Source organism: Homo sapiens, chromosome 21, assembly GCF_000001405.40.
Source record: "Homo sapiens chromosome 21, GRCh38.p14 Primary Assembly".
In the NCBI taxonomy this organism is placed as follows: domain Eukaryota; kingdom Metazoa; phylum Chordata; class Mammalia; order Primates; family Hominidae; genus Homo; species Homo sapiens.
This window is the reverse complement of record NC_000021.9, coordinates 13,863,564-14,007,742: the sequence shown is the minus strand read 5'-3', so window position 1 is coordinate 14,007,742 and position 144,179 is coordinate 13,863,564. Positions and strand designations below refer to the sequence as shown.

Sequence of the window (144,179 nt, the reverse complement as noted above, 5' to 3'; positions counted from 1 at the left end):
GCATTCAAACCCCTCCCAGCTCCAGTGAGTCCCTCCTCATATCGCCCAGAGCCAGACAGCTCCCAGCAGGACAATGAATGGGTGGGGATGGCTTTGGGTCCAGGACAATAAGCAGGACATGTGTCCTGACCAGAGGGAGCACCCATTAAGCAGAAGACACGGAAAGACCAAAATAACGCGTCCCCATGTGCGAGTGCTGATAGAGCACCCGAGTTCTTGGGGGAAGATCAGGAATGGACAGGGGACCCGCAAGAGGGCAAAGCCTAGGCAAGCCAGGCTGGGCAGGGGCCAGAGCAGGTGCCTGGTGGGGCTGGGACTGCTTCCTGTCAGCTCCCTGTGTCCCCTCCCCAAGTAGCATTTGCAGCTGTCCACCCAGTAGGAGGGCCCCTTGCATGGCAGCCTCAGAGTGTGGAGCTGTGTCGCACACCCAGCGCTCCACCAGAGCATGCAGTCCTGCACGCAGCATCACCAGTGCCCGGCTGAGGTGCGTTTCTGCATCCCTGACTGGCCAGGCTGGGTCCCTCCATGTCCGAGTGGCTCTTACTGTGTGTGGTCATTGGCTTCCCAGGCCTCCAGGATCCTCTGCCCCAGGCAGCACTTCTGAAACAACTGGGGGTGGCAGGGGCGGTAGCGTGAGTCAGGGTCTGACTTGGTGCACTGCAACCTCTGCCTCCCAGGTTCAAGCGATTCTCCTGCCTCAGCCTCCTGAGTAGCTGGGATTACAGGCGCCCGCCACCATGCCCAGGTAATTTTTGTATTTTTAGTAGAGACGGGGTCTTGCCATGTTGGTCACGCTAGTCTTGAACTTCCGACCTCAGGTGATTTGTCCACCTCAGCCTCCCAAAGTGCTGGGATTACAGGCGTGAGCCACCATGCCTTGCCTCTTTTGTCCTTAAGTTGGAAGCTTAACTCATTAATTTGTAGCCTTTCTTCTTTTCCAGTCTGTCTTTAAAAGGCTACATTTCCCTGTATACAATGAACTTTAACTACATTCTACACATTTTGCTATGTAGTATTTTTATTATTCTTCAGTTCTAAGTATTTGAAAAGTTCCTTTATAATTTTGTCTTCCTCATGAGTTATTAGAAGTGTGTTAGACTCTCAAGCACGTGAGGATTCCACCCAGGATGGGCAGGCATGTGCACATCGTCCACCACACAAACGTGAGACTGTGAGGTGCACGTTCAGAGACTCCCCAAGGGACCCCGGACCTAAGCAGCATGGGCTGAAGCCCAGAGGAGGTTCTGGCCACCTAGGCACTCCCCTGGCGGACAGAGGTAGCGGAATGAGGACAGCGGGTCTGCAAGCTACCATCCATAGGCCAAATCCAGCCTATCACTTGCTATTGTAAATATAAAGTCTTAGTTAAACACAGCCACGCCCGTTCATTCACATATTGTCTGTGGCCACTTTCATGCTTCAGAGGCAGAACTGAATGGTTATGACAGAAACTGTATGACCTGCAAAGCCTAAAATATTTACTATCTGGCCTTAAGAGAAAAGTTTCCTGATCCCTACTCTAGAGCTGCAGTGTCTAACATGGTAGCCACTGGGCAGCCACACATGGCTATCGAGGACTTTAAGTGTGGCTTGTTCAAATTGAGATGTGCTGCAAGTATAAAAGACACACCAAAATTCGAAGACTTTATTTAAAAAAGACAATGAAATATGTCATTAATAACTTTTATATTGATTACATGTTGCAATTATATTACAGATAATATACACTGGGTTAAATAAAATTTAATACAATTAACTTTACCTGCTTCTTTTTACTCTTTAATGTAGGAAACTTTAACATATGGGGTTCTCATTATATTACTATTGGAGAGCATTGCTCTAGAGTAAGGTTTAATTCAGCTGCCATGTAACTTAGCACACCTATTCCTATAAGATAATGGCAAACTTGAGGTTTACACATTTCCATTTTCCTCAGTGTGGTGACTTTATGCTCATGAAAATGTAATGACTTATATAATCTAGGAAGTAGACCACAAAATTCTGTATATATTTTTGTCTTCTAAGCAGGTGTCCATGATTAATTCATTCATCAAAAGCATTGGTATTACAGAAAGTTTGTGAAAGATCACACAGCTTAAAAAACTGAAAAAACAATATTTTTACAAAATTTTATCATTCTAGGCTTAAAACTGTGAAAATCTATTTAAATCATAGTAGTAACCACATTGAAATCTGAAAAAGGGAATATACCAAACAACAGTACTTGTTTGGGTGACAAAATTTAGCACTATTCTTAAAACTTATTTTCTAAATTGCTGTGACACTTTTTTTTACAGTTAAAACAAGAAATTCTAATAATTTGAAGTCAAAAAAATACAAAATCATAAAACCTTTGGAAGTATAAGTTTTACAATATACTAAATACTATAGAGTTAATATTTCAAGACAAAAAATACAAAATAAAATTTAAAAGTTGAATTTAAAGAATAAAAGTACATATACCTAATCTCCCAAAATGTTTCTCCAGGAGCATCAGGATTCCACAAATCAATGCTATCTAACTGACGAAGAACCAGCAGAGCCTGAATTTTTTTAAAAAGAGAAAGGCAAAGAGAAGACTCACTCAAACATGTTTGGTAAACATAACGCTGGAGTACTTACTGTATAAATGCTAAGAAATTGAGCTATTTCATTTGTAGTTTCCATACATAGTAAAAGGTAAAAAGAGATAAACTCTGGTGAACACAAACCTCTAGGGAATAATATAGACAGAATGATATCATTTTATTCTCATCATTCTTACTCTAACTGGCATAACCATATAAAGCTAAATGATGAATTCAGAACAATATACAACTGTAAAAATTCCTTTAAGAAACAAACAAAATAATTTCAACAGATATTAAAGAACTCTGTGAGACAAAAAGTTAATCCCCAAGTAAGAAGGGCTTGCCAAAATTAATACACACAGCAAAAGATAAGTAAAAATCGTCTCACTTGCCACAAAGTCTCTCGTAACAGAAAAGAGCAACTATTTTTCAAAATCAAGAGAGAGGAAGCAAAATGGATTTTGTATTTCATAACAGATTATCCATTCTAAAGTATTTCAGTGGACCATAGAACTGAAATTGGAATTTGGTTCAGAGAACATTAACAGGAATTAAATAATTCACTTACAATATATAACATATAGATTATTACATAAATTAAAACCATCAAAGATATAAAGAATAAAACGTAAACTCTTCCTTCAAACTGATCCTATCTTAACTCCAATTCTACAATCCCAACTCACATTCCTCCCACCCCGCTCCACCCCCAACCCAGCAGACACTGTGAAGCTCTGGACATTCCTTTCAGCCCTTGGTCAACTTATCAACGTATAAAGGCCAGACCCATATTATCTCATTTCAAACATTGTTATTGTAATTACTTTGAGATATTTAATGAAAATTGCAATTAATTGTGAGAATCTCAAAAAACTATTAATTTAAAGCTCTCATATCAAAAAAAAAAACAACACAAATTAAAAATCAAATTTGCTACTATTGTACCAAAACTTGGTACAATTTACTGGCAGTAGCTTTTTCAAGTGACAAATTCTCTATATTTTTGTTTGATAAAACTTTAAAAATATATATTGAAAGAAAACGTGTTAGCCTTTTCCCTGCTTTGATTTTCTTTTCATATTCCCTTTTTTTTTTGTATTTTCCACGTTTTAACGAAGCCGTAAACACAGTATACTCACTTGACGTATCATGTTTTTCCATATTGCTATGTGATCTATATAGGTTTTTGTTGTTGTTGTTGTTGCTATTGTTTTTTGAGACAGACTCTCGCTCTGTCACCCAGGATAGAGTGCAGTGGCGCGATCTCGGCTCACTGCAACTTCCGCCTCCCGGGTTCATGCCATTCTCCTGCCTCAGCCTCCCGAGTAGCTGGGACTACAGGAGCCCGCCACCGCGCCCAGCTACTTTTTTGTATTTTTAGTAGAGACGGGGTTTCACCATGTTAGCCAGGATAGTCTTGATCTCCTGACCTCGTGATTAGCCCGCCTCGGCCTCCCAAAGTGCTGGGATTACAGGCATGAGCCACCATGCCCCGCAGATCTATATAGGTTTTTTTTTGGTTTTTTTTTCTTTGAGACGTGGCTTCGTTCTGTGGCCCAGGCTGGAGTGCATTGATGTGATCTCGGGTCACTGCATCCTCCGCCTCCCAGGTTTAAGCAATTCTCTGCCTCAGCCTCCCAAGTAGCTGGGATTACAGGGGTCCACCACCACACCCAGCTAATTTTTTTTTTTTGTATTTTTAGTAGAGACAGGTTTCACCATCTTGGCCAGGCTGATGTTGAACTTCTGATCTTATGATCCACCCACCTCAGCCTCTCAAAGTGCTGGGATTACAGGCGAGAACCACTGCGCCCGGCCCTATATAGGTTTTAATGAATGTTTATCAGCTCACCAAGTTAAAATACCATTCTCATTATTGAATATTAACCCATTCTCCTCCTAGTAAAGTTCTTCTAATATTCTCCTATTGTAATCAAGAGCGATAAGTACCTATGTGTGCAGCTTTTTCCTTTTGAGTTATATTCATAACATTTTTAAAGTCATAGAAATTGAATTATTTGTACAAAAAAAATGAAATGTTTGTATAGCTCCTGCCAAATAGCGTTCCAAAAAGACTGCAAGAAATGTATCAATTTATGGGACCAATAGCAATGTACACAAATATGGAAGCAATGACTAAGTAATAAGTGCTAAACCATTTTTTTTTTTTTTGAGATGAAGTCACACTCTTGTCTCCCAGGCTGGAGTACAATGGCGTGATATCAGCTCACTGCAACCTCCGCCTCCCAGGTTCAAGTAATTCTCCTGCCTCAGCCTCCCGAGTAGCTGGGATTACAGGCGCCTGCCACCGCACCTGGCTAATTTTTTGTATTTTTAGTAGAAATGGGGTTTCACCATCTTGGCCAGGCTTGAACTCCTGACCTCATGATCTACCCACCTTGGCCTCCCAAAGTGCTGGGATTACAGGCATCAGCCACTGCGCCTGGCCAACATCTGAGAACTTTCAAAACTGGGTTGTTCATAATTAGAATTTTAAAAATCCACAGTCCAAATCTGATAAAGTTTTGCTCTCTATTTAATGTCACCATATCAGAGTTGAAGGTTTCCCAAGTACCTTTTAATGATTTCACTTATTTTGTTTGATATGCTTTTGTATCTTGTGAATACCTCTTTTAAAGTATGTTAATATTTTATTTTAAGAAAAATGAAATTTTACAATATGAATAAATTTAAGATCAAAAGGTTTTAAAGTACCATCAAATATAGTCCCATCATTTTGTCAGTGTGCTATACTGGACTACAACATAAATACTATTACTTTTAACTTAAATGGTAAGGTGGCAAGTCAATGTATCAAATGCTGTGAAAGGGCTAAGAGTATTCAAATAATATGTTTGAAAAGCTTTGGGATGAAAATTTTATATTATATTTTCAGTGCCATTTTTCTCTAGGGCTTTTGATCTGAATAAAATGCTTTAGATTTATCTTTCCAAAGCATCTTATTAACTCCATCTTCCTTAATATGGGCCCTTCGGTCAAGGCTTACTATGAAAAATACAAGTATTTATCAATTATCAAATATAATCACCGTGGAGAAATTTTCCTATTCCGTACATCTAAATTCAGAACCTTTTTGAAAACCAAGAGCGCGTTTCGTAAAAAGAAATATGCAAAGAAAATAATGAAATTTTTTTTTTTAGTAGTTTAGCAATGCCTATTGGACTTACATTGGTGATGATTTGATGGAGTGAATTTACCAGCACATAGTGAAATGTAGAATGTGAATTCTGCACCAGGCAGATCTATAGAAAAAGAAAAAAAAGCAGATTATTTCTATGAGAAAAATACTCAGTAATACAAATGAAGTCAAAAAGAACAGCAAACAGAAAGTTTTTTAAAAAACACTAAGTTTTTAAGGTCTTGAAATGAACATCAATACGTAATAGTGAGAAATGCCGATAGAGGTGAACCTGTTATCCCTCTAGTCTTTCCGTTTATAAAGGATAACGGCATCAGTAAACATAGTTAGATAAAAACCAGTGCCCTCACCTTAAACTTGGTTGTTGTGAGGGCTTACACGAAGGCAAGAAACAAGGCAGTCAATCATAAGATCCACATCTGCAGGCTGACTGCCCCTTGAGAATGGCTTACTTGGATTAAAAAGCAGGTTCTATAAAAACCCCAACAGAAAACAAAAGCCTTTAAATACCCATGCAGTATTTCTTTACTAATATGTAATAACATCAACACATTATCCACATAGATGGCAGTAAAATTCAGTTGCCAGAAGCAGCACAAAGCACCAATACTGTGGTTCATCCATCTGATACAATTCTTCCTGTACCATATATAGGTTCCTTTCAGGCCCTGATTGCCACATTATTTTAAACCCAAGTCTGTATATTTATGCTCATTTAAGAAAACAGTGTTTTCTTCATATTCTCAGTCCATTTAGACTGATGAACGCAGTAACAACAAAAGCAAGTCCTATGAACTTATCAAAGAAGAATCAGAACTTTAATGTTAGCAATTCTCTTTGACATAATACTTATGTTAGAAAATTAATTTAATTTTCTTAAACTTTGTAGTAGAGAAAGAATAAGCATGTTACCGTAAGATCAACCACCATGGACTGAACAAGTAGGAAAATGACAGCGTTATCTTCCCAGTTGATGTAAGTACTTGCTTTACACAGTTTGGCACAGGCAATTGCAGAACTTTGTGTCAGCTGCCTACTTCCTCCGTGGCCAGCAAGAGCTTTCCATAGACTGTCCAGAAACAACTTCTACAGAATTCAAATATAGCAATAAGATAATATATGAAGTTTCTTCTATTCCAGATTTACCTAATATGATAGCAAATTAACAACCTCTAAAACTCATACTATAAAGAGTGCATAATTTATATTTCTGGTTTTCAATTTCATAATTTAAGTAGTGGTCATCATTTAAATGCTTCTCAAATTAAAAAAAACATCTTTTTTCTATTTTCTTTATTGAATTTTTAAGGGTATATCAAAAACAGTTCTTCCCAAACAAGGGAGCTGTTTTTTGAACTTTTTTTTTTTTTTTTTTCTGAGATGGAGTCTTCCTCTGTCACCAGGCTGGAGTGCAGAGGCACCATCTCAGCTCTTTGCAACCTCTGCCTCCTGGGGTTAAGCGATTCTCCCGCCTCAGCCTCCAGAGTAGCTGGGATCACAGGCGCCTGCCACCAGGCCTGGCTAATTTTTGTATTTTTAGTAGAGACAGGGTTCCGCCACGTTAGCCAGCCTGGTCTTGAACCCCGGGCTCAAGTGATCCTTCTGCCTCAGCCTCCCAAAGTGCTGGGATTACAGGCATGAGCCACCATGCCTAGGCTTCAACTTTGAATTCAGCTGATCATATCTTCTTTTTGATATTTAAAATCTAAATATTATACTCTCTTGGCTCTGGTCTATGATAAACTGTTCCATCCTTTTCTAACACTCCAGGCTATATTCAAACTTCAGCCTTCTAAATAAGAATATATTCAAGGCTGTTCTATCGCTCTAAATTTGTTTTTTTTTTAAAAATTACATATTCTTGTGAATGTCAACCCCTCTTTACAGTTCATTAACAAATTTCTTCCCTTGGCTTTTCTCCTAAATGAATATCTCACATCTCCACCTACATGTATGCTCAAATGTAACATGTCAACACCTAAACTCACCCAACATCAGCACAATATATTCTTAAGTGTACATGGAACATTCTCCAAAACAGACCATATATTAGGCTACAAAGTAAGTCTTAATACATTTAAAGAAATTGAGATCTTACAAAGTATGTTTTCTGATCATAATGGAAATGAAAAACCAACAGCAGATGAAAAACTAACAAATTCACAAATATGGGAAAATTTGTGAATCATAACCAATAGATCAAAGGAAAAAATCATGAAGGAAATTAGAAACCATCTTGAGACAAATGAAAATGAAAACACAATACACTAAAACTTACAGGATGCAGTGAATGCAGGGCTAAAAGAAAAAATTAAAGCTGTAAACCTTTACATTAAAAAAACAAGAAAATTCTCAACTCAATAACCTAACCATACACCTCAAGGAACCAGAAAAAGAGTAAACTACACCAAAGCTAGCAGAAGGAAGAAAATACTAAAGATTAGAGTGAGAACAAACAGAGAACAGAAAAACATGGAGACAAATTACAAAACCAGAAGCTGATTCTCTGAAAAAGTTGAGAAAACTCTAGTTAGTTCGATTAACCAAAAAATAAATAAAGAGAGACAGAGAGAAAGAACACCAAATTACTAAATATAGGAAAGTGGTGACACAGCCAGGTGCAGTGGCTCATGCCTGTAATCCCAGCACTTTGGGAAGCCGAGGCAGGTGAATTTCTTGAGGTCAGGAGTTTAAGACCAGCCTGACCAATGTGGTAAAGCTCCTGTCTCTACCAAGAAGACAAAAATTACACAGGCATGGTGGTGCACGCCTGTAGTCCCAGCTACTAGGGAGGCTGAGGCAGGAGTATTGCTTGAACCCAGGAGGTGGAGGGTGCAGTAAGCCAAGATCGTGTCACTGCACTCCAGCCTGGATGAAAGAACAAGACTCCATAAAAAAAAAAAAAGTGGTGACACTACTTATTTACAAAACTAAAAAGGATGATGAGATGATACCATGTAAAACTGTATGCCAACAATTTGAATAATCTGGACAAAATGGACAAATCCCTACAAACACACAATCTACCAAAACTAACTCATAAGGAAATAGAAAATCTAAATAGAACTATAACTAGTAAAGGGATCAAATCAGTAATCAAAAAGCTCCCAAAGGAAAGGTCAGGACCAGATAGCTTTCATGGGTTGATTCTACCCAAAATTTAAAGAAGAAAGTTTCTCAAACACTTCCAAAAAATTAAAGAGAAGGGAACACTTCTCCCCCTTAGTTCTATGAGTCCAACATTACTCTGATACCAAAGCCAGACAAAAATAATACAAGAAAACTACAGGCCAATATACCTTAGGAATAGTGATGAAAAACTCAACAAAATCAGCAGCCTATTAAAAGGATGACACACCATGACCAAGTGAAACTTACTCCAGGAACACAAGATGCTTCAACAACAACAAAAAATCAATGTAATACACCACATCAATAGAATGAAGAAGAAACTCCACATTATCATCTGAGTCGATACAGAAAAACCACTTGACAAATTTCCACACATTTCATGATTAAAAAAAAAAAACCTCAAGCTAGGAATAGAAGGAAATTTCCTCAACATAATAAAAGCCATATATTAAAAACCAATAGCTAACAACATACTCAATAGTGAAAGACTGAAAGTTCTCCCCCTAATATCAGGAACAGGATGAGGATACCCACTTTTTCTACTTCTATTCGGCATAATACTAGAAATTCTAGACAGGGCAATTAGACAAGAAAAAGATGGAAAAGTCATCCAAGTTGGACAGAAAGAAGCAAAATTATGTCTATTCACAGAAGATATATATGTAGAAATCCCTAAAGATGACACATACACACCAAAAACAAACTGATAGAGCTAATAAATTCAAAGTCATAGAATACAAAGTCAGCACACAAAAATCAGGTGGATTTCTATACATTCACAATGAAAAATACAAAAAGGAAATTAAGAAAACAATTCCACTTATGATAGCATCAGAAAGAAAATATTTAGGAATTAATCAATGAGGTGAAAAACTTATACAATAAAAAACTACAAACATTGCTGAAAGAAATTAAACATAAATAAATGGAAAGATATCCCATGTTCCTAGATTGTTAAAGTAACAATATTACCCAAAGCAATATACAGATTCAATGCAACCCCTATCAAAATCCCAATGGTCTTTTTTGCAAAAAGAAAGAGAAAAACCCATTGTAAAATTCATATGAATCTCAAAGAACCACATAATAGTCAGAAGTATCTCGAGAAAGAATAAAGTTGGAGAACTCACACTTTCTTATTTGAAAACTTACTACAAAGCTACAGTAATCAAAACAATGCGGTACTAGCATAAGCACAGTCATATAGACCAATGGAATAGAGAGCCTAGAAAGAAACCTCACACATATGACCAAACAATTTTTGAAAAAAGTAGTAAGACCATTCAATGGAGAAAGAACAGTCTTTTCAACAAACGATGCTAGGAAAACTGATTATCCAGATGCAAAAGAATGAAGATGGACCCTTCCCTTACATCATATACAAAAACTAAATCAAAATAGATCAAAGACCAAAACTTAACAGTAAAGCTATAAAACTCCTAGGAGAAAACATAGGAAAGAAATGTTTCCAACATTGGATTTGGCAAAGATTTCTGGTATATGATGCCAAAAGAGCACAGACAACAAAAGAAAAAACAGATAAATTGGACTTCATCAAAATTAAAACTTGTGTCTATCAAGGACACTATCAAGAAGATGAAACAACAATCCACAGAGTGGGAGAAAATACTTGCAAATAATGTATCTCATAAGGGATTAATAACCAGAATATATTAAAAATTCCTGTAACTAAAAAAATAAAATTTAGAGCCTTACACTTTACAGTTTTTTTTAAAAAAAACTGAAAATAGATGAACCAAGCCATTGCCTGAAGAAATAACAATATAAATAAAATGAAAGCTAAAATTAATGAAACAGAAAAATTTAAATGCTAGGAAACGGCCAGGCGCGGTGGCTCATGCCTGTAATCCCAGCACTTTGGGAGGCTGAGGTGGGTGGATCACAAGGTCAGGAGTTTGAGAACAGCCTGACCAACGTAGTGAAACCCCATCTCTATTAAAAATACAAAACTTAGCTGGGCATGGTGTCCGGCACCTGTAATCCCAGCTACTCAGGATGCTGAGGCAGGAGAATTACTTGAACCTGGGAGACGGAGGTTGCAGTGAGCTGAGATCACGCCACTCCACTCCAGCCTGGGTGATAGAGCAAGACTCTGTCTCAAAAACAACAACAACAAAAAAAAATCAAAGTCTAGGTTTTAAAGACCAATAAAATAGTAAACATGAAAGAGGAAAAAGAGAAATAAGGAAACAGTTACAAACATGGATACTGAAGATAATTATATGAGAATATAGAAATATAATACAACTTTTATATAATTGTACAAGTAAAATATATAAATATTATATACAACTCTGCACTGATAAAATTGAAAAATATATTTTCTGGCAAAGAACAAACCATCAAAAGTGACTTAAAAAAAGAAATTCTTCAAAAAATTAAAAATAGAATAAAGATATGATCCAGAAAGTCCACTTCTGGATATATATTCAGAACAATTAAAAGCAGGGCTTTGAAGTTATTTGTACTCCCATGTTCACAGTAGCATTATTTGTAATAGCCAAAAGGTGGAAACTGAAAAATCCATTGGCAGATACATTTAGATAAATAGAATGTTGGTATATACATACAATGGAATATCATTCAGCCTTAAAGAGGAAGAGAATCTGACATGCTACAACACGGATGAATACTATTTCAGCCATAAAGAAATAATGAAATCCTGTCTTTCAAGGCAACGTGAATGGAACTGGAGGACATTATGCTAAGTAAAATAAGCCCATGTCAAAAAGGCAAATACTGTATGATTCCACTTATGTGAGGTATTCAAATTCAGACAGACAGAAAGTAGAAGGATGGTTGCAGGAGTTGTGGGTAGGGAAGAATGGAGAGCTGTTGAATAGATACAGAATTTGTTTTGCACGATGAAAAGGTTTTGGAGATTGGTTGCACAACAATGTGAAAGATGGTGTTACTAAACTGTACACTAAAAAATGGTTAAGATGGTAAATTTTATGTTATGTGTATTTTACCACATAAAAAATTTTAAAAAGAGACAGAAAAACTACATAGATCCATAAGGCAGCTCAAATAAAAGGTGAATAATGAGTTATTTTAAATAGACAACAGATAGATAGGCTAGTTCTAGAAATAGCATAAGAAACCAGTAGTAGTACTTGACTTAGGAAGAAAAGTATAAACTGAAGGTCAAGAGGGAATAGGAAGCTTACTTTTCCACTGAATTCCCTTCCTGAGGTATAGTGAAAATTTCCATTATGTCAGTTTTTTTTTCTTTAAAACTAATGATAAGTGGTAAAGTGGAAGATGGCCGAATAGGAACAGCTCCAGTCTACAGCTCCCAGCATGAGCAACGCAGAAGATGGGTGATTTCTGCATTTCCAACTGAGGTATTGGGTTCATGTCACTGGGGCTTGTCGGACAGTGGGTGCAGGACAGTGGGTGCAGCGCACCGAGCATGAGCCGAAGCAGGGCAAGGCATCACCTCACCCCAGAAGTGCAAGGGGTCAGGGAATTCCCTTTCATAGCCAAGCAAAGCTGTGACAGAAGGCACCTGGAAAATTGGGTCACTCCCACCCTAATACTGCGCTTTTCCAATGGTCTTAGCAAATGGCACAATTATATCCCATGCCTGGCTTGGAGGGTCCCATGCCCATGGAGCCTTACTCATTGCTAGCACAGCAGTCTGAGATCGAACTGCAAGGTGGCAGCAAGGCTGGAGGAGGGGTGCCCACCTTTGCTGAGGTTTGAGTAGGTAAACAAAGCGGCCGAGAAGCTCGAGCTGGGTGGAGCCCACCGCAGCTCAAGGAGGGCTGCCTGCCTCTGTAGACTCCACCTCTGGGGGCAGGACCTAGCTGAACAAAAGGCAGAAGAAACCTCTGCAGACTTAAATGTCCCTGTCTGTCAGCTTTGAAGAGAGTAGTGGTTCTCCCAGCACAGAGTTTGAGATCTGAGAATGGACAGACTGTCTCCTCAAGTGGGTCCCTGAACCCTGAGTAGCCTAACTGGGAGGCACCCCTGAGTAGGGGCAGACTGACACCTCACATGGCCGGGTACCCCTCTGAGATGAAACTTCCAGAGGAACGATCAGGCAGCAACATTTGCTGTTCAGCAATATTCGCTGTTCTGCAGCCTCTGCTTCTGATACCCAGGTAAACAGGGTCTGGAGTGGACCTCCAGCAAACTCCAACAGACCTGCAGCTGAGGGTCCTGACTGTTAGAAGGAAAACTGACAAACAGAAAGGACATCCACACCAAAACCCCATCTGTACATCACCATGATCAAAGACCAAAGGCAGATAAAACCACAAAGATGAGGAGAAACCAGAGCAGAAAAGCTGAAAATTCTGAAAATCAGAGTGCCTCTTCTCCTGCAAAGGAGCACAGCTCCTCACCAGCAACAGAACAAAGCTGGATGGAGAATGACTTTGATGAGTTGAGAGAAGAAGGCTTCAGACGATCAGTAATAACAAACTTCTCCGAGCTCAAGGAAGATGTTCGAACCCATCGCAAAGAAGCTAAAAACCTCGATAAAAGATTAGATGAATTTCTAACTGAATAACCAGTGTAGAGAAGTCCTTAAATGACCTGATGGAGCTGAAAACCATGGCACAAGAACTATGTGACACATGCACAAGCTTCAGTAGCTGATTTGATCAAGTGGAAGAAAGGGTATCAGTGATTGAAGACCAAATGAATGAAATGAAGTGAGAAGAGAAGCTTAGAGAAAAAAGAGTAAAAAGAAATGAACAAAGCCTCCAAGAAACATGGGACTATGTGAAAAGACCAAATCTATGTCTGATTGGTGTACCTGAAAGTGACGGGGAGAATGGAACCAAGTTGGAAAACACTCTGCAGGATACTATGCAGGAGAACTTCCCCAACTTAGCGAGGCAAGTTAACATTCAAATTGAGGAAATACAGAGAATGCCACAAAGATGCTCCTCAAGAAGAGCAACTCCAAGACTTGTAATTGTCAGATTCACCAAAGCTGAAATGAAGGAAAAAAATGTTAAGGGCAGCTAGAGAGAAAGGTCGGGTTACCCACAAAGGGAAGCCCATCAGACTAACAGCAGATCTCTCGGCAGAAACTCTACAAGCCAGAAGAGAGTGGGGGCCAATATTCAACATTCTTAAAGAAAAGAATTTGCAACCCAGAATTTCATATCCAGCCAAACTAAGCTTCATAAGTGAAGGAGAAATAAAATACTTTACAGACAAACAAATGCTGAGATTTTGTCACCACCAGACCTGCCCTACAAGAGTTCCTGAAGGAAGCACTAAATATAGAAAGGAACAACCACCGGTACCAGCCACTGCAAAAACATCCCAAATTGTAAAGACCATCGAGGCTAGGAAGAAACTGCATCAACTAACAAGCAAAATAAGCAGCTAACATCATAATGACAGGATCAAATTCACACATAACAATATTAACCTTAAATGTAAATGGGCTAAATGCTCCAATTAAAAGACACAGACTGGCAAATTGGATAAAGAGTCAAGACCCATCAGTGCACTGTATTCAGGAGACCCATCTCATGTGCAGAGACACACATGGGCTCAAAATAAAGGGATGGAGAAAGATCTACCAAGCAAATGGAAAACAAAAAAATGCAGGGGTTGCAATCCTAGTCTCTGATAAAACAGACTTTAAACCAACAAAGGTCAGAAGAGACAAAGAAGGCCATTACATAATGGTAAAGGGATCAATTCAACAAGAAGAGCTAACTATCCTAAATATATATGCACCCAATACAGGAGCACCCAGATTCATAAAGCAAGTCCTTAGAGACCTACAAAGAGACTCAGACTCCCACATAATAATAATGGGAGACTTTAACACCCCACTGTCAACATTAGACAGATCCACGAGACAGAAAGTTAACAAGGATATCCAGGAATTGAACTCAGCTCTGCACCAAGTGGACCTAATAGACATCTACAGAACTCTCCACCCCAAATCAACAGAATATACATTTTTTTCAGCACCACACCACACCTATTCCAAAATTGACCACATAGTTGGAAGTAAAGCACTCCTCAGCAAATGTAAAAGAACAGAAATTATAACAAACTATCTCTCAGACCACAGTGCAATCAAACTAGAACTCAGGATTAAGAAACTCACTCAAAACCACTCAACTACATGGAAACTGAACAACCTGCTCCTGAATGACTACTGGGTACATAAGGAAATGAACACAGAAATAAAGATGTTCTTTGAAACCAATGAGAACAAAGACACAACATACCAGAATCTGTGGGACACATTTAAAGCAGTGTGTAGAGGGAAATTTATAGCACTAAATGCCCACAACAGAAAGCAGGAAAGATCTAAAACTGACACCCTAACAACACAATTAAAAGAACTAGAGAAGCAAGAGCAAACACATTCAAAAGCTAGCAGAAGGCAAGAAATAACTAAGATCAGAGCAGAACTGAAGGAGACAGAGACACAAAAAACCCTTCAAAAAATCAATGAATCCAGGAGATGGTTTTGGAAAAGATCAACAAAATTGATAGACCGCTAGCAAGACTAATAAAGAAGAGAGAAGAATCAAATAGATGCAATAAAAAATGATAAAGGGGATATCACCACTGATCCCACAGAAATACAAACTACCATCAGAGAATAGTATAAACACCTCCATGCAAATAAACTAGAAAATCTCGAAGAAATGGATAAATTCCTGGACACATAACACCCTGCCAAGATAAAACCAGGAAGAAGTTGAATCCCTGAATAGACCATAATAGGTTCTGAAATTGAGGCAATAATTAATAGCCTACCAACCAAAAAGAGTGCAGGACCAGATGGATTCACAGCCGAATTCTACCAGAGGTACAAAGAGGAGCTGGTACCATTCCTTCTGAAACTATTCCAATCAATAGAAAAAGAGGGAATCCTCTCTAATTCATTTTATGAGGCCAACATCATCCTGATACCAAAGCCTGGCACAGACACAACAAAAAGAGAATTTTAGACCAATATCCCTGATGAACATCAATGCAAAAATCCTCAATAAAATCCTGGCAAACCAAATCCAGCAGCATATCAAAAAGCTTATCCACCACGATCAAGTTGGCTTCGTCCCTGGGATGCAAGGCTGGTTCAACATACACAAATCAATAAATGTAATCCAGCATATAAACAGAACAAATGATAAAAACCACATGATTATCTCAATAGATGCAGAAAAGGCCTTCGACAAAATTCAACAACGTTTCATGCTAAAAACTCTCAATAAACTAAGTATTGATGGGATGTATCTCAAAATAATAAGAGCTATTTATGACAAACCCACAACTAATATCATACTGAATGGGCAAAAACTGGAAGCATTCCCTTTGAAAACTGGCACAAGACAGGGATGCCCTCTCTCACCACTCCTATTCAACATAGTGTTGGAAGTTCTGGCCAGGGCAATCAGGCAAGAGAAAGAAATAAATGGTATTCAACTAGGGAAAGAGGAAGTCAAATTGTCCCTGTTTGCAGATGACATGATTGTATATTTAGAAAATCCCATCATCTCAGTCCAAAATCTCCTTAAGCTGATAAGCAACTTCAGCAAAATCTCAGGATACAACATCAATGTGCAAAAATCACAAGCATTCCTATACACCAATAACAGACAAACAGAGAGCCAAATCTTGAGTGAACTCCCATTCACAATTGCTTCAAAGAAAATAAAATACCTAGGAATCCAACTTACAAGGGATGTGAAGGACCGCTTCAAGGAGAACTACAAATCACTGCTCAAGGAAATAAAAGAGGATACAAACAAATGGAAGAACATTCCATGCTCATGGATAGGAAGAATCAATATTGTGAAAATGGCCATACTGCCCAAGGTAATTTATAGATTCAATGCTATCCCCATCAAGCTACCAATGAGTTTCTTCGCAGAATTGGAAAAAACTACTTTAAAGATCATATAGAACCACAAAAGAGCCCGCATTGCCAAGACTATCCTAAGCCAAAAGAACAAAGCTGGAGGCATCACACTACCTGACTTCAAACTATACTACAACTCTGCAGTAACCAAAACAGCATGGTACTGGTACCAAAACAGAGATACAGACTAATGGAACAGAATAGAGTCCTAGGAAATAATACCACACATCTACAACCATCTGATCTTTGACAAACCTGACAAAAACAAGAAATGAGGAAAGGATTCCCTATTTAATAAATGGTGCTGGGAAACCTACCTAGCCATATGTAGAAAGCTGATACTGGATCCCTTCCTTACACCTTATATAAAAATTAATTCAAGATGGATTAAAGACTTAAATGTTAGGCCTAAAACCATAAAAACCCTAGAAGAAAACCTAGGCAATACTGTTCAGGACATAGGCATGGGCAAGGACTTCATGACTAAAACATCAAAAGCAATGGCAACAAAAGCCAAAATTGACAAATGGGATCTAATTAAACTAAAGAGCTTCTGCACAGCAAAAGAAACTACCATCAGAGTGAACAGGCAACCTACAGGGTGGGAGAGAATTTTTACAATCTACCCATCTGACAAAAGGCTAATATCCAGAATTTACAAAGAACTTAAACAAATTATTTACAAGAAAAAATCAAACAACGCCATCAAAAAGTGGGCAAAGGATATGAACAGAAACATTTATGCAGGCAAAAGACACATGAAAAAATGCTCATCATCACTGGCCATCAGAGAAATGCAAATCAAAACCACAAGGAGATTAAATATGAATTATTAGCTTTAAGGTATAATTAACATATAATGAGCATCAGCAATTTGAAGTGTACAACTTAACGAACTTTCAGAATAGTCATGTAACCACAACCATGATCGTGACATAGAACATTTCAAACATCACCACAATCAGTCGCCTACTGTTCCTTTGCAATAAATTTCCTCCCTTAACTCCTACTCCTGGCATCCACTGATCTGCTTTCTGTCCTGAATTTTGTCTTTTCTAGAAATTTTAAAAGAAATCACATAGTATGTCATCTCTCTTTCACTTAGCATAATATTTTTGAGATTCACGAATATTGCCGAGTCAGTAGTTAGTTCCTTTTTATTGCTGAATAGTATTCCATTCTTTCAAGGTATCACTGTTGGTTTATTTATTCACAAGTTAATGGACATTTGGGGCTGTTTACAAATTTAGGTTATTATAAATAATATGTATACTCGAGTATGCATCCTTGAGTGAAGGTATATGCCTTTGTGTGATTTTTTATTTTCATATTATAGGTACACAACATAATTTTCATTTTCTTCACGATTGTAACTTGCCTTCAAGATCTGTATATATCGATTAATATTCACAGATATAAATGTTAAAATCTATACACACATATTCTTGTTCCTAATCTTATGTTATCATTCTAGGCTTGAAAATTTATAACATATTTTTAATGCTAGTATCTACTGTTTGATTCCTTTCTGAATGACTTTTTTTCAGGTTTATTGAGGTATGATTGAAAAATAAAAATTGTATATATTTAAGGTGTACAAAACATGATGTTCTGATAAACTTATACATTCTAAAATGAGTACCACAATCAAGGTAATTAACATATCCATTACGTCATACAGTTTACCTCTGAAAGAGAAGGTAAGAATACTTGAGATAAGATACTTTCTTACCTTATTAGTGGGGCAAAAAATTTTAAAGATTGCAAAACAGCTAATCCTGATAAAAATGCAGGAAAATAGGCATTTCAGTGGGGATGAAGCTGTGACCTGCTGCAACTACTGGGGAACATAAATCTAGTAATAACTATTACAAATTTTAAATGCAAATGTTCTTGACACAGAAACCCCAGATTTGGGATTCTAGCCTATAGAATTAAGAGCATCAGTTAAGAAGAATATATGAACAAGATATTTATTAAGACTTAGCTATGGTGTCAAAAAACTGAAAACATCTGAATATCCACCCATTCAGTGAAATGGTCGAGTAAATGAGGCTCATTAGTGTAACAGAATGTTACCTAATATTGAAAGGAATGTGTTAGATCTCTATCAACTATTTTGAGGAACAGCTAAAATATTTTCTTAAATAAAGCAAGATGCAAAGTAATGTGCATAAAATAATTTCATTTTAAAATACAACCACCACCATACTATGTATGTATGTGTATTTTGCATTTGAATGTACGAGTAAGTAAATGTGAGTGGAAGGATACACACCAGCCAATAGCACTAATTAGCTCAGAGGGAATGTGAGTAGAAAAGGGTGAGAATACTATTTTATTTTATTATTTTATTTTTTGTTTTTTGAGATGGACTCTCGCTCTGTCGCCCAGGCTGGAGTGCACTGGCATGATCTCAGCTCACTGCAACCTCTACCCCCCAGGTTCAAGCAATTCTCCCTGCCTCAGCCTCCTGAGTAGCTGGGATCATAGGCGCCTGCCACTACATCCAGTTAATTTTTTTTTGTAATACACTTCTAAAAATACATTTTTTTAGCCAGGCGCGGTGGCTCACACTTGTAATCCCAGCACTTTCAGAGGCTGAGGCAGGTGGATTACCTGAGGGTGGGAGTTTGAGACCCAGCTTGACCAACATGGAGAAATCCCATCTCTACTATAAATACAAAATTAGCCAGGCAGGGTGGCACATGCCTGTAATCCCAGCTACTTGGGAGGTTGAGGCAGGAGAATTGCTTGAACCCGGGAGGCAGTGGTTGCAGTCAGCCAAGATTGTGCCATTGAACTCCAACCTGGGCAACAAGAGTGAAACTCCATCTCAAAAAAAAAAAAAATTAAATCCAGAAAGATTTAAAAATCTAAACTTTAGAAAATATCAGAGAAAAATTAAAAAGTACGCTTCAAAAATCTTGGCACATGCCAGACAAAAAGGTCACATGCTGAATGATTCCATTTATATCAAATGTCTAGTTTAGAATAAGTAAATCCATAGAGACAAAAAACTAGAATAGTGGTTGCCAAGGGCCATGAGGGGAGGGGGACAGGGAGTGATTACTGAGGGGTTTCTTTTTGGGAAGACGAAAATGTTCTGCACTGAAACAGTGGTGATTGATGACTGTACAACTTTGTTAATCCAGGGCCTGTGCCAGGGAAGGGCCAATGCAAGGGCAGGGCAGGGACAGGGTGGCACAGGGCCAAGATAGGGCCAGGGTGGGGCCAGGGCAGGGCGGGGCCGGGACAGGCCAGGTAATGGTAGGGCAGGTCCAGGGCAGGGGCAGGGCAGGGCCAGGTCGAATGCTAAGGCCATGCCCAGAGCAGGGCCAAGGCAGAGGCAGGGCCACAACATGGCAGGGCCAGGGTAGCACAGGGCCGAGGAAAGGCCAGGGCAGGTAGGAGCCAGGGCAGGGCCAGGGCCAAGGCAATGGCAGGGCCAGGACAGGGCCAGAAGCAGGGCAGGGCCACAGCTAGGTCAGGACCAGGGCCAAGTCAGGGTCAGGGCTATCGTAGGACCAGTGGCAGGGTAAGGGCCACGACAGGACCAGGGGCAGGGCCATGGGCATGGCCAAGGCAGGGCTCCAGCCTGGGCAGTGTTGGGCTGGGCAGGGCCAGGGTAGTACAGTGCCCAGTCAGGGCTGGGCCAGGGCAGGACCAGAACCAGGGCAGGGCCAGAGCCAGGGTAGAACCGGGCAGGGTCACAGCCAGGGACATGACAGGACCAAGGCCAGGGCCAGAAGCAGGGCAGAACCAGGGCCAGGGCAGGGACATGGCAGGGCCAGGGCTTAAGACAGGGCCAGGTCAGGGCCAGGGCCAGTGGAGGGCCAGGGCAGGGTGAGGGTAGCACAGGGCCAAGGCAGGGCAGGGTCAGTGTAGAGCAAGGACCAGGCCAGGGTATGGCAGGGCACAGCCAGGGAAGTCTAGGGCCAGAGCCAGGTCCGGGGCATGGACAGGGCAGGGCCAGAAACATGGCAGGACCAGAAAGGGGCCAGGGCAAGGGCAGGCCAGGGAAGGACCAGGGAAAAAGCATGGCCAGGGAGGGGCCAGGGCAAGGGGAGGGCCAGGGCAGAACCAGGGCCAGGACAGGTACCTGGCAGGGCCAGGGTCTGGGACAGGGCCACGGCAGGGCCAGGGCCACAGCCAGGTCTGTGCTATAGCCAGGTACAAGACAGGGCTCAGGCAAGGCTAGGGTGAAGGCCAAGGTAGGGCCAGGGCAGGGTCAAAGCCAGGCTAGGGCCAAGGCAGGGCCAGGGCACGCAGGACAGGTCCATGAAAGCATAGGGCCAAGGCAGGGCCAGGCCAGTGCCAAGACCAGGGCAGGGACAGGGCCATGGCCATGGCCTGGGCAGGACCAGGTTCAGGGCAGGAGCAAAAGAAGGGCAAGGACAGTTCAGGTTCTTGGCACAGCCAGAGTCCAGGACAGGGTCAGGGTAGGGCCAAGGCAGGGTCTGGGCCATGGTAAGACCAGCGACAGGGCTGGGGCTAGGATAGTGACAGGGCCAGAGTCAGGGCAAGGACCAGAGCAGTGCAAGACCAGTGTAGGGCCAGTATTTCAGGGTCAGGACAGGGTCAGGGCCAGGGCAGAACCAGGGTAAGGTCTCAAGCCAGGAAGGGCCAGGGCCAGGACAGGTCCAGGGTCTGCGTTAGGGCACGAGCAGGGCCAGACCAGGGTAAGGGTCAGGGCCAGGGCCAGGGTAGGGACAGGGCAAGAAACACGGCAGGACCATGGGCAACACCAAGGCCAGAGCTGAGCCAGGGCTGAGTCAGGGCTGAGTCAGGGCAAGGCATGGTATGGCCAGTGCAGGACAGGACCAGAGCCGGTCCATAGAGAGAGCAGGGCCAATGCCAAGGCAGAGCCAGGCTGGTGCCAAAGCTGAGGCAGTGTCAGGGCATGTTCAGGGCGGGGCTGGGGCCAGAACCGAGCCAGGGCACGGCCAAGGCAGGGTAAGGCAGGGCAATGGCATGGCCGGGTCAGTGCCAGGACAAGGCAGAACAGGGCAAGGCAATGGTAGGGGCAGAGCAGGGACAGGCCAAAACAGGGTCTAGTCACTTCAGGGCCAGGGCCAGGGCCAGGGCCAGGGATATGGCAGGACAAAGGCCAGGGTCAGGGCCAGGTCTGGGCTAGGGCCAGGTCCAGAGCAGGCCGTAGCCAAGACGAGGGTGAGAGCCAAGGTAGGGCCAGGGCAGGGTCAAAGCCAGAGTAGGGTGAGGGCAGGGCCAGGGCAGGGTGATGACACAGCCAGAGCACGGCAGGGCAGGTTGGTGCCAAGACCAGGGGCAGACTACTGCCAGCTCAGGGCCAGGGAAAGGCCAGGGCCAGGACAGAACCAGGAAAGGGTCTGGGTCAGGGCCAGGAGCAAGGCAGAGCAGGGCCAGGGCCATGGCAGAGTCAGGGCAGGTCCTTGGCAGGATCAGGTTCCAGGCCAGGGCCAGGGCACAGGCAAGGGCAGGACCTGGATAAGGGCAGAGCCAGGGATATGGCAGGACCAGGATCAGGGCCAGGAGGCTGGGCCAGGACAGGACCAGAGCCAGGCCATAGCGAGGGCAGGGCAAAAGCCACGGCAAGGTCAGGGCAGGTCCAGGGAGCGGCCAGCGTCAGGCAGGGCCAGGGCACAACCAGGGCAGTGTAAGGCAGGGCAATGGCACCGCCGGGCCATGACAGGGCAAGGTCAGTGCCAGGAGAGGGCAGAACAGGCAGGGCCATGGTGGGGCCAGGGCAGGGACAGGCCAAGGCAGGGCTGGGACAAATCAGGGCCAGGACAGGACCAGGACCATGACCATTGGCAGGGCCAGTGCCATGGCAGGGCCAGGGTCAGGACAGGAGGCAGGGCCAGAGCCAAAGCTGGGTCAGCACAGATTCAGGGAAGGTCCAGGGCAGAGATGGAGCCAGGGCCTGAGCCAGGGAAGGGCAAGTGCAAGGGCAGGACCAGAGCAGGGACAGGGTAGCACAGGGCCAAGACAGGGCCAGGGTGGGACCAGAGCAGAGCAGGGCTGAGACAGTCCAGGTAATGGTAGGGCAGGTCCAGGGCAAGGCTGGGCAGGGCAGTACAGGGCCAGGTCCACAGCACGGGCAGGGCATAGCCAGGCCCATTGTGAATGCATCGGCCCTCCCTACAAGGCTCCTACCACCTGGCCACTGCTGCAACCTGGCCACTGCTGTAGGCCTGCCCCCACCCTGGCCGCAGCCGCCTGCCCTCCTACTGCTCCAGGATGCTGCAGTCTGCATTGCCACCACCAGCCCACAGAGAAGCGAGCTGTGGTGTTGCAGGCTCCAGGTGTCTCCTCCTCCTCCTGGCACGGAGCAGCTGGGAGGGCAAAGCCAGAAAATCCTAGAGGAAGATGCAAGGGGTGGTAGCGTCAGAGCCTCACTTTGTCATGCCAGCCACTGGGTGGCAGGGGCCAGTTTCAGTGAAGGCACTCACAGCCACCCTTCAAAGTCCAGCCTCTCCTTTTGGCCCAAGCTGGCCAGAAACCGGGACCTGGGGTGGGTGCTGGAGACACCACAGTGCCTGGCTCCTCACTCCACAGGAACTGCTGGGCCCACCTGGGCTGCACTCCTCGGGAAGCAGGAGCAGCAGAAACTCAGACCCAGCCAACCCTCTGCACCCAGGTGCCACTTCCTGTTCCGGATGCCTCCACATACAGGGCCCTGTCCTCAGTGGTGTCTGCTACTCCATACTGGGGGGTGCCAGGCAGTCTCTGTGGCACAGACTCAGAGTGCATGGGCCCAGGAACCACGGTGGGTATGGGGGCTCTGCCATGCTCAGGATTTCCACAGAAACACTGTGTGTCTGCCACGCTCCAGTATGAGCAAGAGTAGGTTGCCCTCTGGAGTGTGGAGTCCAGGGAGAGGAGAACCGCTCCTTCCTTGGATGCCACCACTGTCACTGCCAACTCTGCTGACCGTCACCAGCAGTGCAGCCCCCAACAGTACCCAACTTGCCCCCCTCCATGGCTAATCCTGCCCTCAATAGCGCCCCCCACCTCCACTCCCCCAACGCCACCAGCAGCGTATACCCGATAGTGCCCTAACCTGTCCTCCTCTATGGGAATTGCAGTCCCAGAGAGCACCCATAACATGGTCCCCACCATGGGCAGTGCAGCCCCATATAATGCTACCAACCAGTACCCCCAGTGCAGGCAGTGACACCCTAGATAGTGCCCCCAACCCACCCCACAGTGTGAAAAGTGCAGCCCCGATGGCCCCTATCCTATCACTCTGGTCATGCTGCAGTCTCTGTCACCACCACCACCAACCACAGTGAGGCAAGCCACTGGGCCACAGGCTCTAGCCTCCAGCAGCCTGGCACGGAGCAGCTCTTGCTGATGGCTGCCTGCTACCACTCCGACCACGCTGCTGTCTCCATGGCCATCTTCTTTGACTACAAAAGAATAAAACTAGGTATCAATAAGAAGAAGAATTTTGGAAACCATACAGTCACATGGAAGTTAAATAATACACTCCTGAATGAATGACTAGTGGGTCAATGAAGATATAAGATGGAAATTGAAAAATTTCATGAAACAAATGGTAATGAAGACACAATATACCAAAACTTATGATATGCCAAAAACAGTACAAAGGCAGAGTTTCATAGCTATAAGTGCCTACCATCCAAACAGAAGAAAAACTTCAAATAAACCATACATCTTAAAGAACTAGTAAAGTAAGAACAAACTAAACCCAAAATAAGAAAAGAAATAATAAAGATCATAGCAGAAATAAAGTTGAAATTAAAAAAATACACAAAATTAAACAAAAAGTTGGTTTTCTGGAAAGCTACACAAAACTGACAAACTTTTAGCCAGGCTGCCTAAGAAAAAAGAGAGAAGATTCAAATAAATAAAATCAAAAAATAAAATAGGAGACATTACAACTGATACTTCAGAAATTCAAAGGATCTTAACTGGCTATTATATGCCAATAAATTAGAAAGCCTAGTAGAAATCCTAGACGCATACAACCTACCTAGTTTGAACAGTGAAAACATCCAAGACCAGAACAGATCGGTAACAAGTAATGAGATCGAAGCCATCAGAAAAAGTCTCCCAGTAAAAAAAAGCCCAGGAACCAATGGCTTCACTGCTGATGGTTTCACACCACACATTTACAGACCTAGTACCAATCCTACTCAAACTATTTTGAAAAACAGCAGGGAATACTTCCAAACTTATTCTGTGGGGCCATTATTACCCTCATACCAAAATCAGACAAAGACATCAAAGAAGGAAACTACAGGCCAGTATCTCTAATATTGGTGCAAACATCCTCAACAAAATACCAGCAAATCAAATTCAGCAATACATTAAAAAGATAATTCATCAGGATCAAGTAGGATGTATCCCTGGGATGCAAGGGTCATTCAACACTCAATGTGATACATCATATCAACCAAATAAACGACAAAACAGTATGATTATGTCAACTGAAACTGAAAAAGCATTTGATGAAATTCAGCATTCCTTCATGTTATAAATCCTCAAAAAACCAAGTACAGAAGAAACATAACTGCAACATAATAAAAACCACAAGAGAGAGACTCACAGCTAGAATCATATGGAATGGGGGAAAATGGAAAGCTTTTCCTCTAAGATCTGGAACATGATAAGGATGCCCACTGTCACCACTGTTACTTAACATAGTATTGGAAATCCTAGCTAAAGCAATCAGTGCAGCCCCTGATATGGTCCCCAACCAACCCCGCCCCCTGCCACCAGCAGTGTAGCCCCCCCACCCCATAGCGCACCCAACACACCCAAACTTCCCCCTCTTCCTGCACCGTGGGCATTGCAGCACCCCATAGTGCCTAAACCCAAACCCCCCCCACCCGCACCCCCGAGCAGTGCAGCCCTGGATAGCACCCTTAACCCACCTCACTGCTGCCGGCAATACAGTCTGGGATAGTGCCCCCAACTAGCAGGCCTAGCGGTTTTCTCTCATCCAATCAGAACATGAAGTCCAGGAACCTGGCTTGCATAACCTCAGTATATAAAGCATGCTAAGGGGGAGTTGCGCCATTGCAGGCTGTTGTGCCTCAGCGTTCCCAACCCCTCCGTTCGCACCTTAAAGAAGGCGAAAGCGGAGTCCCCCGCCACACGCTGGGGCTGGAGGCTGGATCCTGTGGCACCAGGGCTTGCCTCTGCATAGTGTGTGGCGGTGATGGAGACAGGCGGCTGGCAGCGAGAGCTGCTCCTTGCCTGGATACAGGAAGGGAAAGAGGAGGCACCTACCACAGGCTGGAGGCTAGAGTCTGTGGGACTGCGGCTGGCCTCGCTGGCTCGCCTCGCTGCTGTGGGTGGCAGCAGCGGACACTGCAGCCGGCCAGAGCGTAGAAAGGCGATTGGGTAGGTGCGCTATCCGGGGCTACATTGCCCGCGGCCGGGGGCCGGTAGGGGTGTTATTCCGGGCGTCACTACTTTAGGTGTGCTATCCCGGGCTGCGCTGCCTGCAGCAGCGGGGGGGGGGGGGGGCAGGTTGGGGGCACTATCCTGGGCTGTACTGCCAGCAGCAGTAGGGCTGGTTGGGGGCCCTATTGGGTGCTACACTGCCCGCGACAGGGGGCGGGTTAGGGCCGCTACTGTGGTTACACTGCCGGCGGCGCCGGGGTGGGGGGACTGGTCGGGGTGCTGACTGGTCTGGCTTCATTGCCCATAGTGGGGTGGGGGGGTGGTTTGGGGGCTGCACCGCCCGCGGCGGGGGACTTGTTGGGGGCGCTATCTGGGGCTGCAATGCCCCCCGCAGGGGATAGGTTAGGGGCAGTATCCGGTGGTACACTGCAGGTGGGGGGGGGGCGGGAAAGGGGGGTACAGGGAGGTGATTGGAGGGGGTGGTTTCAGGCCCTATCGCGGGCCAGACTACTCATGATAGAGGGGGGCGTTGGGTGCGCTATTGGGGGCTACACTGCCAGCGGCAAGGGGCAGTTTGGGGGCGATACCCCACCGGTGGCAGGTGGGGAGGTGTGGTGGGTTGTGTGCATCATTAGGGGGCTGTACTGTGGTCAGTGGGAGCGAGTTAGGGGAGCTATCAGCTGCTGCACTGCCTGTGGCGGGAGTCAGGTTTGGTGCGCTATCGGGACCATATTCTCGGTAGTGGCATACGGGTTAGGGGAGCTGTCGGGGGCTAAGCTGTCCACGGGGCGGGGGGTGCGGGTTGGGTGCGCTATCCAGGGCATCATACCCCGCGGCTGGGGGATGGTTGGGAGTGCTATCCGCTATCTGGGAGGGCACTGCCCATCGTGGGGAGCGGGTTGGGGGCCTTAAGGATCCGTGGCTGCACTATTCACGGCGGGGATCAGGTTGCAGCGCTTTCTGGGGCGTCACTGCCAGCGGCGAGGGAGTTGGTTGGGGGTCCAATCCGTGGCTGCATGGCCCACGGCAGGGGGCAGGTTGGGGGAGTTATCTGGTGCTGCAACGTCTGAGGCGGGGACGGGTTCGGGACGCTATTGGGTTTCTACACTGCAGCGGCGAGGGGAGGGTGTTAGGGGCGCCATCCCGGGTCCAATAGCTGGCGGCGGGTTAGGGGCGCTATCAGGGGGTGCCCTGCAGGTGGCGGCAGAGGTTTCAGCAACACCAGTGGCCTACAAAGAAGGAGCCTTCCTCCTCTCCCCAGACTCCAGACTCTAGAGGGCGACCTCCTCCTGCTCCTGCTCCTGGAGCGCAGCCAGCGCACAGCGTTTCCGCAGGAATCTTGAGAATGGCAAGGCCCGCACACCCGCGGTGGTTCCCAGGCCCGCCCCCTCTCGCAGCTGCAGCCCCACCTGCCAGTGCGTGCCGCCTCCGAGCGACTTCCGGGAGCCGGGCGGCCACCGCGGTGCAGGCGCGCGCCCAAAGGCTTTGCGAGGCTCACTCGGTCTGAGAGGTCGGAGGCTGCGAGTGTCGCTGCTGAAGGCTGTGGTGGACCGGGCTGGATCGCGGATTTTGGATTAGATAATAGATTTGGGATCGCCGATTGGGGGTTGGATTGCGGATTTGGGGTTGGATAGGGGATTTGGGGCTGGGTCGGCGGGGGCAGGGGCGGGGAGGTGAAAAGGTGACAGGGAGCTGCCTCCTCTCAAGAGCAGTTGGTTGGGAGTCTGAGAAGTCACCACCATGAAGTTGTTCGGCTTCAGGAGCCACAGGGGCCAGACGGTCCTGGGCACCATAGACCACCTGTACACGGGTTCCGGGTACCGAATCCGGTACTCGGAACTGCAGAAGATCCACAAGGCAGCTGTCAAGGGCGACGCCGCGGAGATGGAGCGCTGTCTGGCGCGCAGGAGCGGAGACCTGGACGCCCTGGACAAGCAGCACAGGTAGCGGGGGCTCAGCCCGGGGTGGCAGGGGGTCCCCAGGTCCGGCTTTCCGGCAGCCCCTGGGACGGGGGCCTTGGAGGTCGCCGGGCACCCTCTGAGCGGCGGAGCCAAACGGACCCTCAGCTGTTTTCCATCCCTCATAATTCCCTGGCTGGAGCAGTTGGTGGAGAATTTGAGTGATTTAACTCACAAAGTTAAGCATATAGTGTTGTTAATTTTAACGTACACGTTTAAAACATGGTTTATATACATTATAGGAGGTGCCTAATGAGAGAACTCATTCCCCTGTCAAAAATACCGTGAGTTATTTTCAGTAGGCGAAAAGTTCTCAGATAAAACTGTCCGTTTTACATCCGTATCCCCCTGTGTAGGTAGGTTCTTTACTGAAGGTTCTTAGAGAGAAACTTGGAAGTGGGAGGTGGCTTCTGTGTTCTTGAATGGGAAGGCACATTTTCCTCAAAATGTGAGCTCTTTCTGTGTTAATCAGTTTTACATAGACCGAATGAAAATATCAAGGTTTTAAGATTTTTGTATTACACCTCCTGTCTTTCGCTATTGTGATGACATTTTAAAAAATTTCATAATGGAGTGAAAAAACACTTGCTCCTCTAGATATCAAAATGTGCTATTAATTTCTACAATTAATTGTTTACTAACAGCTGAAAAGACAAACGCATAGAACAGAATAGGCAACCCAGAAACACTGAAATTATGTAAGATATACGTAAGGATTAATGAGTACGAAAGGATGAATTATTAACGAAAAAATGTCTGCTGTTTGAAGAAAACTAATGAAATTTTATGTCACAAACATGAGTTCCTGATGGAATACAGATTGAAATTTTTACATATGAAAATGAGTAAAGTACCGGAAGAAAACACAAACGCTTATTTTACAGGTACACTTTATGTTGACAAAAGCCTTCCTAAGAATGACCTCATAAGCAGGCATTCTGAAGGTTGATTTAGCAAACTAAAAATTAAAACTGCCTGTGTTTCAGAAAAAAAATAACAAAAGAGAGCTTACTTGAAAAATATTAACTATATTATATATATATATTCAGATGAAAAGTGTGTTTTCATTTTAGAGGGAATTCATTATATTCTTTTTCTTCTTTTTTTTTTTTTTTTTTTTTTGAGTCAGAGTCTCACTTCTTTGCCCAGGCTGGTGTCCAATGGCACAATCTTGGCTCACTGCAACCGCTGCCTCCCGGGTTCAAGCAATTCTCCTCGCTCAGCCTCCCAAGTAGCTGGGGTTACAGGCAGGTGCCAGCATGCCTGGCTAATTTTTCTATTTTTAGTAGAGAGGGGTTTCACCATGTTGGCCAGGCTGGTCTTGAACTCCTGAGCTCAAGTGATCTGCCTGCCTCGGCTTCCCAAAGTGCTTGGATTACAGGCATGAGCTACCGTCCCCAGCCTATATTGTTTATTATATATCATATGATATATATATTGCTGATACATATACCATATATATTATTACAGATATAATCTGTTATATATATATCAGTTATATATACACATTAGATGAAAAGTTGTATGTATATATACACATTAGATGAAAAGTACATTTTCATTTTACAGGGAATTCTTTCAAATCTAATCATCAAAAACTTTAAAATTGGGCAAAGTACTTTTTTCCAGATCTGCAAGTTATTTGTGTACATAGCAAAAAGTCCTTCGCATTTCTGGTATAAGAATTTAAATTAAAAGAGGAATGAAACAGTTTTCTATCCACAATATTTGTGAGGATGTTTTATACTCCTGTTTAAAGTTTAAGTTGCTGATTACTTTTCAAATAGGTAATTTGGTGGTAAGTACTACATTTAAAAAATATGTATGCCCTTTACCCATCAATTCCATTATACTAAAACACCCTTAGTAAATAAAGATACATGCACTTTATTTTTCACAGCACTTATTTTAAAAAGAACCCATAGAATGGATCCTATAAATAAATTTCAGTTGCATCCATAAGATGGAATAATATGTGACCATTGAAGGTGGCAATAGATACAGAAGTATATTGATGTGCGAAAATGTATTTTGTTATAGCTAGTGAGGAAAAAAATCAATTAAATTATACATACACACAAACATACTATGGTCTTGTTTTAGCAAAAAATATGTACAAAATATAAAATTTGTAATTTCTGAGCATTTGTATTTTAAGTAAAGTTCTTTTCCTTTTTCTTATCTGTGATTGCTGCAGTGAGCATGTACAAAACTTCTAGTAAAGTTTATTAATAAAGGAATAATCCTCAGGAAGAGAGGAATATGAATCTTACATTATTAAAAATAATTTCTCACTTTCTATTTTTATCATTATTGTGTGTATTGTTATCTTCTTTGAACTTTTAGCCTCTTCAGAAGTAAAAAGGGAATGTTTTTATCTGTTTCCAGATTTTATTACCTATATATTTTATTATGTACATATGTTTTTCTTATATATTCATTCAATTTATGCAAACAATGATAGATTAATAATTTCATTTTAATTGTATTCTTTAAAAATAAAAATAATATATAAATACTATTGCAAAAATATTGCTTTATAGGAGTTTATTTAAAAATATCGATCTCCCCAACTGTATTTATCCATTCTTTCATTCCATTTATTCATCAAACATAACCTGAGTACCTGTTATGTAGCAGACATATTCTACTATCTCTCAGGACGCTTCTATCCTTAAAAACTACATGTTTACCTGCCCTGCCTGCACAAGCTGAGAGATTTAATATAGGAATATTGGGACTTAATCTCCTTGAAACTTTATCTCCCACCTTTCAAACAAAAGCATTTCTGAAGTTAGAAAATAGTAGAAGATAACCTTTAACTGCCCATTCAAAAGTTTATCAGTCTTAAATACTAATATTAATCATTGGAAAGTCTTATTTGCATATATTCTGTAAGTATAAATATTGAATAAAATGAGCCGTATGTATTCATTTGAATCATGAGTTTCCTTTGGCTTCAGTTTGTTTGAAAATCAAGGAATTAATTTGTTTAAAAAATGCATTATTGTTATTTCAGTGCTCTATCCCCATAGTACCTTTAAGAACTAAAATGTATTTACATGCCAGTTATATGCCTAGAACTGCCCTAGACCTGCTGAGTATACCATATTCTACTTAATGTAAGGTCTCATGGATTGTGTGATGCCCCGCTATTTTATATATCAATAAGATAATTTTAAAAATGCTACCAATTGTAGTTATAACAATATAAGTGGCATTCCAATGTCAGAAGTATTAAAATGTGACCTACTCTTTAAGCCATTCTGCAAAGTAGGTATAATTGTGTCTTTTACCTAATTAAAATGTTTTTGTTAAGTAGTAGTAATAGTAACAATTATAATATTTGGCTGGGTGCAGTGGCTCACACCTGTAATCCCAGAACTTTGGGAGGCTAAGGTGAGAGGATTGCTGGATGTCAGGAGTTTGAGACCATCCTGGGCAACAAAGTGAGATTCTTACTCTTCAAAAATTTTTAAATAAATAGCTGGGCATGCTGGTGCACATCTGTGGTCCCAGCTACTCAGGTGGCTGGGGATGGAAGATCGCTTGAGCCCAGGAGTTCCAGGCTGCAGTGAGCTATAGTTACATCATTGCACTCCAGCCTGGGCAAAAGAGTGAGACTTGTCTCAAAAAACAAAAATCTTACAATTATTGAGTTGTAGGAACTATTCTAAATACATAGCTTCTCATTTAAGCATCACGATGGTGTCCTATGAGATAGCTACTATTGTCATCTTCATTAATGAGGAAGTTGAGGCACAGAAAGGCTAAGAAATAGTTGGTAAGTGACAGGGTTTAAAGTAGGACTCAAACCCTAATTGAACTGAATCCAAAGACTGAGCTCTTTCTATTCAAATAGGCTGCTGTTTTCATTAAGGCAATGAGCAATCAGAGCTAGTAAGTATTGTACTTTCTTCAAAAAAAAAAAATAAGTATTTGTTTTGAAGGCAGAGGAAAAACATGCTATTCATTTTTTACAGTTACATGAATGATTGTATGTTTTGAGATGTTGCACTACAGTTTCCTGAAAAGTCCTCTTACTCTCATAGAACTGCTCTACATTTGGCCTGTGCCAGTGGCCATGTGAAAGTGGTCACTCTCCTGGTTAACAGAAAATGCCAGATTGATATCTGTGACAAAGAAAATAGAACACCTTTGATACAGGTATATTAGAGCCAACTCTTTTAGCATGACATGGATTTGATTTGCATACATAGAATTAAAATAAATTGATCTCATTTACATATAACTAGTTGGTGAAACCTGTGGAATGTGTATTTTGAATTCTTGGAATTTACAATCTGTTTCTTGGTCTAATACGGAAAGGCTGTCCATTGCCAGGAGGAGTCTTGTGCCGTTATTCTGCTGGAAGATGGCACCATTCCAAACCTTAAGGGTATCTACGGCAACACTGCTCTCCATTATGCTGTGTATAGTGAGAGCACCTCACTGGCAGAAAAACTGCTTTTCCATGGTGCAAATATTGAAGCACTGGACAAGGTATAGATCAATCAACTTTCTTTCCAAAATATTTGTTTTAACATTGACATAGGTAAGGGTCAATTTTTTATATTTGGAAGCTCAACCATTCCCTGAATGCAAATGCAAATTATTTTGAAATAATTGTCTAAGATTTTATTTTAAATATTGATACCTTTAAAGGAGCATTAAAGGGTACAGCTTTATAAAACACACTTTGGAAAATATTTGTGAATTTGTTAAAGGTAAAACTTTTTCAACTTTTTTTCTGTGCAGGGTTATCTTTCCTTTTATTCCCCCTAATTAGCATAAAACAACACAGGAAAGAAAATATGCCCTGGAAATAGGCTTTATCTTAAAACTCAAACAAAACTAAAGCAACTTACAATAAGTGGACATGTTGCTGCTGCTGATAATTTTCTGAAAAACTGATGAATCATCTCTCAGTGGCACAGGGCTTAACAGGGGAAAATGGGAAGGGAAAAGGGGAGCAATCAGAAATATGCAGGTCACTTGGAAATTAGGTAATGAGGGAAAATGCTATGAAGAGTTTTTTTTTTTTCTCTTAGTTTGCTGTTCTTCCAGTTTATGTGTTGAGACAAGGTGCTCCTTAGCTTTGGGTCTAATAATTTTTGGTTTGAAAATGAGAGTGAGTTGAAACTTGCCTAGAGATGAATTTTAGGAAGACTTTGAGGAAACCAGGTTGGCAGTGAATATGTGGTGGTGAAGTGAGAAACACTTCAGCAGAAGGTGGAACAAATTATTAACTGACTTATTGCCCATCCTGGCAGAAACAGCCACTTAGATAAGAGTCTAAAGACTCCTCTCAAACCTAGAATGTCTTGGTGGGAAGGTGGGAGATAAGGAGCTTGTAAATAGCAAAATCAAGTGGGATTTTCAGTTTACTTGTTTGTGTTCTACCCATACCCAGGAAACTTAACTGGAGCTTTAATAAATGACACTATCTCTTACTCTTTTCTCTTTTTGGCCACATGTCCAACTGATAAAGGGAACTAGCCATGCGGGTGAGAGATGAGACTGAAGTGATTGCTGCACTAATTCTCAGAATTGTGCATTACAGCGACCTGAGGACATTTTGTTAAAAATCTACAATTGTAGGCTTTCCCCTGAGGATTTTGATGTAATAGACCTAATAAGGCCTGAACATTTTTAAAAACATTTTCTTGAAGCTGGGCACAGTGACATGTTCCTGTAGTCCCAGCTTGAGCCTGAGTTTAAGTTCAGCTTGAGCAACATAGTGAGACTCTTGCCTCTAACAACAATAACAGCACACACACACACACACACACACACACACACACACACAAAAACCCTCAAGTTTAGGATACACTCCTGATTAAGAACCCCAGAACAGATAAGTGCAACATATAAATTTCTGTATCTCAAAAACGTAAGAAATCTCTAGAAGAATTGGCATTTGATAGGTGCTACTTCCTTCAAAGTTCTCCTTTTCAGTAAATTAGCCTGACTTATCTGTCTTTCTCTACATTTGTGACTGGGAAGTGAAAGGAAATATTACTGGCAATATCTCTCAGCTTACAGAATAACACTTTTCCTTCCCACCATTAATCATTCACTGACATTCAGAGTTTTTAGAAATTTGCTTATGCGTAATCTTTCAATAAGTAGAGGCTGACCCTTTCATGATTTGATGTCCCTTTGTCACCATGCATGTAATTACGTGTCAACAAATGTTCATTACAAGTTGGGCTTTCTCAATTAGAATAGTAGCAAATCCTAAACTATTTTTTTTAGTTGAAGTTGTATTATGAACTGGCTCAGTACGTTTGTTAAGTTTATAGAGCTTTAGCATACCCAAAATGTCAGTTTTAAACACTGAAGTCCATGGAGTTAATAAAAATACAGATATGAATTCTTTTAATAATTTAGTTTTAGCAGTCCTATGAACCAATTATCTATTTGGTTAACAATCTGGGAAAATTATATACAAATATATTTTAAATGAATAAGTGTTGGAAAAATTCTTGAAGCAGGTATTATGAGTCTTTTTGAGCAATTTTTATTATATATGAGAGCCTGATTTTTTGGTAAAACATATGATACTAGAGAAAGAAAATATTTTACATGCAAATACCTGGATTATACACAACCATTTAGTAACACATTAATAGCGAATATAAAAACACAAGGGCTATATTCTAATGTGGTACACAGATTTGTTTGTTTTCCTCTATAAGTTGAATCAACATGTAAAATTTAGAAGACTGGTGTAGAAATCTGGACTTCAGGCTTATTTTAAAAAATCAAATCTGGTGTCCCCTGAGTTTCTATCACTGTTTGGTCTGCTGTGCAGAGGTTGCCCCTTTAGAAAAGGCAGGTATTCTCCAGTTTCCTACTGTGCCCACCTTAGTACTTCCTTTACTCAGGCAACCTTCCTTTGTCCTTGTAAGTATTTGAGTTTACAACTCCTATGTTATAGTATATTTTGATAAAGATTTCAAGGTTTTTAAGTCAGCACATATTTGTTATAATATATAGTCTATAGAGTATATAAATCCCTCAGTTATGGAGTTGAATTTTAGAATTTAGAAGTTTTTGAAACTTTTCTTTATATATACCACAAATAATTATCTGCCCATAAGAATGCCTAGAAGCCTTTTTAGGTTATTCCTGGTTATAGTTGGATAATTTCTGAATATTGCAGACATTACATCTTTCTCCTCAGTGCTCTTCCTTAGAAATGCAAGTGACTTACTGGCTTTTATTATGCCAGAAATAATTCATATGGATCAGTATGAGAATTTTTTTGATAAGCCATTATGTTTTTATTTTGGATTTATATTTTGTCTAAAATAAAAAATAATTTTAAGTAGCCCTTTAAGTGGAAGCCAATAAAAATGGATTTAAAAAGTAGAGCTGCCCTGGGGTCCCGGGATTACCATTATAATTGAGAATAGTATTTCTTACTGAGCTTTGGTTTTTTAAATATTTGTTCTTAAGTTTTTTAAACCTATTTCTCTTACACAGAACATACTGAGCTTTTGAACAGTAAAGATAAAAATCTATTCTCTTGTATTAGGGAAAAAAACCCATGGACTATTTAATAATAAGGAAAATAAGTGCATTTGAAGCCAATCTCTCTTAATTCAAAGCTCATTTCCATAGTGACCCATTTGGATCAGGAGTGCCTGACATTCGCATCTGGGATCCTGACACCATTGATAGAAGTGAGTCAAGCAAGTCTGTACCACCCAGAAAAAACCTCCACCTGCATTGGGAAGCTCTGGCAACTGTACCCCTAAAACTCTTAATTCCTCAAATGTTAATGTTTGCCACAAATAGTATTGTCAAATGGGGATTAGGTAAAATTCAAGAGATTCCTTGATTATTGGACATAACATACAGTTTTATAATACTTCTCAAATGCAGATGGTCATGGAGTCTTTCTCTTGGGGTATAATACTTCTGGTAAGGCAAATATTCTTTGGAATATAGTTTAAGAAACACTGCTTTAGTGAGAATAATTTAGATCATTAATTTATGTAAAAAACTTAAAATGTTTGCTACTGTGTCTTAGGGTTTTGGGGCCATAGAGACAAAAGATACAGCCCTTGCCTCAAGAAGCTCTTGGTTTCAGTGGGACACAGTGAAATGATTACAATGTACCATGCTAAGTGCTGTGATCAAAGCAAGGATTCTTGGGACTGGTAAATGTTTAAAGTGAGTTTTGGCAATGACCACAGTTAATCCAGGGAGACAGAGGAGGGTTGTTTGCAAGGCAAAAAGCAGCACATCAGAAAGCACAGAGGAGTGAGAAGGAAGGGACTGCTTTTCATTTACTTCCTTTCTATATTGTATGTTGAAGTTCAAAGCACCTTAGAGAAGATTTTCAGTTCAGTTGAGAAATATGTAATTTTGTGAATTATTAATTTTTTCTGCTGTTTTATAGGACAATAATACCCCACTTTTATTTGCTATAATTTGCAAGAAAGAGAAAATGGTGGAATTTTTATTGAAAAACAAAGCAAGTACACATGCCGTTGATAGCCTGAGATGGTACAGTAGTTCTTTTTAAATAAAACCTGAGTATTCTAGAGTGGTAACAGTCACTCAAGTCAGAAATATTAATAAGAAGATTAATATAATTACTGGCATATAGTGAAAAATATCACCATGAATAATCAGATAGATCAGCAAATATTTGGACTGAGTAACATAAAGAACAGTATATAGTAGGATTCATCTTCTCCTATAATACAGAGTGTTTGTTATTTATAATTGGATGTTTTTGGTACTGTAATCTTTTATTAGCTAAAGGGTTTTGTATTAGCTTTATTAAGTTTTTTTTGAGATGCAATCTGGCTCTGTTGCCAGGCTGGAGTACAGTGGTGTGATCTTGGCTCACTGCAACCTCCACCTCTCAGGCTCAAGAGATTCTCCTGCCTCAGCCTTCCAAGTAGCTGGGACTACAGGCATGCACCGCCATGCCCAGCTAATTTTTGTATTTTTAGTAGAGATGGGATTTCACCATGTTGGCCAGGATGGTCTCGATCTCTTGACCTTGTGATCTGCTCTCCTTGGCTCCTCAAAGTGCTGGGATTACAGGCATGAGCCCCTGCACCTGGCCAGTTTTATTTATTTTTAAAGTGTGGACTTTTAGTTTATGACTACTAGTATTGTCATCATCATCATTGTTGTTGTCGTTTTCAGTCTGCAGATAGCTCTTATCTGACCCCTAGCTGATATAAATTACAGTATATCAGACTAGGAAAGCAATGGGGAAATCTTCATCTAAATCTTTACCTACTTTAGATAAGTGACCTCAGCACAGTTTCTTGGCTATCAAAGGACTATGAGTTAGCAACTTGTATTATGTCTTACCCCAGTGGGACAAGAGCCTTCCTTGTTGTCCTTTTCTTTTAGCCTTGGTGACAATTTATAAAGATGAACACCTGAGAACCCTAGATGCTTATAGACCCAAGCTAGTACATGCAAAATGTTATTATGTCTACACTGACAGGTGGATATTAAATTGGTAAAGTGTATCAAACTAGCTGTTTAAAAAAGTCTTTATTAAAGTTCTTGAGTGGAGTGATTTCTTTGTTATTTTAGAACAGCCCTCATGCTTGCTGTGCACTATGACTCACCGGGTATTGTCAACATCCTTCTTAAGCAAAATATTAATGTCTTTACTCAAGACATGTATGGACAAGATGCAGAAGATTACGCTATTTCTTGCCGTTTGACAAAGTAAGTGTTTATGTTAAAAGGCCAGTTAATATTGAATTGAAGTTTAAAATAATTGCAACTATTCCATCTTATACATTAGGTGAGAGTTCCTAGTTTTGTTCAGATGGTTTGAAATAGCAATGAGTTAGTCTACCTTTTAGCCAGAAATCAAGCAGAAGTCTAGATTAGTTAGAAGTAGAGTGCAAGATGTTTTCAGGATTTTTAAGACCTTTATCCCTAGGGATCTCAATGTTGTTCATTTTATTCTAAGTATAATCCCCATGCATGGGATAAAAAGAGCCACATTTTTTACTTCTTTTCCTTTCTTTTCTTTTCTTTTTTTTTCCTTGAAACAAGGTCTCACTCTGTTGCCCTGGCTGGTCTTGAACTCCTGAGCTCAAGTAATCCACCTGCCTCGGCCTCTCACAGTGCTAGCCACCATGCCTGGCCTGACTTTTCTAATTAGTTATTGGGTCTTGAAATGTCCAATTTAGCAGAAAATCTTGTATTTTCCCCTGGGGCTATCTCCTGTGTCTTCCTTCTTTGGATTTTCCAAGAAGCTAAGGGGTTTCCTAAGCCCAAGGAAGGCAATCTTCCTTTACAAGTCAGAAGAAGGGGGAAAAAGGCCATTCTGATCATTCTGTTGTTTCCATGGACTCAATTCCTGTATTTTTGCCATTGTAACCAGTCCTGCAATCTGATAATGTTTGACCTTTGCCACCAGGATGCCTTCACTCATTCAGACCCCTCAGTTTTTGTGGTGATTCATACATAGAGTTCAAAGCTAGGGGGTTTATTAATTTATGTACTTATGCTCAGTCATTGTTCCCAGCACCCTGATCTGGCAGCTAGGCCTCCTAGCTTTACCCACACAAATATCGAGCAAGTTGATCCTCACCCTACACTAAAAACCTTATTTGGAGCCCACATCTTAGCTAGACTTAGCCTAGGCATTCATGGTAAGTTATCCTATGAGACCCGTGTTTGTCTGTTCTTTAACCAATATTAGTTGGGATTGCTCTCAACAGTCAGGGATGTTCAAATAATTTTGCAGGAAGAGATTAGGGTTCCCTTTCTCTTTTGCTATCAGATCTGTACCTTGAGGCTTTTTTACATCCTGTGGAGCAGCTTTGGTTAGATAGCAGAAGGTTCCATGTTATCTTTCCACCGAGTAGTGGGAACCAACTTGCAATTGGCCCCTCAAGTAATGTGTCTCTATGATAATGAAAATCTCCTGGGCTAATCACAACTCTTCCAGGAGTTTTAAATATATTTTAAAATTCTACCTCACAGGAAGCCATTCAATAAAATTATCTGAATCTAAAGTCAGTGAGTTGGATTTAACAGAGCTAAGCCTCATCCATAACTCATGAGTATCCATGTATCAAACAGGGCTTTGTACTTGTTTCAGCAGCACATATTTAAAAATTGGATCAATACAGAGCAGGTAAGCATGGCTGCTGCCTAGGGATGGCACACAAATTCAGAAAGCATTCCATATTTTGCATAGTCCCGGGAAGGTCATTTGACTATTTGTTGAGTAGCTCCAAGGAAGCAGTGTGAGTGAAACCAAAACAGAAGACACCCAATATTGAAATTGTGATTATCACTATAAAACTATTGATGTAAGGTGATCTCTGAAATGAGAACAGAGCTGAGTAATAAGGGGATGTTACTTGTTGCTACTACATGTCTTGGAAATGACAAAATGTCAACTTGCATTTCCTTCATGGAACTGAAAAACAATAAAAGCAGGGTTTTGTCTCATCTGTTTGTTGGAGAGGACCATGGAGATCCAGCGTCCTAGCACAGATCTGCTGGCTCAGAGTTTGAGGAGGTAGAGAAGGAGTGGTAGTTGTCCAAGCCCAGGTTTTGACACCTATTAGTTTTCTGCCTTTGGTGTGATTGATGAGCTCAGTGATGGGAGACAATTAGGTAATCTATTTTAATCAGATTAGTTATGAATTAGGTAAAATGCCCTGAATTACAAGCCACAAAGAATACAACTAATAACCAAAATTAGCACTTAATAACATTTTCTGAAAACTGCAACAATTGAATATTAGAACTTATAGAAAAACACACACCAAGCAATAAAGTTCAAGAATAAATCATTCCATTGCTTTACTATTTCCTGAACATTTAAACATGTAATCTTATTACATCTTCCTAACAACCTACTGAAGTAAGGTAGCAAAATCCTTTTTTAGAAAAAACCAGGGAGCCTAAGAGAAGCAACTTGTCTGAAAACAAAATATCTATTAGTTACAGAGTGAGGACTTATTCTGAGTGCAGGACATGTTACATGATGTCCAGCTAACTAGAGTTCATTTACTGAGCTATGCTTCCTCCATTTATGAGTACTTCACTTTTTTTCTTCTTTAATTATAAGCTTAATAAGCTTGTAAGGTTTAAAAATTTGAAGTGTATGGGACATTAAAATTCTGATATTAGGTCTGATATTGCCTGAAATGGTTTTAGAATTTAATATGTTTGGTAAATATTTTTTATTTCAGTATTAAAATAGCAATTTTATTTATTACTTTTGTATACATAGAATTCAACAACAAATTTTGGAACATAAAAAGATGATACTTAAAAATGACAAACCAGGTAAGACTTCTGATAGTGAATTTCTTATTTCTCTTGGTGGTCCTACTCTTGATAAGAAAGTAAAAAGTAAGATGTAAGATTAAGGTAGTGTTAATAAAAAAAGACCAGTTTAAAAATATATGTAAATTAAATGTGCATATATGTATATACATATGTAAATTAATTTTTAAAATTTAACTTCTTTATTTTGAAATTCAGATTTATTTAAGAAGGTAGTTAAGCTAACTTATAATCTCAAACATTATTGTCTGAAAAAATTCCTTTATTTAATTATGATCCCTAAAATCCTATATAATATTTCTGCATAAATAAGAAAAAAGATTTTTAAGTTAGTATGTTGTATGTTTCCTCTATAGTCACATTATAACAAATTGGACTTGATATACAAATGGATCTTCTATTTCATTTTTATAATAAATTGTTTATATTTAGTAAACAAATAATTACAGTTGACCCATGAATAATGTGGGGGTGAGGGACTCTGATCCCTGTGCAGTTGAAAATCTGAGTATAACTTTTGATTCCTTCACCTTAGCTACTAATAGCCCACCATTGACTGGGAGCCTTCCTGATAACATAAGCAGTTGATAGACACCTATTTTGTTTGTGGTGCATTATTATATACTGTGTTCTTGCAATAAAGTAAGCTAGAGAAATGAAGCTGTTAAAAAGAAAATCATCAGGAATGATATATTGACTTCTCATAAAGCATAAGTAGATCCTGACAAAGGTCTTCAAGATCTTCAGGTTGATTAGGCTGAGGAGGAAGAGGACAGGTGGATCTTGCTGTCTCTGGGTTGCAGAGGCAGAAAAACATCAGCATATAAGTGAATCGCTGCAGTTGAAACCCTTGCTGTTGAAGGGCGAACTGTATTACATATTGATTTGTGTCACTAAGAAAGTAACTATCTTTAGAACCAGGAACTCAGCAATCCCTTTCTGGTACCATAAATAAATGGCAATACGAACTGTAAAACTGAACCAGCATGCACCCATACAAATAAGAGATTATTTTTTGAGGATAGCTACTGAGCACAGGAGACAGAAAAGCAATTCCTTCATGAGAAGCACAACTTATATTACATATTCTTACACAAGCAAAATGGTTTTATCTGTCATAGTTTATACACATACACATAGACACATGCACATATACACATACATATGTGCACACGCATGTGCACACAGACACCAAGTTAAAAGTCCTGCTGATTCTTAATGACCAAATCCAACTGTTTGCGGGGAGTGGTAGATAACACATCTACAGTTTGGATGCCATTCTTCTGGCTTTTTGACTTGTTCTGTAATGAACTGCCTTTAATGGGTGAATCATGTTTTTAGTTTTATAAGAAACAAAGAAAAAGATTAGAAGCAAGTAAACAGGAACTCTATGATCAGTAGTAGACTATTATGGTATATTCAATAGTCATATGTTTTTCTCCAGTTATACAATTTACTTGAATGATGCACAATTAATCAATTATTATAGGAGATGGGGTCTCTCTATGTTGCCTAGGCTAGAATAAAGTGTCTATTCATTGGTGCAAACATAGCTCACTGTAGCCTTGAACTCCTGGGCTCAAGCAGTCCTCCTACCTCATCTTCCTGAGTAGCTGGGACTACAGTTTTGTATGGTTATATCTGGCCTGATACACAATTGTTTATTTATTTATTTTTGATACAGTGTTTCCCTCTGTTCCCTCTGTTCCCTCTGTTGCTCTACACTGGAGTGCAGTGGTGCCATCTTGGCTCACTGCAACTTCTGCTTCCTGGCCTTAAATTATCCTTTCACCTTTCACCTTAGCCTCCCAAGTAGCTGGGACTCCAGGCATGCACCACCACACTTGGCTAATTTTCTTTTTAAGGTTTTTTTGTTTTTCATTTTTTGTTTAATATATGAGGTCTCACTATATTGCCCAGGCTGGTCTGGAACTTCTGGGCTCAAGTGATCCTCCTGCCTCATCCTCCCAAAATGCTGGGATTTACAGGTGAGAGCCACTGCACCTGACCTGCACAATTATTATAAAAAGGAATTAAGCCCAGTTGAGTTGCAGAAAATTGACCACCTTTTCATTATTTTTTCTAGAAACATTCATATTATGGAACATATTGTCAATCACCCAGATTCCCTATTTTTTATTCGGTTTAAATAGGATTGCTGCTTATTCCACATTATTTTCTGACATTATTGTGTCATTTATTCCTTTTATGGCTTTATTCCTGTGGATAGATATAGAAATACAAGAATCTCAAAGTCAAATATCAAGGGGAAAAAAGAAAAGAAAAACAGTTTAGGAAAAATTATTCTGTGAAATAGCCATCTGATTACAGTTACATATATCATATCAACTTAATACAAATCTTACACAATGTATTTGTGTCAAGGTTTCCCAAGACCACCCCAGGTTTGGTGGTTCACTAGAAGGACTCACAGGACTCAGCAAATAGTCATACTCAGATCTTTAATTGATTACAAGAAAGGGGACAAGCAAAATTAGTAGAGGAAAAAGGTGCTTGTGGTCAATTCTGGAGGAAACCAGGCACAAGCCTCCAGGAGTTCTCTCCTGTGGAGTGCCCGGGATCTGCTTAATTCTCCCAGGCTCACATTTTGACAGCATATGTGCAGTGATGTCTACCAGTACCAGAGTCTCATTAGAGATGAAGTATCCAAGTTTTTCTGTGGAAATTACTCTCCCTTACATGTACCCAAATTCCAGACTCTTACAAGGAAAGCAGATGTTCAGAGTAACCACACTGTTTCTATAAACACTTTAGACACAGTGAGCCACTCTTCTCAGGGAATGGTGGAAACCCTCCCAATTCCAATTTCCTTAACACCAGCCAAGGGCCAGCCTTGCATGCAGGCCTTTCTAAGGATGGCAGTCTCTTTCCTGCTATATGAAATCTTTTCTGCACAACGCTTATAGCCCCAATTTAATTTTTGGTGTTGTTTTAAAATTTTATTTTAATAACACATAATATTATAAGATAAGGTAACTTGGTACTAATTTCTGTTGTATGATCCATCTTAAGTTGCAATGCTGGTTACTTTTTGACTTTTGGTGACTAACAGGTATTTGTATATAAGTTACCATAGCAATGTTAGGTAATTATAATCTGTCCTTTTTATCTCATTAAGCTTTCAGTAAAATTGTTGAATTAAATAAGCATAATAATTTCTGAGTTAAAATTAGAATAAAAATTGTATTTTATTTTGATTACATGAATAATCTAGTTTTCATATTGTGCTAAATCCCTCTATGATTATAAGATAAAGTATTCAATCATTTTTATCAATATTTTCTTACCTAAGCATGCAATTAAATTTATTTATTTTATATATTTCATATACTTCAATTTGAGAAATATAATGACCACATGCTGTTACTTTGGTCTTCAATGATCTCTAATTTTTAGGGTCACGGTGTCTTGCTTAAATATATCATCATAACAGGTTCAGTGAATATCTTTATTTTTTATTTATTTATTATTTTTTTGAGACAGAGTTTTGCTCTGTTGCCCAGGCTGCAGTACAATGACAGAATCTTGGCTCACTGCCACCTCCACCTCCCGGGTTCAAGCAATTCTCCTGCCTCAGCCTCCCAAGTACCTGGGACTACCAGGCATGCACCACCATGCCTGGCTAATCTTTTGTATTTAGTAGAGACGGGGTTTCACCATGTTGGTCAGGCTGGTCTGGAATTCCTGACCTCAGGTGATCCACCCACCTTGGCCTCCCAAAGTGCTAGGATTACAGGCATAAGCCACTGTGCCCGGCCATTTTTTTAAATTATTATTTTAATTATTGTTCTGGAGATCCTGGGTTGCATAAACAGTGAATATCTTTTTTTTTTTCTTTGAGATGGAGTTTCACTGTCTCCCAGGCTGGAGTGCAGTGGTGCAATTTTGGTTAACCACAATCTCTGCCTTCTAGGCTCAAGTGATTCTCCTGCCTCAGCCTCCCAAGTCACTGAAATTACAGATGCCTGCCACCTTGCCCAGCTAATTTTTGTATTTAGTAGAGGTGAGGTTTTGCCATGTTGGCCAGGCTGGTCTTGAACTGCCGACCTCAGGTGATCCACCCGCCTATGCCTCCCAAAGTGCTGAGGTTACAGGCATGAGCCACTGAGCCCAGCTGTGAATATCTTTTTTAAATCAATAACTTTATTTCTTAGAGCAGTTTTAGGTTCACAGCAAAATTGAGGGAAGGTACAGAGATTTCTTGTATATTCCATGCCTCCAACACATGCATAGCCTCCCCCATTATTAGTATTTTCCACCAGAGTGTGGTACATTTGTTACAACTGATGAACTTACATTGACACTTTATAATCACTCAAAGTTCATAGTTTACATCAGGCTTCACTCTTGATGCTGTACATTCTGTGAATTTGGACAAATGTATAATGACATGACATGTATCTATTACTGTTATATTATTGACAGAACAGTTTCACTGCCCTAAAAATTCTCTATGCTATGCCTGTTCATCTCTCCCTTTCTCCCTAGCAACTCGTGGCAGCCATTGATGTTTACTCTGTCTTCATAGTTTTACTTTTTTCAGAAGAGTCACATAGTTGGAATAATACTGTGGATATATTTTTGAATATTAAGAAAATTAAAGCTCCATGGCAATTGAAGGTAGTCATTTAAGATGCTCTTTGTCCTTTTGTTTTTCTTTTGCTTCTTTATCATTGTAAAGAATGATATATGCTGATGAGGTATGCTTTACATACTTAGAAAACATGATTTGTATAGATATTTGGCACATAATGGAAAGGGTTGAGGAAAAGGACACCATGCCGTACCACACAGCACAAACTGGAGCATCTTGCTCTGTGAGGTGGGTCCAGATACACTGTCTAGCAATGGAAGGGGACAAGCGCAAGGGGTTGTACTTTATAAAACTGGAATCACACAGTCTTTCATACTTACCTTCGGTTGGAAATAAGACCAGGCAGTGAATGCTATAGGTTAATACATATGTTCCTCACTGATCCTCTTCCTTTGAGGGATGAGGTTGACAACAGCCTGTATTATGATGACATGACTCACCTACAACTAGATTCTGTTATGAGGGATGGCAAGGGAGTTTTGCTTTATGTGAGGTGAAAAAGAATTTTTTTCTCCTACTAGGGAGAACGGCAAGCATTGGAACATTCCGGTAGTAAAAGGGCATTGATAGTTTTCTTTCTATATATTTTTCACATGAGATAATACTGCCCAGCACCCTGCCACACCTCCCCAGTGTTTCTTCAGCTTCTCTCTGAATGTGGATAAGCTCTTAAAGGAGTGATCTTTCCAGTGGTTCTTTCTGTGGGAGGTAAAATGGCAGGTGAACATGGGCCTTGTTATATGTAGGGCAGAGCAAATAGCTACAACTAAGGAAACCACCCAGCACCTTCCCCAGAAGAGTATTAGCCAGAGTAACACAGTGATCTCTCTTGAGATCTTCTCCACTGGCAGCTGGAAAGTTTTTGCAAGGATTCCTGTTTCTGGTCTGATTCCTATGTTTTCCTGGCTTCTGGTGATAGGGTGTTTTATCCTAAACTGAACAGTTTGAACTGAAGAGCTAGAGAGGCTGTGTTGTGTTATAACAAAATAAGTGCAGTAGTTCCCCCTTAATTGTGGGAGATACATTCCAAGACCCCCAGTGGATGCAAGAAACCATGAATAGTACTGAATCACAAACTGTTTTTTCCTATACATACATATCTATGATAAAGTTTAATTTATAAATTAAATCTGATGTAATCTGAAGATAGGGTGTGAGAATTGAATTGTGCCATCAGCAGGAATGATTGCTTGCTTGTTGGTGGGGAAAACTCTCCACACATTTGGTCACAGAAGCCTTCTTTGTTGATGATTGTTGCTGTGGTGTGAGAGCAGAGAAAAACATGTCAAGTATGTCTTTGCTCACATATAGTGGATAAGGGGTACTACTGTATCCTCTGTTTTAACTGCTCCTCATATTTTGGTCCAGAAATCATTCTCTTTGACACTGTTGACTCATCACACCTGTTCTGCTAACAATAACATCTTTACTCAATCTCATAGGGTTTGGCTAGGATGACTTGTAAACTGCAGTTCACTTGTAGATACCAAATTTTAATAAAGTTATTCTTCTTTGCATCTAATAAATACAAAGGGAAGAGTTCTTACTGCATGAATTACCTACCAATAGGTAAAATTAATGTTAATTCTAATAAGGTCCCAGGCATGCTCCCAAAGGAATTATTTGTAACAAAGCATCAGTCTTATGCTTTTAAAAAACAAACCAAAACAAAACCACCACCACCACCAACAACAAAAACAGGATCTAAAGCATACACACAAGTGTGCACAATTTTTTTTTATGAAGGTAGTGTCTTACTATGTTTCCCAAGCTGGTCTCAAACTTCTAGATTCCTCAAGTGATCCTCCTGCCTCATCCTCCCAAGCAGTTTGGATTACAGGCATGCATCACTGTGCATTGTTATGCTTTTAATATTCTGTGCATTTATTATTGATTTAAAATGCATTCTACCTTTTTCTTTAATAGATGTTGGAAGTTCTGATGAGTCTGCAGTCAGGATTTTATAGATTTAAAAAATTATGTTAACTAAGAAAATATAGATGGAAGAAACTAATATCTGTTGAGTGTTGTATTCTGGGCTAGACATCCTAATATCTTCTATGCATTTATCATCTCATAAAGCCATCACAACATCTGTGTTCCTATAACCTACTGTTTATTAAATAAACAACTATGGATTACAGCAGTTGATTAATTGCCTTATAAACTCATAGTTAACAAAGCAGCTGGCCTACAGTTTGACCGTCAGCCTGCCTGGCTTCCAAATCCCTTCTCTTGCTCCTCAGCATAGATTGGTAGACATCCGTGCAGCACTTGGATCAAGGTATAGGTCTGAATCAGATTAATCAGATTCATTAATTTAATTAATCTCTAAATTAATGAGAGTTTAAATACCTTAAATACCTTAAACTCTCATTTAAAGTATTGTTAGAAATGTGGTTAGTCGAAGAGTTTGTCCTAATAAATTTGACAATTTCAGTGGTAGCCAGTATCTTATTTTTACCATCAAAGGCTTTAGGGCAGATCTGACTTAGCTTTGTCCATAGGACTGTAAGTTTTACAAAAGCAAGTTTAGGCAAGTCTTAGAGAGAAATCATTTGACTTCCCAGTTTGGTTTTCCATTTAGGCAAGTATTTCTGCTACTTCCATAATACTTTTTTAAGTCTTGTTTCTTTTTCCATGACTTTTGTATAATCTTGTCTTGATTTTTCTTCTCTGCTTTTCTTGCTGTTTCTTTTGTTCTATTATTTTTTCAAATTTTGCTGGGTATGTATTCCCAGTTTTCCTATAGACAGAATCAAGAGGACATAGAATTACAGAATTTTAAGGAATCTTAGAATGAATTAAAATACTTTCTAGTATTTTTACCTGTATTGAACATTCTGGTCAAGTGATTCTCAGAGAATGTGAGGCTCAAAGAGATTAGGATGCTTTTTTTTTTAGACACAGGAATTGGCAGAAATGAGATTTGAACTCATTTTAAGGCCCAGTACTCTTCCTTCTTTTTATATCCTATTTGCATGTGCTTTAATAATACAAATGGGAGTGAGTCCGGTGCACCCAGTGGATGGTATGAAAATGGAATTAGCTGGCGAACCCAATGGAAGTAGATAAGAATGGAATGAGCAGGGGAAGGCCAAGTTTGAAGAGAAACAACACTGGATTGGATAGGAGTATGGACTCTTCAATAAGAGATCAAAATATTAGGGTTTATGAGAAGTTTGATAAAGAGTTCAAGGGAGCTCTAAAAAGTTTGCTCCTTTTTTTTAAATCAAGGACTGACAAACTTGAAGAATTTTACCGAAAGATGCTAAAACATTTTGAGACACTGGGAGGAGTGTCTACAGCAGATAGAAATGTGGTGTCATCTACTTCTGTCCTGACTTTCAGAGGGGTGGCTTAGAGCCCTTGGAGTACTAAGGGGCTGGAGATTGCTGGACTACATAGATGTGTGGCCCAGGACAGGTGGCCTCTTCACCTCTGCCTCTGTTCCCGATTCACTGATATCCTTCCCATGTCCATGTAGGCTGGGTCAGGGGCATGATTGGCTGGCAAACCAGTCATGGAGTTCAGTTGGGTAGTTGGTAGTGTGTCTATGCTGGGTGCAGGTGATGGAGAGTCCAGTTGGCTTATTTTTCAGGAGCAGGGTTATAGAGGGCTCCTACTCCTGGTCATTTGAGGCCATCCTTTCCGGAATCTGTGCTTTCATAGGCTGAAGATTTGAAGATTGGAGACTTCTGTGGAGCCCTGCAGAAGTAGAATCTGGAAGTGGGAGCCCATAGGAAGACAGATACTTAGATAGTACTTAGGGAAATAGAGGTACAACTACCAGGACTCTGTTTTTCTGGCAGTCTCTCTCCTTGGGTGTCTGAGTGCCTATGAAAACTTTTAAGGGCTTGCTAGTTTATGTGGACCTGAATAAAGTAGGACCTATAGAGTGAAAATAATGGGATTTTATAATTGTTAATATTTTAATATTTCTGGGAAAAGTATTCTCAATAAGAACATACACCTTTGTTATTTGATTTTTGTACATGTGGCTTTCATACCTTTCAAATATTGCATGGGATTTCCTGTACCAATTTAGGGCAAAGCAATAGGACATTCGTAAGTGGGTTCCATGTTGAGGAATCAAGACTGCCATTTTGAAGTGATGCTGATTAGTCTTTTAACCAGAGATAGATCATGGAAAAGAGACACTGGATCTTTCTACCTTGTTTTAGGTCATCAATTTTCTTCCAGTTTAGGTAACAGAATTTATGTCGTCCATTAATTGAGTTTTAAGTTCAGCTTCAGGACAGATAATTTGTGAGGGCAAATTATTGTTAGACTCTGCCAATATATTGACTGTCACTATTCGTTATGAAGCTGAAGGTTAGTTTTCATTGAATATTTTATAGATTTAGACAGGTGGAGGCAGAAATATGTAACTAAAATCTATTTTTAGAACAGAGGACATATTTTAATTATATCAAGAATCATAATTTAATATATAGATCACTGACCTTTCCCCAGATTATTCTTTCCTTTTTTGAGGGGGAAGCTGGATATAAACTGACAGTTAAAAAATTGTAAAGAAATCAACTTGCTCATTTTCATTGTGTATTTTTGCTCTGAAGCATTTTCCATGAACTGTGTGTGGATTTATTGCCTGCATTGGATGACAAAGTCTTGAGTATTGCTGCTAAGGTAAAGTGGTCTCTTGTAAAATTAATTTTCTCACTCTGAATGTAGTTTTGCATAGTATTTACTTTTCAAACTTAGCAGTGGTTTACCTTTCATTGTTTTATGGTGGTAATGGAAAGTGGGTCAGAGAAAAACATATATATGGCTAGTTGATTGAAAAAATGTGTTTAACTTTGGTAACTAACAAAGATTGATAAGTACTGTGACAGGTTAGGAGCTGAAAAAAAATGAACTGGAAAATAAGTAGTGACAGGAAAATCACATTAGGAAATGCTTTCTCCAATAGAGGAAATATGAAATTTGATTAAGCTTTATTTGGATAAACACTAATACTTTGACTTTTAAATCATATGAGTGTGACTTTCATAATATTTATGCCTGTATAACTCTTCAGTGGATCAAATTATTTGCAGTAATCATGGAATCCTCCTGGTAACTTTTAGTTGCAAAAAGGTTCAGCACATAGCATATAGCTTTTGTTCTTGGAAACTTATTATTTTGGTATCATATAGTTTTTAGGAGAGATTGTTTCTCTACTTATATTACTGGTTCTGTAGTGGGACTAAAATAATATTAAAAATTGTAGAAAAATAGCTGAGTGTGGTGGTGTACACCTGTAGTCCCTGCTACTTGGGAGTTTGATGCAGGAAGATTGCTTGATCCCAGGAATTTGAGAACAGCCTGGGCAACATAACAAGACTGTATCTGATTTAAAAATATAAATTGTGGAAACGTAGAAATTTAAATTTATGTTCTCAAAATTTGTATTGCAAAGGGATTTTTGTGTGTTTTATGAGTTGTCCATGAAGAGTTTATATAAAACACTTCATCTAATTGAATAACATGTATTTTGCTGCAAATAACCAGTTCTAGAAGCAGAGACTCTTAATACCAATATGGTAAGACTTTATCATCATAATTTTGTCATTGTAGTTTATTTAAAATATTTACTTGGCTGGGCATGGTGGCTCACACCTGTAATCCCAGCACTTTTGGAGGCTGAGGTGGGTAGATCACCTGAGGTCAGGAGTTCAAGATCAGCCTGGCCAACATGGTGAAACCGTCTCTAAAAAAAAAAAAAAAAAAAAAAAAAAAAAAAGAAGCACAAAAATTAACCAGGCGTGATGGTGCATGCCTGTAATCCCAGCTGCTCAGGAGGCCACGGTGGGAGAATCGCTTGAACCTGGGAGGCGGAGGTTGCAGTGAGCCAAGATCGCACCATTGCACTCCAACCTGGGTGACAGAGAAAGACTACATCTTAAAAAATAAAATAACCACTCAAAGTCCTTATATCCTATTCTGAAATTTTGAATGTCAGAAGGTTTTCTATTTAGTTGTTTAAATAATCATTGGAAGCTCCTGCATACTATAGGCTACTGGAGGTCAGTAAACATATTTGTGTGTATCCTGGAGTACCTAGAATACAGTCTTCCATGTAAGAAACATTTTACTTGTTGTTTTTTGAGATGGGGTTTCACTCTGTCACCCAGGCTGGAGGGCACTGGTGAGATCTTGGCTCACTCCGATCTCCATTTCCTGGGCTCAGGAGATCCTCACACTTCAGCCATCCAAGTAGTTGAAACAATAGAGCTATGTCACCATAGACCTGTGTCACCATGCTCGGCTGAGTTTTGTAGAGACAGGGTTTTGCCTTGTTGCCCAGGCTGGTCTTTAACTGTTGGGCTCAAGTGTTCTGCCCGCCTCAGCCTCTCAAAGTGCTGGGGTTACAGGCATGAGACATTCAGCCTTAATAGTTGTTTAATCTGAATAAATACACAAATGAATTTTTATATAATGGAATGTTATAAGTAATATAATATACCTAATGTATCTAACAATTAAATATTGTATTTAAAATATTGCTTACATTTGTATTATTTTTTAATATTTAAGGGCATATAAGTTTTGATGTGTTATGTTGAAAAATTATGCCATAATTAAAAAGGAAATAAATTAGAAATAGGTCATCAGTAGCAAAGAGGGTTACAATATATTTTCTAGTATCATTGAACTGGAATCTTAACATTGAGATTTTTGATTAACATTTCTTAAGCTTTTTATTAGTCCCAACTCACATTCTATTAAATATACCTTTTCAAGCCATACATTACCTTTTATTATTATTATTACTATTATATTTTAAGTTCTCGGGTACATGTGCACAACATGCAGGTTTGTTACATATGTATACATGTGCCATGTTGCTGTGCTGCACCCATTAACTCGTCATTTACATTAGACATATCTCCTAATGCTATCCCTTCCCCCTCCCCCCACCCCACAACAGGCCCCGGTGTGTGATGTTCCCCTTCCTGTGTCTAAGTGTTCTCATTGTTCAGTTCCCACCTATGAGTGAGAACATGCAGTGTTTGATTTTCTGTCCTTGTGACAGTTTGCTCAGAATGATGGTTTCCAGCTTTATCCATGTCCCTACAAAGGACATGAAGTCATCCTTTTTTATGGCTGCATAGTATTCCATGATGTATATGTGCCACATTTTCTTAATCCAGTCTATCATTGTTGGACATTTGGGTTGGTTCCAAGTCTTTGCTATTGTGAGTAGTGCTGCAATAAACATACGTGTGCATGTGTGTTTATAGCAGCATGATTTATAATCCTTTGGCTATATACCCAATAATGGGATGACTGGGTCAAATGGCATTTCTAGTTCTAGATCCTTGAGGAATCGCCAGACTGTCTTCCACAATGGTTGAACTAGTTTACAGTCCCACCAACAGTGTAAAACTCTTCCTATTTCTCCACATCCTCTCCAGCACCTGTTGTTTCCTGACTTTTTAATGATTGCCATTCTAACTGGTGTGAGATGGTATCTCATTATGGTTTTGATTTGCATTTCTCTGATGGCAAGTGATGATGAGCATTTTTTCATGTGTCTGCCATACATCACTCTTTAGAATTCTGGTGACAAATTCTTTTTCTGGGTGGAACATTGATGGAAAGTTCCAGTTTTCTCTCTCTGTTATAATAATGTTCTTTCAGGTAGTGGTAGTTGACCATATTTAGCTAATTGAATGTCTTATAGTAATAAACTCTATCACAGAAGTACTTACAAAAAACTAATTGTAGCATAAATATTAATTAGTATTATCAGGGATATGAAAGACCAAAAAGCTCTGTTATAGATCTATTTCCCCATGTACTTTATTGTACTTCATGTTGTTTCTTTTCTTTCTTGGCTTAAGCTCATATTTCGTTGACCAATTAGGCTTCTTTTTTGTTTGTATCTCTCTTCATTCTCACATTTTAAATTGATATTTTTGGGGAGTCAGGGTCTTGCTCTGTTGCTCAGGCTGCAATGTAGTGGCATGATCTTGGCATGCTACAGTCTCCACCTCTCAGGCTCAAGTGATCCTCCCACATCAGCTTCCCAAGCAGCTGGGACTACAGGCACACACCATCATGCCTGACTCATTTTGGTATTTTTTGTGTAGAGATGTGTTCTCATTATGTTGCCCAGGCAGGTCTCAAACTCCTGAACTCAAGCAATCCACCCACCTTGGCCTTGCAAAAGGCTGAGATTACAGGTGTGAGCCACTATGCCTGGGCAACATTGAAACTGATTTAAATAAATTGATTAGGGCTGGGTGTTGTGGTGCACACTGCTTATCTCAACACTTCGGGAGGCAGAAGTCGAAGATTTACTAGAGCCTAGGAGCTTGAGACCAGCCTGGGCAGTATAATGAGGCCGTGTTTCTACAAAGATAACAATAGAAACATTAGCATGGCATGATGGTATGCACCTGTAGTTCCAGCTATTCAGGAAGTTGAGGTGGGAAGATTGCTTGAGGTCAGGAGTTTGAGACCACAGTGAGCCATAATCAGGCCCCTGCATTCTAGCCCTGGGTTGACAGAGTGAGAACCAGTTTCATAAAAAGAGATTGACAAGAAACTCTTGATGCAACTCATTATAATTTTAAAATGGAAACTAATTCTTGATACTACCTTAGCAGTGTGTCCCCAAGAAAGTGTCAGAGCCTTTACGTGGACCTTCCCATGGAAAAGGAAACAGAATAGTCAATGGAAAAGGAGAAGGTGAGAACTGTATTTTATTTAAAAAGTCATTTGTTGGAGGCTGGGTGCGGTGGCTCAAGCCTGTAATCCCAGCACTTTGGGAGGCCGAGGTGGGCAGATCACGAGGTCAGGAGATCGAGACAATCCTGGCTAACATGGTGAAACCCCATCTCTACTAAAAATACAAAAAATTAACCAGGTGTGGTGGTGGGCCCCTGTAGTCCCAGCTACTTGGGAGGCTGAGGCAGGAGGATGGTGTGAACCTGGGAGGTGGAGCTTGCAGTAAACAGAGATCGCTCCACTGCACTCCAGCCTGGGTGTCAGAGTGAGACTCAGTCTCAAAAAAAAAAAAGCCATTTGACGGAATGTTTCTTTGAAAATATGAGCACTAATAGAGTCTAACAGCAAAGAAAATGTCCTATTAACTATATAATAAGTAAAGGAGAAGTGAAATGGTGATAAGTTGTGTCTCTAACCAAGGGTCAGCAGTTGATTCTATTGGGAGTACCACTAAAGGAGCTGAGTTGTGAGTTCCATTTTAAGATACTCTAAGACCTAAGGCAAGTCAGGAGAGAGGGAAGAGGAAATGAATAAAAGAGAAAGAGAGATGAGGAGGGCAGAGTGTACATGGAATAAATAAAAACACATATGTGGAAGTATGTAATAGAGGGTAGTAAAGTCACATTGATCTGTAGAAGAAGGAAGAACAGGGTGTTAGAAATAGGAAGGAAGATAAAGTGAACTTCCATTACCAACATGTGTCAGAGAATTAGAGTAACATTTTCCTACTCTTGCTGTCATCCTCACTACTGGGGAGGCATTAAGGATTGAGGTATTTTACCACACAGACCTGTGTTTTATCTACCATAGATGAACATCACCATAAATGGTCAGCCATATATGGCTATAATTTGGTTTTAAAGAAAGTGTAACCTCATAGGATAGTATCATATAGGCCAAATTAACGTAATTGAAAAGAATAGTGTTGGGTGATGTATGGAGAAGTAATTAATTAGAGAAGGTATTACCTGATTAAAAGTTCATTAGAAACATTATGGCTTATAATGTAGTATTAAATTCAGAGACATAATAGGGAAGAAATTGAGGCTAGGCCAAAAAGGGCAATTAGGGTAAACTAATATGGAATCACATAAAGTGTAAAACAGGGCATTCAGATCATCATGAATTAGTTGAGGAGCTTCTGGAAACTGCACATTCTGATTTAGCAGGTATGGGAGTCTGCATTTCTCATGAGTACTCAGGTGATGTTGTTGCTGGTCCTTGGACACAGCTCTAAATAGCAAGGGAATAGCCTTCCTTTAGAGAAATCTGGAAAAAGAACCACTGGAGAGCAATTTGAATAATAACAGAATCCAGGGAAAGCATTAATTTCCTTTTATTTCTGAGCATGATTCTAGCCACAGGGGAAGGAAAATGAGATGAAAAAAGAGAGATTACAGGTGTATACTACTGCTGAATACAGATGAAAAAAGTTGTCACAATTATCCATAAAAAGCAGTTAGGAAGGGAAGCATCAGGATGACAGATCTAAAAATCACTTTTTCAAAGGAAGAGGGATTGTGAAAGGACACAGAGGGAGGAAAGAAAGACATTTGCTGGGGTCTTGGGAGTTAAAGCCAAGTAAACTTGAGACAACTCACTTCCAGTTGCTTCAGCATATGCCCAGTCTCACAAAAGAGGTTATTGCTGTGGAGAGTACTGGAGGCAGGAGGGAGTGCTAGAACTGGGGTAAACCACAGCAGCTCATTTCACTTCATAATTTTCAGGCCTCAGAGAGAGAAGTTTCATTGACATGAGTGAATAAGATGTGATTAAGTTGCATATAGATGCTTTGGCTAATTTTTTTTGAGACAGCCAGTTCTTTGATATGATAGCTGCTTTATAAAAGTCCTTTACAGTGTAAGATGATATACCAAACTTAGTTAATTTTAGAAGCAATTGTATTATAAAATTCATTTGTGAATACCAAAATTCTCATTTTCAATAAATACTGCACTGATTTTGAAATATAAATGTGTATTCGTATCCAGCAAGTCTGTGGTAATTCAGTGTTTTCTTTTTTGCTAAATATTTTGATATCGGAAGCTTATTCGACATGGTTTATTTGATGTGTTTTATGGACCACCTCACACAAGTGGATCAAGGAGCTCTAACTCAAGGCCAAATGAGGGGATAGGAGAAATGTAGGTGCTGCAGTAGCCCATGTGATCATGGGAAAAATGAGTAGTTTGATTAGCTGTTATTTCATAAGTGTGTATCCTAGCTGATCAATGTAGAACACTTTCTTTGATGAGAGGTGAATCACACATTCACCTGAACTGTCATCCCAACTGTATATTTCCTAAGTGACAGCACAAGGGGAATTTGTCTGTGACATGCTGGCAGCAATGCCTCTGATGTGTTGAGTTAAAATACTCTGTACATTCACCATCAGCTTGGACATCGATTCCCCCAGGTTTGATTTGCTACTCTGTTTAGTGGTCCCTTTTCTTCTCATTAGCCCACATGTTCACGGTGATATCCATGCTTTTCTACTTTAGGTATAGGCATTTGAAACATAATCTCACTACTGAAATGTAAGCTGTGCATTTTAGGAATCCTGTATTCCTATTTTCCTCATTAGGTTTCTGTCATGTTGCTGTCCTAGGCAATGAAAAGAAGAAGCCAAGAAGAACCCTCAAAACTTTAAGTAATTATTTTTGTAGCCAGGCATGAGAATTCAGCTCGATAGTAACACTGCATGAGTGTTTGGTTGGCCCTGTCATACTTACATATAATTGATGACATATCCCTTTTGCTTTGTAGGACCTCCTGCAAAACATCCTTCCTTGAAGGTAATTAATTATGTATATTTTTTGAATCACTAACTCCACATTGTATAAAATATATATGATTTATGAATCATTTTCTTTTAAAACCCATTCAGCCTAGCACTGAAATGGAAGATCCTGCTGTGAAAGGAGCAGTACAAAGAAAGAATGTACAGACATTGAGAGCAGGTACATATTCAATACAAATGGAATGCTGGAAATAAGTACATTAAATGATTGGAAGTACTCACATTATTCTTACCCCTAATTCTGTTTGTTCAAAATTGAATGGAAGGCATTGACATAAATATTATTGTTGGTATCCATATTTGAATAAAAATAAATTTAGAAGCATAAAAAGATTTTAAAAATGTAAGCTTTAACTCAGATGTTTCTCTTTTAATGTTTTGAATAGCATGAAGTTTTCAGTATAAAATTTTTATATTTGTCAGGGATTCAAAGCACTGAATTTTGAGACTCTAAGATATTTCCATTGATTTATGTGCTAGTTGGAGTTCTGATCTTTATGTAGAGGAAAGCTTTACTTATTAACGTGTCAGTTTCTGTTTTAACTTTAGAGGCGTGCTGCTAGTGTTATTACACTGATGATCTGAAGCCAATCAGATGTTCTAGTGAGCAAGACTGTGTGTGGATGTGTATGTATAGGTGTCTGTATGTGTGTGTTTGTGGCATCTTTGACTATGAAAAATGAGGAAAGTAATTATTCATTTATAACTGGTAGACACGGTCCTTTAAAATGGTGATTTTGAGACTTTTTGGTGTTAAGGTTTTAAAAACATGGTTGCATAGAGGCTACCAACATCATAAGTTGGTTGTTTTTCATTTCAATGCCCTTTTGAAATCTTTAACTATATTGTGATGCTCAGAAATAATATGCAGAATTTTTTATTTGTGTCCTAAAATGGTATGTGAGTGGTTATACACTTTACATACCTTTCTGCCACTTTCTTTGGTGTATTTTGTATTATATTTTCCAGATGTACCCACATTGATATGATTATCTCTGGTTTAATTCATTTTACACTTTTCATTGTATTCTCTTATACCACTTTACCACATTTAGTTAGACTCTCCTGTTGCTGATAAATGAAGAAAGAAAGAAAAATAAAAATAATGTCAGAGTAAGAGGGCTTTTCTTTAATCAGTTTGTATCTATTAATATTTACTATATGAGAGTTTAAAGTTGAAAAGTTCAGAATACAAGCATGCACCACCATATTTTATAAATGTCCTTAGAAATATGACTCGTGAGCCTTTAGCCTATGAAGTTAGGACAATTCATTTCTCTGAAGAAGTTTGCTGTGCTATTCTCAGAAAAGAAAACTGAAAATAGCAAATGATATTGTCTTATTTGACCTCTTGGACATCCTTGAATGAAACTGAAACTCCAGGGATACTCAGATCAAAATTCAGAACTAATGTTTTGAACAATATAGTTTGTGAATGTCCAGTGATCATGAACCCTTGATGGGGAAATGACCTTTCAAGTTTCACTTTTGCATTTTTTGCTCTTTTCCTTGACTTGTCTTAAAAGCTTAAATTCAACCATTTTATTTTTACAGAAACCAGGAATATAACTTTTAAAATATATGTCTGTCCTGTCTCACGGTGTTGTGTACTCTTCAGATCTTTTGTGAACATAGACTTATATGGGAACAATTATGTTTTTTGTTTGTTTGTTTGTGTTTTTGAGACAGAGTCTTGCTCTGTCACCAAGGCTGGAGTGCAGTGGCTCAGTCTTGGCTCATTACCACCTCTGCCTCTCAGGTTCAAGCAGTTCTCCTGCCTCAGCCCCTTGAGTAGCTGATACTACCTGCACGTGCTACCATACCCTGCTAATTTTTCTATTTTTATTAGAGATGGGGTTTCAGCATGTTGGCCAGGCTGCTCTCAAACTCCTGACCTCAGGTGATCTGCCCACCTTGGCTTGCCAATGTGCTGGGATTACAGGCGGGAGCCACTGTGCCAGCTACAAATAAGATCTTTAAGACTATTATATTTTATACAATTCTTTGGTCTATGTGAATTCTGAAGGTATTCATGCATTGAGGGAAGATTATATCAGTTTAATGAAAGCAGTTTTTAATTTAATGTTTATTCATTAAAATTTTTTTTGAAGTTTTTGTCTCTAGTACACAGAAACACACAATATTGTCATGGGTATTTGACCTTATTGTGTTTATGCACAAACTTAGTTATTCAAATATTTTCTTATCCCTGAAGAATCTTAATTACTAATAAACAAATTTCTCATGGAAAACAACATATATAATAGAGATCGTTGAGTGATTGAAAGTAAATTGTAGTAAATAACAGAAGCTTAGAGCAAGTTAAGTAAACTTGTCTGAGTTAATAGCAATTACAGGACTTTTAAAATACGTTAGACCATGAGGGAGTGGTGTGTTTGTGGGGTAGAGGACAACATGGTACTGCTTCAGTGAAGAAAGAACTTTTAAAACTTATTACAATTTGTATTACTATTTACATTCTAATAAATAAAAACTTTATTTTCAGATATTTTAGATTATGTTTCTACTAGTTGAACCATCAATAGTAAGACTTTTCAAAGATTTGGGAAGTTGTGAGTTGACGATAAATATCTGTATCGCCATCCGTGATCAAAAATCAGACAGCAACTACAGACTTTGGACACGCGAACTTCATAGTTAAAGAAAGGATTAATTTTGGAGCTGTGTTTCCATCAGGGAATTATACTCTTCATTACCTGCATGAATCGCAGTTATTAGAGTAGAAAGAGAGCAAAGAAGGGAAAGAAGCATAGAAAATTTTATTCTAGATTACCTCAGTTGGCTTCATGCTACCATAGTTCTGACTTTTAAAAAGTCATTTTGTGGTCCAACGTACTTTGTGTTTACTCCCCTTATGCAGCCTACAACCAAACAGAATGCTTCTTAGCAAGGCATTTGTATTCTTCCCTTAAGGAAAGCAACATATAAATAACAAAGAGAATGAAGAGAAAGAGTAATTTCATTGAGGTTGTTATTTAACATAAATTTGAGTGTGGGTACCATGATTATATTTAGAATTTTGGGACAGGATGGGAAAAACAGCTAGACATCTACAGATTCCCTACTCAAACACAATGTGCCTTTGTTTTATTTTTACATCTCTAATTTTGCAATTATTCAGTACAACTGTATGCAGTGTCACTAAAAATACCTTCCAAAACCAAATATTAAATAATGCCTATGGATTTCTGTTTTATAGTGTTGATTTTCCCAATATTAATGGGAACCATTGAGCATTTGCCTTGTGGTGTCTCCTCAGCTGTATTCACACATTCCATCACCTTGTCTTAATGGATAATCATACACTAGGAGTATGGGTTTTAGAAGAGCTGTGTCATTTAAAGATAACACAGGAGCATCAAATTTAATTCTGCTAGAACACCTGGTCTACTGATTAACTGCAGCTAATGTGGGGTCTACTTCACATACAAGTTAAATTCAGTGCCCTTAATCAGTCATATGATCAGGTCAACAGTAATAAATTATGCAATATTTTTCCCCCACCCCTATAGTTTTAATTTCTTTTTCCCCTTATGTCTAGAATTAACATTTTGTTTTATAAAACATGATGATAATCTTCTAGAGTAGTGATGACAAGCTATAAATCCAAAGTTTCTTACCTATGCAAATGACTTGTTTGCTTCTATTTTCTCATGAGCTTGGTAGATACAGGAAACAGAACTTTTGAAACAAAATCCCCATATGTGGCTGGGGGCCGTGGTTTGTGCCTGTAATCCCAGCACTTTGGGAGGCTGAGGCGGGTGGATAACCTGAGATTGGGAGTTTGAGACCAGCCTGACCAACATGGAAAACCCATCTCTACTAAAAACACAAAATTAGCTGTTCATGGTGGCAAATACCTGTAATTCCAGTTACTTGGGAGGCTGAGGCAGGAGAATCGCTTGAACCTGGGAAGCAGAGGTTGTGGTGAGCTGAGATCATACCACTGTACTTCAGCCTGGACAGGAAGAGTGAAACTCCATCTCAAAAAATAACAACAATGACAACAACCACCACCACAAAACCCAAATGCATTTCCTTGGCACAGTAAAACTGAAACAGAAAAAGTGTAAAGTAAATACAAGTAACTGAAACAGTTTATGTATATTATCTTACTTCTCATTTGATAAAATTTGTAAAGTAATGAGCAGAGTGTATTTCTCCAGGGACCTGGATATATACATTTATTCATTCAATAAAAATTCATTCTTATAATGGCCACTGATACCTATATCCTAAATATTTCTGAAAACATCTCCTCAGGCCTGCATCATCTTTGCAACATTGCCTTATATTTTATCTTTGTTCATTTATTTATATGCCTCAGAATTTTATGCTCCTCACAGTATTTAGAGTTAATTATCTCTAATGTAAATAGATCCATGAACCACTCCTGAATACCTAATGTCCAAGCACCTTAAAGCTTTATATAAAGATTTCAGAAACTGACTTCTGGGTTGGGCATGGTGGCTCATGTCTGTGATCCCAGCACTTTGGGAGGCTGAGGCAGATGGATCATTTGAGGTCAGGAGTTCAAGACCAGCCTGGCCAACAAGGTGAAACCCCATCTCTAATAAAATACAAAAAATAGCAGGTGGTGGTGGCACGCACCTGTAATGTCAGCTACTCGGGAGGCTGAGGCAGGAGAATTACTTGAACCCAGGAGACCAGGTTGCAGTGAGCCAAGTTCATGCCACTGTGCTCCAGTCTGGGAGACAGAGTAAGACCTTGTCCCAAAAAAAGAAAAGAAAAGGAAACTGATTTCTGCCCAAATCTCCATCCGTAGCCCTTTCCCCATCTGCCTTTTTCTCTGGAATTACTCAGCTGCTGGTAATGGCCCCCTCACCATTCCTCTTTTGCAGAGAAATACATACTCTCTTGGAAGCTTCTCTCCCTCTCTTGTTGCTGCCTGGCATGTGCTCACCCTTTCCTGCCCTCTGCCTCACTTAATCTGGCTAACCTCACTCTCTAAGTCTCAGCTCATACATAATCTTTAGGAAAGCCATCCCTGACAGCTTTTATGTTCCTTCCTTATACCCCAGTGCCTAACACTTAGCAGGAGCTCAATAACTAATTATTTGGCAAAATTAAGACTGTTTATACAAAGATTATTCAAAAGATTGTCCTCTACAGTCTAGCAGCAAAGGGGATCGACATGTAAAGACATGATGTGCAGTTCAGGTGGTAAAGTGACACTAGGAAAATTGACAAAGTACTAAGGGACCGCAATGAAACAGACACCTGTGTGTGTGGAGAAAGATAGCTAGAATCAAAGAAGACTTCACACAGCATTCTGAGCCTTTTTTTTTTCTTTTTCTGTTGTTGGAGACAAGTTCTTACTCTATCACCCGGGGTGGAGTGCAATGGCGTGATTGAGACTCACTGCAACCTCAAACTCCTGGGCTCAAGGGATCTTCTCACCTAAACTTCTTGAGTAGCTGGGACTACAGGCACATATCACCATACCTGCCTAATTTTTTGTAGAGTCAAAGTTATCTATGGTTCCCAGGCTGGTCTTACACTCTTGGCCTCGAGCAATTCTCCCATTTTGGCCTTCCAAAGTGCTGGGATTACAGATGTGAGCTATTATGTCCAGCCTACTTTCTGAGTCTTAAAAGATGAAAATAAATTTTTCAGAATAGCAGGGGAAAACATTTGCAATGTAAAAAATGGGGTGCACACTAAGATATAAACAACAATAATTTTGCAAATTATTAGTAACTGCCAACTCAATTAGTGTCTTGTTAAAAAGATACTGTTATGTACATTGTATGTTTTGACTGTATTTCAAAATTTTGTTTTGTTTCCAACAGTTTTGTTGATTTATGTTGGGTGGAACAATTTGTGAGTGACCCTGAGATTTTGTATGGCTTGAACCTGGTGATATCTAGTGTCTCCCCAAGTGGTTTGTTGAAGTTTTGGATAATTAGAAGTATTTCTTAAAGAAGTAAATATTTCAGTAAACCTTAAGCTTCATTTAAACCCTCAAAATATAAAATACAAAGAAATATTATTTTCTATTTATTTTTATAAAGATTATAGTCTTATCTAACTGTTCTTAGTTCATTTGAACTAAAACAGTGAATTTGTCAACAGAAAAAGCCTTACCAGTGGCTTCAGAGGAAGAGCAACAAAGGCGTGAAAGAAGTGAAAAGAAGCAACCACAGGTATATGAAAATTTAAATTTCTTGTTTAATATTAGGTTTTTTTTTTTTTTTTTGCTTTAGTAACAAAGCGTAGTCCAAATGACATGACCTTTTGGACTATACCTTTAGAATCCAATAGGTCATAATTTTATATTTAATTTTTAAAACATTTTAACCAGTTATGAAACTTAAGATATTCTTACTATCTCTAGTAACTATTCGTTATTCTAGTAATTCTTACTATCTCTAGTAACTCATAGCTGTCTTTACCCTTGGAATTGAGGCAAGAATTTTTCACAATTATCTTGCTCTTTTATTTGTATAACCTTACTCATAATACAGAAGGTAACATGAAATATTGGGTCATATTACTAAGGAATAGAAATTATGAACAATTTAACAACAATGGCCACTGAGTTAAACTAGTGTTAAAGGAGTCATCATTGCCAGTGGTTCAAATGTTGCAGTTTTATATTGCTGGTCACCAGTGCCGAGGTTAAAGATTTATTCTGTTTTGTGGTCGCCAGTTGACTTCTGTGTTCAGGGAGTGAATGGGGTCATAAAAGTCAACCCAGTTGCCTTTTATGAGAATCCTACCTTGCAGAATGGGACCTTTGGTATCAGGGTACAAACAATAACTTTATTTCAACATAAATACATAGTAAATATTACTAAAATTAAAAAAATCCAAACACTATCACTAGTGGAACTTAAAATATATTAGAAGTGGATATGAGCAGAAAATCTATTTAGATACATAACACTATCATAGTATATCATTTGAATTAGAATTTAAAATTTTGCTTCTCTTTCTTATTGTTGTTCAGTTTGGCTCTTAATAATTTAGTGTTTGCCTAGTCTCTAGTTAATCTTCAGAAATTTACATGCACTGTAGGGGCTCACTCTTTCTGGTATGCCGAGGTAAACTCTTTGTAAGAGAGGAAGCTTTTATAATACTACCTATCATCTTTGAATTCATTTCTGGTAGACTTTACACATAATGCATTAAGTTTAGTCCAAACAAACACTGAGAGTTCAGCTTGCCGGTTTATGTTTCTGTCCCGTGTTAAGCCAAGGCAAATTATTTTTCACTTTTTAGTTACAATCCCATAATTTAAGAGGGGCAACACACAGATTAAGTTTCACAGTTAAATTTTAATTATTTTCTAATATTTCTTTGTTTATACTTGATTAAAGCTAATTTTAGAACATGCACTCTGACAGAAAAGACATCTGAGAAACAAAACAAGCAAATTTGTTTTCCTTTTTGCACCTGCCAAAAAAAAAAAAAGAAAAGCCTCAAGAACCAGAACTGGGTAAGAATTGTGATAAAGGGAATCTATCTGTATATTCATGACTTTCTTTAAAATTCATTACAAGCAAGTTCAAGCTGAATATTGGTAAAAGTTTTGAAAACTCCAAAATTACTGCTTGCCCTGAGGAAGAGCTTCTACATAGTAACTCTAAAGAGGGACGAACGAAAAAGGAGTGCCCTCTAATCTGATGAATCAGGTCCCTGATTGTGAGGAGAAAAATGCATCTGGAGGGTCTAACTCTGTGGCATTCCAGGCAGCGCCTGAACAGAGGAATCCCATGTCAAATGTCTTTTTATTCCATTCACACTCCAGGTCCCTGAAATACACTTACCAGTCATCTTCTAAGCTTCATTTAAATGAAAATAAATCAGACTATAAAAATGATAACAAACCAGACACATAGCTTGTTTCTAACACAGATGATGAAAATTTTTGTTATGATACAGAAACTGAAACATTAAGGAACCCAGTAATTATGATTGAAATGAAAGATGATTAAGAGTTTCACATGCAAATGGCAAAAAATATAAACCCAAATACCACTAATTGGAAATTAGACATTAGTCATTGGCCTCAGTCTAGAGATCCAGAAAGTCTTTTTGATTTGTGGTTTACCTACCTCAAAGAAATGAAGCATATGATTCAGATAGAAAGCCACAGTATTTCTGCTGCTACAGACACTTATAAAAACAGAAAACCAATACAGTGCTTACTCCAGAAGCCACTATATGACAATCCCAGTGCTAATAACTACAAAAGCATGAATCTTGAATTATAAAATGTGGGTTTATTCTTTGCCACATAGTGAGAGAACATCAAAAATATAGCTAGAAGACACAGCAAGATATTCCAAGGTCACCAACATGGCACATGTATACATATGTAACAAACCTGCACGTTGTGCACATGTACCAGAACTTTAAGTATAATAATAGTAAAAAAGAATGAGGTAGCATGTTACCAGTAGAGTTCCTAGCTTTGGAGAAAGGAAGTCCAACTTCAAAAAGACAGAGGTTCACTTGCTGCTTCTTTTTTCTCTTTATCAATTATTTGATTCAGTCAGATTTTCTATTCAAGAAAATCTCATGTGTACAGTTACAGTGGGGTTATCTAAATGTGTAATTATGTGTCAAAGTAGATTAGTTTTGCTATCTAAATAACGATTCTGGAGAATGTTCTCATAATGTTTGTTCATTAATCAACCTAAGTCTCCCTATCAGTCTTCCAAGTGGCATATGAGCTGGGAAACTAATTCAGCCATATACCATGTGACCTTCTGAACCAGATCAACATAAAGAAATTGCTAAAGAAATAAGCTCTAGATTCTAGATTCTTTTTTCTGTATTCATTTAGAGATGAATTACATTTATTTAATGATAGAATGGTAATACAGTGGGAGGGAAGCAATGACTGAGATGAGCCACAAAAACACGTCTAGCCTTGAGAGTTGCAATGGATATTCCCAGCCAAATGAGTCTGTTTAATGTGTTTTCATGCACAAGTTTATCTGCTTAGCTCAAACTGTTTGAACTTATAGTCCCATCATGGTTATTTCCAATATTTTGAAAACAAATATATACTTCCACATATTTTAAAAAATCACCACTCTCCAATATTTCTGTTGAATCAGACCTTACATTATGTTGTTTAATAAAGTATGGTAAGTTTTGGCATGTATGATTTTTATCACGTAAGAAGCATAATTTCTTAGCCAAAAATTTAGCCTTTGACTCTTTATAGAAAGTTGAGTTCTGTACATTGTGTTCTAAAGATAGACAAAAATCCAGAGATTTTCTTCTTTCAAAGTGAAAGCAGATGAGGCCTTTTTCCACCCTCTGAGGCATTAAATTGCTTTGCTTAAGTTAGACTTTTAATATATCTGACTAATTTGATAAATTTATCTGGTAATTTATGTAATTCAGCAATATGGAATTGTATCATGTTATTTGGTGCCATGAAATACTAGGGAATGCCACCTCAAGAGCTCTGGATGAAACATTTAATATGTCTTGGTTGGTTTGACTCCCATTATCAGTAGATAATGGGGCTAAAGTAGGTAACTGTACCAAAGGTTTTCACCTATAAACTTCTGTGGTAATAGAATGTGAAATCTGGGAAGCATCTCATTTTCCATAATTCTGCACTAGAAACTCAGCAGTTTCACTCTGCTTCTTGTGTTGTGGCAAACTTTGGTTCCCATAGTTCAGGGAGAACCTTTACTTTTTTGATATCCCAGGATTCAAAAAAAAAAAAGAGAGAGAGAGAGATAAAAGGCACTGGGGAAAAGAATAGCTTAGTGCAGAAAAGGGAAAACTTCTTTACTGTTCCTGAAGCCCTACAAAGTCACATCCTCTTAATCTGGCTATTTCATGTAAAATCCACGTGGTAAAGACAGAAGACATATGTTATACCTGTGTCTTTTTATTTCTCTGTTTCTGCTAGTCAGATAGCATAAACATTTATGTCAGATAGCAAAGAGTGGATGGGAATAAAAGCACAAAATGGAGAAGAGGACTTTTTAAAATTTTGGAAAATTCTTCCATTCACTCAAACAGAAATGAGCAGACTTGACAAAAATTTCAATGATAAAATGATGAGTACCTTATAATTATAATAATTATGTATAATGATAAAATTAAAGTAAGCACAAAATACTTTTATCATTAAAATGGTGATAGTTAACCTGAATCAAGTGAAAAAATCAGGGAAAATGTTCTTTTTATTAAATAAAATAATAATTATTATTCATATTACTTTTATTAAAGGTCAAAGAAGGAAATAATACATACAAAAGTGAAAAAATACAACTATCAGAAAATATATGTCATAGTACATCTTCTTCTGCTGCTGACAGATTAACCCAACAAAGAAAGATTGGGAAAACATAACCTCAGCAATTTCCCAAGAAACTGAAGGAAGAGCATGATAGGTAAGTAAGCCTATAGCAGTGTGTTTGTTTTGTTTTGTTTGGGTTTTTTTTTTTTTGAGATGGAGTTTCTCTCTTGTTGCCCAAGCTGGAGTGCAATGGTGTGTTCTTGCCTCACTGAAACCTCTGCCTACTGGGTTCAAGTGATTCTCCTGACTCAGCCTCCCTAGTAGCTGAGATTACAGGCATGTGCCACCATGCCCGGCTAATTTTTTGCATTTTTAGTAGAAATGAGGTTTCACCATGTTAACCAAGCTGGTCTGGAACTCCTGACCTCAGGTGTTCTGCCCATCTCAGCCTCCCGAAGTGCTGGGTTTACAGGAGTGAGCCACTGTGCCTTGCCACCTATAGCAGTATTTCACAGGAGATAATTGTCATTGTGCTATAAACTAATTCAAAATGGGACTAATATTCCTTATGATTAACAAATTTTATATTTTTACCAGGGATATTTATCCCTACCTGGTAACCAGAAAAATGTAAATTAACATAAAATAAGATACATTTTGTAAAGTCATGCTGATATTTAAAAAGTAATTACTCGTGTTGGCAAATGTGAGGAAAAAGGCATTCTCATTCACTGTTGGTATATGAAATGGTAAATTAGTTCTGAAGGGTAACTTAGTGCTGTGTATCAAAATTTCAAATAGCCTGACATCCCTTTAACTCAACAACTCCACTTCTGGGACTAGATTTCCCAGGAAAACATAACTTGTGTAAACATACACACACTTATTAAGGGCATTAATTATATATTACACATAATGAACAATAGGCTAATAAATATATAAAATATATGTAATAAGAAGGTGAATTGGAAGTATTAAGAAAGAATTATAAAAAGTGTGGGGTAACAGATGTTAGACTCTTTAGCCTAGTTTTGGATGACAGTCATTTGCAGATATAGTTTTTGTGAGAGACATCTTACTCTGTAAATCATTTGGAGAGACACCCGCAATATTTCATAAAGATGAAAATTTATTTCTAGTGAACTTATACACTTGTCAATAAATAGTAACTTTAAAATTTTAGTTGATTGTAAATGACCTTTTCTAATTAGGGAGTAATTATGACTGTGTGATTTGAAAAGGTAATTTTGAACTTGTAACTTTACTGAATTATCTCCAGTATCCTTTTTTAAAATATATACTAGAGTGACTAGTAATAAAACCTTTAGCAGAATATTCTTTCCTTACTACTTTTCAAGTATATGCATTCTTTTGAAGATGTTGAAGTGAGAAATTAAATATCTGAGAACTGCAAAGGAAAAATAATCCAGAACATAGAAATTTTATTAGGATAACAAACAATATCTGCAGAGGTAGATAACAGGATAAACTGTTTATTTTTTAACAAAATGAATTTTAAGATAAATGTCTTTATCTGCAGATGCACCTTAAAACAAGAAAATGAAGAAAAAACAAATGTTAATATGCTGTACAAAAAAAAAAAAGAGAAGAATTAGAAAGGAAAGAGAAACAATATAAGAAAGAAGTTGAAGCAAAATAATTTGAACCAACTGTTCAATCACTAGAGATGAAACCGAAGACTGCAAGAAATACTCCAAATCAGGTAAATCAATCTTTAGTAAAAATTCTATATTTTAAACTTTATTTTATCAATGTAACTTATAATATCCACTTGATTTAATATATATTATTTAGGTAAAAAAACAAACCAGAAATATTATGTCATTTTTAAAAATGAGTGATGACACTTACAGGTACAATTATTAATATTTATTATAAATCTTGGCACCCACATAGGATATTATTTTATTACAAAGAGCTTTTGAAAACAATAATATGCCATAATATATACTTAGTGATAACCTATTGATAAAGATTTGTTCCCAGTAAAATTGTTCCTTGTACTTTCTCCTATTTCATATTGATTACTCTACCTAATATTATAAAGAGGAAACAGAAATTATTGCAATCACAAATAATCTCATGATATTCTTAGAAGAGCTCTATAAATTTTATCTTATTTACCACTGGTGTTTTGAAATAAAAGTTTTCTTTCATATGGATATATTTACACCACAGAAGTAACTGTGATCTGTTGGAGAAGTAGAAGTAGAGTCAGAAGTCCTGGGGAAAATCCTGTAGCTTGCTTATATTTTTAACCTTTCTTTCTCAAAATTGTGGTAACTAGATGAGTTCATCAATGAATGTATATAGGAGTGACTAGTATAATGTCTAGATTTATGAGTTAGTAAATGTAGTTCTTATAACTGACTATAAAAGTGTTAAAAGAGTCAAATTGAAATAGAATGTTATCAGTGAAACAGAACTGTAATAACTCTGGGAAATTTTATCTGTCCAAATACGTGTGAACTAAGGTTCTTACTATAGGGTGGTGTATGGGTTAGATATCAAAGTGTAAATGCAATTTTTTGATATATTTTAATTTAGTCAAATTTGTTAATGCTTTAATTTATACTTTTGAGTTTGTTGTAATTCAGGGAAAGGCTTTTCCAATTCTGAAATTCTTAAAAATTCTCTGGTGTGCATGTGTTTGTGTGTGTTTACTTTTATAAATTCATTGACTTTTAATAAATTTCTGAACTTTTTGGAATTTATGCTCTATAAGGTTCAAAATTTTGCTTCAACTTTTTCTCCAGTTGGATATCCACTTACAGTAACCTTTTTAGTGCATTGATGTGCAGGTTGTTCTTTAACTTCAGAGGTAATCATGATATGTTATTTTATTGAGTACTAGCTAAAACTTTCTTTTGTTTTATTTAGGATTTTCATAATCATGAAGAAGTGAAAGATCTGACGGATGAAAATTGCATTTTGAAGACAGATATTGCTATACCCAGACAGGAAATATGCACAATGAAAAATGACAACCTGGAAAAAGAAAATAAATATCTTAAGGACATTAAAATTGCTAAAGGAACAAATGCTGCCCTTGAAAATTGTATAAAACTCAATGAGGAAATGATAACAAAAACAGCATTCCGGTATCAACAAGAGCTTAATGATCTCAAAGCTGAGAATACAAGGCTCAATTCTGAACTGTTGAAGGAAAAAGAAAGCAAGAAAAAACTGGAAGCTGAAATTGAATCTTATCAGTCTAGACTGGCTGCTGCTATAAGTAAACACAGTGAAAATGTGAAAACAGAAAGAAACTTAAAACTTGCTTTAGAGAGAACACAAGATGTTTTTGAACAAGTAAAAATGAGTTCTGATATTTCCGAAGTAGAAGATAAGAATTAGTTTCTTACTGAACAACTTTCTAAAACGCATATTATATTCAATACTTTAAAAGATAAGTTCTGGCCGCCGCCGCTGCAGCCTGCTGGGCTGGAGGAAGCGGAGCTGGTGCTGTCCCGGCTCTCTTGCGGGGAAGCAACTGAGGGGGCAGCGCGGCGGGCCCTGGCAGCCGAAGAGGCTGGCAGGTGGCGCCGTGGGGTGGGTGCTCCTGGTGAGAGGAGTCCACTCCATACGTGCGGGCGGAGGCTGGCCCCCGAGAGCCGCCGACATGAAGAAAGACGTGTGGATCCTGCTGGTGGGAGAACCTAGAGTTGGGAAGACATCAATGATTATGTCTCTGGTCAGTGAAGAATTTCCAGAAGAGGTTCCTCCCCGGGCAGAAGAAATCACCGTTCCAGCTGATGTCACCCCAGAGAGAGTTCCAACACACATTGTAGATTACTCAGAAGCAGAACAGAGTAATGAACAACTTCATCAAGAAATATCTCAGGCTAATATCATCTGTATATTGTATGCTGTTAACAACAAGCATTCTATTGATAAGGTAACAAGTCGATGGATTCCTCTCATAAATGAAAGAACAGACAAAGACAGCAGGCTGGAGTGCAGTGGCGGGATCTCGGCTCACTACAACCTTCACCTCCCAGCTGCCTGCCTTGGCCTCCCAAAGTGCTAAGATTACAGCCTCTGCCCACCCGCCACCCCGTCTACAAAGTGAGCAGCGTCTCTGCCTGGCCACCCATCATCTGGGATGTGAGGAGCCCCTCTGCCCAGCCGCCCCGAATGGGAAGTGAGGAACACCTCTGCCTGGCCGCCCCATCTGGGAAGTAAGGAGCACCTCTGCCCAGCCGCCACCCCGTCTAGGAAGTGAGGAGCGTCTCTGCCTGACCGCCCATCCTCTGGGATGTGAGGAGCGCCTCTGTCTGGCTGCCCTGTCTGGGATGTGAGGAGAGACTCTGCCCGGCCTCCCATCGTCTGGGAAGTGAGGAGCGCCTCTGCCCGGCTGCCCCATCTGGGAGGTGAGGAGCACCACTGCCCGGCCGCCCCACGTCTGGGAGGAAGTGAGGAGCGCCTCTGCCCGGCTGCCCCAAATGGAAAGTGAGGAGCACCTCTGCCCGACCGCCCCGTCTGGGATGTGGGGAGTGCCTCTGCCCAGCTGCCCCATGTGGGAAGTGAGGAGCGCCTCTGCCTGGCCACCACCCCACCTAGGAAGTGAGGAGCACCTCTGCCCGGCTGCCCTGTCTGGGAAGTGAGGAGCGCATCTGCCCGGCTGCCCTGTCTGGGAAGTGAGGAGCACCTCTGCCCGGCCGCCACCCTGTTTAGGAAGTGAGGAGCGCCTCTGCCCAGCCGCCCCGTCTGGGATGTGGGGAGCACCTCTGCCAGGCTGTCCCATCTGGGAAGTGAGGAGCGCCTCTGCCCGGCCACCCCGTCTGGGAGGTGAGGAGTGCCTCTGCCTGGCTGCCCGGTCTGGGAAATGAGGAGCACTTCTGCCCGGCCACCCCGTCTGGGAGGAAGTGAGGAGTGCCTCTGCCCAGCCACCCCATCTGGGAAGTGAGGAGCACCTCTGCCCGGCCACCCATCATCTGGGAAGTGAGGAGCGTCTCTGCCCAGCCACCCTGTCTGGGAGGTGAGGAGTGCCTCTGCCCGGCCGCCCCATCTGGGAGGTGAGGACCACCTCTGCCTGGCTGCCCCATCTGGGAGGTGAGGAGCGCCTCTGCCCGGCCGCCCCGTCTGGGAGGTGAGGAGCGCCTCTGCCCGGCCGCCCCGTCTGGGAAGTGGGGAGCACCTCTGCCCGGCCACCCCATCTGGGAGGAAGTGAGGAGTGCCTCTGCCCAGCCGCGCCATCTGGGAGGTGAGGAGCATCTCTGCCTGGCCACCCCATCTGGGAATTGAGGAGCACCTCTGCCCGGCCACCCATCGTCTGGGAAGTGAGGAGCACCTCTGCCCAGACGCCCCATCTTGGATGTGAGGAGCACCTCTGCCCAGCCACCACCCCGTCTGGGAGGTGAGGAGCACCTCTGCCTGGCCGCCCCGTCTTGGAAGAGAGGAGCATCTCTGCCTGGCCACCCCATCTGGGAGGTGAGGAGCCCCTCTGCCTGGCCGCCCATCATCTGGGAAGTGAGGAGTGCCTCTGCCCAGCCGCCCCATCTGGGAAGTGTGGAGCGCCTCTGCCCGGCCGCCCCATCTGGGAAGTGGGGAGTGCCTCTGCCCGGCCACCCCATCTGGGATGTGAGGAGCACCTCTGCCCGGCCGCCCATAGTCTGGGAAGTGGGGAGTGCCTCTGCCCGGCCACCCCGTCTGGGAAGTGAGAAGCACCTCTGCCTGGCCGCCCCACCTGGGAAGTGGGGAGCGCCTCTGCCTGGCCGCCCATAGTCTGGGAAGTGGGGAGTGCCTCTCCCCGGCTGCCCCATCTGGGAAGTGAGGAGCGCCTCTGCCCGGCCACCCCATCTGGGAAGTGGGGAGTGCCTCTGCCCAGCCGCACCATCTGGGAAGTGAGGAGCGTCTCTGCCTGGCCGCCCCGTCTGGGAAGTGAGGAGCGTTTCTGCCCGGCCACCCATCGTCTGGGATGTGAGAAGCGCCTCTGCCCCGCCGCCCTGTCTGGGAAGTGAGGAGCGCCTCTGCCCGGCCACCCCATCTGGGATGTGGGGAGTGCCTCTGCCTGGCCGCCCATCATCTGGGAAGTGGGGAGCACCTCTGCCCGGCCACCCCGTCTGGGAAGTGAGGAGCGCCTCTGCCCAGCCACCCATCGTCTGGGATGTGAGGAGTGCCTCTGCCCCACCACCCTGTCTGGGAAGAGAGGAGCGCCTCTACCCGGCCGCCCCATCTGGGAGGTGTACCCAACAGCTCCAAAGAGACAGCAACCATCGAGAACGGGCCATGATGACGATGGCGGATTTGTTCAAAAGAAAAGGGGGAAATGTGGGGAAAAGAAAGAGCGATCAGATTGTTACTGTGTCTGTGTAGAAAGAAGTAGACATAGGAGACTCCATTTTGTTCTGCACTTAGAAAAATTCTTCTGCCTTGGGATGCTGTTAATCTATAACCTTACCCCCAACCACGTGCTCTCTGAAACATGTACTGTGTCAACTCAGGGTTAAATGGATTAAGGGTGGTGCAAGATGTGCTTTCTTAAACAGATGCTTGAAGGCAGCGGGCTCGTTAAGAGTCATCACCACTCCCTAATCTCAAGTACCCAGGGACACAAACACTGCCTAGGAAAACCAGAGACCTTTGTTCACATGTTTCTCTGCTGACCTTCTCTCCACTATTATCCTATGACCCTGCCACATCCCCCTCTCCAAGAAACACCCAAGAATGATCAATAAACATTAAAAAAAAAAGGTACAAGAAAAAAAAAAAGATAAGTTCCGTAAGACAAGAGATACTCTCAGAAAAAAGTCATTAGCTTTAGAAACTGTACAAAACGACCTAAGCCAAACACAGCAGCAAATAAAGGAAATGAAAGAGATGTATCAAAGTGCAGAAGCTAAAGTCAGTAAATCTACTGGAAAGTGGAACTGTGTGGAAGAGAGGATATGTCAACTCCAACGTGAAAATCCATGGCTTGAACAGCAACTAATTGATGTTCATCAGAAAGAGGATCATAAAGAGACAGTAATTAATATCCAAAGAGGCTTTATTGAGAGTAGAAAGAAAGACCTCATACTAGAAGAGAAAAATAAGAAGCTAATGAATGAATATGATCATTTAAAAGAAAGTCTCTTTCAATATGAGAGACAGAAAGCAGAAACAGTAGTAAGAATCAAGGAAGATAAATATTTTCAAACTTCTAGAAAGAAAATTTAAACATTTGGTTCTGGATACATGTTGAACCTAGTTGAATATAAAAATCAGTAGATAAAAACTGTGTTTACTATACTGTACAATTCCATTTACATGAAGCATCCAGAAAAGAGAAATATATAGGTACAAAAAGTAGATTAATGTTTGTGAAGGGCTGGGGCTGGAAGCTGATAGTGACTGCTAATGGGCGTGAGGGATCTTGCAGTGATGGAAATGCTCTAAAGTTGGATTGTAGAGATGGCTGCACAGCTCAGAAAAAGTACTAAAAATCTTTTAACTTTATGTTAAAACAGATACATTCTATAGTATGTAAATTATATTTCAACAAAGCTTTTTGATTTTAAAAAAAAGGAAAAATGTGTTTATTACATCAGCTTAGAAACATACCTTGTTTCCATAGAGGTGAGAGATGATTTACTTTGAGAGAAGACTTTGTGTCACCTATGACATTTTATTCGGCACAGAGTCATATTTTAAGGTAGATAGTCCTGTAGTGCTGAAATAATAATTTTAATGTCTTTATGTTGCCACATGTTAAGACCATGATGAAGGTATAAATGGAAATGTTTACACCTGAAATGAGTATTTTCAAATTAAAATTTAATTAAGTGATTTGCTTCAACACTTAATTCTAGATTTCCCAGATGAAGTGAAGTGTATTGCTGTGTCTTGTAATATCTTGCTTTAAGTAGTTTTTTATATATTTTAGTTGGTATAGCTTTATTTTTATTCATATTAATTTAACTTAAATCTGAAAATATGTCAGTCTCAAATTACATATTTTTTGACCACGTAATGTTTTAAAGGCACCTACTTGTTATAAAATTATAATTTAGGGTAAATGTGGTAAATTTTAGCAAAACTATATTTGATTTAGTCTTCCCACTGGTATTCATAATTTACTTTGAATATTTTTATTAATAATTAGCTCATAATTTTTATTTCAAGGCTCAATGACTATCATTTGAATATGACTTTGTCCAGTACAAAGATACTGTAGCTGCCTGTGATTTATGAGTTAGGCATTATATCCCCATTTTCAGACTAAAGAGGGGTTTACCTAGGGCCTCAAAGGCCATTGGAATTTTACTTTTATTCTGAGACAGGAATCTGTTGAAAGGATTTGAACAGTTGATTGAATATGTTAGGAACTTTGAGGTTGAGTTGAGCTTCTAAGATGATTGAATGGTGGGATGAATCTGTTGTATAAGAGAATACCAATTTGGCAGGAGGATAACACATTCTGCATCCCTCACTGAATTCAGTAATAAATAAAAATGTGTACCTGTGATGAAAAGAAGGCGAATTGATGTGTGTGAGATAATTTTCAAAGTAGGTATGTTAGAGTTAAATGTTATTAACATAATTTAATAATAAGGCAATTTATAAAATCAGTAACAAAAATATTTTATCAGGTGGTTGTGAGACAACTTCAACAAGAAGTGGCTGATTCCCTTAAAAAATTAACTATGTTAGAGTCTCCACTGGAAGGTACATGATGTCACATTAATTTGGAAGAGACACGGGCCTCAAAGAGGAAATTATTTCAAGTGGAAAGTCAAGTATGTATGGAATTTAACATGTCAACAGTTATTCTGTAGCTGGTTGAATTATATAACATGTTTTAGGATACTAATTTTGGCAGAAGCTTGATTTTGTACTTTCATTATAATTAATTATTTCCATTTTACTATCTTTATAATGTACTTTTTTTTTATATTGTGACTTTTGTTCTACCATTTTGAAAAAGGATTGCATACCTTTTCTCTTACAATATGTACCCTTGGAAAAGTTGATAATTATACATCATTCCTCAGAGAAAATTGACTTTTTTCCTGTTAAACATATTTTCAAGTAATTTTTGTATTGCTATGATGAGGCAGGCCAGATTAAATCAGAGGACAATGTTTAATGGAATGTTCCAGAAAATTGTCTTATTTCTTCACTTTTGTGAAAGGACACAGAATCTGTGTCTATTTCACAGATTCTAAGTTAACTTGTATAGAAAGGCCATTATACTATTCTTTGAAATGTACATGTTTTATGTCAATTTACAAACTATTTGAAAAGTTAGGCATTTTCTTTATTTACCTTTTATTTAAAATATACTATAAAAGTATAGAAATATTTAGATCTGATATAGTATGTACATCAAAAATTGAGAGCTGAGAAAATTATCTTGATCCTGTCATTGGATTTTAAAAACAGTTTCACTGAGATATAATTCATGTATCAGACAGGTCACCCATTTAAAATGTACAATTCAGTATCTGTTATTATATTCACAACATTTTCATCACCCTTAAAAGCAATGCCACATCTCCTAGGCATGACTGCAACCTTCCTCCATATCCCTCCACCTACCCCTGTTGTAGGCAAACACCATCTACTTTTGTCTCCGTAGGTTTGCCTGTTCTGCATATTTCATATACATAGAGTTAGACAATACATAGTCCTTTGTGACTGGCTTTTTCACTTAGCTTAATGTTTTCAGAATTCATGCATGTTTTAGCACACATTGGTAGTTTATTTCTTGTTATAGTTAAATGATACTCTATTGCATGGCTATACTGGTTTTCCATTCATTCATCAGTTGATGGACATTGAGGTTAGTTTCCACTTCTAGCTATTATGAAAAATGCTGCTGCAAACATTCACTTAGAGGTTATTATGTGGACATGTGTTTTTATTTCCCTGCCATTGGACTTTATCCTCAGAGTTAATTGGGCAGATTTCAGCACTTGTCTTGCTCATGCTATCCTTTCTGCCTTCTCAGTTTCTGTTCATCTAGTCTCATTCGTTCAGACCTGGCAGACAATTTTTTTGTTTTTATGAAGCTTTCTCTGACTGTTCTGACTCTCACTGACCTTATGTGTTAGGAATTGTTGTCCAGTCTGTGCAGAAAAACTTAGTCCTTAATTTTACATGGCTTTTTCTTTTTTTATGGAAGATAATTTTGTCTCAGTATAAATTTGCTTAATGGGGCAATAATATATAATATGTATGGCACCTATCCTTGCATAAATTGAAAATATTTTAGCTTAGAAGTTTTTAGCATACAATTAAATACTTTATACCATACCAATTATTTGTTCTTTGAGACCTTGACACAGTAAGGTTTATATTCTAAATGTATTTTTAGCAATTAAATATCAAATCTAAACCAATTAGTCTAATAGAGGAGACTTGTTCAATCACATGTTTATGTTTTTCTCTCTATGAAAAAGAATCTAAATTGGCTTTTTTTCACTATGCAGCCATTACTGTATTTCTGGACTGCTCCCAGTTTGTCAGCTGAACAGTTCTGGCTGCAGCTTGTCTGATGACGGATAGCACAGCCCCTCAATCTCAGTGCTCCACAGAGTGCTTGTGAAGGCAGCACCACAGCAACAGTTGCTCAGAGGGAACGGATTCAGGAGCCTTGGTTTAGCAATAGAGTCGCAGGGTTTTCAGCTCAGTGTCTTTAGCCTGTCTGCTGGTCATGTCAGTTATGTACTATTCCATCCAGGAGGTGCTATTTACATTGTAGTACATACATAGTCATTGCCTACTGAGTCATACACAGAGAAAAGTAATTTATAAATTATGTGCCCCCCATTTGCTGCAACTCTCAGTGGTGAGAAGAATGATTCAGTGCAGCTATAGGAGACTACTTCCATTGGCATGCCACCTGCCTAACATACACAATTTTGTTAAGATATACAATAAAATTATTATGCTAATAGCAAATATTTTATGTAGCTCACTATGTTCCACATACTCTTGTAAGTGCTTCATGTTAGTCCCCAGTAAACACCTGGTTGGGGGAGGTGGCTCATGCAAGTAATCCTAGCATTTTGGAAGGCTGAGGCAGGAGGATCTCTTGAGCCCAGGAGTTTTAGATCAGCCACAGCAATATAATGAGAACCTGTCTTTAAAAAATAAATAAATAAATAAATAAATACTTAGAGGCATGGTGGTGCATGCCTGTAGTCCCAGCTACATTGGGAGGCTGTGGTAGGAGGGCCGCTTGACCTTGGAATATTGAGGCTGCAGTGAGTGTTGATCAAGCCACTACACTCCAATCTGGGTAACAGAGTGAGACTCTGTCTCATAAATAAAACGTTTTGTATAGATTCCCATAGAAGTGAGTTAGACATCAGGCATAGTATTATTAGCCACTTTGATGTCTGCCTTGGGAGTAAAACATATAATAAGGGACAGCATTAAACCATCTCAGTCAATAGCCTCTAACTTCTCAAGAAGGTTCTTATCTCCTGAATTTCTAAGCAAGAGACTACCTGGATGAAGACGTTTGGTGGACACCATTTTGAGATGAAGAATCTCAAATGGGAAGAAGGGAGATGTCTACTTGATTGGAGCTTCCCAATGATATATTTGAGTGTCACCCGAAAGAAACTTTAGAAACTTTAGAACAAGACTTTCATGATGCCATATCTCTATGGAAAAGGAAACTCTTTAAAAGAAAACAAAGGCAAACAATTGATAATCTGATTCTCATGGGAAAGTTTTCATTATAAAAGAAAAAAAGGGCTGGGTGCCATGGCTCATGTCTGTAATCCCAACATTTTGAGAGGCTGAGGTGGGTGGATTACCTGAGGTCAGGAGTTCAAAAACAGCCTGGCCAACATGGTGAAACCCTGTCTCTACTGAAAATACAAAAATTAGCCAGGCGTGGTGGTGTGCACCTGTAGTCCCAGCTACTTGGGAGTCTGAGGCAGGAGAATCACTTGAACCCAGGAGGTGGAAGTTGCAGTAAGCCAAGATGGCGCCACTGCACTCCAGCCTGGATGACACAGTGTGACTCATCTCAAAAAAAAAAAAAAAAGAAAAAGAAAAAAAGGGACAAAGTATACTGGTCCAAAAAAGAAGAAAGAAAGAAAAAAAGGACAAAGTATACTGGTCAATATCGTAATGGTGAGACTGTCCCCCTTTGAGATTAGAAAATAACGGTATACTCAAAGTAACATCAATAAGAACCAACATAAAATAGACAAGATTCACTATCTACAAAAGTAATCTGCACCAAGTAGCAATGTCTGAGCGTGTGGTTTGGAATATTCTCTATAATATGTGTACTAGAAGGAAGAGGCCTCAAGAAAAAGGTCAGAGATGGAAATGTAGATTAGGGAATCTAGGTCAAAGTTTTGAGATTTTAGGAGTCCTGAGAGAATTTAAAAAGTGGAATAGCAGCCAGGCATGGTGGCTCACGCCTGTAATCCCAGCACTTTGGGAGGCCAAGGCAGGCAGATCATGAGGTCAGGAGTTCAAGATCAGTCTGGCCAACATAGTGAAACCCCATCTCTACTAAAAATATGAAAAATTAGCCGGACATGGTAGCACACGCCTGTAATCCTAGCTACTTGGGAGGGTGAGGCAGGAGAATCGCTTGAACCCAGAAGGTGGAGGTTGCGGTGAGCTGAGATTGTGTCACTGCACTCCAGCCTGGGTGACAGTGGGGGACTCCATCTCAAAAACAAACAAGCAAACAAACAAACAGAAAGGAATAGGACTGAAGAACAGAGGTTGCTGCATTTAGAAATGAAGCGGGGTCAGAGGAGCAGAGGGAACATTTGGTCACTGCTCGCAGCTGCTGCTGAGTAAAGCAGGATAAAGTCCTTCATGACCCTTGGACTTTTTTATTGGAATTATTAAAAATCAGATTTCCATATTAAAAACACAATAAGTGATGAAAAATAGATTTCTGGATGAGACCATGTGTCACAGAGTCCAATGGAAGGGGAGAAACAGGATAATAGAAAAACCACAAAAAGTAGACAAAAGTTGTGTTTTTGTTTATTATAGAAAAAAACTTTATTTAAAGAGAAAGGGTTAAGAGAAAGGGAAAAACTGAAACCTGTGGGTGAATACTTACAGAGAATGACAGTATTTAGCTCAACCTGAAGACAGATGAGGATCAAAAATGTAATGGAAAATAGATAAGAGTTTTCTAAAAATCTTCTTAGATGTAATTTAAGAAAACTTGGAATATCTTAAACTATTAATGACAATGTTTCCAGAGCATCTTTAAAAAGTAAAATGTAAATATAACTACACATTTTTTACTAACCCTTAGTATTTTATGTGTAAAAACCCTTGTTTGTAACAAACATTTTCGGCAGTTTAAATTTCAGAAAATATAATGAAATTATGTATCATTTTTAGCAGTTTTAAGAAAAGTGACTATTTCTGAAATCTGCCCTTATTGGCATCAGGCTTATAAAATGCACTTTATACCCCTGCCTAAATACATATTACTCATCAACTTATGAGAAATAATATTTTTAAGATAAAAGAGGGTCTCTAGATTTTACAAAAATAATTTTAAACACTTTTTTTAAGCCTGAAGAAAAAAATGAAGAATTAAGGAAACCTTTTGTGTTAGTATCATCACTGGAGTATAATGTGAATCAAATAAGAAAGTAAAATCATGAATTAGAAGAAGAGGCAACTGGGTATGGTTTTCATATTGTAGAACATGTTAATCATTTATTAATTGATTTAGCTCTAATTTTACTTGACTAAAACTGAGATACAAATTCATTTTATGTCTCCATTTTCATAATTAAATGAATTCTATTTTAAAATGTATTTCAGAAACTCACAACACAACTTTATAGGCATGTGCATCATGGGGTTGGGAGTCAGCTGAGCTGCTGGGGCAAGGTTGGGATAAAAAAATTTGTATTAAAATATGTATAAAAGAGAAACAACATAATCTGAAAATTTTTTGAATGCCAAAATATTATACTTATTTATTTATTTATTTCTATTTTTATTTATTATTTTTTTTTGAGACAGTGCCTCTGTCTCCCAGGCTGGAGTTCAATGGTTCCATCTTGGCTCACTGCAACCTATGCCTCCAATCAATTCTCCTGCCTCAGCCTCCTGAGTAGCTGGGATTGCAGGCATGTGCAACCACACCCGGCTAATTTTTGTATTTTTTAGTAGAGAGGAGGTTTTGAAAAGTTGGTCAGGCTGGTCTCAAACTCCTGACCTCGTGATCTGCCTGACTCAGCCTCCCAAAGTGGCATGAGCCACCGTGCCCAGCCGCTTATTCTTTAATGATTTTGAAAACAATGACAAAGCCTTGGACATATAATGTCGTCCACTCTTCATTATCTAGTTTGAATTTTTATTTCTGAAGATATTTTTGCTGTCTGTGGTCATCTTTTCTTCCTTTTGTAGTATCCTCTACTGCATTCAAATTCTTTAAAGAAGACCTATTGTGTCATTCTTTAACATCAAAATTTATCTTGATATATAGCTTATATTTTGTTTTTGCTTCTTTTTCTTTTAGATATAAAACATGGAAATTTACTCATTTTACACAGATACCTCCGTTGTATACACGAAGTATACATGTTATTAAACTTCTGTTTTACAGAAATAAATTTCATATATATAAAAATATATGTATAACTTAAAAGTAAAATGAGCATTCATGTTTTGATCACAGATTTTTTTTTTAAAAAAATGGAATGTGTCTTTGAAGCCCTGAACACAGCTACTTTTCTATTTATTTACTGAGCACTTAAATTGGTTTTCTGATTCTAATCTACATTATTCTGTCATTGCCTTTCTCTACATGGTTTTGTATCTCTTTCATTTTGTTGACATTATGTCAGCAAAGATCTCTAGATCTCTTCTTCAAAGTCTTTAAATCGTCACGCATCTCTCTGCCCCTTTCTTGGTCTTCTCTTTTTCTACATTGAATAATGTCCTTGATGCTTTTTGTGTGTACTTTTTTTTCTTCTTATAGACTGTGAATGGGTATCAAAATGTAATTTTTTGTCTTTCTCAAATGTATGTGTTTTACTTTTTTATCTTGGTTACTCATTTCTAGGTTATGGCTTATATTTAGTAATAGGTTATTTTATCTTACCATACCAACATGGATATGAATAGTTTATTTACAAAAAGTGTACGGTTAGGCCAGGTGTGGTGGCTCACACTTGTAATCACAGCATTTTTGGAGGCCAAGGTGGGTGGATCATTTGAGGTCAGGAGTTCAAGACCAGTCTGACCATTCAAGGCCAGTCTGACCAACATGGTGAAACCCCATCTTTACTAAAAATACAAAATGAGCTAGGCGTGGTGCTACATGTCTGTAATCCCAGCTACTTGGGAGGCTGAGACAGGAGAATCACTTGAATCCAGGAGGCAGAGGTTGCAGTAAGCCAAGATCACAGCATTGCATTTCAGCCCGGGCAAGAAGAGTGAAATTCCATCTCAAAAAAAAAAAAACAAAAAAAAAAACTGTATGGTTGTAATACCACTTTACCTGCCATATATGCCATAAAATTGTTCTTCATATTATTTATCTAAGATTATAATTTCATATAGAGTGCTTCCAAACTATGCTCAGTTGAAACTGAAAGGATCATAGTTTATAGATGTGTTTCTTTGATATGCTATAACATAATATCGTTTAAACAATTATTAAATATTTACTCTTAAAAATATTTGACTTACTAATTCTGTACGTTTCTGCAGATATAAGAAACTCCTGGAAATGACAATAAATGTGTTAAGTGTATTTGGAAATGAAGACTTCGATTGCCATGGAGACTTAAAAACAGATCAACTGAAAATGAATATTCTGATTAAGAAACTAAAACATAAGGTAATTTTTTTAAAAAAAATTATCTTAAGGTCTAGATTACATGTGTGAGATGTGCAGGTTTGTTACATAGGTAAACGTGTGCCATGATGGTTTGCTGCACCTGTCAATCCATCACCTAGATATTAAGCCCCGCAGGAATTAGCTACTGATCTTGATGCTCTACCTCTTGACCCCAACAGGCCCCAGTGTTTGTTGTTCCCCTCCCCGAGTCCATGTGTTCTCATCGTTCAGCTCCCACTTATAAGTGAGAAAATGTAGTGTTTGGTTTTTTGTTCCTCCATTAGTTTGCTGAGGATAACAGCTTCGAGTTCATCCATGTCCCTGCAAAGAGCATGATCTCATTCATTTTTATGGCTCCATGGTGTATATATACCACATTTTCTTTATCCCATCTATCACTGATGGACATCTGGGTTGATTCCATGTCTTTGCTATTGTGAATAGCGCTGCAATGAACATGCAAATGCATGTATCTTTATAACAGAATAACTTATATTCCAACATACGGTAATTTTAAATCAGTTTTGGGATTAAAAATCACATAATTTGGGAACATATTGATAATAGAAAAACCCAAATTCTGCCAAAATATGTTGAGAAAATAGAGGGTAAATATATCTTTTCAGACTTTAAATGCATCAGCCTCTTAGTTCATCTTCCCCAGATGTGGGAAGACCTAGAAGGGAAGAGATTGGGCTACCTTAATGAGGGCCATTTCAATCTCTTGGCCCTGCAGCAACCATTTCAAAATATGTCAGAAAAATATATTTGGGGGTTAAATATTTTGATTTCCTTCAGCTTCTTCTCTCTGTGATGCTGTACCAGAATCAGGTGAGAAAGTAAGCCACATTATAAGAGTTAATAAAACTCATCTGATGAGATTTAATAGTTTGAAGTGTGTGATTCTCAGACCCTTTAGATAGAAATTGGGGCCAAAGAAAACAAGGTCTTATTCCTCAATATAAATCTCTCAGTGCTTTAAGCAGTCAAAGAAAGATTTTTCATTTAATTTTACAGAATTGATACTAATGAAAAGGATAGTTTTAAAAATATAAACCTCTTTTCTATAAAAAGGACATGCTGTTGATTCTCTTATGTCTTTAACTCTGGCCAGTGATCTGAAACCAAGCAGTACCTGTCTCCAGACCACTAGTACCAAATTAATTTGGGGGGACTGGGTAACAGGTTTATTGAGAAATAATGAACACACCATGCAAGTCACTCATTTAAAATATACGAGTCATTGACTTTAGTATTTTCAGAGAGTTATGCAGTCATCATTACAATCAATTTTAGAACGTTTTCATCACCCTGAAAACAAACCCCACATCACTTAGCCATCTTCACTAGTTTTCCCTTCCTCCCTCAGCCGTAGGGAACCACCAACCTCCTTTATATACATTTGCCTATAAGCCTCTGAAATAAAAAGCAAGTGGTCTACTGTGACTGGCTTATTTCACTTAGCATAATTTTTCATGCTGCATCTGTGCTGTAGCAGGTATTGATGTGGGGTTTTTCTCATTAGTTCAGCTACATCTGGGTTCTTCTCTCATGACCAGGAAAAATTAAGCACGCAGACACATTGAAGGGTGAGGAGGACAGAATTTATTAAGTGAAAGGAAAGCTCTCAGCAAAGAGAGTGGTCCTGCAAGCAGGTTTCCACCTCACAATTGAATACCAGGAGCACATGAGCTGAAGCGGCCAGGCTCCTCCCCTGCATAAGGCATGAATTCCTGGTGGCTCCACCCCATCCCCCCAGTGCATGTGGGCCTCTGGTCTGCTGCAGGCATGTCCAGGCAAGACAAGTCCAGGTTCCCTTATCTGCACTTAACATCTGGTGTAAACACTTGTGGAGCTGGTTGGAGATTCTCCAGGGACCCTTCCATATCTGCCTAGGCATTTTGCTGTCTCCTCCTAATACAGTATCAGTACTTAATTTCTTCTTATTGCTGAGTGATATTCCATTGTATGGATACATCAAACAGTTTATTTATCCATTCACCAGGTGATGGACTTTTGGGTTCTTTCCCACCCAAAGGTGATGGACGTTCTGGTTCTTTCCACTTTTTGACTCATATTAGTAATGCTGCTGTAAACATTTATGTATGAGTTTTTGTGCTTGCATGATTTTTATTTTTCTGGAGTATATACTTATGACTGGAATTTCTGGGTCGTAGGGTAACTTCATGCTTAACCTTTTGAGGAGCTGCCAGTTTGTTTTCCAAAGTGGCTGCATCACTTTACATCCCCAGCAGCATTGGATAAGGGTTTTGATTTCTTTACATTTTTCCTAACACTTATTTTCTCTTTTTTATTGAACAAAGATTTTATCCTGTGGTGTGAAGTGATACCACATGTGGTTTTGATTTACATTTTCCTAATGACTAATTACATCAAGCATCTATTAATGTGCTCATTATCCATCTTTACATCTTCTTTGCAGATACATCTATTCAAAATCTTTGCCCATTTTTCAAATTGAATTATCTTGTTACTCATGAATTGCAAAGGTTCTTTACATATCCTATATATGTAAGTCGCTTATCAGGTATATGCTTTTCAGATACTTTCTTCTACTTAGCGTCTTGCCTTTTCACTTCTTGATACTGTCTTCTCAGGCACAGCAGTTTTCAATTTTGAAGTCCATTGAATCCATTTTTCCTTTGGGGTCATGGCTAAGAAAACACTGCCAAATGCAGTCACAAAGATTTATGCCAGTGTTTTCTTCTGAGAGTTTTATAGTTTTAGCTGTTACAGTTAACTGTTTTATTTTGAGTTAATTTTTAAAAAAGATATTTGGTCCTAATTTATTTATTTTTTGCATATGGATACCCAGTTGTCCCAGCACCATTTGTTGAAAAGACTATTCTTTTCCGATTTTGTTCTTTTGTTAACTTTATATAAAATCAATTGACTGTAAATGCACAAGTTTATTTTTAGATTATCAATTCTTACTTTGTTTATGTCTATTATTATGCCAAGGCCAAAATGAATTTACTAAGAAGTTTTTTTCAATCATGTTGCATATTACCAGTTGTCTTATGTCGTAATAAAAATTAAATTTAGTGGAATATCTTTAATTTCACCTTTTGTGTCTCAAAGGAGTCTCTGGGCCAGCTTATACCTTACTTACTCTAAGACATGATGGGAAGCCAGGCCTATAAGACACACTTTATTTCTTTTTTCTCCATTCAAATCTTTAGTCTCTTTTCCATTGCCTCCTGCTATAGTTTTGTTTTCAGTAAGTTTTGGTCACAGGATCTGCTGAGATAGTCTAATATTTAGTGCATTATGTTTTCCTAACTCATTATAATTCATAGAATCTTCCATAGATGTTTACCATCCAGGAAGGAGAAGTTTAAGTCTGAGCCGCCAGCTTTCCTCAGTGAAAATCAAGTGAAGTCATCATCTTGCAGTTCACAGATCCTCTTTCCACCTGGTAGCTGGTTCTCTTGGGTAGCACTGTGGCTAATCCTTTTCTTGGTGCAGATCTTGCATTCTCAGAAACCACAGTTAGCTGTATTGACCACCTTTTACTGAAACAGAGATGCACAGCTCTGCTTTCTAGCTCAGTAGAGGATTCTTGGAATATAAAGTTTGACTCATTCCAAGAAAAGGTCTTAGGAGTGCAGCACTTCAAAATCAGGTAATGTTCAGGCAATTTATCAGAGACACATAGTAGATTAGTATTTTGACTTTCAAAATTTCAGAGCCAAGTTGTGTGCTATAGAGAAGTCTTGTGGTATAGCATAGAGATGGGATGGTCTTAACTTCTCCAAACAAACAAGCTTGAAGTAAGGTAAAGGAGAAATTGCATTTGATTGCTTAACACTCAAAGCACACTATGTTTATTTTACTTCTGTGAAGACTAAAAATCATTTCATAATGTTCTCCTTATTTCCTCATTGAGAAAAGGAAAATAAAAATTAAATACTAGATTGATTAATAAATACTGAAAGCTTATCTTTTAGAATTTTAGTTAATTCAAATCAGGTAAATGTCTGATTTTGATTGTGTAACCAAGTATTTCTAGTTTTTTTTCATACCATATGTCTTCTTCTTGCTTCCCAGTCTTATTTCCTAACTTGAGGGGAAACTGTAAGGAGACACCCTTGCTTTGTTATCAGAGTTCATAATTGAAGGAGTTTTAGGAAAAGTTCCTCCTCAGCAGCTTATGTCTCTGTCCTGGTTATCTGCTGCTTCTCAATAATGTTTGCCATCAATAAATTAACCTCAACATGTGTTAGATCCTACTTTAAAGGAGACTCTTTTCTGCTGCATAAGTTATGTTTCCTGTTGTCTCTTTTTAAAACTTATTTTTCTAACGATTACCCAGAGTTTTGTGGCTTAAAAGAAAAATATTTATTTTGTTAATGAACCTGTGGTTTGGAAAAAGCTTGGCCAGGACAGATCGTCTCTACTCCCCTCAGCTTCCCTAGGAACAGCTATCAGTTGGGGAAATGGAATCCTCTGAAGCATTGCTCGCCCACATGTTTGATGGTTGATGCTGGCCATTGGCTGGAACCTTGGTTGGGACAGGCAGCATGAACACTGACACTGGCACTGCCAGGTTCTCTTTGTGGCCTGAGTGCTCTCACAATCTGGGGGCTGGGTTCCAAGGGAAAACAGTCTGAGATAGGTAAGCCGCATGGTATCTCTTTTACTGCATTCTATTCATTAGGAGGAAGTCAGTAAGGTTGGCCCATATTCTGTTTTTTTAAATGGGATCAATGTAACTTCTCTTTTGTTTTAATTGACACATATATACATAATTATGGGTTATAGAGTGATATTCTGATACATGTAAATAGGGTGTAATGATCAAGCTAACTAGCACATTTACTGCTTCAACCATTTTTCATTTCTTTGAATTGTGAACATTCACAATCTTCTGGCTTTTAAAAAATATACAATAAATCATAGTTAACCATATTCACCCTACAATGCCACAGAACACCAGAACTCATTCTTCTTATCTAACTGTAATTCCATATCCATTAACCAACCTACCTTCCCCTACTTCTTTGAGATTTTTGTTGTTGTTAAGAGACAGGGTCTTGCTAGTGTAGTCTGGGCTCTGGGCAACTGTAGTCACCCAGATGGGAGACAGTAGTTTGATCATAGTTCACTGCAGCCCCCAACTCTTGGGCTCATGTGATCCTCACACCTCAGCCTCCTGAGAAGCTAGGATTATGAGCATGCACCCTTGCACCCATCTGATTTTTGACTTTATAGAAATATCTCCCTATGCTGCCCAGGTGCTCTGGAACTTTTGGCCTCAAGTGACTCTCCTGCCTTTGTCTTTCTAAGTGCTAGGAAATTACAGGCATCAGCCATGTTGCCCAGCCCTCAATTTTTCTTTAGCTCCCACACAGGAGTGAGAATGTGCAGTATTTATCTTTCTGTGTCTGCACTTAACATAACATCCTCCAGACTGATCCACGTGGCCACGATAACAGGATTTAATTCCTTTATACGGTGAATAGTATTCCATTGTGTATGTGTGCCACAGTTTTTTGTCTTTTCTTTTGGTGATGGATATGTAGGTTGATTCCATACATTAGCCGTAGTGACTAGTGCTACAATAAACATATGAGGACAGGCTTCCTTTTGATCTATTGTTTTCTTTCTATTGCCTGAATACCCAGTCGTGGGCTTGCTGGATCCCTCAGCAGTTCCATTATTAATTTTTTGAGGAAACCTCATGTTGTTTTCTATAGTGGCTGCACTAATTTACCTTCCCACCAACAGCACATAAGAGTTTACTGTTCTCTGGAACCTCACCAGCATTTTTTTTTTATCTTTTCCATGATGATAATTTATTCAAATTGAAGCAAGATTATATCATATTGTAGATTTGATTTGTATTTCTCTGAGGATTAGTGATAATGAGCATTGTTAAATTTATTTATTGGCTATTTGTATTTCTTTTTTCTAAAAAAAAGTATAGTTAGATATTTTGCCCAATTTTGAACTCAGATTTTTTTTACTGTCAAGTTGTTTGAATTTCTTGTACATTTTGGATATTAGTCCCTTATTAGATTAATAGCTTGATGATATTTTCTCCCATTCTACAAGTTTTCTCTTCACTCAGTTGTTAGCTGGACAGAAGCTTTTTAGGTTAATGTAGTACCATTTGTCTATCATTTGTTTTTTGCCTATGCTTCTGATATCTTACCCATAAAAATCTTTGTGCAGACTGTCCTCAAGAATTTTCCCTATGTTTACTTATAGTAGTTTGATAATTTTGGGCCTTACATTTCAGTCTTCAATTGATTCTGAGTTTATGTTGTTATATGGTGTTACATAGGAAGCTAGTATCATTCTTCTCCATATGGATATTTAGTTTTCCCAGTGCCATTCATTTGAAGAGGCTGTCCTTTCCCCAGTGTATGTTCTTGGCATGTTCATCCAAAATCACTTGGCTGGAAATATGTGGATTTATTTCTGGGTGCTGTATTCTGTGGCCTTTACCCCAAGAATCATTACTTCTTAAAATGCAACTCAAATTAGCATGAAACATTTGCAGTTTAAGGAAAGGCTTATGGCATCAGAATACTTATTTACAGGATTCATTATTTTGTGTTTTTTGAGATAGGGTCTTTGTCTGTCATCCAGGCAGAAGGGCAGTGATGTGGTCATAATTCACTGCAGCCCTGAACTCTGGGTACAAACCATCCTTTTGCCTTGGTCTCCCAAATAGCTGGGTCTACAGACATGAGCCACCATGCCTGGCTAATTTAAAAAACACTTTTTTTTGTAGAGATGGGGCCTCACTATGTTGCTCTGGCTGATCTCAAATTCCTGGCCTCAAGTAATCTTTCTGCCACAGCTTTTTAAAGTGCTAGGATTACAGGCATGACCCACCATGCCTAGTATAGAGTGTTATATTATTTTCAAAGTCTTATTCCTAGAGCCATTTATTGACTTTGGCCTAAATAACTCAGTGTGATATTTCTGAAACTTTTTTTGACATATTATGGGGAATGATAATGAGGGAAGCGGGATAGACACCTTTTACTAAGAGATAGCTTAGTGCTACTTAAGGAGGAACAAAAATAAATTATCAGAAAAATAAAAGTAAGATGAAGTGCAAAAGTTCTGTGACAAAGATGATGATAGTTAAATAATGTATTTTTGTGACTCATGGTAGCTTTAACTTTGTTCTTAAAATTCTGAGTAATTTAAGGGTTCACATTTGAAGAATCTACTGCACTACAGATAACAGTTTATTCCGAGTAAATGCATTTCAAAATTTGCTATTGATTTTGTATTAGATTATTCTCAGCCTACTTCATTATCAAGCTATACTATTTTATTCATGCAGTTTGATGATCTTACAGCAGAGAAGGAAGCTGTATCTTCAAAATGTGTCGATTTGGCTAAAGACAATCAAGTTCTTCAACAGGAGTTATTATCTATGAAAAAAGTACAACAGCAATGTGAAAAACTTGAGAAGGATAAAAAGATGTTGGAAGAAGAAATATTAAATCTTAAGACACATATGGAAGACAATATGGTAGAACTTAGTAAACTACAAGAATATAAATCGGAGCTAGATGAAAGGGCAATGACGGCAGTAGAAAAATTAGAAGAAATCCATTTACAGGTTAGTTTTTTAAATCAGGTAAGTTTATCTGTAATGTGCTTTCCTTTATTTCACTGCAAATTATATTTTGGATATGTGTATATTGTGTTTCCTCTGCCTCTCTTGTAGCAATTTGCTTTGTAGAGTTTTAGAAAAAAAAATGGCATCTGTTTTTTCTTTTAAATATTTAAATTTCCATTATTATAACAAAATCAATCTTTCAGAGTAATGATTCTTACTATGGAGTCATTTGATGATTAAGACCAGTTGGCATAAGAAAAAGTTGTGATTTAGAAATTATGTGATACTTTTGAATTGGTCTTAAGCTACTTTGTTCATTGATCACTTTTTAAAATTATGAATGGATTCTATTGCTTTTTATACGACCAGATTACATTAATACTAACATAATTATGGTTTCAAATTTTTATAAATCAGACTTGATTCTGAATTCAGTTATTAGTTTTGATACTGCTGATAAACATTTTAAGCTTCAGCCTCTTTTTTTAACATATTCAAAATTGCTCTTTGAATCACTGGCTCAAAATGAAAGGCAACAAACATATAATAATTAGGTTATAATTGTTTTAAAAATATATTCTTTTCATTTGTTTTAGAAATAAACACAATATGAAAAACAATTAGAGCAGTTAAACAAGGGTAATACGGCTTCACTAAATAAGAAGGAACTCACACTTAAAGATGTGGAATGTAAATTCTCCAAAATGAAAACTACTTATGAAGAGGTTACAACCAAATTAGAAGAATACAAGGAAGCCTTTGCAGTAGCATTGAAAGCTAACAATTCCATGTCAAAAAAATTAACGAAGTAAGTCCAAACATACACTTATAGAAAATGAATTCAGCTCAATAATTTGTTTTGAAAGCATAATTTTTAGTGAGATGGCTTCAGGATATTAGTAGGAAGTCAATGCTAATTTGACAATGTAATTTTGGAAAATAATGTTAGTAAGTAATCTTACCTTTAAAATGTTATTCAAGGATAGTTTCTGTCTCTCCTCTCATTTTTTTTTTTTTTTTGCTTTTGTATGGCTTTTTTCTCCTGAAAAGTCTCTTGTAGTTAATCTGTAAGTTTTTTTACTAAGTATTTTTGAAGCTTTATAATTAATAAAGTGATCTTGTTTTAAATTACTTGTCAGAATTTCCCTAAATAGTAATATTAATGAGTTTATTTTTCAGTAGATCACGACCTAAACCCAAAGTGTCAAGTGGTACTGCTACTCTGGGCACAATCGTTTTTAATTGTGATCTTTAGTATTATGACTAGAGGGTGCCTCAAGAAAGACTACCTGTGTAACATATTCAAGATGTTATAGAAAGGCATCCTTATGAAATAGGGAATAATTATCACAGGAATTTAAAGAAGTGTAATTCACAAAGCGGTTAAAAAATAACACCTTGTTCAGTCTGAAGGGGTGTGTGGAAGGCAAAAAGAACAAGCCCCACCTCCAGTGCCTTGGTCACAGTGCTGGGGGCTAATTGCCTTCAGAGATGCTTTAGTTCTTTTTGATCAACAACCAAACAATCTAGTTCTCCCCTAGGAGTTGTTGCTCTGAATTATTCCTCATTACCAAATGTTTAATTGGTCCTAGATAATTGGTGAAATGTACAAGGGTGAAACCTGAAACTGGTTTACTAAACACAAGTATTCCTAGATTTTTTTTGTTCATTTTAGTTTTCTTAACCTACATTAAGGAGCACAACATGATGTTTTGATATAATTATTTCTAGTGAAGTGGTTCTTATAATCAAGCAAATCAACATATTCCTTTTCCCATGTTGTTACCCTTTAAATACAAGTATTTCAAGTGGAATCTTCAGAATCTTACAGGTAGAGCCATTTTAGAAGGCAGCAAGTTTTACCCGTTGAGCCATACATCACTGGTAGCCATTTCTCTTCCCTGTCTACTTTGTTTGAGCTGCTTCTTCAGTATAAATCACCTTAGAAACACAGGTGCTTCTTTAGAGTGATTTTAAAAGTATAATTCCTTACAATAGGTATGCTCTCACACATCTTCAGTGTGAAAACACTGTTTAGTGGGTAATTTGGTTTACTCTCAGGGCAAGTTTTTAAAAACTACAAGTCATTAAGAATCATTTAAGGAAAAATGAAATACTAAGCATTTGTCTTTGCTATCTTTATAGATCTAATAAGAAAATAGCAATGATCAGCACCAAGCTCCTTATGGAGAAAGAGCGGGTGAAATATTTTCTCAGCACTCTTCCTACAAGGCGAGGCCCAGAGTCACCTTGTGTTGAAAATCTTACTAGTATAGGACTCAACAGAAAATATATTCCCCAAATGCCCGTAAGAATTCCTACTTCAAACCCTCAGACCTCAAATAACTGCCAGAACTACTTGACTGAGGTTCGTTATATGACCGTTTCTCTTTAGGGTTTCATTTCTCTAGCGTAATTCTTGTTTTTAATTTGGTGAAATACTGAGTTGTTCTGTTGACTTATGCATGTTAAGTAAAGATCATAATTAGCTGTGTTAACACAGAAAGGAAATGGGAACTTTACATTTTTTAATTCCCTGGAGCTCTCATTTTTGAGAGATATCCATTTGCTAACTTTATTCAATAAATGTGACTAAACTGACATGTTTAAAATGTCTTTAAAAGCTGCATTTAAGTTAGGTTTTAGAAATTGCATGTTATTGCCTTATAACTGATGATATACTTTGAGATACTTTGGCTTACTCTCTAATTGATTGTAGTTTGGCTGTGGTTCATACCACATTTTTCTTTCTTTTTTTTGAGGCAGTGTCTCACTCTGTCACCCAGGCTGGAGTGTTGTGGTGCCATCTCCACTCACTGCAACCTCCACCTCCCGGGTTCAAGTGATTCTCCTGCCTCAGCCTCCCAAGTAGCTGAGACTACAAGCACCCACCATTACACCCAGCTAAGGTTTGTATTTTTAGTAGAGACAGGGTTTCACCATATTGGCCAGGCTCTTCTTGAACTCCTGACCTTGTGATCTGCCTGCCTCAGCCTCTCAAAGTGCTGGGATTACAGGATGAGCCACCGCACCCGGCCCTTGTCACTTTTAAAGTTTCTTTGCACCAGGCAGGTGCGGTGGCTCATGCCTGTAATCCCAGCACTTTGGGAGGCCGAGGCAGGAATGTCACGAGGTCAGAAGTTCAAGACCAGCCTGGCCAAGATGGTGAAACCCCGTCTCTACTAAAAGTACAAAAAAAAAAAAAAAAAAAAGCCAGGTGTGGTGGCGGGCACCTGTAATCCCAGCTACTAGGAAGGCTGAGGCAGAGAATTGCTTGAACCTGGGAGACAGAGGTTGCAGGAGCTGAGATTGCACCACTGCACTCCAGCCTGGGTAACAGGGAAAGACTCCGTCTTGAAAATAAAAAATTAGAAAAAAGTTTATTTGCACCATCTCAACTCTTCCCACCCATAATCACAACTGAATGATTGGCATCCAAACACTTTACCACATATGGATGTTTATTATTTAGGAGAATCCAAAATAATTGCATTTTATGAATTAAACCAAACACTAAAATGTTCATTTCCATTTTTATGTTAAAAGCTTTGTGCTTGGCCAGGCGTGGTGGCTCACACTTGTAATCCCAAAATTTGGGGAGGCCAAGGCAGGTGAATCACCTGAGGTCAGGAGTTTGAGATCAGCCTGGTCAACATGATGAAACCTGTCTCTAGTAAAAATACAAAAATTAGCAAGGCATGTTGGCAGGCATGTGTAATCTCAGATACTCAGGAGGCTGAGGCAGGAGAATCACTTGAACCCAGGAGACAGAGGTTGCAGTAAGCCAAGATCATACCACTGCACTATAGCCTGGGTGATGGAGACTCCGTCTCAAAAAAAAAAAAAAAAAAAAAAAGGCTTGTGCTTTTCTTACATAAGAGTACATCTTCTGGCTATAAAAATCCTGGAAGAAAACCTAGGAAATACTCTTCTAGACATCATATTTGTCAATTTATGGCTAAGTCCTCAAAAGCAATTGCAAGAATAACAAAAATTGACAAGTGTGATCTAATTTAGCTAAAGAGCTGCACAGCACGAGAAACTATCACGGGATTAAACAGACAGCCTAAAGAATGGAAGAAAATATTCACAAACTATGGGTATAGCAAATGCATATTATCCTATTATCCAGAATCTATAAGAGACCTAAACAAATCAACAAGCAAAAAATAAATAACACCATTAAAAATGGGCAAAGGACATGAACAGACTCTTCTCAAAATAACACATGTAAGTGGCCAACAAACATTAACAAATGCTTACCATTGCTAATCAGAAAAATGCCAAACAAAACATCAGTGAGATACCATTTCACACCAGTCAGAATGACTTTTGTTAAAAAGTAAAATAAATAAATAAATAAATAAAAGATGTTGGGGAGGCTGTGGAGAAAAGGGAACACACACCGTTTGTGGCAATGCAAATTAATTCTGCTACTATGGACAGCAGTTTGGAAATTAAGAACTAAGAATGACCATTGGATGCAGCAACCCCATTACTATACTAGGGTTATACTGAAAGGACAATAAATCATTGTAACAAAAAGATGCATGCACATGTATGTTCATTGCAGCACTATTCACAATAGCAAAGACATGGAGTCAATCCAGGTGCATCCAAGGTAGATTGAAAATCCAAGGTAGATTGGAAAATTCCATATATACCATGGAATACTAAGCAGCCATAAAAAGAACAAAGTGACATCATTTGCAGCAACATGGATACAGCTGGAATCCACTCTCCTAAGCAAACCAATGCAGAAACAGAAACCAAGTATCTCATGTTTTCACTCATGTGGAAGCTACACATTGGGTGCACATTGTCATAAACATGGGAATAATAGACACTAGGAAATAAGAGCAGGGAGGGACAGAGTGGGCCAGGGTTGAAAAACTACTTACTGGGTCCTACGCTCACTACCTGTGTGATGGGCTCAACTGTACTGCAAACCTCGGCATCCCTCAATATGCCTTTGGAAGAATCCTACAGAGGTACCACCTTAATTTAGAATATAAACTAAAAAAAAAAAAAAAAAAGAAAGAAAAGTTTACTATAAGTAGAGAATAGAAATTTCTTTTTAAGATAAAATTTATTGAAGTAAAAAATGGATTAAACTTTTATAAAGGGCAGAGTTTTCTAAGAATTTCAAAGCAATGCATTCATTGCAAAAGATGGCTTTAATTACTTAATCTTTTTTTTTTTTTTTTTGAGACAAGGTCTCACCGTCACCAGGCTGGAGTGCAGTGGTGCAGTCTTGGCTCACTGCAACCTCCATTTCCTGGCTTCAAGCAATTCTCCTGCCTTAGCCTCCCAAGTAGCTGGGACTACAGGTTCGCATCACCACGCCCAGCTAATTTTTGTATTTTTAGTAGAGATGGGGTTTCCCCATGTAGGCCAGGATGGTCACGATCTCCTGACCTTGTGATCTGCCTGCTTTGGCCTCCCCAAGTGCTGGGATTACAGGTATGAGCCACCATGCCTGGCCATTGTTTAACCTTTGTACTAATAAAACACTACCTTTCTAAAATCATGTATATGCAATAGATCAATATTAACTGTATTTTTGTCCGATTACTCTAAACAGCATTACACATATACATCCTCTGTTATCTAAACTTAAAATAAGTAGAAATTTTACTTTATTTATGTGATTATTTTTCTATTTAAGCAAACTTCAAGTTATGTCTAGTCACTAAAAATACTAAAGGCCACATTTTGTAAATGATACATTATTTTCATGATAATGTTTCTTGTTTAACTTAAACATTATTATTATTTTTACTTATTTTAGATGGAGCTGGACTGTGTGGAACAAATAATTAGAGAAACAAAGAGAAGTATGTTGCCAAAATTTATTAATTAAATTTAGGTTTATTTTAGAAATAAAGTGTAAATAGCAAATGGCATTCCTTTTCATTCTTGGGTTAGTAGATACTACGTCAAGTATTTTTTTTCTTACACACATCTAATGAAAGATGTGAAAACAAAAACTTTCACAGAGAAGACTGTACTTATGCACCATAAATTCATCATGTTCTGTAGCTTAAAAAATTCCCAAGAAGTCTGTGCATCTCTTTTTCACTGGCTCTACACTTTCTTAAGTTTTGCCATCCTCATGGAACTGTCAGCCAGCACACTGAAACGATTCTCAGAAAACACAGGCATCATCAAGTTCTCAGGGTTTTGGTAGAAATTGAAGGCCAACAGACCTTAGACTCATTCAGAAATGCTTAGTTGAGCAATAACCCTTCATAAGCAGTCACTTGACAGGTGACATTTTAAATCTCCTGTCATTTACTGTGTCATTGGCTTACACTTGTTCTCAGGAAACATTCCAGATTTTTCACCATGAAATAAAAACACCCATGTCAATGTAATTCTTGTCAAGTTACTCAGCCTTGTCTCTCACCACTTACTTCACTCTACCCTTTGCTGTAGCCCAAACTTGATGGAGTGGAACTCTGCAGGGCTCTTCCTCATCTCAGGCTCTTTGCCTTTGCCTCTTCCCTCTATCTGGCAAGCTTTTCCTTGTCCTTCAGGTATCAACCTATGATATCTCCTCCATCAGAAAGCCCATGATGTTGACATAAAAGTGGGTAGGTGTCCCTTCTGTGTGTTCCAGTAGTGCCCTGCTGTATACCTGTCATGGTATCTATGACTCTATATGGACATTACCTGCCTGTCTGTTTTTTTAGGTTATAGCATATGACTGTTGAGAGGTGGACCACACCATCTTCCTCTTGTAATTACAGTGCTGGTTCTAGTACCTTGGCACATGGCTGTTGATTACATGAATGAAGAATGAAAAAGCTCTGATATTTAAACACAATTAGAATTAATGCCATGTGTAAATTATTAAATAGTAATTTTGTATTGTAAATGTACATACATATTTCTCATACTTATAAACTCTGATAAAGTTCACAACTCTTTAGTTTTTAAACTCACATTTAGTTAACTGAAGTGCTTTAGGTAAAGGACATAATTCTTTATTTTTCTTTCTAGCTGTTGCTGTGTTGGACACTTGCTCCCATCTATTTTCTTCTCTAGAATCCACTGGTAAGCCACATCTAATGAAGAGAATATTTAGCCATAAAGTTTTAAGGAAAAATTGTATGATTTAAAAGATTATAAAACTTTATTACTGGGCTATTTACACATTTTAATTGTTTCTCATAAAATATATAACATTACAATATTTACTGAAGTAGGATATTTTTGTATCATATGTACGATGATAATTTATAGGGTATTTTAAATGATGTTTTTTAGCCTCCTTAAGTTTTAAGTGGATCTTGCAAATGAAAACAAGTATTATTTAGTTTGACATACTCAAATTGCCCAAATATCAGCTGTTTAAACAACCAAGTCATCATTGATACTTTAGTAAAGGTTAGTAAAGGTCATCGAAGGCTTATTTGCAGTTTACAGTTTTTATTACTTAGGAGACTTAAGGAGTACCTGCCAGGTTTGTCCATGCTAATGCTACTATTTTGTTTTTGTAGTTCAACCATATTTTGTATGGAGATACTTTGAGGCTCTGTAAATATCTGGTTACTCCTCAGAACCCACTAGATTTAGCATTTCATGGATGACTTGTGTTTGAACAATTATTACTATGATGGTTGCCAGATGATTATTTTCTTATTCTCTTCTTTGGTCTACATGGAGAAATAAAACCAATAAATAAGGGAGAAGGAAAGCTCATGATTCTGATGCTCCAATTCCCCAAGATTAGGCCAGTGGTAGACATTCCAAGCTGACTTGTTGTGTTTTTGATTTGTCTCCATTACTCTGTCAGCACTTTTTTACTTTCTGGCACAAGATGTTCTAAGCTCATCTTGTATTTTCTCTGCCCCAGCGCTGGAATGAGTAATTTTTTTTAGAAGCAGAGGTGGAGCCACTGAGGAAGCACAGGCGAGCCCTCCCCAGCGTGTACTCACTGGTCCCCAACAGAAGAACAGCTGCTGCATCCACTGAGGTACCAAGAAACTAGCAAAGGGCCTTCTGGCTCTCTGGGGACAGTCCTCATGTGGTCCCTGGCTCAGCCTCAGAGGTTCTGGATTAGTCTTCCTGTAGCCTCTGTGCTGTGTCTTTAGATCGGGGCTCTGTGGGAAGGGTCCTGGGAGACCCAACAGCACAGTGTGTCTCATCTGCCAAATGTCCCTCCCTTCCTAACACTTTGACACTCAGGAATAGGGTAGATGGTGTGTCCAGGCAGTGCCAGGCCACCTCACTGTCTCCTTTGAGATGGGCCCAGAGGGCCTTTGGGGTGAGTGTGGAGCTGGGAACCTGGACCCTGAGGCCGACTGTCTCTCCCTGTGTCTTGGAGGAAAGGCCATTTCCCCAAAAAAAAAAAAAAAAACCCCAGGGCCTGACCTCTGGGCCCACATGCAGGGAGGGAGGGTCTGTGAGCTGAGGGGGACATTGTAATAAGACTTTGAGCACGGCTGCTCAGGGGCCTGGTCAGTGGACCATGGTCAGAGGTGACCTGGTCATCAGGACCTAGTATTTGGGACCTCATCAGCAGGCGCCTGGTTAGTGGTGGGCTCCTCAGTAAAGGCCTCATCAGTGGGGACCTGTTGACCTAGTCATTGGAAGCCTGGTCAGTGGGGGGACCTAGTCAGTGGTGGCCTTATTAGTGGGGCCTGATTGGTTGGAACATAAACAATGAAAAACTGGTTGGTGGGGCATATACAGTATACCAGGGGCCTGGTCAGTGTGAGGCCTTGGTGGCTTGGAGCCTGGTCAGTGAGGGCCTGGTCAGAGGTGGCTTGGTCAGCTGGGGACTCATCCATGGAGAATTGTTCAGTGGGGGGTCGGGTGAGCAGCAACCTGGTAAATAGTGGTCTTGTCAGTGGAAACCTGGTCTTGTCACTGGGGACCAGGTCAGTGGAAAATTGGTCAGTGGAGTCCGGCCCATGAGGCCTATTAACTGCGGGCCTGGTTAGGAAGACATGGTCAGTGGGGACTTGATCAGTGGGACCTGGTCAATGGAGGAGTGGTCATTAGGGGCCTCATCACTGGGAACCTGGTCAGCGGCGGTTGGTCAGTACCTGGCCCGCTGGCCACTGTGTGACCTCAGGTAGGGGGTTTGTCTGTGGAGCCTCACCTCCATCTGCAGGGAAGGTGAGTCAGGGCACCCTGGAGGGTGGCTGGAAAGAGAAAGTGAGAAGATGTGTTGAATGCAATACTGCTTGGCAGACCTACAACTTTACAAATGACCAGTGTTCCACCTAGAGAGGGTGCCAGCCCTCTCAGCATTATGCAGTGCCCCTCCTCTGTCTGCATCCCCACTCTAAGGTGACAGTGATGAGGACCTGGGTGCACCCATGAGTGGAGAAGCTAGGCCTGTCCAGAGAAGCAAGACAAACACACACATAAGTGCGCGCACACACACACAGGCACACATGCATACACAAACACATTGCATGCACACATGTCAGTTCAGGGGATAGAGGACACTGACTCTGGGCCCTGTTGACCCAAGCAGGCTTCCATTGTGGTGGGTTGTGTCACCCCACAGTGTCACTGTTGCTGAGTCCCCATCGCCTCTGTGTTGTGGAGCAGTTAGAGACACACAGCAGTGTCGTGAGTGGCTCTGTGTGAAGGACCGTTTTCTAGATGAGAGGCACATCTCAACACAGCTCACTGATCAGACTCAGGTGAGTGGGACATGCTCTTTTCTCTTCCTCCTGGCTTGGGGACAGTCACTATCAGGTGGGTGGTTTTGGCCTCTGGGCAGCTACTGAGGGGAATCCCTGAACACTCACCGGGTGCCTGTTCTGTGCTGACGGTCGTCTCATTCATCCTCGCAGCAATTCCATTCTGCATTTTTCTCATCACCCCCGTGACCACCCAGGACAACCCCATCAGGGCCCTGTCACCAGGCCCAGTCCAGCTCCATGATAACCAAGACGCAGGTCCAGAGACAACCGTCCTGCATCGTGCCTGCATCTGAACCCCCTTGGTGGGTAGTGACCAGCACAACATGGAAGAAGCCAGGGCAGCATGCGGCCAGCTGCTCTGCAGCCCCAGATGGCTCCTGAGCCTTGGGAAGTCATTCTTAAAGGGGAAGCTGGTCACTTTGAGGTCCCTGAAGGGAAGGGTGAACGTGCATCCCAACAGCCCTGGCAGCCAGCAGCATGCCATACATCTTCTCACCCAACCTGTGTGATAGAGGACCCCTCCTGGGGCACAAGTCCCATACCTAAAGCATCCTGTCCCAGTTGGACCTCATCCTGAGCCCTGGGAGGGGAGGGGCACCATAGGCCCCCCTGCAGCAGCCAGGATTACCACCCAGGGGACTTGGCCTTCTGTGGCCCTGGCCAGACTTAGAATTTGGCCCAAGACAAGACAAACTCACTCGGAGCAGCTTGTCAGTACCCGGGGCCTGTGTATGCCAGGTGAGGCCAAGCTGGCTCAAAGAGCAACCAGTTACCTCTGCAAGGGTGTGCCAGGAGCAGGTGGACCAGCCACCAACCTCCCCCACTTAAAGGAAACAGGGATGGCCAGGTTCCCACAGCCTGAGTTACCACCACCTGACAGCTGATGGAGTGGAGGCCTGAGGAAAAGCGGATGGCACTGGGGCTCTACCTCCAGGGCACAATAACTGATTTACCCTGACTGGCAGGGAGTAAGGTTGGTGGCTGGTCCACCGGCTCCTGGCACACCCTTGCAGAGGTGGCTGGTTGCTCTTTGAGTCAGCTTGGCCTTGCCTGGCATGCACAGGCCTCAGTGCAACAAATGTGCTGCAAATGGAGCCACATAGAGGAAATGAGCAGTAGGCTCAGGAGCGGGGTGTGTGCTGCCTTTGGGGCTCCATTCCATGCATCAGGGCTTCTACAGCACTGTGGGCTTCTTGGATGCCAAGAGGCAGACCACAGGCCATCTTGAGAAGGACTTGGTAAGAGATTACTTGGGTATGTGGATGATGTCCAGGGTGTTGGCCTGGTGTCCCTGAGACAGCATTAACAGGTCCATGACTGGGTCCAGGTCCTGCCTGGGCTGATTGGCAAAGAGCTCACTGACAGTGTGGAAGGCATCTATGGTGAAGTGGGGTCTATGTTCAAGTGCAGAAAGGGCCCAATCTGGTGGATGAACCACACGGCCAGCTTCTGGATGCAGGCACAGTGCCACATTTTTTGTCACTTCCTGATGCGCCCCACCAGCACTGAAGAGACAGCCTGGAGACAGGGCAAGAGGAAGGCTGAGAAGGATGAGTTGGTGAGTGCCAGATTCTTCCTGACCCTGAGCCCACCCCCAGGGCGACACTCAACCTTTAGGAGTGGGAGAGCAAGATTGACGGCTTCAAGTGCTTCACCAAGAAGATGGACAACAGGGCACTCAGCTCAACTTCACAGCCAATGAGTGGTGACAGGCTTTAAGAAAGAGCATCAGAAGGCTGCCAGTTCTTCTTCAGCCTCAGCCAGGCCTTGGAGCTGGACCAGGCCATTCACTTGAGTATAGATGCCTTCCACACTGTCTGTGAGGTCTTTGCCAATCAGTCCAGGCAGGACCTGGACCCAGCCATGGACCTGTTAGTGCTGTCTCAGGGACACCAGACCAACATCCTGGACATCATCCACATACACAAGGAAGCTCTTACTAAAGTCACGGAGAGCAAACAACAAGTGGCAGAAGGGAATATAAAGGTGCAGAGGCTGATGATGTCAGAATCACAGGAACAGGATTTCTTTGGCCACTTTGGCTGAAATTCACCACTTCCATCCAATTCCAGTGAGAGACATGGACTCACAGATGCAGCATTTCTTGCAACAAGAGATACTACTTTTTCAAAAAGTCACCCAGGAATTGATAGTGTTGAATGACTCGATACTCCATCGTGGACTGTTTCCAGTTCAAGGATACTTTCTACAGCAGAATAATAACACTAACAAAGAGCTAGTACAAGGATGGTTTTGTGCTCAACTGAAATCCAGCTGAATACAGAATTGTATAGGAAACAGTTAATATGGTGATAGAATAGAAACGGTAGCAAATGTGAACTAAATCATGCTATGAATGCCTAAACTACCGCTGTAACTTTTGGAAAAATGATAATACCACTTTATTGCTTTTTGAAGTATGAATATTTTAGTGTATGTGCTCTAGACCTCAAACCCTATAAAGAGTCTCAAAGAAGTTGGCTGGATAAAGCCTGCTGTGGAAGTCTTTATATTCAAAGATCGATGATGCAATTCGAATATGTGTCCACACGGAATCTCATGTTGAGTTATATTTCCTAATGTGGAAGGTGGATCCTGCTATAAGGTGATTGAATTATGAAGGCAAATTTCTCATGAATGGTTCAGCACCATCCCCTTGTACCATGCTCACAATAATGAGTGACTTCTCATGAGAACTGGTCACTGAAAACTCTATGTCACATCCCTACTCTCTGTGTTTTCCTCTTGCCATGTGAGAGAACTGATTCTTTCTTTGCCTTCCATGATTATTGAAAGATTTCTGAGGCCTCCTAGAAGCAGAAGCACTGTGCTTAGAACCATGAGACAATTAAACCTCTTTTTCAAAATAAATCATACAGAAAATGGCAAATGAAGACTGGAGCATTGCTATAAAGATACCTGGAAATGTGGAAGCAGCTTTGGAACCAGGTAATGGATGGAGGTTGGAAGAATTTGGAGGGCTCAAAAGAAGACAGATAGATGAGAAAACTTTTGGACCATCCTAGAGACTGGTTCAATGGTTGTGACAAAAATCCTGACAGAAACATGGACAGTGAAGGCCAGGCTGAAGAGGTCTCAGAGAGAAGTAAGAAGCTTTCTGGAAAATGTCTTCCTTTTGGATATGGAAAGCTTACACAATGCCTGTACCATCATTGTACCTTAGAAGCAGTGAACTTGCTTTTTATTTCAGAGACTCATAGGCAAAGAGACTGTAGCCTTGACCCAGATGACACTTTGGACCTTGTAACTTTGAGTTAATGCTGAAGTGAGTTAAGACTTTGGGAGACTGCTGGCAAGGCATGATTGTATTTTGCAATGTGAGAAGGATATGAGATTCGTGGGGTCAGGGACAGAATAATATGGTTTTTCTCTATGTCCCTACCAAAACTCATGTGGAATTATATTCTGTGATGTCAGAGGCGGGGCCTAGGTGGAAAAAGATTTAGTCATAAAATGGTGCAGGTAGATCCTTCACGAATGATAAAGGACCATCACCTTGATAAAGGACCATCACCTCCTGATAGTGAGTGAGTTCTCATGAGATCTGATTCCTTAACAGGCTGTGGAACCTCTTTCCTCACTCTGTCTTCCTCCTGCTCCTGCTTTAGGAGGCATCTCATTTTCCCTTGGCTTTCTGATATAATGAGGAGGCTTCCTGATTCCTCCCAGAAACAGAAGACACTATGCTTCCTTCACAGCTTGCAGAACTATGAGTAAATTACACCTCTTTTATTTACAATAATACAGATAATTAGAACTGCAGAGAGGAGCTGTGAAATGTCTTCAAGGCCTTTTTTCCTTTGTCTTGGCTATTAGCACAGGGCTTCTTTATATGCAAATTTCTGAAATCTTCTTGAATTTTTCCCCTTAAATGGGATTTTTGTTATTGCTACATAGCCAACCTGCTATATAGATACCTGAAAAAGTAGAAGCAGGCTCAGTAGTGGGTAGCAAACAAAGATTGGAAGGGTTTGGAGGGATAAGAGTATGAGAGGGAGTGGGAGGGACTGATTTAATCATGGATGGGTGGGGGTGGATGTGGAAGGGAAAAAGGGGTGGGTACGGTGGGAGGGAGTAGACTGGCTGTAGGGTGGTGGGAGGGTGGTGGGTAGAGGAAGGGGGAGTAGCCTGCTGCAGAGGCAGAGCCTCATGGAAAACCCCTACTAGGGCAGTGCACCTGTGGCTTTGCAGGTTTGAGAAACATGTCTGCTCTCATGGACTGGACTAGTGTTGAGTGCCTGTAGATTTTCCACACGGAGGGTGCAAGCTGTTGGTGGGTCTATGAATCTGGGGTCTGGAGGGTGGTAGTCCCCTGTGTGGGGGCTCCAAGTCCATATTTTCCTAATGCACTGCCCTAGTAGAGGTTTCCCAAGAACTCTGCGTCTGCAGCAGGCTTCTCCCTGGAAACATTGGGAGGTGGGGGTGGGAGGCAGATCCTTCACCAATGGTTAGGCAGCATCTTCTTGACGCTGTCCTCATGATAGTGTGTTCTCATGAGGTCTGGTTATATAACAGGGTGTGGCACCTCTTTCCTCTCTCAGTCTTGCTTCTACTCCTGCCATATGAAACATCTCCTTGCCCCTTGGCCTTCTGGTATGACTGGGAGGCTTCCTGATCCTCCCAGAAGCAGAAGCCACTATGCTTCCTTTACAACCTGCAGAACCATGAGCCAATTAAACCTCTTTTCTTTATGATCATACAGAAAATTAGTGCTGTGAAGTGGAGCCATGAAATGCCTTCAAGGCCCTTTCCCCTTTGTCTTGGCAACCAGCACTCAGCTTATTTTCATGGAAATATCTGAAGCCTTTGTGAATTTTCCCCCTGAAAATGGACTTTTCTCTTTTATCACATTGCCAGGCTCTGATAAAGATAGCTGACAATGTAGAACCGGGTTCAGAAGTCGGTAAAAGACAGAGGTAGGAAGAGTTGGGAAAGCTTAGAAGACAACAAGATGAGGAAAATATTGGACCACTATAGAGACTTGTTAAATACTTGTGATCAGAAGGCTGAGAAAAGGGTAAACACTGACGTCCAGACTTAAAAGTTCTCAGATGAAAATGAGGAATTTCCTACGAACAGGGGCCAATATTACATTTGATTGGCCTTAGCAAAGGACGTGGCAGCACAGGGACCCTGCCCTGGAGATCTGTGAAACTATGAACTTGGGGGTGATGATTTAGGATGTATCTGGTGAAATGAACATCTAGGCAGCATAGCACAAGAGGTGTCCTGTCTGCATTGAACAGCCTGTGTTCTTATGTGTGACCTAAGAAATAACTTCAAGTTGGAACTTCAAGTGGAGATGTAAAATTTGGAAAATTTGGAGCCTGGCCAAGTGGTCAAAAAGAAAAGCCGATTTTAAGGGGGAAAATTCAAGAAGGCTTAGGTTATTTGCATAAAAAGGAACCCAGTGCAAACAGCCAAGACAGTGGGAAACTGGCCTTGAAGGTATTTTAGAGACCTCTGCAGCAGCCCTTGCTGTCACAGACCGTGGGGCCTAGGAGAGAAGAGAAGAATGGTTTCCTGGGCCAGTCCCATGGCTCTGCTGCTGTGCTCAACCACAGGGCACTGCTGCCTGCATCCCTGCAGCTCCAGCACCAGCCATGGCTGAAAGATGCACAGGTACAGCTTGGGTCACTGCTTCAGAGGTGGCTCAAAGCCTTGATGGTTTCCACATAGTGTTAAGACAGTAGGTGCACAGAGAAAGAGACTAGAGGCTTGGGAGCTCCTGTCTAGACTCCAGAAGATGTACAGAAAATCCTGGATGGCCAGGAAGAAGCTTTTCCAAGAGGCAGAACCTCATGGGGAACCTCTACTAGGGGAGCAAAGAAGAGACTTATAGGGTTGAAGCCCCCACAGAGGGAGGCATCAATGTCCAAACCCCAGATTCATAGACCTACAAACAGCTTGCACCCTCAGTGTGGAAAATCTATGGGCACTCAACAGTAGCCCTGTCCATGAGAGGCAGCTGCAGAGGCTGAACGCTGCCAAGCCACAGGTCAGATCTGCCCAAGGCCTTGGGAGCTCAGCCCTCACAGCCCTGTGCCATGGATGTGGGACAAGGATTCAAAAACGATGATTTTGGAGCTGTAGGATTGAGTGATTGGCCTGCTGGGTTTTGGACACTTATGTATCCTATGAGTCCCATCTGTGTTTTGTGCTTCTTTCTAGCAATTTTCTTTTTTTCTGTTGCCTGGGAATGCTTACCCATTGCCTGTACAATCATTTACCTTGGAAGTAATAAACTTGCTTTACAAATCAGTGGCTCATGGGCAGAAGGGAGTGTAGACTTGTCTCAGATAATACTCTGGGCTTTGGGCATTTGAGTAAATGCTGGAATGAGTTAAGATTTGAGAGACTCTAGGGAAGGCATCATTGCATTTTGCAATGTGAGAGAGACATGAGCATTGGGGGACCAGGGACAGAATAATATGTTTTGGCTGTCTGTCTCTACCAAAGTTCAAGCAGAAGGTTAATGGGAAATGTTAAAGGTGGGGGCTGGTAGAAGGTGGTTTAAACATGATGGAGAGTGGAGGTTGGATGGTTGGCGGGGTGGGGAGGTTTGGGGTGGACTGGGTGGTGGGTAGGGTTGGAGGGGATTGTGGTGGGGTTGGGGGTGTAAGGCAGGGGTGGGGGTGCATCCTTCACAAATGGTTAAACAACATCTCCTTAATGCCGTCCTTCTGATAGTGAGTTCTCTTCATGATTTTGGAGCTGTGAGATTGAATGAACACTGACCTGCAGGATTTTGGATGTCCATTGGGCCTGTGGTCCCATTTGTGTTATTTTTCTTGGAAATTTCTTCCCTTTGGATTGAGAAAGCTTACCCAATACCTGTACCATCATTGTACCTTGAAAGAAACGAACACCCTTTTAACTTCAGGGACTCATATGCAGAAGGGATTGTAGCCTTGTCTCAGATGAGACTTTGAACTTTTTATATTTGAGTTAATGCGGGAATGAGTTAAGGCTTTTGGAAACTTTGAAAAGACACGATTGTATTTTATTCTGTGAGAAGGATATGAGATTTGGGGGGGTCAAGGTCAGCATAATATGATTTGGCTATGTGCCCCTGGAAAAACTCATGTGGAATTGTAATCCAAAATGTTGGAGGTGAGGCCTGGTGTGAGATTATTTAATCATGCATGGGAGGGGTAGGGGTGGAAGAAAAAAGGGGTGGGTAGGGTGGGGAAGAGTAGGCTGGCTGTAGGGTGGTGGGTGGGTGGTGGGTAGTAGGAAGGGGGTGTAGCCTGCTGCAGAGGCAGCGGCTCATGGAAAACCTCTACCAGGGCAGTGCGCCTGTGGCTTTGGAGGCTTTAGGCCCCATGGCTGCTCTCATGGGCTTGGCTGGTGTTGAGTGCCTATCACTTTTCCATACTGAGGGTGTGAACTGTTGGTAGGTCTATGAATCTGGGGTCTAGAGGCTGGTGGCCTCCTGCATAGTCACTCAAAGCCCTTATTTTCCTTCTGCACTGCCATAGTACAGGATTTCCAAGAGCCTCTGCCTCTGCAGCAGGCTTCTGTCTGGAACGGTAGGGGGTGGAGCTGTGTTGGGGGGCGGATCCTTCACCAACGGTTAAGCACCATCTTCTTGATGCTGACCTAGTGATAGTGAGTTCTCATGAGATCTGGTTACAGGATGGTGTGGCACCACTTTCCTCTCTCAGCCTTGCTCCTACTCCTTCTGTATGAAACATTTCATTGCAGTTTTCCTACTGCTGTGATTGGGAGGCTTCCTGAGTCCTCCCAGAAGCAGAAGCCACTATGCTTTCTTTACAGCCTGCAGAACCATGAGCCAATTAAACCCCTTTTCATTACGATCATACAGAAAATAAAGTACTGCGAAGTGGAGCTATGAAATATCTTCAATGACATTTCCCCATCGTCTTGGCTATTAGCACTGGACTTCTTTTTAATGCAAATATCTGAAGGCTTCTTGAAGTTTCCCCCTGAAAATGGACTTCTTTTTCTTCTGCATTGCCAGGCTGCAACAAAGATAGCTGAAAATGTAAAGCAGGTTCGGAAGTGGGTAACAGCCAGAGGTTGGAGAGTTTGGAGATCTTGAAAGAAGACAGAGAGATGAAGGAAAGTTTGGACCATTGTAGGCACTTGTTAAATAGTTGTGATTGAAAGGCTGACAGAAGGATGGACAGTGAAGGCCAGGCTTACAAGGTCTCAGATGAAAATGAGGATCTTACTGGGAACGGGAGCCAAGGTTAGCTTTTGTTTTGCTGTAGCAAAGAACATGGCTGCAGGGCGACCTTGCCCTCAAGATCTGTGAAATTTTGAACTCTAGGGTGAAGATTTAGTGCATATCTGGTGGAAAGAACTTCTAGGCAGCATAGCACAAGGGTGGGGGCATGTCTGCATCAAACAGCCTGTGCTTTCATGTGTGACTGAGGTTATGTGTGACCGAGGAAATGACCTTAAGTTGGAACTTATACTTAAATGACAAGCAGAGCTCAAAAGTTTGGAACATCTGCAGCCTGGTCAAGTGATTAAAAAGGAAAGCTGATTTTCAGGGGGAAAATTCATGAAGGCTCCAGAAACTTGCATAAAATGGAGGCCAGTGCTAATAGCCAAGACACTGGGGGAAAACGTCTTGGAGGCATTTCAGAGATGTTTGCAGCAGCCCTTGCTGTCAGGCCCTGGGGCCTAGGAGAGAAGAATGGTTTCCTGGTCCAGTTCCATGACCCCCTCTGTGTGCAGCCTCAGGAGACTGCTGCCTGCATCCCTGCAGATCCAGCTCCAGCCATGGCTGAAAGATGCACAGGTACAGCTTGCATCACTGCTTCAGGGGTGCAAGCTCCAAGCCTTGGTGGCTTCCACATGGTGTTAAGCCAGCAGCTGCACAGAGAACAAAACTAGAGGCTTGGAAGCCTGCATCTAGACTCCAGAGTATGTATGGAAAAACCTGGGTGTTCAGGCAGAAGCTTTTCCAAGAGGCAGAGCCTCATGGGAAACTTTTACTAGGGCAGTACAGAAGGAGAATATAAGACTGGAGTCCCTAAACATGGAGGCACCATTCTCCAGACCCCAGATTCATAGACCCACCAACAGCTGGCTTTTCCAACCTTGGTGTGGAAAAGCTACAGGCACTCAACACCAGCCCAGCCCATGAGGGCAGCTGTGGGGGATAGACCATGCACAGCCACAGGTGCAGAGCTGCCCAAGGCCTTGGGAGCCCAGCCATGACACACCTGTGATCTGGATGGGAGATGTCCATTCAGAAAAGATGATTTGGAGCTGTAGGATTCAATGACTGGCCTGCTGGGTTTTTGACTTGTATGGGGTCTGTAAGTCCTTGGACATTTCAGTAAATGCTGGAATGAGTTAAGTCATTGGGGGACAGTAGAGAAGTCATCATTGTATTTTGCAGCGTGACAAGGATACAAGATTTGGGGAGCAAGAGCCAGAATAATATGATTTGATTCTGTGTCTCTACCAATATTCATGTGGAATTGTCGTGGGGAATGTTAAAGGTGGGACCTGGTGGGAGGTGATTTAATCATGGAGAAGAGTGGGTGTTGGAGGTAGGGGTGTGGGGAGAATGGGAGAGATTATTTTGTGGGTGGGAGTGAAAGATGAGGGTGGGAGGGCAGATTCTTCACAAATGGGTAAACGCTATCTCCTTAATGCTGTCCGCATGATAGTGAGTTCTCTTGATGATTTTTGAGCTGCGAGATTGAGTGAATAGTGTCCTGCTGGGTTTTGGACTTGCATTTGGCTTGCGGTCCCATTTGTGTTTTCTGGGAAATTACTTCCCTTTGGATTGATAAAGCTTACACAACACCTGTACCATCATTGTACCTTGAAAGAAAAGAAATCTCTTTTAAATTCAGGAACCCATAGGCAGAAGGGACAGTACCCTTGTCTCAGATGAGACTTTGAACTTTTTACACAGGAATGAGTTAAGGCTGTTGGAAGTTTTGAAAAGGCATGATTGTATTTTGCTCTGTGTTAAGGACATGAGATTCTGGAATATCAGGGTCAGAATAATACGGTTTGGCTGTGTGTCCCTATAAAAATTCAGGTGCGATTGTAATTCCAAATGTTGAAGGTGGGGCCTGGGGGAGATGATTTAATCATGGATTGGAGGTCGTTGAGGGTGCAAGGAAAAGGGTTGTAACCGAGTGAGTTGTAGAGAAACGCCACACTATGAGACGACTTCAGGAGACCTTTATTGCCGGCAACTGAGAGCCCGCTAGTGCTCAAAATTCTCTTGGCCCGGAAGCAGGGGCTAGATTTTCTTTTATACTTTGGCTTAGAAAGGGGAGGGGGAGCCTCGCTGAAGGACTCTCACAGCAGCAAAACAGGCAAAAAAGTTAAAAAGATAAATGGCTACAGGAAAACAAACATTTCCATGTGCAGGGGCTTTAAATCCATCCAAAGGTGATAGATGTGGGGGCTTTGGGTGCTATCAACTGGACACAAATGCGGGGGTTTTGGGTACTATCAACCGGGCGAATTCCTGGGAACTATGGATATAGCTTGCCAGAGTATCTTATCAGTAATTGCATTCTTTGATGTGCTGGGAGTCAGCTTGCACAAGTTAAGTCCTTGAGGAAGGGGGGTGGGTAAGGGGCTGCAAGTGAAGGAGCCAAGATGGAGTCTTTCTGGCTCTCGCAGCTAAGGGAGAGTCGACCAGGTTAAAACAAGGTAGGGTATCACAAAAGGGTTGGTTAGGGTGGGGAGGAGTAGGCTGGCAGTAGAGTGGTGGGAGGGTGGGGGTAGCAGGAAGGGGGAGTAGTCTGCTGGAGAGGCAAAACTCATGGAAAAGTTCTACTAGGACAGAGCACCTGTGGCTATGCAGGGTTTAGCCCGTGCAGCTGCTCTCACGGTCTGGGCTGTTGTTGAGTGCCTGTAGCTTTTCCACAGAGGGTGTGAGCTCTTGGTGGGTCTATGAATCTGGGGTCTGGAGGTTGGTGGCCATCTGCATGGGGGCTTCAAGCCCATATTTTCCTTCCACACTTCCCTGGTAGAAGTTTTCCAGGAGGCTTTGCCTGTCCAGCAGGCTTCTGTTTGGAAACAGCAAGAATTGGGGGTGGGTGGTTGTTCTTTCATCAGTGTTTAAGCACTATCTTCATGATGCTGACCTTGTGATAGTGAGTTCTCATGAGATCTGTTTGTATAATAGGGTGTGGCCCTCTCTCCTGTGTGTGTCTTGTGCCTACTCCTGCCACATGAATTATGTCATTGCCCCTGGACATTCTGATATGATTGGGAGACTTCCTGAGTCCTCCCAGATTCAGAAGCCATTATGTTTCCTTATGGTCTGCAGAATCATGAGCCAATTAAACCTCTTTTCTTTATGATCATAGAGAAAATTAGTAGTGCAAAGTGGAACTATTAAATGTCATTGTCTTGGCAATCAGCACTCAGCTTCTTTTCTTTCAAGTATGTGAAGGCTTCAAGAATTTTCCCCCTGAAAATGGACTTGTTTTCCTTTACCACATTGCCAGGCTGTGGCAAAGATAGCGATAATGTAGAAGCAGGTTCAGAAGGGAGTAGCGGACAGAGGTCAGGAAAGTTTGGAGGGCTTCAAAGACAAGAAGATGAATGAAAGCTTGGATCTTTGTAAAGAATTGTTAAACACTTGTGATCAGAAGGCTCACAGGAAAATGGTCAGTGAAAGCCTGACTTAGAAGGTCTGAGATGAAAATGAAGCACTTACTGGGAACAGAAGTCAAAGTTACTTTTGTTACCTTAGCAAAGAACGTGGCTGCACGGTGACCTCGCCCTGGAGATCTGTGAAACTTTGAACTTGAGGGTGATGATTTACTGAGTATCTGGTGGAATGAACTGGGCAGCAAACTCAAGAGGTGTCCTGTCTGCATCACACAGCCTGTGCTCTTATGTGTGATGGAGGAAATGACCTCTGGATGAGACTTACATTAAATGAGTCCCAACTCTTACATTACATGAGAAACAGAACTCAAAAGTTTGGAAAATTTGCAGCCTGGCCATGTGGTCAAAAAGAAAAGCTGATTTTCAGGGGGAAAATTGAGGAAGGCTTCAGAAACTCGCATGAAAAGGAGCCCAGTGCTAATAGACAAGACAATAGGGAAAAGGCCTTGAAGGCATTTCAGAGACCTTTGCAGCAGCCCTTGCTGTTACAGGCCCTGGGGCCTAGGAGAGAAGAATGGTTTCCTGGGCCAGTTCCATGCCCCCCCTCTGTGTGCAGCCTCAGGACACTGCTGCCTGCATCCCTGCAGCTCCAGCTCCAGCTCCAGCCATGACTGAAAGATGCACAGCTACAGCTTGGGTCACTGCTACAGAGGGTGCCAGCTAGAAGCCTTGGTAACTTCCTCATAGTGTTAAGCCACTGGTGGACGGAGCATGAGACTAGAGGCTTGGAAACCTCTCTATAGATTTTGGAAGATGTATGGAAAGGCCTGGGTGTCCAGGCAAAAACATCCCAAAAAGGCAGAGCCTTATATGAAACTTCTACTAGGGCAGTGCAGAAGGAAAACATGGGGTTGGAGCCTCCACACTGGAGGCCACCATCATGCAGACCCCAGATTCATAGACCCCCAACAACTTGTATCCTTAGTGGGGAAAAGTCACAGGCACTCAACACCAGCCGAGCCCCTGAGGGCAGCCGAGAGGCATAAACCCTGCAAAGCCACAGGTGCCAAGCTGCCCAAGGCCTTGGGAGCCCAGCCCTCACACCCCTGTGCCCTGGATGTGGGACAGGGTTTCAAAAAGGGTGATTTTGCAGCTGTAGGATTGAATGACTGGCCTTCTGGGTTAGGAGTTTCATGTGGCCAGTAAGTCCTGTCTGTGTTTTGTTTTTTTCTGGCAAAATTCTTTCTTTTGGCTGGGAATGCTTACCCAATGCCTGTACAAGCACTGTACCTTGGAATTAGTTAACTTGCTTTATATTTCAGATGCTCATGGGTCTAAGCAACTGTAGCCTTGTGCCAGATGAGACTTTAAGCTTTGAACATGTGTATAAATGCTATAATGGCATAAGATTTTAGGAGACTGTAGGGAAGGCATCATTGTATTTTGCAATGTGAGAAGGACATGTGATTTGGGGAGCCAGGGACAGAAAAATAAAATTCAGCTCTGTGTCTCTACCAAAACTCAAGTGGTATTGTCCTCGGAATGTTAAAGGTGGGGCCTGGTGGAAGGTGATTTAATCACGGTGGAGAGTGTGGGTTGGAAGATGGGGCGTAGGGAGAATGGGGGATTTATGGTGCGGGTGAGGAGTGAAAATTGGGGGTTGGGGGGCAGATCCTTCACAGATGATTAAACAATCTCCTTATTGCTGTCCTTTTGATAGTGAGTTCTCTTCATGATTTTGGAGCTGTAAGATTGAATGGATACTGGCCTTCTGGGTTTTGGACGTGTACTGGGCCTGTGGTCCCATTTGTGTTTTCTTCCTGGGAAATTTCTTCCCTTTGGATTGAAAAAGCTTACCCAAAGCCTGTACCATTATTGTACCTTGAAAGAAAAGAACATCCTTTTAAATTCAGGGACTCATAGGCAAAAGGTACTGTAGACTTGTCTCAGAGGAGATGTTGATTTTCTTACATTTGAGTTAATGTTGGAATGATTGAAGACTTTTGGAAACTTTTGAAAAGGCATGAATATATTTTGCTCTGTGAGAAGGACATGAGACTGTGGGGATCAGAGTCAGAATAATATGATTTGGCTGTGTTTCTTTACCAAAACTCACGTGAATTGTAATCTTTAATGTTGGAGGTGGGGCCTGGCTGGAGGTGATTTAATCATGGATGGGAGGGGGCCGGGGGTGGAAAGAAAAGGGGTGGGTAGGGTGAGGAGTAGGTTGTTAGTAGGGTGGTGAGAGGGTGGTGGGTAGCAGGAAGTGGGAGTAGCCTGCTGCAGAGGCAGAGGCTCATGGAAAGTCTCTACTAGGGCAGTGCACCTGTGGTTTTGCAGGGTGTAGCCCCCATGGCTGCTCTCATGGGCTGGGCTGGTGTTGAGTGCCTGTAGCTTTTCCATGCAGAGAGTGCAAGCTGTTGGTGGGTCTATGAATCTGCAGTCTGGAGGATGGTGGCCTCCTGTGTGGGAGCTCCGAGCCCATATTTTCCTTCTGCACTGCACTTGTAGAGGTTCTCCAGGAGATTCTGCCTCTGCAGGAAGCTTCTGCCTGGAAACAGTAGGCGGTGGTGTGGGTGGATCCTTCACCATTGGTTAATCTTCCTGATGCTGATCTCCTGATAGTGAGTTCTCATGAGATCTGGTTGTATAACCTGGTGTGGCACCTCTTTCCTCTCTGTGTCTTCTTCCTACTCCTGCCATATGGAACATCTCATTGTCACTTGGGCTTTTGGTATGATTGGGAGGCTCCCTGAGTCCTCCCAGAAGCAGAAACCACTTGCTGCCTTTACATCCTGCAAAACCATGAGCCAATTAAACCTCTTTAAAAAATAATATTACAGAAAATTTGTACTGTAGACTGGAGCTATGAAATGCCTTCAAGGTTTCCCCCCACCTTTTTTTTTTTTTACCATTAGCATTTGGCTTCTTTTATATGGAAATATATGAAGCCTTCTTGAATTTTCCCCCTGAAAATGGACTTTTCTCCTTTCACCACATTGCCAGGCTGCCACAACGGTGGCTGAAAATGTAGAAGTAGGTTCAGAAGTGGGTAATCACCGGACGCTGCACAGTTTGGGGGTCTTGGAAGAAGACAGAAAGATGAGGGAAAATTTGGAGTATTGTAGAGACGTGTTAAATTAAAAGGGTGACCATAGAGACTTTTTACATAGCTATAATTAAAAGAGTGACTGAAGGATGGACAGTGAAGGCCAGACTTAGAAGGTCTCAGATGAAAATGAGCAACTTACTGGGAACAGGAGTCAAGGTTACTTTTGTTTTGCCTTAGCAAAGAACTTGGCTGGATGGTGTCCCTGCCCTGGAGACCTCTGAAACTTTGAACTTGAGTGTGATGATTTAGGGTATATCTGGTGAAATGAAGTAGGCAGCAAAGCTCAAGAGGTGTCTTGTCTCTTTTGAACAGCCTGTGGTCTTCTCTGTGACTGAATAAATGACCTCAAATTGAAACTTATATTTAAATGAGAAGCAGGGCTTAAAAGTTTGGAAAATCTGCAGCCTGGCCATGTGGTCAAAAAGCAAAGCTGATTTTCAGTGGGAAAATTCAAGAAGGCTTCCGAAATTTGCATAAAATGGAGCCCAGTGCTAATAGCTAAGACAATGTCTAAAAGGCCTTGAAGTCATTTCAGAGACCTTTGCAGCAGAGCTTGCTGTCACAGTTCCTGAGTTCTAGGACTGAAGAATCCTTTCCTGGGTCAGTCCCATGGTCACGCTGCTGTGTCCATCCTCAGGACACTGCTGCCTGCATCCCTGCAGCCCCAGCTCCAGCTCCAGCCATGGCTCAAAGATGCACAGGTACAGCTTGCATCACTGCTTCAGGGGTGCAAGCTTCAAACCTTGGTGGCTTCCACATAGTACTAAGCCAGCAGGTGCACAGAGCCAAAAATAGAGGCTTGGGAGCCTTTGTGTAGACTCCAGAGTATGTACGGGAAAACCTGGGTGTTGAGACAGAAGCTTTTCCAAGACGCTGAGCCTCATGGGAAACCTTTACTAGGGCAGTACAGAAGGAACATATAGGGTTGGGGCCCCCACACAGGAATGCACCATTTTCCAGACCCCAGATTCATAGATGCACCAACTGCTGGCACCCTCAGTGTGGAAAAGTCAAAGGCACTCAACACCAACCCAGCCCATGAGGGCACCTGTGGGGGATATACCCTGCACAGCCAGAGATGCTGAGCTGCTGAAGGTCTTGGGAGCACAGCCATCCACCCCTGTGCTCCAGATGTGGGGTATAGATTCACAAAAGATGATTTGGGAGCTGTAGGATTCAATGACTGGCCTGCTGGGTTTTTGACTTGCATGGGGTCTGTAAGTCCCATCTGTGTTTTGAGCTTCTTTCTGGCAATTTTTTTCCTTTTGGCTGGGAATGCTTACCCAACACCTGTGTAATGATTGCTCCTTGGAAGTAGTAAACTTCCTTTATATATAATTCAGTGGCTCATGGGCAGAAGGGAGTGTAGACTTGTCTCAGATAAGACTCTGGGCTTTGGGCACTTGAATAAATGCTGGAATGAGTTAAGATTTGAGAGACTCTAGGGAAGGCATCATTGCATTTTGCAATGTGAGAAAGACATGAACTTTGGGCAACCCGGGACAGAGTAATATGATTTGGCTCTCTGTCTCTACCAAAGCTCTTGTGGAATGTTAATGGGAAATGTTAAAGGTGGGGGCTGGTGGAAGATGATTTATTCATGACGGAGAGTGCAGGTTGGATGGCTGGGGGTTGGGGAGGGTTGGGGGGGATTGGGTGGTGAGGAGGGTTGGAGGGGATTATGGTGGGGTTGGGGGTGTAAGGCAGGGGTGGGGGTGCATCCTTCACAAATTGTTAAACACCATCTCCTTAATGCCGTCCTTCTGATAGTGAGTTCTCTTCATGATTTTGGAGCTGTGAGACTGAATGAACACTGACCTGCGGGATTTTGGATGTCCATTGGGCCTGTGGTCCCATTTGTGTTATTTTTCTTGGAAATTTCTTCCCTTTGGATTGAGAAAGCTTACCCAATACCTGTACCATCATTGTACCTTGAAAGAAACGAACACCCTTTTAACTTCAGGGACTCATAGGCAGAAGAGATTGTAGCCTTGTCTCAGATGAGACTTTGAACTTTTTACATTTGAGTTAATGCGGGAATGAGTTAAGGCTTTTGGAAACTTTGAAAAGACACGATTGTATTTTATTCTGTGAGAAGGACATGAGATTTGGGGGGTCAAGGTCAGCATAATATGATTTGGCTATGTGCCCCTGGAAAAACTCATGTGGAATTGTAATCCCAAATGTTGGAGATGGGGTCTGGTGTGAGATTATTTAATCATGGATGGGAGGGGTAGCGGTGGAAGAAAAAAGGGGTGGGTAGGGTGGGGAAGAGTAGGCTGGCTGTAGGGTGGTGGGAGGGTGGTGGGTAGTAGGAAGGGGGAGTAGCCTGCCGCAGAGTCAGCGGCTCATGGAAAACCTCTACCAGGGCAGTGCGCCTGTGGCTTTGCAGGCTTCAGCCCCCATGGCTGCTCTCATGGGCTGGGCTGGTGTTGAGTGCCTATCACTTTTCCATACTGAGGTTGTGAACTGTTGGTATGTCTATGAATCTGGGGTCTAGAGGCTGGTGGCCTCCTGCATAGTCACTCAAAGCCCTTATTTTCCTTCTGCACTGCCATAGTACAGGATTTCCAAGAGCCTCTGCCTCTGCAGCAGGTTTCTGTCTGGAACGGTAGGGGGTGGAACTGTGTTGGGGGGCGCATCCTTCACCAATGGTTAAGCACCATCTTCTTGATGCTGACCTAGTGATAGTGAGTTCTCATGAGATCTGGTTACAGGATGGTGTGGCACCTCTTTCCTCTCTCAGCCTTGCTCCTACTCCTTCTGTATGAAATATTTCATTGCTGTTTTCCTACCGGTATGATTGGGAGGCTTCCTGAGTCCTCCCAGAAGCAGAAGTCACTATGCTTTCTTTACAGCCTGCAGAACCATGAGCCAATTAAACCCCTTTTCATTATGATCATACAGAAAATAAAGTACTGCGAAGTGGAGCTATGAAATATCTTCAATGACATTTCCCCATCGTCTTGGCTATTAGCACTGGACTTCTTTTTAATGCAAATATCTGAAGGCTTCTTGAAGTTTCCCCCTGAAAATGGACTTCTTTTTCTTCTGCATTGCCAGGCTGCAACAAAGATAGCTGAAAATGTAAAGCAGGTTCGGAAGTGGGTAACAGCCAGAGGTTGGAGAGTTTGGAGATCTTGAAAGAAGACAGAGAGATGAAGGAAAGTTTGGACCATTGTAGGCACTTGTTAAATAGTTGTGATTAAAAGGCTGGCAGAAGGATGGACAGTGAAGGCCAGGCTTACAAGGTCTCAGATGAAAATGAGGATCTTACTGGGAACGGGAGCCAAGGTTAGCTTTTGTTTTGCTGTAGCAAAGAACATGGCTGCAGGGCGACCTTGCCCTCAAGATCTGTGAAATTTTGAACTCTAGGGTGATGATTTAGTGCATATCTGGTGGAATAAATTTCTAGGCAGCATAGCACAAGGGTGGGGGCATGTCTGCATCAAACAGCCTGTGCTTTCATGTGTGACCGAGGTTATGTGTGACCGAGGAAATGACCTCAAGTTGGAACTTATATTTAAATGACAAGCAGAGCTCAAAAGTTTGGAATATCCGCAGCCTGGCCAAGTGGTCAAAAAGAAAAGCTGATTTTCAGGGGGAAAATTCATGAAGGCTCCAGAAACTTGCATAAAATGGAGGCCAGTGCTAATAGCCAAGACAATGGGGGAAAAAGTCTTGGAGGCATTTCAGAGATGTTTGCAGCAGCCCTTGCTGTCACAGGCCCTGGAGCCTAGGAGAGAAGAATGGTTTCCTGGGCCAGCCCCATGACCCTGCGGCTGTTTGCAGCCTCAGGACACTGCTGCCTGCATCCTGGCAGCCCCGGCTCCTGTTCCAAACTTGGCTGAAAGATGCACCGGTACAGATTGCATCACTGCTTCAGAGGGTACAGGCTATAAGGCTTCATGGCTTCCACATAGTGTTAAGCCCGCGAGTGCACAGAGCACTAGCCCAGAGGCTTCGGAGCCTTCATATAGATTTCAGAAGACGTATGAAAATACCTGGGAGTCCAGACAGAAGGAGCCAAAAAGCAGAGCCTCCTGGGAAACCTCTACTAGGGCAGTGCAGAAGGAAAATATGGGCTTGGAGCCCCCACAATGGAGGCCAGCATCATGCAGACCCCAGATTCATAGACCCACCAAGAACTTTGTACTGTCTGTGGGTAAAAACTACAGTCAGTCAACACCAGCACAGCCCATGAGGGCAGCTGTGGGGACTGAACACTGCAAAGCCACAGGTAGAGAGCTGCCCAAGGCCTTGGGAACCCAGCCCTCATACCCTTGTGCCCTGGAGATGGGACAAGGATTGGAAAAGGATGACTTTGGAGCTGTAGGTTTGAATAACTGGCCTGCTGGGTTTTGGATTTTCATGGGACCTGTAAGTCTCGTTTGTGTTTTGTTCTTCTCTCTGGCAAAAATCTTCCTTTTGGTTGGGAATTCTTACTCAATGTCTGGACAATCATACCTTGGAAGCAGTTAACTTGCTTTGTATTTCAGAGGCTCAGGAGGAGAAGGGACTGCATCTTTGTCTCAGATGAGACTTTGGGCTTCAGACATTTGACTAAATGCTAGAATGGTTAAGACCTTGGGGGTCTTAACCAAGATGATGGGGAATAGTCATTGAAGGCATTTCATAGCTTCACTTCACAATACTAATTTTCTGTATGATCATAACAAAAAGGTTTAATTGACTCATGGTTCTACAGGCTGTAAAAAAAAAGCACAGTAGCTTGGGGAATTGTAAGTAAGGCATCATTGTATTTTGCAAAGTGAGAAGGATGTGAGATTTGTGGGGCAGGGACAGAATAATAAGATTTGGCTGTGTGTCCCTATGGAAACTCATATGGAATTGTAATCAGAAAAGTTAAAAGTGGGGCCAGGTAGAAGGTGATTTAATCGTGGAGGGCACTGGGTATTGGAAGGTGGGGATTGGGGAGAATGGGTGGATTATGGTGGGGGTGAGGGGTGAAAAGTGGGGGTGGGGGAGGATCCTTCACAAACGGTTAAACACCATCTCCTTAATTCTTTCTTCATGATGGTGAGTTCTCGTGATGGTTTTGGAGCAGTGAGATTGAATGGATAGTGGTCTCCTGGGTTTTGGACTTGCATTGGCCCTGTGATCCAATTTGTGTTATTTTCCTGGCAAACCTCTTCCCTTTGGATTGAGAAAACTTACCCAATGCCTGTACCATCTTTGTACCTTGAAAGAAAATAAATCCCTTTTAAATTCAGGAACTTATAGGCAAAAGGGACTGTAGCCTTTTCTCAGGTGAGACGTTGAACTTTTTACATTTGACTTAATGCTGCAATGACTTAAGACTTTCGACAACTTTTGAAAAGGCCTGATTGTATTTTACTCTGTGAGAAGGATATGATATTCGGGGGATCAGGGTCAGAATAATATGGTTTAGCTGTGTGTCCCTACCTAAACTCACATGTAATTGTAATCCCGAATTTTGCATGTGGGGCCTTGTGGGAGGTGATTTATTCATGAATGGGAGAGGGGTTGGATTGGACGTAAAAACAGGTGGGTAAAGTGGGGAGGAGTAGGCTGGCTGTAGGGTGGTGTGTAGCAGGATGGGAGTAGCCTGCCACAGAGGCAGAGGCTCATGGAAAAACTCTACTAAGGCAGTGCACCTGGGGCTTTGCAGGGTTTAGCACCTGTAGCTGCTCTCATGGGCTGGGCTGGTGTTGAGTGCCTGTAGCTTTTCCGTACATGGGGTGTGAGCTGTTGATGGATCTATGGGTCTGGGGTCTGGAGGATGGTGGTATCCTCCATGGGGGCTCCAAGCTCATAGTTTTCTTCTAAACAGCCATAGTAGAGGTTTTCCAAGAGGATCTGCCTCTGTCTCAGGCTTCTGCTTGGAAACAGTGGGTGGTGGATATGGGGTGGTGGGCGGATCCTTCACCAACAGTGAAGCACCATCTTCTTGATGCTGATCTCCTGATAGTGAGCTCTCATGAGATCTAGTTGTATAAGAGGATGTTGCACCTCTTTCCTCTCTCTGTCTTGCTTCTACTCCTGCCATATGAAACATTTCATTGCCGCTTGGCCTTCTGGTATGATTGGGAGGCTTCCTGAGTCCTCCTACAAGCAGAAACCACTGTGCTTTCTTTAAAGCCTGAAGAACTGTGAGTCAACTAAGCCTCTTTTCTTTATGTAGATACAGAAAATTAATGCTGTGAAGTGAAGCTATGAAATGACTTCTAGGCCTTTCCCCCAATCTCTTGGCTATTAGCACTGAGCTTTTTTCAATGCAGATATTGGAGGCCTTCTTGATGTTTCCCCCTGATAATGGTCTTTTCTTCTTTTACCACATTGCCAGGCTGCGAAAAAGATAGCTGACAGTGTAGAAGCAGGTTCTGAATTAGGTAATGGCCAGAGGTTAGAGAGTTCGGAGAGCTTGGAAGAAGACAGGAAGATGAGGGAAAGTTTGGACCATTGCAGAGACTTGTTAAATAGTTGTGATTAAAAGGCTAACATAAGGATGGACAGTGAAGGCCAGGCTTACAAGATGTCAGGTGAAAATGAAGGACTTACTGGGAACAGGAGCCAAGGTTTTTTGTTTTGCTTTAGCAAAGTAATTGACTACACATTGATCCTTCCCAGGAGATCTGTGAAACTGAACTTGAGGGTGATGATTTAGAGTGTATCTGGTGGAATGAACTTCTAAGCAACAATGCTCAAGAGTTCTCCTACCTACATTGAACACCCTGTGCACCTATGTGTGGTCAAAGAAATGACTATAAGTTGGAACTTATATTTAAATGAGAAGCAGAGCTTAAACATATGGAAAATTTGTAATCTCCACAAGTGGTCAGAAAGAAAAGCTGATTTTCAGGGGGAAAGTCAAGAAGGCTTCAGATATTTGCATAAAAAGGAGCCGAGTGCTAATAATTCAAGATAATGGGAAAAAGGCCTTGAAGGCATTTCAGAGACTTTTGTAGCAGCCCTTGCTGTCACTGGCCCTGGGGCCTAGGAGAAAAGGATGGTTTCCTGGGCCAGCCCCATGGCTCCACTGCTGTGTGCAGCCTCAGGACACTGCTGCCTGCATCCCTGCAGCTCCATCTCCAGCTCCAGCCATGGATGAAAGATGCACAGGTACAGCTTGTGTCACTGCTTCAGAGGATGCAAGCTCATAGACTTGGTGGCCTCCACATGGTGTTAAGCCAGCAGGTGCACAAAGCAAGGTCTAGAAGCTTCTGAGCCTTCATCTAGACTCCAGAGCATGTATCAGAAAGCCTGATTGTCCAACCAGAAGCTTTTCCAAGAGGCAGAGCATCATGGTAAACCTCTACTGGGGCAGTACACAAGGAGAGTATAGGGTTGGAGTCCCCATACAGGGGGGCACAATTTTCGAGGCCCCAGTTTCATAGACCCACCAACTGCTTGCACCCTTAGTGTTGAAAAGCTACAGGCACTCAACACCAGCCTAGCCAATGAGGGCAGCTGTAGGGGAAAGATTCTGCAATGCCACAGGTGCAGAGCTGCCCAAGGCCTTGGGATCCCAGCTGTCACACCACCCTGTGCTCTGGATGTGGACATAGATTCCAAAAAGATGATTTGGAGCTGTATGATGGAATGACTGGCCTGCTGGGTTTTTGACTTGCAGGGAGTTTTAAGTCCCATCTGTGTTTTGTGCTTCTTTCTGGCAAATTTCTTCTTTTTGGCTGGGAATGCTTACCCAAAGCCTGTACAATCATTGCACCTTGGAAGTGGTTAACTTGCTTTGTATTTCAGAGGCTCGGGGCAAAAGATCCGGCAGCCTTGTCTCAGAAGAGACTTTGGGCTTTGGATATTTGAGTAAATGTTGGGATGAGTTAAGACTTGGGGGACTCTAGGGAAGGCATCATTGCATTTTGCAATGTGAGAAAGACATGAACTTTGGGGGACCAGGGACAAAATAATATGTTTTGGCTCTGTGTCTCTACCAAAACTCATGTGGAATTTTAATGGGAAATGTTAAAGGTGGGGGCTGGTGGAAGGTGATTTAATCCTGGTGGAGAGTGGAGGTTGGATGGTTGGGAGGGTTGGGGCGATTGTGGGACGGGGAGGGTTGGGGGGATTGTGGTGGTGGGGAGGTGGGGGATTGGGGGGTGGTGAGGGTTGGGATTGTGGTGGGGTTGGGGGTGAAAGGCAGGGGTGGGGGCGGATCCTTCACAAATGGACATTTGAGTAAATGCTGGAATGATTTCAGACATTGGGGGACTGTAGAGAATGCATCATTGTATTTTGCAGTATGAGAAAGACATGAGATTGGGGGGGCCAAAGGAAGAATAATATGATTTGGCTCTGTGTCCCTACCAAAACTTATGTGGAATTGTAATGGGGAATGTTAAATGTGGGGCTTGGTAGAAGGTGATTTAATCATGGTAGGGAATGGGGGTTGGAAGGGGGATGTGGGATGTGGGAGAATGGAGGTTCATGGTGTGGGTGAGGGCAAAACATGGGGATGGGTGGCAAATCCTTCACAAATGGTTAAATACTATCTCCTTAATGCAGTCTGTGTGATAGTGAGTTCTCATGATAAATGAATGCTGTCCTGCTGGGTTTTGGACTCGGATTGGGCCTGTGTACCAATTGTGTTATTTTTTCTGGGAAAATCTTCCCTTTGGTTTGAGAAAGCTTACCCAGTGCCTGTGCCATCATTATAACTTGAAAGAAAAGAATTGTCTTTTACATTCAGGGACTCATAGGCAGAAGAGATTGCAGCCTTCTGTTGGTTGAGATTTGAACTTACTACATTTGAGTTACTGCTGGAGTGAGTTAAGACTTTTGGAAACTCTTGAAAAGGCCTGTTTGTATTTTTCTGTGTGAGAAGGATATGAGATGTGGGGGTGTCAGGATCAGAATAATATGGTTTGGCTGTGTTTCCCTACAAAAACTCATGGGGAATTGTATTCCTGACTGTTGTAGGTGGGGCCTAGTGGGATGTGATTTAACCACAAACGGCAGAGTGGTAGGGGTGGAAGAGAAACAAGTGTGTAGGGTGGGGAGAAATAGGCTGGCAGTAGGGTGGTGAGAGGGTGGTGGGCAGTAGAAAGGGGGAGTAGCCTGCTGCAGAGGCAGAGCCTCATGGAAAACCTCTATACCAGGGCAGTGCACCTGTGGCTTTGCAGGCTTTAGCCCCCGTGTTTGCTCCCATGGGCTGGGCTGGTGTTGAGTGCCTGTGGCTTTTCCATACTGAGAGTGCAAGCTGCTGGTGGGTCTATGAATCTTGGGTCTGGAGGATGGTAACCTCCTGTGTGGGGCCTACAAGCCCATATATTTTTTCTGCACTGCCCTAGTAGAGGTTTTCCTAGTGGCTCTGCCTCTGCCTCAGGCTTCTGCCTGGAAACAGTGGGGGGAGGGGTGGTAGGGGGCAGATCTTTCACCAGTGTTTAAGCAACATCTTCTTGATGCTGACCTTGTGATAGTGAGTTCTCAGGAAATCTGCTTGTATAACAGGTTTATACAACATGTGGCAGCTTTTTCCTCTCTCTGTCTTGTTTCTACTTCTGCCATATAAAACATCCCATTGCTGCTTGGTCTTCTGGTATGATTGGGAGGCTTCCTGAGTCCTCCCAGAAGCAGAAACCTCTATGATTTATTTAAAGCTTGCAGAACCATGAGCCAGTTCAACCTCTTTTCTTTCTGATTATACAGAAAATTAGTGCTGTGAAGTGGAGCTATGAAATGCCTTCAAGACCTTTTCCTTGTTGTATTGGTGATCAGCACTCAGCTTCTTTTCAGGGAAATGTCTGAAGCCTGCATTAATTTTTCTCCTGAAATGGACTTTTCTTCTTTTACCACATTGCCAGGCTGTGACACATGTAGCTGAAAATGTAGAAGCAGGTTAAGAAGTGTGTAATGGCCAGAGGTTGGAGAGTTTAGAGGTCTTGGAAGAAGACAGGAAGATGAGGAAAAGTTTGGATCAGTGTAGAGACTTGTCAAATAGTTGTAATTAAAAAGGTGACAGAAGGATGGACAGTGATCACCAGGCTTAGAAGGTCTCACATGAAAATGAGGAGCTTGCTGGGAACAGGAGGCAAGGTCACTTTTGTTTTTTCCTTAGCAAAGAACGTTGCGGCACGATGTCCTTAACCTGGAGACCTGTGAAATTTTGAACATCAGGGTGATAATTTAGATTGTATCTGTTGGAAGGAAATTTTATGCAGCAAAGCTTAAGAGGTGTCCTGTCTGTGTCGAACAGCCTGTGGTCCTATATGTGACCAAAGAAATGACCTCATGGTGAAACATATTTAAAAGTTTGGAAAATTTGCAGCCTGGCCAAGTGGTCAAAAAGAAAAGCTGATTGTCAGTGAGAAAGTTCAAGAAGTCTTCAGAAATTTGCATAAAATGGAGTTGAGTGCTAATAGCCAATACAGTGTTAAAAAGGCCATGAAGGCATTTCAGAGACTTTTGTAGCAGCCCTTGCTATCACAGGCCCTGAGGCCTGGGAGAAAAGAATGGTTTCCTTCTCCAGCACCATGGCCCCACTCTTGTGTCCATCCTCAGGACACTGCTGGCTGCATTCCTGAAGCTCCAGCTCCAGCCATGGCTGAAAGATGCACATGTACAGCTTGGGTCACTGCTTCAGGGGGCACAAGCTGCAGGCTTTGGTGGCTTCCACATAGTGTTAAGCCAGCAGGTGTGCAGAGAACAAAACTGGAGGCTGGGGATCCTTTTTCTAGACTCCAGAGTACATATGGAAAAACCTGGGTGTCCAGGTCAAAATTTTCCAAGAGGCAGAGCCTCCTTTAGTAGGGCAGTACAGAAGGAACATATAGGGTTGGAACTCCCATACAGGGTAGCACCATTCTGCAAATGCCAGATTCATAGACTCTCTACCAGCTTGCACCCTCATTGTGGAAAAGCTGCAGGTACTCAACACTAGCCCAGCCCATGAGAGCCACTGTGGAGGTTAGACCTTGCAAAGCCACAGGTGCAGAGCTGCCCAAGGCCTTTGGAGCCCAGGCCTCATACCCTAGTGCTCTGGATGTGGGATCTGGATTTAAAAAAAAATGATTTGGAGCTGTAAGATTCAATGACTATCCTGCTGGGTTTTTGACTTGCATGGTGTTTGTAAGTCTCAACTGTGTTTTGTGCTTCTTTCTGGCAAATTTTTTCCTTTTGACTGGGAATACTTATCCAATGCCTGTAAAATCATTGTACCTTGGAAGTAGTTAACTTGCTTTGTATTTCAGAGGCTCAGGGGCAGAAGGGACTGCAGCCTTGTCTCAGAAGAGACTTTGGGCTTTGGACATTTCAGTAAATGCTGGAATGAGTTAAGAGATTGGGAAACTGTAGAGAAGGCATCATTGTATTTTGCAGTGTGAGAAGAACATGAGATACGGGGGCCAGGGTCAGAATAATATGATTTGGCTCTGCATCCCTACCAAAATCATGTGGAATTATAATGGGGAATGTTAAAAATGGGGCCTGGTGGGAGGCGATTTAATCATGGAGAAGCATGGGGGTTGGAGGTAAGGGAGTGGGGAGAATAGAAGAGATTTTTTTGTGGGTGGGAGTGAAAGATGAGGGTGGGGGGCGGATGTTTCACAAATGGATAAACACGCTCTCCTTAATGCTGTTCACATGATAGTGAGTTCTCTTGATGATTTTGGAGCTGAGAGACTGAGTGAATACTGTCCCGCTGGGTTTTGGACTTGCATTGGGCCTGTAGGCCCATTTGTATTATTTTTCTGGGAAATTTCTTCCCTTTGGACTGAGAAAGCTTACACAATGTCTCTACCATCATTGTACCTTGAAGGAAAAGAACTCCGTTTTAAATTCAGGGACTCATAGACAGAAGGGACTGTGGCCTTGTCTCAGATGAGACTGAATTTTTTACATTTGGAATGAGTTAAGACTTTTGCAAACTTTTGAGAAGTCATGACTGTATTTTGCTCTGTGATAAGGACATGAGATTCTGGAATATCAGGGTCAGAATTATATGGTTTTCCTGTGTGTCCCTATGAAACTCATGTGGAATTGTAATCCCTAATGTTGAAGTAGGTGACTTAATTATGGACAGGGGGTTGGTGGTGGTGGAAGGTAAAAGGGATGGGTAGGATTGGGAGGAGTGGGTTGGCAGTAGGGTGGTGGGAGGGTGGGGGGTAGTAGGAAGGGGGAGTAGCCTGCTGCAGAGGCAAAGCCTCGTGGGAAACCTCTACTAGGGCAGTGCACCTGTGGCTTTGCAGGTTTTAGCCCCTCAGCTGTTCTCGTGGGGTGGGCTGGTATTGAGGGCCTGTAGCTTTTCTACACTAAGGGCGTGAGTTGTTGGTGGGCCTATGAATCTGGGGTCTGGAGGTTGGTGGCCACCTGTGTGGGGACTTCAAGCCCATATTTTCCTTCTGCACTTCCATAATAGAGGTTTTCCAAGAGGCTCTGCATCTGAAGGAGGCTTCTGCCTGGAAACAGTGGGAGTTGGGTGTGTGGGGCGGATCCTTCACCAATGTTTAAGCACCATTTTCTAGATGCTGACCTTGTGATAGTGAGTTCTCATGAGATCTGCTTGTGTAATGGGGCATGACACCTGTTTCCTTTCTCTGTCTTGCTCCTACTTCTGCCAAATGAGACATCTCCTTGCCCCTTGACGTTCTGGTATGATTGGGAGGCTTCCTGAGTCCTGTCAGATGCAGAAGCCACTATGCTTCCTTACAGCCTGCAGAATCATTAACCTATTAAACCTCTTTTCTTTATGATCATGGAGAAAATTATTACTGCAAAGTGGATCTATTAAATGTCTTCAAGGCCTTCTCTCTAATGTCTTGGCAATCAGCACTCAGCTTCTTTTTATTCAAGTATCTGAAACCTCCTTGAATTTTTCCCCGGAAAATGGGCTTGTCTTCCTTTACCACATTGCCAGGGTATGACAAAGATAGCTGATAATGTAGAAGCAGGTTCAGAAGGGGGTAGCAGATGGAGTTCTGGAGAGTTTGGAGGACTTCAAAGACAGGGAGATGAGGGTAAGTTTGGATCTTTGTAAAGAATTGTTGAATACTTGTGATCAGAAGGCTCACAGGAAAATAGACAGTAAGGATCAGATTGAGAGGCTGTGAGATGAAAATGAGGAACTTACTGCAAACAGGAGCCAAGGTGCCTTTTGTTTTGCTGTAGCAAAGAACATGGCTGCACAGTGACACTGCCCTGGAGATCTGTGAAACTTTGAACTTGTGGGTGATGACTTACTGTGTATCTGATGGAATAAACTTCTGGGCAGCAAAGCTCAAGGGGTGTCCTGTCTGTATCGAACAGCCCGTGCCCTTATGTGTGACCGAGGAAATGACATCTGGATGGGTCTTACATTAAATGAGTCCCAACTCTTATATTAAATGAGAAACAGAACTCAAAAATGTGCAGCCTGGCCAAATGGTCAAAAAGAAAAGCTGATTTTCAGGGGAAAACTGAGGAAGGCTTCGGAAATTTGCATGAAAAGGAGCCCAGTGCTAATAGCCAAGACAATAGGGAAAAGGCCTTGAAGCCATTTCAGAAACCTTTGCAGCAGCCCTTGCTATCATAGGCCCTGGGGCCTCGGAGAGAAGAATGGTTTCCTAGGCCAGTTCCATGACCCCCCTCTATGTGCAGTCTCAAGACACTGCTGCCTGCATCCCTGCAGCTCTAGTTCCAGCCATGGCTGAAAGATGCACAGGTACAGCTTGCATCATGCTTCAGGGGTGTAAGCTTCAAGCCTTGGTGGCTTCCACATAGTGTTAAGCCAGCAGGTGCACAAAGAACAAAACTAGAGGCTTGGGAGCCTTTGTCTAGACTCCAGAGTATCTACGGAAAAACCTGGGTTTTCAGGTAGAAGCTTTTCCAAGAGGCAAAGCCTCATGGGAAACCTTTACTAGGGCAGTACAGAAGGAGAATATAAGACTGGAGTCCCTAAACATGGAGGCACCATTCTCCAGACCCCAGATTCATAGACCCACCAACAGCTGGCTTTTCCAACCTTGGTGTGGAAAAGCTACAGGCACTCAACACCAGCCCAGCCCATGAGGGCAGCTGTGGGGGATAGACCGTGCACAGCCACAGGTGCAGAGCTGCCCAAGGCCTTGGGAGCCCAGCCATGACACACCTGTGCTCTGGATGTGAGATATCCATTCAGAAAAAATGATTTGGAGCTGTAGGATTCAATGACTGGCCTGCTGGGTTTTTGACTTGTATGGGGTCTGTAAGTCCTTGGACATTTCAGTAAATGCTGGAATGAGTTAAGTCATTGGGGGACAGTAGAGAAGTCATCATTGTATTTTGCAGTGTGACAAGGATACAAGATTTGGGGAGCAAGAGTCAGAATAATACGATTTGATTCTGTCTCTCTACCAATATTCATGTGGAATTGTCGTGGGGAATGTTAAAGGTGGGACCTGGTGGGAGGTGATTTAATCATGGAGAAGAGTGGATGTTGGAGGTAGGGGTGTGGGGAGAATGGGAGAGATTATTTTGTGGGTGGGAGTGAAAGATGAGGGTGGGATGGAAGATTCTTCACAAATGGGTAAACGCTATCTCCTTAATGCTGTCCGCATGATAGTGAGTTCTCTTGATGATTTTTGAGCTGTGAGATTGAGTGAATAGTGTCCTGCTGGGTGTTGGACTTGCATTTGCCCTGCGGTCCCGTTTGTGTATTCTGGGAAATTTCTTCCCTTTGGATTGAGAAAGCTTACACAACACCTGTACCATCATTGTACCTTGAAAGAAAAGAAATCTCTTTTAAATTCAGGAACCCATGGGCAGAAGGGACAGTAGCCTTGTCTCAGATGAGACTTTGAACTTTTTACACTTGGAATGAGTTAAGGCTGTTGGAAGTTTTGAAAAGGCTTGATTGTATTTTGCTCTGTGTTAAGGACATGAGATTCTGGAATATCAGGGTCAGAATAATATGGTTTGGCTGTGTGTCCCTATAAAAATTCAGGTGCAATTGTAATTCCAAATGTTGAAGGTGGGGCCTGGGGGAGATCATTTAGTCATTGATTGGAGGAGGTTGGGGTGGAAGGAAAAGGGTTGTAACCGAGTGAGTTGTAGAGAAACGCCAAACCATGAGACGACTTCAGGAGACCTTTATTGCCGGCAACTGAGAGACCGCTGGTGCTCAAAATTCTCTTGGCCTGGAAGAAGGGGCTAGATTTTCTTTTATACTTTGGTTTAGAAAGGGGAGGGGGAGCCTCGCTGAAGGACTCTCACAGCAGCAAAACAGGCAAAAAAGTTAAAAAGATAAATGGCTACAGGAAAACAAACATTTCCATGTGCAGGGGCTTTAAATCCATCCAAAGGTGATAGATGTGGGGGCTTTGGGTGCTATCAACTGGACACAAATGCTGGGGTTTTGTGTACTATCAACCGGGCGAATTCCTGGGAACTGTGGATATAGCTTGCCAGAGTATCTTATCAGTAATTGCATTCTTTGATGTGCTGGGAGTCAGCTTGCACAAGTTAAGTCCTTGAGGAAGGGGGGTGGGTAAGGGGCTGCAAGTGAAGGAGCCAAGATGGAGTCTGTCTGGCCCTCTCAGCTAAGGGAGAGTCGACCAGGTTAAAACAAGGTAGGGTATCACAAAAGGGTTGGTTAGGGTGGGGAGGAGTAGGCTGGCAGTAGAATGGTGGGAGCGTGGGGGGTAGTAGCAAGGGGGAGCAGCCTGCTGCAGAGGCAAAGCCTCATGGAAAAGTTCTACTAGGACAGAGCACCTGTGGCTTTGCAGGGTTTAGCCCGTGCAGCTGCTCTCACGGTCTGGGCTGTTGTTGAGTGCCTGTAGCTTTTCCACAGAGGGTGTGAGCTGTTGGTGGGTCTATGAATCTGGTGTCTGGAGGTTGGTGGCCATCTGCCTGGGGGCTTCAAGCCCATATTTTCCTTCCACACTTCCCTGGTAGAGGTTTTCCAAGAGGCTCTGCCTCTGCAGCAGGCTTCTGTTTGGAAACAGTGGGAGTTGGGGGTGGGTGGTTGTTCCTTCCTCAATGTTTAAGCACCATCTTCATGATGCTGACCTTGTGATAGTGAGTTCTCATGAGATCTGTTTGTATAATAGGGTGTGGTCCTCTCTCCTGTGTGTGTCTTGTGCCTACTCCTGCCACATGAATCATGTCATTGCCCCTGGACATTCTGGTATGATTGGAAGGCTTCCTGAGTCCTCCCAGATTCAGAAGCCATTATGTTTCCTTATGGTCTGCAGAATCATGAGCCAATTAAACTTCTTTTCTTTATGATCATAGAGAAAATTAGTAGTGCAAAGTGGAACTATTAAATGTCATTGTCGTGGCAATCAGCACTCAGCTTCTTTTCATTCAAGTATGTGAAGGCTTCATGAATTTTCCCCTGAAAATGGACTTGTTTTCCTTTACCACATTGCCAGGCTGTGGCAAAGATAGTGATAATGTAGAAGCAGATTCAGAAGGGAGTAGCGGACAGAGGTCGGGAGAGTTTGGAGGGCTTCAAAGACAAGAAGATGAAAGAAAGTTTGGATCTTTGTAAAGAATTGCTAAACACTTGTGATCAGAAGGCTCACAGGAAAATGGTTAGTGAAAGCCCGACTTAGAAGGTCTCAGATGAAAATGAAGCTCTTACTGGGAACAGAAGTCAAAGTTACTTTTGTTTCCTTAGCAAAGAACATGGCTGCACGGTGACCTCGCCCTGGAGATCTGTGAAATTTTGAACTTGAGGGTGATGATTTACTGAGTATCTGGTGGAATGAACTGAGCAGCAAACTCAAGAGGTGTCCTGTCTGCATCACACAGCCTGTGTTCTTATGTGTGATGGAGGAAATGACTTCTGGATGAGACTTACATTAAATGAGTCCCAACTCTCACATTACATGAGAAACAGAACTCAAAAGTTTGGAAAATTTGCAGCCTGGCCATGTGGTCAAAAAGAAAAGCTGATTTTCAGGGGGAAAGTTGAGGAAGGCTTCAGAAACTCGCATGAAAAGGAGCCCAGTGCTAATAGACAAGACAATAGGGAAAAGGCCTTGAAGGCATTTCAGAGACCTTTGCAGCAGCCCTGGCTGTTACAGGCCCTGGGGCCTAGGAGAGAAGAATGGTTTCCTGGGCCAGTTCCATGCCCCCCCTCTGTGTGCAGCCTCAGGACACTGCTGCCTGCATCCCTGCAGCTCCAGCTCCAGCTCCAGCTCCAGCTCCAGCCATGACTGAAAGATGCACAGCTACAGCTTGGGTCACTGCTACAGAGGGTGCCAGCTAGAAGCCTTGGTAATTTCCTCATTGTGTTAAGCCATTGGTGGACGGAGCATGAGACCAGAGGCTTGGAAACCTCTCTATAGATTTTGGAAGATGTATGGAAATGCCTGGGTGTCCAGGCAAAAACATCCCAAAAAGGCAGAGCCTTATATGAAACTTCTACTAGGGCAGTGCAGAAGGAAAACATGGGGTTGGAGCCTCCACACTGGAGGCCACCATCATGCAGACCCCAGATTCATAGACCCCCAACAACTTGTATCCTTAGTGGGGAAAAGTCACAGGCACTCAACACCAGCCGAGGTCCTGAGGGCAGCCGTGGGCATAAACCCTGCAAAGCCACAGGTGCCAAGCTGCCCAAGGCCTTGGGAGCCCAGCCCTCACACCCCTGTGCCCTGGATGTGGGACAGGGTTTCAAAAAGGGTGATTTTGGAGCTGTAGGATTGAATGACTGGCCTTTTGGTTTTGGAGTTTCATGGGACCGGTAAGTCCTGTCTATGTTTTGTTTTTTTTCTGGCAAAATTCTTTCTTTTGGCTGGGAATGCTTACCCAATGGCTCTACAAACATTGTACCTTGGAAGTAGTTAACTTGCTTTATAGTTCAGAGGCTCATGGGCCTAAGCAACTGTAGCCTTGTGCCAGATGAGACTTTAAGCTTTCAACATTTGAATAAATGCTGTAATGATATAAGATTTTGGGGGATTGTAGGGAAGGCATCATTATATTTTTCAATGTGAGAAGGACATGAGATTTGGGGAGCCAGGGACAGAATAATAAAATTCAGCTCTGTGTCTCTACCAAAACTCATGTGGAATTGTCATCGGAATGTTAAAGGTGGGGCCTGGTGGAAGGTGATTTAATCACGGTGGAGAGTTGGGGTTGGAAGATGGGGCGTAGGGAGAATGGGGGATTTATGGTGCGGGTGAGGAGTGAAAATTGGGAGTTGTGGGGCGGATGCTTCACAAATGATTAAACATTCTCCTTATTGCTGTCCTTGTGATAGTGAGTTCTCTTCATGATTTTGGAGCTGTAAGATTGAATGGATACTGGCCTTCTGGGTTTTGGACTTGTATTGGGCCTGTGGTCCCATTTGTGTTTCCTTCCTCGGAAATTTCTTCCCTCTGGATTGAAAAATCTTACCCAAAGCCTGTACCATTATTGTACCTTGAAAGAAAAGAACATCCTTTTAAATTCAGAGACTCATAGGCAAAACGTACTGTAGAACTGTCTCAGATGAGAAGTTGATTTTTTTATATTTGAGTTAATGTTGGAATGATTTAAGACTTTTGGAAACTTTTGAAAAGGCATGAATATATTTTTCTCTGTGAGAAGCACATGAGACTGTGGGGATCAGGGTCAGAATAATATGATTTGGCTGTGTTTCTTTAACAAAACTCAAGTGAATTGTAATCTTTAATGTTGGAGGTGGGGCCTGCTGGAGGTGATTTAATCGTGGATGGTCGGGGGCCGGGGGTGGAAGGAAAAGGGGTGGGTAGGGTGAGGAGTAGGTTGTTAGTAGGGTGGTGAGAGGGTGGTGGGTAGCAGGAAGTGGGAGTAGCCTGCTGCAGAGGCAGAGGCTCAGGGAAAGTCTCTACTAGGGCAGTGCACCTGTGGTTTTGCAGGGTGTAGCCCCCATGGCTGCTCTCATGGGCTGGGCTGGTGTGGAGTGCCTGTAGCTGTTCCACGCAGAGAGTGCAAGCTGTTGGGTCTATGTATCTGCAGTCTGGAGGATGGTGGCCTCCTGTGTGGGGGCTCCAAGCCCATATTTTCCTTCTGCACTGCACTCGTAGAGGTTCTCCAAGAGGTTCTGCTCTGCAGGAGGCTTCTGCCTGGAAACAGTAGGCGGTGGTGTGGGTGGATCCTTCACCATTGGTTAATCTTCCTGATGCTGATCTCCTGATAGTGAGTTCTCATGAGATCTGGTTGTATAAACTGGTGTGGCACCTCTTCCTTCTCTGTGTCTTCTTCCTACTCCTGCCATATGGAATATCTCATTGTCACTTGGCCTTTTGGTATGATTGGGAGGCTCCCTGAGTCCTCCCAGAAGCAGAAACCACTTGCTGCCTTTACAACCTGCAGAACCATGAGCCAATTAAAACTCTTTTAAAAATAATATTACAGAAAATTTGTACTGTAGAGTGGAGCCATGAAATGCCCTCAAGGTTTTTTCCCCATTTTTTTTTTTTTTTACTATTAACATTTGCCCACTTTTATATGGTAATATCTGAAGCCTTCTTGAATTTTCCCCCTGAAAATGGACTTTTCTCCTTTCACCACATTGCTAGGCTGCCACAACGGTGGCTGAAAACGTAGAAGCAGGTTCAGAAGTGGGTAACCACCGGACGCTGCACAGTTTGGGGGGCTTGGAAGAAGAAAGAAAGATGAGGGAAAATTTGGACTATTGTAGAGATGTGTTAAATTAAAAGGGTGACCATGGAGACTTGTTACATAGCTATAATTAAAATAGTGACTGAAGGATGGACAGTGAAGACCAGGCTTAGAAGGTCTCAGATGAAAATGAGCAACTTACTGGGAACAGGAGTCAAGGTTACTTTTGTTTTCCCTTAGCAAAGAACTTGGCAGGATGGTGTCCCTGCCCTGGAGACCTCTGAAACTTTGAACTTGAGTGTGATGATTTAGGGTATATCTGGTGAAATGAAGTAGGCAGCAAAGCTCAAGAGGTGTCTTGTCTGTTTTGAACAGCCTGTGGTCTTCTCTGTGACTGAATAAATGACCTCAAATTGAAACTTATATTTAAATGAGAAGCAGGGCTTAAAAGTTTGGAAAATTTGCAGCCTGGCCAAGTGGTCAAAAAGCAAAGCTGATTTTCAGTGGGAAAATTCAAGAAGCCTTCAGAAATTTGCATAAAATGGAGCCCAGTGCTAATAGCTAAGACAAGGTTAAAAGGCCTTGAAGCCATTTCAGAGACCTTTGCAGCAGAGCTTGCTGTCACAGGCCCTGAGGTCTAGGACCGAAGAATGCTTTCCTGATTGAGTCCCATGGTCGCGCTACTGTGTCCGTCCTCAGGACACTGCTGTCTGCATCCCTGCAGCTCCAGCTCCAGCTCCAGCTCCAGTCACGGCTGAAAGATGCACAGGTACAGCTTGCATCACTGCTTCAGGGGTGCAAGCTTCAAACCTTGGTGGCTTCCACATAGTACTAAGCCAGCAGGTGCACAGAGCACAGAACTAGAGGCTTGGGAGCCTTTGTCTAGACTCCAGAGTATATACAGAAAAACCTGGGTGTTGAGGCAGAAGCTTTTCCAAGAGGCAGAGCCTCATGGGAAACATTTACTAGGGCAGTACAGAAGGAACATATAGGGTTGCAGCCCCCACACAGGAATGCACCACTTTCCAGACCCCAGATTCATAGACCCGTCAACTGCTCGCACCCTCAGTGTGGAAAAGCCACAGGTACTCAACGCCAGCCCAGCCCATAAGGGCACCTGTCGGAGATAGACACTGCACAGCCACAGATGCTGAGCTGCCCAAGGCCTTGGGAGCCCAGCCATCCACCCCTGTGCCCCAGATGTGAGGTATAGATTCAGAAAAGATGATTTGGGAGCTGTAGGATTCAATGACTGGCTTGCTGGGTTTTTGACTTGCATGGGGTCTGTAAGTCCCATCTGTGTTTTGTGCTTCTTTCTGGCAATTTTTTTCCTTTTGGCTGGGAATGCTTACCCAAAGCCTGTACAATCATTGCACCTTGGAAGTAGTAAACTTGCTTTATATATAATTCAGTGGCTCATGGGCAGAAGGGTCTGTAGACTTGTCTCAAATAAGACTCTCGGCTTTGGGCATTTGAGTAAATGCTGGAATGGGTTAAGATTTGAGAGACTCTAAGGAAGGCATCATTACATTTTGCAATGTGAGAAAAACATGAACTCTGGGGGACCAGGGACAGAATAATATGTTTTGGCTCTCTGTCTCTACCAAAGCTAACGTGGAATGTTAATGGGAAATGTTAAAGGTGGGGGCTGGTGGAAGGTGATTTAATCATGATGGAGAGAGGAGGTTGGATGTTTCAGGGTTGGGGAGGGATGGGGGGGATTGGGTGGTGAGGAGGGTTGGAGGGGATTGTGGTGGGGTTGGGGGTGTAAGGCAGGGGTGGGGGTGCATCCTTCACAAATGGTTAAACACCATCTCCTTAATGCTGTCCTTCTGATATTGAGTTCTCTTCATGATTTTGGAGCTGTGAGATTGACTGAACACTGACCTGTGGGATTTTGGATTTCCATTGGGCCTGGGTCCCATTTGTGTTATTGTTCTTGGAAATTTCTTCCCTTTGGATTGAGAAAAGTTACCCAATATCTGTACCATCATTGTACCTTGAAAGAAACGAACACCCTTTTAACTTCAGGGACTCATAGGCAGAAGAGATTGTAGCCTTGTCTCAGATGAGACTTTGAACTTTTTACATTTGAGTTAATGTGGGAATGAGTTAAGGCTTTTGGAAACTTTGAAAAGGCACGATTTTATTTTATTCTGTGAGAAGGATATGAGATTTGGTGGGGTCAAGGTCAGCATAATATGATTTGGCTGTGTGCCCCTGGAAAAACTCATGTGGAATTGTAATCCAAAATGTTGGAGTTGGGGTCTGGTGGGAGATTATTTAATCATGGATGGGAGGGGTAGGGGTGGAAGAAAAAAGGGGTGGGTAGGGTGGGGAAGAGTAGGCTGGCTGTAGGGTGGTGGGAGGGTGGTGGGTAGTAGGAAGGGGGAGTAGCCTGCTGCAGAGACAGCGGCTCTTGGAAAACCTCTACCAGGGCAGTGCGCCTGTGGCTTTGCAGGCTTTAGCCCACAAGGCTGCTCTCATAGGCTTGGCTGGTGTTGAGTGCCTATCACTTTTCCATACTGAGGGTGTGAACTGTTGGTAGGTCTATGAATCTGGGGTCTAGAGGCTGGTGGCCTCCTGCATAGTCACTCAAAGCCCTTATTTTCCTTCTGCACTGCCACAGTACAGGATTTCCAAGAGCCTCTGCCTCTGCAGCAGGCTTCTGTCTGGAACGGTAGGGGGTGGAGCTGTGTTGGGGGGCGGATCCTTCACCAATGTTTAAGCACCATCTTCTTGATGCTGACCTAGTGATAGTGAGTTCTCATGAGATGTGGTTATAGGACGGTGTGGCACCACTTTCCTCTCTCAGCCTTGCTCCTACTCCTGCTGTATGAAACATTTCATTGCTGTTTTCCTACTGGTATGATTGGGAGGCTTCCTGAGTCCTCCCAGAAGCAGAAGTCACTATGCTTTCTTTACAGCCTGCAGAACCATGAGCCAATTAAACCCCTTTTCGTTATGATCATGCAGAAAATAAAGTACTGCGAAGTGGAGCTATGAAATATCTTCAATGACATTTCCCCATCTTCTTGGCTATTAGCACTGGACTTCTTTTTAATGCAAATATCTGAAGGCTTCCTGAAGTTTTCCCCCTGAAAATGGACTTCTTTTTCTTCTGCATTGCCAGGCTGCAACAAAGATAGCTGAAAATGTAAAGCAGGTTCAGAAGTGGGTAACAGCCAGAGGTTGGAGAGTTTGGAGATCTTGAAAGAAGGCAGGGAGATGAAGGGAAATTTGGACCATTGTAGGCACTTGTTAAATAGTTGTGATTAAAAGGCTGGCAGAAGGATGGACAGTGAAGGCCAGGCTTACAAGGTCTCAGATGAAAATGAGGATCTTACTGGGAACGGGAGCCAAGGTTAGCTTTTGTTTTGCTGTAGCAAAGAACATGGCTGCAGGGCGACCTTGCCCTCAAGATCTGTGAAATTTTGAACTCTAGGGTGAAGATTTAGTGCATATCTGGTGGAAAGAACTTCTAGGCAGCATAGCACAAGGGTGGGGGCATGTCTGCATCAAACAGCCTGTGCTTTCATGTGTGACCGAGGTTATGTGTGACCGAGGAAATGACCTCAAGTTGGAACTTATATTTAAATGACAAGCAGAGCTCAAAAGTTTGGAATATCCGCAGCCTGGCCAAGTGGTCAAAAAGAAAAGCTGATTTTCAGGGGGAAAATTCATGAAGGCTCCAGAAACTTGCATAAAATGGAGGCCAGTGCTAATAGCCAAGACACTGGGGGAAAAAGCCTTGGAGGCATTTCAGAGATGTTTGCAGCAGCCCTTGCTGTCACAGTCCCTGGGGCCTATTAGAGAAGAATGGTTTCCTGGGCCAGCCCCATGACCCTGCTGCTGTGTGCAGCCTCAGGACACTGCTGCCTGAAACCCGGCTGCCCCAGCTCCTGCACCGACCTTGGCTGAAAGATGCACAGGTACAGATTGCATCACTGCTTCAGAGGGTACAGGCTGTAAGGCTTCATGGCTTCCATATAGTTTTAAGCTAGCGAGTGCACAGAGCACTAGCCCAGAGGCTTTGGAGCCTTCATACAGATTTCGGAAGATGTATGAAAGTGTCTTGGTGTCCAGACAGAAGGCTGCCAAAAAAGCAGAGACTCCTGGGAAACCTCTACTAGGGCAGTGCAGAAGGAAAATATGGGGTTGGGGCCCCCACACTGGATGCCAGCATCATGCAGACCCCAGATTCATAGACCCACCAAGAACTTTGTACCCTCTGTGGGTAAAAACTACAGGCACTCAACACCAGCACAGCCCATGAGGGCAGCTGTGGGGACTGAACACTGCAAAGCCACAGGTAGAGTGCTGCCCAAGGCCTTGGGAACCCAGCCCTCATACACTTGTGCCCTGGATGTGGGACAAGGATTGAAAAAGGATGACTTTGGAGCTGTAGGTTTGAATAACTGGCCTGCTGGGTTTTGGATTTTCATGGGACCTGTAAGTCCCGTTTGTGTTTTGTTCTTGTCTCTGGCATAAATCTTCCTTTTGGTTGGGAATTCTTACTCAATGTCTGGACAATCATACCTTGGAAGTAGTTAACTTGCTTTGTATTTCAGAGGCTCAGGAGGAGATGGGACTGCATCTTTGTCTTAGATGAGACTTTGGGCTTCAGACAGTTGAGTAAATGATGGAATGAGTTAAGACCTTGGGGGTCTTAGCCGAGATGATGGGGAAAAGTCATTGAAGGCATTTCATAGCTTCACTTCACAATACTAATTTTCTGTATGATCATAACAAAAAGGGGTTTAATGGGCTCATGGTTCTGCAGGCTGTAAAAAAAAAGCACAGTGGCTTGGGGAATGGTAAGTAAGGCATCATTGTATTTTGCAAAGTGAGAAGGACATGAGATTTGTGGGGCAGGGACAGAATAATAAGATTTGGCTGTGTGTCCCTATGGAAACTCATATGGAATTGTAATCAGAAATGTTGAAAGTGGGGCCAGGTGGAAGGTGATTTAATCGTGGAGGGCACTGGGTATTGGAAGGTGGGGATTGGGGAGAATGGGTGGATTATGGTGGGGGTGAGGGGTGAAAAGTGGGGGTGGGGGTAGGATCCTTCACAAATGGTTAAACACCATCTCCTTAATCCTTTCCTCATGATGATGAGTTCTTGTGATTGTTTTGGAGCAGTGAGATTGAATGGATACTGGCCTCCTGGGTTTTGGACTTGCATTGGCCCTGTGATCCCATTTGTGTTATTTTCCTGGCACACCTCTCCCCTTTGGATTGACAAAACTTACCCAATGCCTGTACCATCTTTGTATCTTGAAAGAAAATAAATCCCTTTTAAATTCAGGAACTTATAGGCCAAAGGGTCTGTAGCCTTTTCTCAGGTGAGACTTTGAACTTTTTAAATTTGAGTTAATGCTGAAATGACTTAAGACTTTTGGCAGCTTTTGAAAAGGCATGATTGTATTTTACTCTGTGAGAAGGCTATGATATTTGGGGGATCAGGGTCAGAATAATATTGTTTAGCTGTGTGTCCCTACCTAAACTCACATGTAATTGTAATCCCCAATGTTGCAGGTGAGGCCTGGTGGGAGGTGATTTATTCATGGATGGGAGAGGGGTTGGATTGGAAGTCAAAACAGGTGGGTAAGGTGGGGAGGAGTAGGCTGGCTGTAGGGTGGTGTGTAGCAGGATGGGAGTAGCCTGCCGCAGAGGCAGAGGCTCATGGAAAAACTCTACTAAGGCAGTGCACCTGGGGCTTTGCAGGGTTTAGCACCTGTAGCTGCTCTCATGGGCTGGGCTGGTGTTGAGTGCCTGTAGCTTTTCGATACTGGGGGTGTGAGCTGTTGATGGTTCTATGAATCTGGGGATTGGAGGATGCTGGTATCCTACATGGGGGCTCCAAGCCCATAGTTTTCTTCTAAACAGCCATAGTAGAGGTTTTCCAAGAGGATCTGCCTCTGTCTCAGGCTTCTACTTGGAAACAGTGGGTGGTGGATATGGGGTGGTGGGCGGATCCTTCACCAACAGTGAAGCACCATCTTCTTGATGCTGATCTCCTGACAGTGAGCTCTCATGAGATCTAGTTGTATAAGAGGATGTCGCACCTCTTTCCTCTTTCTGTCTTGCTTCTACTTCTGGCATATGAAACATTTCATTGCTGCTTGGCCTCTGGTATGATTGGGAGGCTTCCTGAGTCCTCCTACAAGCAGAATCCACTATGCTTTCTTTATAGCCTGAAGAACTGTGAGTCAACTAAACCTCTTTTCTTTATGTACATACAGACAATTAATGCTGCGAAGTGAAGCTATGAAATGACTTCTAGGCCTTCCCCCAATCTCTTGGTTATTAGCACTGAGCTTTTTTCAATGCAAATATTGGATACCATCTTGATGTTTCCCCCTGATAATAGACTTTTCTTCTGTTACCACATTGCCAGGCTGCGAAAATGATACCTGATAGTGTAGAAGCAGGTTCTGAATTAGGTAATGGCCAGAGGTTAGAGAGTTCGGAGATCTTGGAAGAAAACAGGAAGATGAGGGAAAGTTTGGACCATTGCAGAGACTTGTTCAATAGTTGTGATTAAAAGGCTAACATAAGGATGGACAGTGAATGTCAGGCTTACAAGATCTCAGGTGAAAATGAAGTACTCACTGGGAAGAGGAGCCAAGGTTTTTTTGTTTTGCCTTAGCAAAGTAATTGACTACACATTGATCCTTTCCAGGAGATCTGTGAAACTGAACTTGAGGGTGATGATTTAGAGTGTATCTGGTAGAATGAACTTCTAAGCAACAATGCTCAAGAGTTGTCCTGCCTACATTGAACAGCCTGCGCACCTATGTGTGGTCAAAGAAATGACTATAAGTTGGAACTTATATTTAAATGAGAAGCAGAGCTTAAACATATGGAAAATTTGTAATCTCCACAAGTGGTCAGAAAGAAAAGCTGATTTTCAGGGGGAAAGTCAAGAAGGCTTCAGATATTTGCATAAAAAGGAGCCGAGTGCTAATAATTCAAGATAATGGGAAAAAGGCCTTGAAGGCATTTCAGAGACTTTTGTAGCAGCCCTTGCTGTCACTGGCCCTGGGGCCTAGGAGAAAAGGATGGTTTCCTGGGCCAGCCCCATGGCTCCACTGCTGTGTGCAGCCTCAGGACACTGCTGCCTGCATCCCTGCAGCTCCATCTCCAGCTCCAGCCATGGATGAAAGATGCACAGGTACAGCTTGTGTCACTGCTTCAGAGGATGCAAGCTCGAAGACTTGGTGGCTTCCACAAGGTGTTAAGCCAGCAGTTGCATAAAGCAAGGACTAGAAGCTTCTGAGCCTTCATCTAGACTTCAGAGGATGTATCAGAAAGCCTGATTGTCCAGCCAGAAGCTTTTCCAAGAGGCAGAGCCTCATCGTAAACTTCTACTCAGGCAGTACACAAGGAGAGTATAGGGTTGGAGTCCCCATACAGGGAGGCACCATTTTCCAGGCCCCAGTTTCATAGACGCACCAGCTGCTTGCACCCTTAGTGTTGAAAAGCTACAGGCACTCAACACCAGCCTAGTCAATGAGGGCAACTGTAGGGGAAAGATTCTGCAATGCCACAGGTGCAGAGCTGCCCAAGGCCTTGGGATCCCAGCTGTCACATCACCCTGTGCTCTGGATGTGGACATAGATTCCAAAAAGGTGATTTGGTGGTGTATGATGGATGACTGGTCTGCTGGGCTTTTGACTTGCAGGGAGTTTGTAAGTCCCATCTGTGTTTTATGCTTCTTTCTGGCAAATTTCTTCTTTTTGCCTGGGAATGCTTAACCAATGCCAGTACAGTCATTGTACCTTGGAAGTAGTTAATTTGCTGTGTATTTCAGAGTCTCAGGGCAGAAGAGACTGCAGCCTTGTCTCAGAAGAGACTTTGGGCTTTGGATATTTGAGTAAAGGCTGGAATGAATTGAGATTTAGGGGACTCTAGGGAAGGCATCATTGCATTTTGCAATATGAAAAAGACATGAGATTTGGGGGACCAGGGGCAGAATAATATGTTTTGGCTCTGTGTCTCTACCAAAACTCATGTGGAATTTTAATGGGAAATGTTAAAGGTGGGGGCTGGTGGAAGGTGATTTAATCATGGTGGAGCATGGAGGGTGGATGCTGGGGGTGGTGTGGAGGGTTGGGGCTATAGGTGGGTGGGGAGTGTTGGCGGATTGTGGTGCATTTGTGGCTGAAAGGGAGGGGTGGGGGGTGGATCCTTCACAAATGGACATTTGAGTAAATGCTGGAATGAGTTCAGACATTGGGGGACCTTAGAGAACACATCATTATATTTTGCAGTATAAGAAGGTCATGAGGTTGGGGACCAAGGGGAGAATAATATGATTTGGCTCTGTGTCCCTTCCAAAACTCATGTGGAATTGTAATGGGGAATGTCAAATGTGGGGCTTGGTAGAAGGTGATTTAATCATGGTAGAGAATGGGGGTTGGAAGGTGGATGTGGGAGAATGGGGGTTCATGGTGTGGGTGAGGGTGAAACATGGGGATGGGTGGCAGATCCTTCACAAATGGTTAAATACTATCACCTTAATGCAGTCTGTGCGATAGTGAGTTCTCATGATAAATGAATGCTGTCCTGCTGGGTTTTGGACTCGGATTGGGCCTGTGTCCCAGTTGTGTTATTTTTCAGGGAAAATCTTCCCTTTGGATTGAGAAAGCTTACCCAGTGCCTGTGCCATCATTGTAACTTGAAAGAAAAGAATTGTCTTTTACATTCAGGGACTCATAGGCAGAAGAGATTGCAGCCTTGTCTTGGATGAGACTTGAACTTACTACATTTGAGTTACTGCTGGAATGAGTTAAGACTTTTGGAAACTTTTGAAAAGGCATGTTTGTATTTTTCTGTGTGAGAAGGACATGAGATGTGGGGGTTTCAGGGTCAGAATAATATGGTTTGACTGTGTTTCCCTACAAAAACTCTTGGTGAATTGTATTCCTGACTGTTGCAGGTGGGGCCTGGTGGGAAGTGATTTAATCACAAATGGGAGGTTGGTAGGGGTGGAAGGGAAAACAAGTGTGTAGGGTGGGGAGGAGTAGGCTGGCAGTAGGGTGGTGAGAGTGTGGTGGGCAGTAGGAAGAGGGAGTAGCCTGCTGCAGAGGCAGAGCCTCATGGAAAAGCTCTACCAGGGCAGTGCACCTGTGGCTTTGCAGGCATTAGCCCCCATGGCTGCCTTCGTCGGCTGGGCTGGTGTTGAGTGCCTGTGGCTTTTCCATACTGAGAATGCAAGCTATTGTTGGGTCTATGAATCTGTGGTCTGGTGGATGGTTGCGTGGGGCCTCCAAGCCCATATATTTTTTCTGCACTGCCCTAGTAGAGGTTTTCCAAGAGGCTCTGCCTGTGCCTCAGGCTTCTGCCTGGAAACAGTGGGGGGTGGGGGTGGTAGGGGGCAGATCTTTCACCAATGGTTAAGCAACATCTTCTTGATGCTGACCTTGTGATAGTGAGTTCTCAGGAAATCTGGTTGTATAACAGGTTTATACAACGTGTGCCACCTTTTTCCTCTCTGTCTTGTTTCTACTTCTGCCATATAAAACTTCCCATTGTTGCTTGGTCTTCTGGTATGATTGGGAGGCTTCCTGAGTCCTCCCAGAAGCAGAAGCCTCTATGATTTATTTAAAGCTTGCAGAACCATGAGCCAGTTCAACCTCTTTTCTTTCTGATTATACAGAAAATTAATGCTGTAAAGTGGAGCTATGAAATGCCTTCAAGACCTTTTCCCTATTGTCATGGCAATCAGCACTCAGCTTCTTTTCAGGCAAACGTCTAAAGCCTGCATTAATTTTTCTCCTGAAATGGACTTTTCTTCTTTTACCACATTGCCAGGCTGTGACACATGTAGCTGAAAATGTAGAAGCAGGTTAAGAAGTGTGTAATGGCCAGAGGTTGGAGAGTTTGGAGGTCTTGGAAGAAGACAGGAAGATGAGGAAAAGTTTGGATCAGTGTAGAGACTTGTTAAATAGTTATAATTAAGAAGGTGACATAAGGATGGACAGTGACCACCAGGCTTAGAAGGTCTCACATGAAAATATGTGACCAAAGAAATGACCTCAAGGTGAAACATATTTAAATGACAAGGAGAGATTAAAAGTTGTGAAAATTTGCAGCCTGGCCAAGTGGTCAAAAAGAAAAGCTTATT

General features: G+C 41.6%; 7 pseudogenes across 2 annotated transcripts, besides 1 other annotated feature; 5 read left to right on the top strand and 2 right to left on the bottom strand.

The window, feature by feature from the left end:
• The window catches only part of PPP6R2P1 (protein phosphatase 6 regulatory subunit 2 pseudogene 1), a 6,720-nt pseudogene extending 6,106 nt beyond the window's left edge, over positions 1–614 (bottom strand).
• NF1P3 (neurofibromin 1 pseudogene 3) lies at positions 2,264–6,818 on the bottom strand (annotated as a pseudogene).
• ANKRD20A11P (ankyrin repeat domain 20 family member A11, pseudogene) lies at positions 27,299–63,974 on the top strand (annotated as a pseudogene). Its single transcript, NR_027270.1, has 6 exons — positions 27,299–28,041; positions 53,593–53,677; positions 56,483–56,511; positions 56,604–56,676; positions 62,634–62,704; positions 63,881–63,974. The product of NR_027270.1 is annotated as an ankyrin repeat domain 20 family member A11, pseudogene (transcript).
• Positions 32,301–32,595: a silencer, noted in NCBI's record as "tiled region #4483; HepG2 Repressive non-DNase unmatched - State 24:Quies". NCBI's record gives its function as "represses a minimal TATA promoter and a strong SV40 promoter by Sharpr-MPRA in HepG2 cells {active_cell/tissue: HepG2}" and the evidence as "EXISTENCE:reporter gene assay evidence [ECO:0000049][PMID:27701403]".
• On the top strand, positions 39,148–39,254 carry RNU6-954P (RNA, U6 small nuclear 954, pseudogene; annotated as a pseudogene).
• A 6,243-nt stretch (positions 63,975–70,217) lies between the features above and the next one.
• RHOT1P2 (ras homolog family member T1 pseudogene 2) lies at positions 70,218–70,750 on the top strand (annotated as a pseudogene).
• Positions 73,864–98,295, top strand: LOC110091776 (ankyrin repeat domain 18B pseudogene; annotated as a pseudogene). Its single transcript, NR_146644.1, has 8 exons — positions 73,864–74,076; positions 75,369–75,515; positions 82,450–82,579; positions 89,907–90,188; positions 92,334–92,556; positions 95,980–96,025; positions 97,194–97,247; positions 98,050–98,295. The product of NR_146644.1 is annotated as an ankyrin repeat domain 18B pseudogene (transcript).
• SNX18P13 (sorting nexin 18 pseudogene 13) lies at positions 100,423–102,005 on the top strand (annotated as a pseudogene).